Source organism: Panicum hallii, chromosome 5, assembly GCF_002211085.1.
Source record: "Panicum hallii strain FIL2 chromosome 5, PHallii_v3.1, whole genome shotgun sequence".
Taxonomy (NCBI): Eukaryota; Viridiplantae; Streptophyta; class Magnoliopsida; order Poales; family Poaceae; genus Panicum; species Panicum hallii.
In genome coordinates this window covers 20474021-20589816 of record NC_038046.1, presented here as the reverse complement: position 1 = coordinate 20589816, position 115796 = coordinate 20474021, and the positions used below count along the sequence as shown (strand labels likewise).

Genomic DNA, 115796 nt, shown 5'->3' with positions numbered 1-115796 from the left:
TAGCTTGCCTAAATTTACTCGATCTAAATTGTAGCATCAATATCTTGTTAGTGCATACATTGTTTCACACCTGGACTCTCTGGATAATATTTTCGGAAACTCCGGATACAAAACCCGGAGTATCCGGACATATATCCGGAGTATCCGGACACCTGTGTTACTGACAGTGTGTAAAGTGTTTTAAGTTTCAGATTAGCCTATTCACCCCCCCCCCCCCCCTCTAGGCATCTTGAGATCCTTTCAATTGGTATCAAAGCAAGATTCTCCATCTTTGAAGCTCAACTGCTTAGAGAATCAAGATGTCAAGTGATACTTCATTAAAGGCTCCTATCAATCCAACCGATGAAGTTGACAAGGAGAAGTCATTTGAGAAACGTGAGGACAAGAAAAAGAATAGTCAACACGAAGAAGAAGATGAGTTAGAAATAACCGATGATGAGATGTCATTCCAAGAGTGGAAGGTATGGAAAAAGAAGATGATGAGATGTCATTCCAAGAGTGGAAGGTATGGAAAAAGAAGAAGAAACTGCAAAGAAAGAAAGGGAAATTCAGCACCAAGATTATAATCGAGTCAAGTAATGACTCGGACACCGATTACAAGAAAAGATCCTCAACCTCATCAAAAGTGAAGAAAAGAGCCAACTATTGTCAAGTGGGTCATGACTACACTTTTCAAATTCCAAGTAAACACAATGCATCAATTCACATGGGATACCCACCTCATTTTGATGGCACGGGCTATAATCAATGGAAGATAAAAATGTTTGGTTACTTGAGTGCCATTCATAAGTATCTTTGGAAGATTGTGAAAGTTGGTTGTGACATTCCGGATGATGATGAAACTCCAACTCCACTTCAAGCTTATATTTTGCAACGCAACTACCAAGTCTTGAACATCCTCCACTCCTCCGTAAGTGCCGAAGAGTTTGACAAGATTGAAGATGCTCTCACCGCCAAGGATGCTTGGGATACACTCCAAGTGAATCATCAAGAATCAAGAAAAGTTCATGAGTCAAGAATCAAAACATTAGAAGATGAACTAAGTCTTTTCTCCATGAAGAAGATCACTAATCAAATTAAGTCACCTGGTGGAGATAAATGGGATGATCGTCAGATAGTGGATAAGCTCTTGACCGTCTACATGGCTAGGGATGTCACATTACCTAGCTTGATAAGAGCTGAAAGAGGTTTTAAACACTTCACCGCCGAGAATGTTCTTGGAAGAATAGAAGATCTCACCGATGATGGGGATCAAGGTCCAATCATGTGCTTGATGGCAAAGAACGCAAAGGTAACATCCCCAAGCTCATCGGATGATGAACTAGATGAGGAAAATAAAATTGCTAGTCTCATTAAATAATATGGCAAGAGTGCGGTAACTAGAATGGTGAAACTAATAATGAAACTAGATGAACTAGATGAGACTCTTGAATCACAAGAAGAATTATTTAGGCTTGAGAGAGAAAAATCCAAAGCTCTTGAAAAGAACCTTACTAATGAACGGAAGGAAAACAAGAGACTTGAGGAGTCCCTAAAAGCCAAGAATAGCATATTTCTTGAGGTAGAAGAGTCATTTACTAGTGAAAAGAGGAAAGTGAATAATTTAACTAAAGAACTCTCCTTATTTGAAGATACTCATGCTAACTTGAAGAGAGACAATGAGAAACTTCAAGAAAGCTTAACAAGCTTGCAAGCCATTCACACGGCACTTGAAGTTAAAGTTAATACTCTCTTGGAAAGCTCCTCTAACGCTTGTAAGTCATCAAAGTCATCTAGTCCTTCAACTAGTAACGGTTGTGAACGATGCTTTAATATTGATTTTTAAACTTGTGCTACTAACCATGCCGAAATGCATGCCATGAAGAAAGAGATTACTAGACTCACTCAATTAGTGCAAGAAGAAGCACCATCTCACAAGCAAGTTCTCAAGACAAATCCCTCACTAAGGGTAGGTGAGTTTGAGAAGCATACCAAGGGATTTGGATCGAAGTACTTGAGCAAATATGGATTTGAGAAAGGTAAGGGACTTGGAAAGAATGAAGATGATGCATCTCAAACCATCTCATATATCAAGAACAACAAGAAGGCCGCCTTAGGGGCAAAAGGAGGTCTAGTGAACATGACTACTCCCATCCACAAGGGCATTGGTGAAACACAAGGGACAAGTCATATCAAGTTTATCAAGAGAGGCACAACATGTGAGGAAGGTACCAAAATTATCGCATCTTCATTAAAGTAAGACAAGTTCCAAGCTCCTAATACACAAAAGTCATCCTCTCAAATATCCTTTTATGCGGATTATGTGTTAACTAGGAACCATCGTGGTAAAGTGGTTGCTATATTTGTGGGTCACCGCTCATGGAACACTAAGGTGAAAAGCCATATGTGGGTACCCAAAGTGCTTGTGACTAACACTCAAGGACCCAAATATTGTTGGGTACCTAAAAAGAAGGAATAATCTTGTTTTGTAGGAATACTTCTCCGATAGATCCACATGGGTGATTGATAGCGGATGTACAAATCATATGACTGGAGAAGGAAGTATGTTTGAAACTTTGAAAGAATTCGATGGTGATGATTACATTACCTTTTCCGGAAATCAAAAGGGAAAAGTGCTTGGCACCAGTAACATTGATCTAAACTTAAAATTCTCTCTTTCAAAGGTTCTCTTAGTTGAATCACTTGGGTATAATTTGTTGTCCATATCACAACTTTTTGCGTTGGGTTTTAATTGTTTATTTACTAACGAAGGTGTGACCGTCATTAGGAGAAGCGATGGCTCCGTTGCCTTCAAAGGTGTACTCAAGGGAAAGCTTTATCTAGTGGATTTTTCATAAGAAAAATCTCAACTTGATACATGCTTGGTGGCAAAGTCTAGCTTGGGTTGGTTATGGCATCGCCGACTAGCCCATGTTGGGATGAGAAACCTCAACAAACTCCTAAAGGGGGGTGTCACACCCGATTTATAAAGAACATAAATCAAGCAATCATATATGCGCCAGGATCAAGTCTACGGATCTCGACGACGAACATCCGCATAACTTTTCTAACGAGTCTGAGCGACCCTCAGATTCATTCGCACCTGTTGTACCAGCTGCTCTGCATCCTCGATGATCTCCGGACCAAATACCTGCCTCTCACCAATCTGATCCCAATACAGCGGAGTCCTGCACTTCCGACCGTACAAAGCCTCGAAAGGAGACTTCTTCAGACTGGCCTGATAACTGTTGTTATACGAAAACTCTACATAAGGCAAGCACTTATCCCAACTGGTGCCGTACTGAATAGCACAAGCTCGAAGCATATCCTCCAACACTTGGTTGGTCCTCTCCGTCTGCCCATTTGTCTGAGGATGATAAGCGGTACTGAAGCGTAGCTTCCTATCCAACAAATCATGCAGCTGCTCCCAGAACCGTGAAGTGAACTGAGATCCTCGGTCAGATATAATCTTCTTCGGAACTCCATGCAGACAGACAATCCTGGAAATGTACAACTCTGCAAGCCTAGCACCGGAGTAGGTAGTGTTCACCGGAATGAAGTGGGCAACCTTCGTCAACCGGTCCACTACTACCCATATGGAGTTGTACCCTTTCTGAGTACGAGGCAAGCCAACAATGAAGTCCATGGTGATCTCCTCCCATTTCCACTCCGGAATCTTCAACGGCTGCAATAACCCTGCTGGCCTCTGATGCTCTGCCTTGACACGCTGACAAGTGTCACAGATAGCCACGTACTCCGCAACTGAACGCTTCATCCCATACCACCAGAATCGTTCCTTCAGGTCGTAATACATCTTCGTGCTGCCTGGATGGATAGAATATGCTGTATCATGAGCCTCACTCAGAATCAACTTCCTGAGATCCTTCACATCCGGCACACATATACGTCCCTTGTACCACAAGGTACCCTGATCATCCTCTCTGAAATGGGGTGCCTTGCCAATTTTGAGCAACTCACGAATCTCCTGCAGCTTCTTATCATCTTTCTGATGCTGCCTGATCTCTGCCTCTAGAGTGGGTTCTGCCTCGAATGCTGCACTCGAGGTATGATGGAAGAAACCCAGACTCAGCTTCTCAAACTCCTCGCATAACTCCTGAGGCATCTGAAAAGCCATGGCCATGTTGACATAGCTTTTCCTGCTCAGAGCGTCTGCGACGACATTAGCCTTACCCAGATGATAATGAATCTCCAGGTCATAATCCTTGACCAATTCTAACCATCTTCTCTGCCGCATGTTCAGCTCACTCTGCGTGAAAATGTACTTGAGGCTCTTGTGATCAGTGTAAATGTCACACTGCTGCCCAAACAAGTAATGCCTCCATAACTTCAGAGCATGGACAACTGCGGCCAACTCGAGGTCATGGGTAGGATAATTCAGCTCGTGCCGGCGTAACTGCCGTGAAGCATAAGCTATGACCTTGCCTTCCTGCATCAAAACACAGCCAAGACCATCCCTCGAAGCATCACAATACACTGTGAACTTCTTGCTCTGGTCTGGCAGAATAAGAATCGGTGCCGTGGTCAACCTCTTCTTCAACTCATCGAAGGCCATCTGACGCTCGTCAGTTCAGGAGAAATCCACACCCTTCTCTAGCAACGAAGTCAAAGGCTTCGCAATCTTGGAGAAATTCTCGATGAACCTCCGGTAATAACCTGGTAAGCCTAGAAAGGAACGAATCTCCTTCACTGTCTGCAGTATTTTCCACTCGAGCACATCCTTCACCCTGCTCGGATCTACCACTATACCTCCCTTGGATATGATATGACCGAGGAAAGGAACCTCGTCAATCCAGAGCTCGCACTTGCTGAGCTTGGCATACAGCTTGTGCTCTCGCAACCTGTGCAACACCAACCTCAGATGCTTCTCATGCTCTGCCTCCGACTTGGAATATACCAGGATATCGTCAATGAATATCACCATGAAAGTATCCAGGTAATCCATGAAAACCTTGTTCATCAAGTGCATGAAGAAAGCCGGAGCATTGGTCAAGCCGAAGGACATGACAGTATACTCATAAAGCCCATACTTGCAGGTGAATGCCGTCTTCGGGATATCCTCGGGGCGAATCTTCAACTGATGATAACCCGAACGCAGATCAATCTTCGAGAACATACAAGCACCCTGAAGCTGATCGAAAAGATCCTCAATACGGGGCAATGGATGCTTGTTCTTGATGGTGACTGCATTCAGATCCCGATAATCGACGCACATCCTCTTCGCACCATCCTTCTTCTCCACGAGCAAAACAGGAAAAGCCCAAGGAGAGAAGTTGTGACGGATATAGCCCTTGGCTAGCAACTCATCGATGGTCTTCTTGACTTCCTCATGCTCAACCGGTGCCATACGATAGGGCCTCTTAGCAATAGGAGCTGTGCCAGGCAAGAGATCAATAGAAAACTTGATGTCGCGATCAGGCGGCATACCTGGCAAATCATCCGGAAAGATATCCGGGAATTCAGACACCACGCGAATACCATCCGTGGGTCTAGCCTCCATCTGATGAAGAAATCCAGAAGGCTCTGCGGCACCAACAGTAACCTCCTGACCATCCGGTGCTGACAGAAGAACCGTCCTCTGAGCACAATCTATCCGGACTCCCCACTTAGCAAGAGTCTCCATCCCTAGGATCACATCAATACCCTTGGTGTCTAGCACCATCAGATTCGCACTGAACTCTACCCCTCTTATGGCCACACTGACTCTGGGACAGAAGATGTGAGACCTCAACTGTCCTCCCGATGAAGATACTAACATGCACCTCTTTAATGTGATAGTAGGAATACCATGATGCTCAACAAAAGACTGGGTGATGAAATAATGCGTAGCACCAGTATCAAAAAGCACTGTAGCAAGATGGGTGTTGACCATAAACGTACCAATAACCACGTTAGGAGTCTCGGCCGCTGACTCGGCCGTCACGTGGTTCACCCTGCCCTGAGCTGGGACCTTGGGCGGTGCTGCACGCCCCTGCTGTCCTGCCTGCGCCTTCTGAGGGCAGATGTTGGCGTAGTGCCCCGGCTCGCCACAGTGGAAGCACACTCGCGAAAGTGCAGCGGCCTGCTGCCTAGGAGGAGTGGGCACTCCCTGCCTCTGAGCTGGTGGAGCCGGAGGTGCTGGAGGCCTCTGACCCTGCCCTGCCTGTTGCTGAGGACGGGGAGGATACTGCTGCCGCTGCTGGTATTGCTGGTATCGGGGCCGAGTGTTGCTGCCCGACGAGTAGGGAGCCATCTTCCTCTTCTTATCCTCAATCTCCTGGCGCTTACGCTCGGTGTTGAGGGCAGCATCAACCAGATGGTTGAAACTGTCGAAGCGGAGGTTCAGCAGCGCATACTGGATGTGATCATCCAGCCCCTCCTTGAAATACTCCTGCTTGTCGCTATCACGGGCGACGTCAGCAGGGGCATAACGGGCCAGCTGAAGGAAACGGTCACGGTACTCCGTCACCGTCATCGATCCCTGAGATAACGAACACAGATAACAAGGATAGAAATTGCTTAATATGTCAGGCTTACGAAAGAGATCAAAGAAAGATCGAAGCTCAAAAGAAGTTGCAGGGAATTCCATTCAAATTTACCTGCTTAAGGGCACGGAACTCCTTCTGCTTCGTCTTCATAATGCCCTCAGGAATGTGGTGGCTCCTGAAGCGCTCGCGGAACTGGTCCCATGTGAGAGCATCACGGTCCTGAGCCGGGTAGGACTCCCACCAGTCGAGAGCGGAGCCTCGCAGCTGCCCTGCTGCGTACAGAACCCGCTCCCGGTCGTCGCACTGAGCAACAACCAACTGGCGCTCCACTGAGCGAAGCCAGTCGTCCGCCTGGAGTGGGTCTGTGGTGTGAGAGAAGGTCGGAGGATGACCTCTCAGGAAATCCACACGCCTATCACGAGGCTGAGGCGACGGAGGAGGCGGTGGCTGGGCGTGAATCTGCTGCAGAGCCTGAATGGTGTTGTTCAGGGTAGCCATCATCTGCATCTGGAGCTGGAAGAACTGCTCCGAGGTCAGTGGTGGCGGCATCGGCAACGGCTGACCAGTACTCTGGTTGTTCTGCTCCTGCTGGTCAGAATCAGAACCGGTGCGCCTGGTGTTCACCATCTGATTGCAACAAACGAAATTTTATGAGAATGAGATATTGTGCAGCTGCGGAAATGAAACTTCGGAAGGATATGACAGAGAGAAAGGAATATAGGTTTTACCCCCAACGTTCTAACTCAATTTTATTATTTAGTTCAAGTTGTGTTAGGGTCGATTTGCATGAACAAGTGTAAATACTAGACTATGCAATCAACCAAAAACCCAAATCAAACTTTTGCACAATAACAAACATTCAATATTTACAACTTAGTCGAGTTTATCACACTACTCGACTAACACACTCATTCTAACGTATTTTCATTGGGATAGCTTAAACTTATAGCTTATAGGGTTAGACACTCAGGCCAACATCTACGGAAAACTCAAGCTGTTTCTCATAAAAGACAGGAGAGAGATAGCGAATCAAGGACTTAAGACTCAAGGAATAGAAGTAGGAAATGATCTTAGAAGATTTGCGGAAGCAAGGCAAGAGAAAAGAAGTTCTAAACTCGACCATTTCTATCTAGGCTTCATCCTACAGTCGATATGGCTCTGATAACAATTCTGTCACACCCGATTTATAAAGAACATAAATCGAGCAATCATATATGCGCTAGGATCAAGTCACGCATATATACAACAGAATCATCAAGATATCATAACACATATCACGTAAAACATTAATATAAATTGAAAATGAAGTCTTTTATTACAACCGAATCAAGAATCGGTTTCAAGAGTGCGGAAGCGTAAAAAGAGATACATGTAGAGCTGGGCGCCACATGGATGTCGACTGGGAGATAAATGCCTAGAAGTCGTCGAAGCCGCTGACGTAATCCTCCACATTGCCGGGCACTGAGCAGCAGTCGAAGATATCCAAGAGAACAGAAGAGTGGAGAGGCAAGTGTGAGTACAAACTCGTACTCAACAAATATAACACAAACTATGAGGCTCTAAGGTTAGCTGACTCAACTGCATTAGCTTTTAGACTTGGCAAAATTTTATTAAAGCTAATTACTACAAGTGGATGAATTACCATAAACCCGAATTGCATAAGAAATTAATCAATATTAATTAAGAACTAATGAGAACCATCCAAACCACCAAGATAACCCCTAATCAGACGGAGGATCTGGGCCGCACATGATTGTGAGCACAGCTGATATATCAGTTTTACACTCTCGAGAGGTTGCACAACTTTACCCACAAGTCGTGAGCTACGCTAGTTGTTCATCACACTTTCTTAGGTGAGATGGCTAGCAAGCTCACTACGAGACCGTTACAAAGGATCACGTTGGTAAGGTGTAACCGCTAAGGATTCTGGATCAGCGACGATGGGGCCCACCTCCGGGGATACAAGCACACAGCACAGGCCAAGCCGGAGGAGCAGGGACCATTGAAGCCTACCACCCCTCTTGCCCACGTAGGCAAGTTACTCCCGAACCAAAATGACCTAATTAATAAGTGAAGACCGTCCCATTCCAGTCTTGTGGTTGCGCGGTTGTCCCAGGTTGTCGCTCTATGAACCGGTCCTTATGGAGAGTGGCCAACCAATCACTAAGCACCGTGCTGGCCCCCTAAACCAAGTTTCTAACAAAACATCTTTTAAGGAGACGTGAGCCACTCAAGCACACAGCACAGAGGGCCACTCTCAGGATTAAGTTGCATAGATCCATTAATCAAATTTAATTAAAAAGGACCAACAAATGTGTGAGAGCGCAGCACCTAGCACAACTAACCACAATGCAACCCCAAGGTACATATATAAAGGATAAAGGTGGCTAGGAAGTCCTTATAGGCATATAGAATTAAAATGCGGTATGAAATTGTATTTAAAAGTGGTATGAGGTTCATGTTATACTTGCCTTCCTCGTACTCTCCCGGCTGCTGCTCGAACTGCTCGGAAGATGGCTGCTCCTGGTACTGCTCCGAAGGCTCGACGTCTACTCACGATCATCAAGCATGGTCCACACATACACACGTGCACAACAATAGCAAACTATAAGAAAACAGTACACCAATACAATAGAACAGCACACAAAACCAGCCTAGAATTATTCTATGCATTACAACAATCGCAAGAGCGTGAAAGCCAACTAAAACGGAGCTAAGACGCGAAAACTAGGCTTAAAACAAGGTCCAGGGGCTTTTCTGTAAGAAACAGGAAAACCAGGGGGTTTCTATGCAAAAACTGAGGGCCTAAACCTAATTAAACTATAGACACAGGGGCTAACTTGCAAAAACTCCAAGAAAGGACTGAAAAACCTAAATCTAGAGAGCCCAGGGGTCTAAACTATAAAAACAGGACCTATCCGCAAATACTTTTGAACTTCGGGTGGACTGCGGGTTGATTCCTCAAAAGGGCAGGGGCTCTTTAGCAAAAGAAACGGGCTGAAGGGGTATGCGCTGTTATGGGCCACTGGATCTAATCTCTACGGCCCAGATCAAAAGGGGGCTGCAACCGGCGGCGATGGTCACCGGAGAAGAAAAGTCCGCGGCGGCGCGGCTCGGGGGCTCGCCGGAGACACGCGATCATGCGTTCCCGGGGATGATTCACGACGAGATCAAGCCCGGGAGGCTCAGCACGACATGGGGAACTGTTATCGCCGTATTTTGACCGGGCCAGAAGTGGGCCATGGAGCAAGATGGGCTTAGAAGGCAGTCACGACAAGCTTGCGAATCGGGCTTTGTGCGGATGATGGAGGCCAGTAAGGCCGTGTAAGTTAGGAATAAACAGTTAAGATTCGTGTCATGTTAGGTTAGGGTTAGTTAAAAAGAACAAGTCTACGGATTATAAATATGTACCATGAATAAACAAGAAAGACAAAATCGTTCAGCATCAACTCTCGGCGTATCGCCTCCCTTGTTCTAGGGTTTCTCATCGGGTAAGTGCCATGCGACCCCGATCACGTTCTGCGTGATCGGGGTAGCATCACCCTTGCTCGTTCGCTTACACGTTGCTCATGCTGAAGCCTTGTAGATGGTGAGTAGCGTTATTTATCTTAGCCCGCATGGAGTATTTTATTCTTTTTGCACCTTAATTATGCTTCATTCGTTGCTCTCGTGGGCTTGATCGTCATGTTCGTTCATGGATACGATGGTCATGTATTGTTTCGTATTTATTAGTAGATCCGATCTGTTATGGCTAGTTTCTGTTTATTTAGAAGCTTGGTTCGATATGTGCATGATTAGGCCTTGCAAACGAGTTGAATGATCCGATGGTATGCTTTGTATCGGCTCATCGCTTGAATAGAGGTTGTTTCAGGAATCGGCTTTTCGGTTGTTTCTTTGATCTCTGTTCAGATCGATATTCCGATGCCTTCGTGTATTTGTTAGGCTCAACCACGTGTAGGATGTTTCCGATTGTGCAATGAGGGCTTAGTTGTCGTGGGTTGGATTAGAGTGATATTTATGAAGCAAATATTGTTTAAATATATATATATATATATGTTCGCGTGCTGCATGTTCCGGAGACCCGACCCGGTGTTGATGCAATCGGCTCTTTATAGCCGATACCGGGGGGGAGATGATGAGCCGATCACGGCTCGAACTAATCTTTACACATGTCTATGCACGCAGGAGTTTGACACGTCATACCTTCCTGATCGGGTGCAGGATCGGGTGGCACGCCTAGCGACTCTCAGCCAGGGCGTGCGCCGGATCACTGGGCCGTTGACCGAGGGACCGGGGCCCACCAGCCATCCCGGAAGCCTCCCGGCTCCTCGTGTTGCCTGTCGCTGCCCGCCGGCGGGTTTTGACCGACAACACATTCTGGCACGCCCGGTGGGACCCTCTTCATCGACTTCGTCATCATCATCGGCATCATCTTCATCGACTCCGTTATCTTCGTCGACTCCGTCAGTGGTGGTCAATAAGATGGCAAGGGATGATCCGGTCACTTACGAGGAGCTCTCTGCTGAACACAAGCAGAGGTACAATGAAATCAAGACTCAATTTGAAGCCGATCTCATCGGCTCTTTTGAAAGGACTCGCAGCCACGGTGTCAGGTGGAGAGGGTTTTCACCTGAAGGTGCTCTTGATGGAGTAGATCTGTCTACCCCGTCTGAGGATCGTACCAGAGCTCTGCGGCAAGAGGTGAATTATGCGGTGGCTCATTCGTTGCACCGGCATTCTGAAAGTTTGGTTAATGCTTTCGAGCGTGTAGCTTTACGGGTGGTCCAAGAAATTATGAAGCACCAACATTCTCCGACTGGGCCTGCTCTGGGAAGCCATAAGGGAGAGTTGCCATTCCAGACCAGACCCCCATTGCCTTATGCGCTTGCAGCGGCGGAATTACACGGTGCTCCAGCTTATGTGGTTTACAAAGTGGGGGGTGATCCCACGGACCACCAGTTCTTCAACGAGCCACCCAAGGAAATCCCACATGGCTACATGTGTGCATACATTCCGGATAGCAATAACCCGATGCATCTCTCACAGAAAGTAGCTGGAGGGGTTTCTGGAGCTGACGCGGATAAACAAGCATGGCTAGCAACTTATGCTACAGGGCCGAGCCACGATAGTATGCACTCGGCCCCCGGGCTTCAAACAGCGGAACAAATTGGCGCCATTCTAAGGGATCAGTTTGGCATTTTGCCAAAGAGGAGAGCGGTCGGCTATACAAAGCCGTATCCAAGCGATTATGATCTAATTCCATTGCCACCAAAGTATCGGCTCCCTGAGTTCACCAAATTCAGTGGTGCAGAAGGTTCTAGTTCTATCGAACACGTGAGCCGATATTTGGCACAGTTAGGTATGATTTCTGTATCGGATCCACTACGAGTAAGGTTCTTTTCGCAGTCGCTCACGGGATCGGCCTTCGGATGGTACACGTCATTAGGTCCTGACTCCATCCGTACATGGAAACAGTTGGAAGAACAATTTCATATTTAGTATCATTCAGAAGCTGCGTAAGCAGGGATCGCTGACCTGGCGCAGATGCGACAGAAGCATGGAGAAACTGTGGCAGAATTCATTCGACGCTTCAGGGAAATGAAGAATAGATGTTATTCGACACGGATTTCAGAAAAGGAAGCCGTAGAATTGGCGTCGCTAGGGTTATTGAAGCTGATTAGGGATCTGGCTTTTCAATTGGAATTCACTTCTTTGGCGCATCTCGTCCAGAAGTTGACGACGCACGAGCAGCGTCACCCTGAGCTGTACCAAGAAAAGTTTAAGCGCCAAGTAGCGCTAGCTGATACTGAAGAAGCCGATGACTCCGGGGAAGAAGCGGAAGTATCGGTTGCAGAATGGGCTCGTGGCGCAAATCCCGTATCGTGCAAGTGGGTAAAGCAAACAGGACCGGCAAAGGGGTTCGATTTTGATGTAAGCAAAGTGGAACAGATTTTCAATTTATTATTGAAAGAAAAGCAGTAGACGTTTCCAGAAGGATACAAACCCCCCACAGCGCAGGAGTTGAAAGGAAGATCATATTGTAAATGGCATGATTCTTTTACCCACAGCACAAGCGACTGTAAGGAGCTCCGTCGGCAGATCCAATCGGCTATTGAGCAGGGCTGATTGATCCTAGGCCAGACCGCCATGAAAGTTGACACTCAGCCGTTCCCTGGTGTCAATATGGTGGAAAGTCACGATCGGACGGCAAGGCGACAACTGGACTTCGCGCTTGGCATCAACATGGCGGGGGTGGCATCACGTCGACAGAGCAAGGACGGAGAGGCTGATCCTAGCAATCGGCCCCAAAAAGTAAAGAAGGAATATGTTACAGAAAGGCAAGTAAGGTACGTAAGGAATCAACGGCCAACTTCTTCTGATCTTCTCAGGAAATACGAATACCAGTACCAGCAGCGCCTCCATCGGGAACCTCAAGAAGAGGAGTATGAGCGCCGCACCGGGAAGCGCCTAAGGAAGCACGAAGACGCCCGCGATCATTGGCACTGCCCGTTCTTCAGGTACTGTTGGGATTCAGGTATGAGCCGACTGCCTACTATCAGGGATTGCCCAGAGTGTGGACCAAGGAGGCCAGAAACAAGGGATTCGGTTTTCCAGCGGATGGGACCTGCCCCAATCCGGCAAGTGCGGGTTCGGTCACCACGAAAGGAGGACGAAGAAGAAGATAGGTATCACCATCCACGTTGGTGCCCCGATGGACTTAATCGTTCCCAGAAGCGCAGGGTTCAGCGGCTGCGTAGTTTGGAGGAGGCCGAAGCCAAGTACGTCGAGACCTTAAGGAAGGCGCGACCGGATTTGGCAGAACAAGTTCATTATGTGCAGGAAAAGGAGTCGCGCCCGCCCAGGAAGGAATGGCGGCCCAAGTCAACAAAAGCCGATAAGAAGGTATCGGCTGATGCACATCTGGTTTTCATACTTCCTGCAGAGTTCCATGCTCGGACCCAGGAGGAGCCATCGGTAGCCCAACTTGATTTGGGACCTCCGCCGGTGATATTCGAGAAGCCGCAAGCTAAGAACTACAAGCACCTGAAGGCCCTATATCTCAAAGGGTTTATTAATGGTCAGCCCGTTAATAAGATGTTGGTGGATACGGGAGCGGCGGTCAACATCATGCCATACTCAGTCCTGCGCCGTTTGGGGCGGTCCACTGCAAATTTAATCAAGACCAATGTCACGCTAAGTGATTTCAATGGGCAGACTTCAGAAGCCCAGGGTGTCCTCAGTGTGGAACTCACCATTGGAAACAAAACCGTCTCGACTTCGTTCTTCGTCGTCAATAGCAAGAGCACCTACAATGTTTTACTTGGCAGGGATTGGATCCACACCAACTGTTGCATCCCTTCCACAATGCATCAATGTTTGATCCAATGGGATGGAGATGAGGTGGAAGTGGTCCAGGCAGACGACTCGATCGAAATTTCGCATGCTGCCATGAGTATTTGGGATGCAGAGGACCAAGAGCCGATCTCAGGGATGAGCCTAGAAGGGTGTGACCGCATTGAGGCTACAAAAAACGGTGTAAGGCTGGTCTTATCCACCGGCCTCACAGAGTAAAAGAACTGCAAGGAGCGACACGTTGTAGCAAAGCTATAGAGGCCGATTCCTGCAATCGGCCCCAAAAAATCGATTTTGTAAAGACAAGTGTTTTACATAGTTGTTATGATATGGCCAGCGTTGGCAGCCGGCCTTGTTCTTTTTATAAAAATTTGGAAAATAATGGGATGCGTAGAGCGGCTGACCTTAACAATCGGCCGAGTTTTTGTGTATTGTATTCCTTTTCCACCTGCAGCATCGATCTAATAGAGGAAGGGAAGCTAGGGTATGGTTTCACATCGGCTGACGGACTTGAGGAGATAGATATTGGTCCTGGGGATAAGCCACGACCAACGTTCATAAGTAGGAAGTTACACCCGTCACTACGAGAGCTGATGATAGCTTTGCTGAAGGGATATGCCGATTGCTTCGCCTGGGATTACACAGAGATGCCTAGGCTAGATAGGAGTATAGTCGAGCATCGGCTCCCTCTTAAGGGCGGATTTCGACCATTCCAACAGCGGACACGGCAGATGAAAGCCGAAGTCCTGGTTGAAGTAAAGAAAGAAATAGAAAAGATGTTGGAAGCTGGATTTATCAGGACTTGTAGGTACGTGAATGATCTCCAGCGTTGTGCCCGTACAAAAGAAAGACGGCCGATGGAGGGTGTGCGTGGATTTCAGGGATCTCAATAGAGCCACTCCGAAGGATGAATACCCGATGCCCATTGCAGAGACATTGATCAATGCTGCCGCCGGCCACAAGATTTTAAGTTTCATGGATGGTAATGCAGGTTATAATCAGATCTTCATGGCCCCTGAAGATATACACAAGACTGCGTTTAGAGTGCCTGGAGCGGTGGGTTTGTTCGAGTATGTGGTTATGACTTTCGGCTTGAAGAATGCTGGTGCGACGTATCAGCGGGCTATGAACCACATCTTCCATGATCTGATTGGCAACCTAGTGGAGATTTATATCGACGACGTCGTGGTAAAATCCGCATCAGTCGAGGGACATCTGGACGATCTGCGGCGGGTTCTGGAACGAACTAGAAAGTTCGGGCTCAGGATGAACCCAAAAAAATGCGCTTTTGGCGTGTCGGCTGGGCAGTTTCTGGGATTTCTGGTTCATGAAAGAGGAATAGAAATTGGCCTAAAAAGTCAGGAAGCTGTACGCACCATGGTGCCACCCACCACCAAGAAAGAGCTCCAGCAGCTCATTGGTAAGATTAACTTTGTCAGAAGGTTTATCTCTAATTTGTCCGGGCGAATTGAGCCTTTTATGGAGTTAGTCAAGACTAGAACCAGTGCTGAGTTCCACTGGGGGGCAGAACAGCAACGGGCATTCGAAGAAATCAAAGAATATTTGTCGAAACCGCCTGTGTTGGTGCCACCACAACAGATAGACCATTCTATATATATTTATCAGTTGGTGACACTTCTATTGCTTCAGTGGTGGTACAATTCTATGATGGCAAAGAGAGGGTGGTATTTTATCTCAGCAGAAGGTTGTTGGATGCAGAAACAAGGTACCCCGATATGGAAAAACTTTGTTTGTGTTTATTTTTTACATGCACCAAGCTTCTCCATATTCTGCTATCAGCTGAAGTAATCGTCATCTGCAAATCGGATGTCATAAAACACATGCTATCGGCTCCTGTATTGAAAGGCCAATTGGGGAAATGGATGTTTGCGTTATCAGAATTTGATATCCGATATCAACCTGCAAAAGCGGTTAAAGGGCAGGCGTTAGCGGATCTCATTGCTGAGAGGGTTAACACCAATATAGCAGCACTTTCTATACGAGCCTGGGCTATGTACTTCGACGGATCAGTTTGTGGAGATGGATGCGGCATTGGCGTCTTACTGGTATCGCCTCGGGGGGCAACGTATTCTTTCTCGATCAGATTACCTGTCGCCTGTACCAACAATCTTGCAGAATATGAGGCGGTACGTAAAGGCATGGAGTTACTTCTAGATGCCGGAGCCGAAGCAGTGGAGGTTTTTGGAGATTCAAAATTGGTTATTTCCCAGCTTATAGAAGAATACAGATGCGAAAGTGAGCTGCTGTTCCCAATGTGGGTTCAATGCCAGGAGCTAATAGCTCAGTTCAGGTACATTAATTTTTATTGGATACCTAGAGCTCAGGAATGCCGAAGCCAATGATCTAGCGCAGCTGGCCTCAGGGTATAAAGCCGATGGGTCAAATCATCAGGTATATTTCCTGACCAGGGAGATTGGAGAGCCGATATCTTCAACTACTTGAAGGATTCGGCTCGGGGGGCACCCAAGAGGATACGATACAAAGCTATGAAATATGTCCTCATAGGGGATGATATGTTTTACAGGACCTTAGAAGGGTTATTGCTTAAGTGTTTGGGGCCAGTTGAATCCAATCGGCTCCTGCATGAAGTTCATGAAGGAACGTGTGGGACTCATCAGTCGGCCCACAAGATGAAGTGGCTAATCAGGCGATCAGGGTACTACTGGCTACCATGCTTGAAGATTGTTTTAAGTATTATAGAGGGTGTCAAGCATGTCAGAGGTTCGGAAAGATCCAGATGGTGCGCGTCCGTAATGAACCCCATCATTAAACCATGGCCGTTCAGAGGCTGGGGTATGGACATGATCGGCAAAATTAATCCTCCATCTAGCAAGGGTCACAGTTCATTCTAGCTATCATAGATTATTTTACCAAATGGGTGGAAGCGTCCCAATGAAATCGGTGGCATCCAAGGATGTTATTCAGTTCGTCAAGAACACGTCATTCATAGATTCGGGATTCCGCAGACTATTACAACAGATGGTGGCTCGGTTTTTATTTCAGAAGAATTCAAGAAGTTTGCTGCTGATATAGGAATCAAGCTGATTAGATCGTCTCCATATTATGCTCAGGCGAATGGACAGGCCGAAGCGTCCAATCAGAGTCTTATCAAGTTGATCAAAAGGAAGATTGATGAATACCCCAGACGCTGGCACGAGGTCTTATCAGAAGCACTCTGGGCATACCGTATATCATGTCACGGGGGACAAAAACTTCTCCTTACCACTTGGTCTACGGCAGGAGGCCGTGTTACCATGGGAGGTTACGGCCGGATCAAGGCGCGTAGAATTCCAGAATGATTTATCCGCTGAAGAATATTCTACTTGATGAGTGATAATGTGGAAGATCTCACGGAACTCAGGCTATGGTCATTAGAGAAGATTAAGGAGAATAAGGCTAAAGTAGCCCGTGCATATAATAAAAAGGTTAAGCCAAAGGAATTTCAAGTAGAAGACTTGGTTTGGGAAGCAGTATTACCATTGGGAACTAAAGACGCGGCATATGGCAAGTGGTCCCCAAACTGGCACGGGCCATACAGGGTTGATCAGGTCCTACCGGGGAACGCAACATGCTTGAAGAATTGGACGGCGTTAAGTTTCCAGTAGCAGTCAACGGCCAACACCTTAAGAAATATTTCCCAAGTATGTGGGCTAACGAATAATGAAGCCGATGGCACCCATCAGGCCACAAGCCGATGCAGCCAGCAAGCTAAGTACCGCCGATTTTGGTGGCAAGACAGGAAACGGAAAGGATTAGAACAGCCGATGCAGTGCCATCGACTTTAGAAGTGCGCTTACGGCAATCAAGTATCACAGATTGTCAAACAGCCGATGTGCCACCATCGACTTTAGGTTCACTACATAAAAACACAATGGGTTCACTACATAAAAACACAAAGTTTATCTGGGCAGGACTGCTGAAGGAAAGCGTCAATAGCAGCGATAGCATCAAGGCGGATACGGTCAACCTCAGCAAGTACCGCTTCATCCTCTTCATCCGCCCCTGGCACCACCTGTTTGCTCAAGCTGTTCAGCTCGGCCAAGTCCGTCTTCAGATCGGCAGTCAAAACTTCTGCCTCCTGCTTGGAACCCGCGATGAGATCCTTCTCCTCCTGGATGCGTGCTTGGTGGCCCGGACCTTAGCTTCAAGGTCTTCCAGTTCTTTCTCCAAGAGGCGAAGCCGATGGGCGGAAGCAGATGTGTCGACCTTAGCGTCGAGTGCGGCCTTCTTCTTGTTGATCGACTGACACATCTCAGCGATGATGGTCCTTAGGAGCGATTGGGAACGCCGAGTCTCGATCCTGCGGCGAGCTTCTGCCACTTTTGCTTGGAAGGAAGAAAGATACCCGGCCGGAAGAGCTTGACCTGGAGCTCACAGGGAGCTGGGAGTTGACCTCGTCGAGAATTTGCTTGACTGCACTGGAATCCTGAATCAGGGCGGAGATTGGACCCGACAGAAGATCCTTCACGCGGAGAAGTTGATCGGCAGTGCTGGTCAGGCCCGAGGGAGAGTCATCAGCCTCCAATATGGTCGACCCGATCGAGGCAGGGTCGAACGCAAGGGCTCTGAAAGGTCCAGGTTCTGGAGGAAAAGAGGGTGAGACAGGCATTGAGGAGAAGACCAAAATAGTTACAAAGAAAAGGCATACCTGTCCTGAAAGGGAAGTGGCGATGGCCAACGAAGGGGCGATCGGCTCCCGGAGTACGTTCCCTCCAAGGAATAAACGGTGGCGGCAGGGGCCACATGAACCGCACCTCCAGAGGAAGAAGCGACAACCGACGGGGTAGCAGTCGGCTCTGCGGGAGCAACAGCCGATGAGATGGCGATCGGCTCTGCTGGGCGTACCTCTCGTGCAGGGGAATCGGCAGTAGCTGAGGCGGGAGAGGATCCTTCAAACAGGGGCCAACGAGGGATGTAGTCACGACCGGCGCCTGCAGACTTGGCGAAGCAGCTGGGACAACAGCCGATACAGAAGGGTCCTCCAAGATTGTTGCACCGGGATCACGGAGAGTGATCAAGGCCCTGATAGGCGCATCCACATCCTCTGGCACTTCCGAAGATGAGCCTTTCTGGCATGGGGGCTCCTCCCCGCTGGAGACTTCTACAACGGCAGGCTACAAGAGAAGAGAGCAACATCAAAGGAGACATGAACAAAACCCGATTGCAAAGCGGGAGGAGGGGCCAAACCTGGTTGATGACTGGAGATGATGGATTAGGGGAGGACGGCGCAGCTTCCTTCCGGACCTTTTTGACAAGAATCTTCCTCGTCTTAGTGCGGGCCCGGGGGGCAGCAGCTTCAGAAAGTCGTTTTCGCTTGGGGGTCAATTTAACGGTGCTCGGCTGAATCTGCATCACACTTTTTGAAGGAGGGGGTGCATTCCTGCCAAAGAGGACCACAGGAGCAACCGCCCGGAAACAAAAAGGCGATCCATCCTCGTTCATCGGCTCTGGGCCGTCTTCTTGCTGCAGAAACAGAAAATGGATTCAGGAAGGATCTAGCAAAGTTTAAAGAAGGAACGTTAATCCAAAAGTCGGTACCTCTCCAGCGGGAATGTCATACTCGGGGTGAATCTGCTGTAGCATCGGACCCAGAGCTCTTCGGAAAATGTGAGTTTTCCACATCGTCCACCATCCCTCAAAGTCGACAGCCGAAGAGGTAAAGGTAAAATTGGCAGGGACAGATAAGGAAAGGTCTGTAAACAGGCTATAGCATCTTTGGGCGGTCAGAGCGTCAGGGAGGTCCACCCTGTTTGATGTCAACAGGTGGAGAAGGAAGTGGGGAGGCACCTGCGCAAGACCAAACTGCCGGGCTGCTACGACCGGCTGGTAAAACTCATAACCAGAGGATCCGATTAGAAGTACTCATGCCAACTGGGAGAAGACAGGGCCGAACCATAATGGAGTAAAGGCGCCTAGTGTCAGCGTCACAGTCAATATCGGCTAATCGGAAGGCAGCCGGGTTCTCGAAGAGTTCAGAATTGGCATAAGGAAGAAAGTTTGGGTTATCAAGGCCTTTATAGAAAATCTTGAACCAGCGGGAAGCGCTTAGAGGATTCAATTTCCCACCAGGGAGATTGTATAAGGCCTGCCCGAAACTAGTACACCTAATCAGTCTCCCACTCAGATCAGGGAAGGAATTGCCGACTAAGGAAGGGAAATCAGGGTCAGAACTTTGGAAATAAAGACGAGCCCACAACTGAATGAACCACCATGAGCCACCAGTTCTGATCTTCTTCTGAGAAAGGAGGCTAGAAGTCATCAGATGGAGATATCTGTAAAGTTCCCCCAAAAAAAGTCTACCGAGGCCAATAGGTTGACCCTTGGCCAGCTCATAAGCCAAGGAAAGGTAGTTCTTGGTCGGGGCAAGGGAAGGGCCACAGAAGAGGAAGTGTTCAAGCCATAGGTTTAGAAAGGCCGTGTGCTCCTTCTCCGATACAGGGCCTTTGCTCTTCTGGTGTTGGCTCAGGTATGTGCTCCAGTTAGTACATTCAGTTTTGGAAGACAGTTTGTAAGGGACTACATGGAGGCTGTAGGCAGAAGGGCAAGCTGATGATACGTCTAGGCCGGTGATCATCACAACATCTAGCAATGTTGGTGCCAATGGGCTATGCCCGAAGAGGAAACAGTTCAAGGCGTCAGACCAGAAATAGCCGATGGTCTTCAGAAGGTTCTCATCTTTTTCAAGGGGGGAAAGGGACAGAGACAGAGCATCGGCTATCCCGATTGATTCCCATAAGGGCTGGTAGGTGTTCGCTACTCCGTTGTACCAAACTATCCAACCTTCAGGGGGATTTGGCCAGGCGCGGAGGCTATCCGACCAAGATTCTAGGTCTATATCCTGACTCACAAAGGGGATTCAGTTGGCTTCGCACGAGATCAGATCTATGGGTTTCTCGTAGGAACGAGGTCCAAGGCAGAAAGAATTGGGGGAAGAAGGGTGCGGTAAGAAGATATCGGAAGCCTGAAAAAACCCCAAGAAATCAAGATTGCCGAGGAAAGAGTCATTTAACCGCGCAGTAAAATTTGCGGATGCCGCATTAAATTAATGGGGGTCGGAGTTTACCTTCAAACCAAAGGCGGCGGCGGCGGTACGCGAAGATTCCGCCATCGGGAATCTTGAATCGAGACCCTGGAGAGTGGATCTAGGTTTGGCGGCGCAAGATCGGATGTGTGTCTCAAGGACCAGGGAGGATCTTGCGGCTAGGGTTTGTGAGCGAAAAGAAAATCGGAGTTGACTTGGATCCCAGAATCTACAGAGATGTGCGTTGAATTGAAAGGCCGACAGAGGGTAAAGTAAATTGAAGGGGCTATGTCGGATCCGGATCGGTATATCCTAAGGCCGATGCGTTGCCATCGGCTTTTGAACATATTATTGTGCGCGAGAAGAGTTGCTGATACAAAAGCGGATTACATTCATAGCGAGGCAGTAAAAACAAAAGAGGAGCTAACTACTCCTAAAGATGACCTGGTAGGGATGCTACGGTCTACCACCAGTACACACCAGAGGTCTTGCGGCGCTTGGACGGTGGAGCAATGCTAGTGCCACTGCTGCTGCTATCGCTGCGGCTATCGTTGTCGTCCCCGCCGCTGCTGCTGGTAAAGCTGTCATCGTCTTCAGCTCCTTCGCGGCCGTCGGAAGTGTCGTCCGATGACCTGTCAAAAAGGAAGGTACCTGCCATCGGATCTTCCTCGGAGGAGATGGAATCGGTTTTCTCCTCTGAGAGAGAAAGGTCCTCTCCCCAAGTTGCATCGTCTTCATCTTCCTCCAGCTCGGCCCCGAGGAGGAGTGCGAGATCCTCGCCATCAGTCAGGGATTCATCATCCTCTGATTGGTAAAGGAAGTCCCATTCCTCTGCATCCCAATGCAGGGGGGCACAGACCTCATAAGTGGCGATTGGGTCTTATTCTGGAGTCGGCTCTCGAGAGGATTCGGATTCATAAGAGATGACGGAGGAGGCAGAAGAAGAAGAGGCCATAGTAAAGGAAGAGAGGAAGAATTGGCGATGGCTATGAGGGGAAATGGTCAAGGAGGGTGCCGGAAATAAGTTTATAAAGCCAACGAGTGGGTGAAATGAATCGGCACCATAACGGTTCCCTAGGAAGCTGGCACAGAGCAGTCGCGTCCATCGGAAGTCGAAAGGGCATGGTTGTACGGATCGGAAGACGAAGGGTCAAGGCGGCGTAAAAAATAAGATGATTTCGGAATTACCATTACCGAAACCAAGGGGGCATGTGTTATCGCCGTATTTTGACCGGGCCAGAAGTGGGCCATGGAGCAAGATGGGCCTAGAAGGCAGTCACGACAAGCTTGCGAATCGGGCTTTGTGCGGATGATGGAGGCCAGTAAGGCCGTGTAAATTAGGAATAAACAGTTAAGATTCGTGTCGTGTTAGGTTAGGGTTAGTTAAAGAGAACAAGTCTACGGACTATAAATATGTACCATGAATAAACAAGAAAGACAGAATCGTTCATCATCAACTCTCGGCGTATCGCCTCCCCTGTTCTAGGGTTTCTCATCGGGTAAGTGCCATGCGACCCGATCACGTTCTGCGTGATCGGGGTAGCATCACCCTTGCTCGTTCGCTTACACGTTGCTCGTGCTGAAGCCTTGTAGATGGCGAGTAGCGTTATTTATCTTAGCCCGCATGGAGTATTTTATTCTTTTTGCACCTTAATCATGCTTCATCCGTTGCTCTCGTGGGCTTGATCGTCGTGTTCGTTCATGGATACGGCGGTCATGTTTTGTTTCATATTTATCAGTAGATCCGATCTGTTATGGCTAGTTTCTGTTTATTTAGAGGCTTAGTTCGATATGTGCATGATTAGGCCTTGCAAACGAGTTGAATGATCCGATGATATGCTTTGTATCGGCTTATCGCTTGAATAGAGGTTGTTTCAGGAATCGGCTTTTCGGTTGTTTCTTTGATCTCTGTTCAGATCAATATTCCGATGCCTTCGTGTATTTGTTAGGCTCAATCACGTGTAGGATGTTCCGATTGTGCAATGAGGGCTTAGTTGTCGCGGGTTGGATTAGATTGATATTTATGAAGCAAATCTTGTTTAAATATATATATATATATATATATATATATATATATGTGTGTGTGTGTTCGTATGCTGCACGTTCCAGAGACCCGACCCGGTGTTGATGCAATCGGCTCTTTATAGCCGATACCGGGGGGAAGGTGACGAGCCGATCACGGCTCGGACTAATCTTTACACATGTCTATGCACGCAGGAGTTTGACACGTCATACCTTCCTGATCGGGTGCAGGATCAGGTGGCACGCCTAGCGACTCTCGGCCAGGGCGCGCGCCGGATTACTGGGCCGTTGACCGAGGGACCGGGGCCCACCAGCCGTCCCGGAAGCCTCCCGGCTCCTCGTGTTGCCTGTCGCTGCTCGCCGGCGGGTTTTGACCGATAACACCAAGCGCAGCGCGCAATATACAACACCCCAAAACAGGACGTAGGGTAGTACGCTACTCTAGCGGCCCGAACCTGTCTAAATTTATGTCTTGTGTCCTTGTGTTTACCTTCAAGTTCCAAATCCGGCGATTCCTCACTAAATAATCACCTACCTTAGGGTATCCTTAGGTAGGCCGACGGTAAAAATACCGACACATTGGAAATCATCTATTGCAATATTAAAAAAATTCACCATTTGCAACATCAAAAACCAGCTGTCACGAGCCCAAACTGTAGGGCTTTTCACCAGATCAAGAAGTCTTCAAACCAACCAACAATTGAAACAAATTGAAAAATCTGTCAGAACAAAATAAATCATCCATTGCAACATATACAAAGACCTATAGCAACAAGGAGAGCTGTTGCTATGAATTTCTGCAACTGAGTCAATAGGAACACAACATACATGCCTCTCAACAAAATCCTCCACCATGACTGCTGCCGCCATAGACCACCCGACCTGAGCTTCATGTTCATCAGTTGTGACACAACGCTTTCTCGAGCTGGAAGGAGGACAAGGTGGTCGTCCACATCACGGAGCTCGGCGAGGAGCTGCAGCCTTTGGCGATGCGCTGTCGCCCTTGTTCGCCGGCCCACCACCTTCTAGCCCGCATCATGAGACGTGCAGGACGGTCGGAGCCGCTTGTCTCGTCTCGTGCCCCACGTGCCTCCGCGCAAGAGATCCATGAGGGGGAAGGGGGCTGCCCTGCTGCTGTAACCATCCTGCACGCGAGGGAAGGGTCTACGTTCCACCGATAGCTTGCAGCAGAATGCATATTGAGAGAGGGAGAGGGAGGGAGAGAGGGAGAGAGAGAAAGAGAGAGATGCAGATGGAACAAGGAGGAGGGGGAAGGCAGAGGATAAAGATGAGTTGTGTCGTGAGATGGTGGGAGCTAAATGTATGGATGAGGGTGATAAGAGGATGGGCCCTAGGTGGGGCGTGCGATGCCTCGGACGCTTGTGTCTTAGAATTACCGAGATTTTTTATATGTTACTTTATCGGTAGTTGTGTTAAATTTTAGTCCATGCATTTACAGTCATTTCCTAATGTCTAATATCTTATTCGTTGTATATAATCATTTGTTTCTCATGTTGAATATTTTCGCTATACATAATTATTTGTTCCTGATGTTTAGATCCATTCATTTGTAAAACTATATGTTTCTGAGGTTCAACATTTTGTTCATCGTATGCAATCATTTGTTTGTATAATTACTTTCTACTATTTATCCTACAGAAATACATGTTCGCGACATTAAATATTTTGTTTGTAGTATATTATAATTTTGTGTGTCATGTTTAATCTTTTGTTCGTAGGAAACAATCTTTTGTTACTAATGTTCAAATGTTTGTTTGCAGGTATAAAAAATCCAGATTAACAAAAAATGTTCTAAAAAAGTATCCAAACATAATAGTAAAATCAAAGTTCAATTTAGATGCAAGGTTTAGGAGTTGGCTTTTTAATTTTAAATTTGCAAGCATGTGGATGATGTCATCAACCTTATCTTTTCTTTCATACCCGCACCGGCTCATCACGACAACCAAGAAATAGCTGGACCACATTTGCAAAAGGTCAATCCCAAAACCATATTAATTGGGCTTATAAACAACAGTTAGAAAAAATAATGCATAACATAGTGCGCGAGAATGATTCCGTCAGGCAACGCATGATTTTCTATCACCTCAAGCGGATGCATAGCCACGCCCGACTTGTCCTCCTCATCCTCCTCAATCTTCTCTTCTTCCCGCTATTCATCAGCTAAGAGAAGTCATTTCATGCTTCATTCTTCATTGGCTAAGCAAAGCTCATTTCAAATGCATATATGCTTATTTAGCCTTCAGTCTTTCACACTTCATTATCTTTCTTTGAGGGATTCGGCAGGGGAGCCCCCTACCTATTTTTTTATATATAAAAGGCGGGTATGTACAAGTGAGAGTTTTTACAAGGCGTCACACCTAAGAAGAAAAGGAAAAACATCAACAGAGACTACTCATAAAACAATTAAGTTTTTCTCCCAACAGCGGTCCTGCCCGAAGGGTGACCCACTTTAAATCATCAAAGAAGTAAATCCTCCATCTCGCAAAGGAAGTAGCTGCCCGGTCGAAGACAATTATCATTCCTGTGTTTTGAAATGAACCAGTTTCCAAATGGACCAATATGCAATCATCACAACTTCTCTAAAGCTAATAGAAGCAAAGGCTTGTCGAGCTTGAATGATCATGTCGAGAAAGGGAATATCAAAGTCCCAAGAGATACCAAGGAAGGTCCAACATGCTTGGCTAAACGGGCAGTCAAAGAAGAGATGAGAAATAGTCTCTTCAACAAATTCAATGCAAACTGGGCAGAAATACGAGTCCAAGAATATGTGTCTCCTCCGCAGCATGTTTCTAGTATTGAGCATGTCTTCCAGAAGAAGCCAGAAGAAAAATTTATGCTTGTTCTGAACCTTAGACTTCCAAGCCCACTTGAACAATGGAGAGGCAAAAATACTTCCTGAGAGAGCTTTATAAGCCTTTTTGCTTGTAAAAAGATTCAATCCCCAGATGTAAAGCCAAGCATCAAAATCAGATTCCAGTCTATCCATTGTTACCAAAGAGTCCTTTAAATCAAATAGTTGTTGTTGAGCTTCAGAGGAAAGGGGCAGCCTAAAATTCAGGTTGTCTGGACTAGAGATAAACTAACAACAAGAGACCTTTTGATTTCTCACAAAAGAGAGTAGCTGTGGATACTTCCATTTCTAAATACCGAGGTCCCACTGATCATGCCAGAAAGAGACAATAGAGTCCTGATAAATTTTATACTTAGCAATTATGAAGAAATTATCTCAGACAGACATGACATCTCTCCACCAGAAGGATCCAACATTTTTCCGGAGATGAGCAGGGGTGCCATTTCTGTATAGGTGATTCCAAGTTAAGTGAACCTAAGGCAGATCTTCATGACTGTAAAATTTGTGCAGGAACTTAAGGAGTAGGGAAGTGTTCTTTGACTAAATATTCTTTGAAGTTAGAAAACAAGTAATCAACAACTAGTAGCAAATCGGGATAGAAGCTATTATTAAAACTAGAAAAACAACTTGTGGATAGGATAATAAACTCCATACAAAGATTTTGCTCCACATGATGCTGCAACCCTAAAAAAGATTTGGAGCTTCAAAGTGCGAAATTCATCGTCTATGTTTGACTAAGCATCTGGCGTGATTATATTCACCAATCATGTATTTATTAGTTACATCATCAATTGTTGCGGCAAATGGTTGTATTATGCCAGCTTTCTGCAAGTAATGGTTTCAACATCTAACTCAAATGCATTTTTCTCATCTGATCCAGAGAGAGTAGTTTGAACTAGTCAACAAACAATGCAAGAAAGTAAGACGCGGAATAGTTTTGCATATCTGATAGATGAAATACTCTACACTATATATTCAAAAATGTTATTGTAACGACACACACTTTTCAAAACCATTGAGACAAACAAGTCTTATTCGTTGAGTGGACATGAAGACATTATTCAAGTATGAATAAATTATTTTAAATTGTTGAATATGTATGGAATGTAAAACGAACAGTACAAACCAAGGAATTACAAGTACAAAAAGATTTCATTTTGGAAACATATCTTCTTTCGTTAATGTTAAAAATTTAGATTTGTTGTTTGAAAATTGCAAGAATATACCTTTGTCACCCAACCAACAGCCCATCTTGAATATTGGGACTTTTGTTTTGGAAAAAACATCACCAAAATGTCATGTTCCTTTGCTCTCAACATTCAAACCACCCTACAAATTTATGAAAAAATCTGAATTTTTCTCATAATTTTCAAATTCATTATTTTGTACATTGAAAATAAAAAGAGTTTTGTTTCTTTAGAATTTATCTGTTTCATTTGTAATTGTAAATTTTAATATTTACATTGATTTTTCTAAATCCCTTTGACTGGAGCGTGTTGTACAGTACAACCTTTTTTATAATTATATGATTATTTTGATGTTTCTTTTTGAAGGTATATAAACAAAGGAACGCAATATATTTTAGGGAATGACTCCACAACAATCGAGTAAAATATAATGGTGTGACTCAATTTTTAGGCCAGTAGGATGAAGCCACGTAGCATTTCCAGCTAACAAAAATTGAGTGACAAGTATCCAAAAAATCAATCGATTTGCCTATCAAACATGCAAGGGAAAAATCGACTGAAAATCCAAATTTGTATCCACTAAATAACATGTAAGCGAGACTCATGGCCCAATAGATGTGCACGTACATCAAAGTTGCATGGCGGTGTGCATGATCGGTTTAGTTTAGTGGCTCGTTTCGATTTGTTCTTTTTAATTTACTTGTGGAGATGCACGTGGTGCTACATGCACGTATTTTAAAAAAATTATTTAAAAATAAAATTAATTTTTTATTAATACTGAGCAATGATGTCTTTCATTCAATCTGCTAACTTTATAAGAAACATAAGTTATATCACACAAACAACAATTTTGTTGATCAATATATTAGATATAATATAATAAGTGGAGAAAATACTTATGGATAATAAAAATAAAACCAAACACACCTTATGGAGCACTGAGCTCGAGCAGCTCGTTTAGCACGTTTCCCTTAGGACGTGTCCAACAGATGTCAAAATCGCCAGCTTACATCAGCATTTATTTGACGTGGAAGATAGAGAACGCAAAAAATGCATCACGCTAGCGAGTGCAGACTCGCTAAGCTGTACGTTTCGCGAGGAGCATAGTGTCTCTGACCTCATGAGCCCAGTTGTATTGGTAAATGAGCCTAGTTTTTTTCTTTCTTGTTTCCTCCCGAGTCCAAATCGGCTGGCGATTTGCCGCCTCTGTTGGAGGCGCTCTTAGTCTGCTTCGACTCGATCTTGCTGTCCTTTTTGGCACGAGAGAGCAGCGACACAGGATGTCCTGCTCCTACATCAGATGTTGGTAACTGCGTGAAGCACGCACGTCAATCGAATCATTCATCACGGGATCGGATATGAGTAAAGGGGAGAATCTACCTGCACATGATGCGGCGGGAGCAGGTGATGAGCACAGCTTCTCCTTGTTCCGGAACGGCGGCGCCGCAACCACGGAGGCGGGCTCGGCGTCGGGGGCGGGTCCTTGAAGCCCAAGAGTGTGCGCGGCGGGCGCGCCTGCGCGGAGAAGGGCTAGCACTAACGAGCATGCATGTGTGGTTCGTACGTGCAGCTAATAGGAAGAAGATTTATTGCCAACGGATGTTGATTGGAGCTAGCCATCACATACATGCATGTAGAGGTGTTTAATTCCATTAACACATACATGCATGTGTGGTTCTTACGTGTAGCTGATAGAAAGAAAATAAGCTTAGCCTAATTTATTGCCCACGGATGATGTTGATTGGAGCCAATCACAAACATGCATGTAGGGATATTTCCATTAACATGTGCACATATTGCAGAGGTAGGAAAGGAATTAAAGAGAGAGGAGGAGGCTGATTTGTCAGGCAGGTGATTAGAAACACAAAGCAGGGGTTGCGGTTGTTCTAGGGTAAGTTTAGGTGAAAAAAGTTTGGCTTTTTGAGCAGATTCATTTTCTAAATTGTGGTTTCGAGGTCGTTTACCAAACTTTGGTACCCGCTTAGCCCTTACAAGTGGATCCTCCGTAAGAAGTACGATGGGCCTAATATAATCTTAGTGAGAAAGGTTTTCGGTATAGATTTAATTGCTAATGTTGGTGCGAATGTAGTATAAGGTTCACCAGCATTGTTGCATACTTTAAGTTGAGAGTCTGGACTTTGGACGTCGTATTGTGTAGGCTACTAGGTTTATTACTAAGACGTGCATTCATTATTGATCCAATATCATGGTTGGTGCGGTTTGTCCTTTAATTTGTGTCCTGATCCTATATCATATGGTTGATGCGGTTTGTCCTTTATGTCCACCACAGCTAATATTTTTGATTGAGTCCACCACCGGCAGCACCTTTCTAAAGATTTAGCAAAAACAAACATTTCACTACTACAAAAAAGTGACTTGAGGAAAATCAAGTAATAAAGAGATCATAACAAGAACACTAAAATCTTACTGCTGCATTTCACCTCATACATACCTTGTTTAAAAAAACTAGAATGGTATCAACAAAAAAAAAACTAGAAGGCCCCCTAAGGCTTTAACAGTCCTGTCAAAACATTTCAGAAAGGTCATTTGCACACATAATTCAATAGAAAAAAAAAGAAAAACAACAAACATACTTTAGAAATACAAAACATTACAGCTTCTTTACTAATTTGATCAGACCAAAAGAAATTACACCATGCAAAAAACTACTTAAAAATCTCCGCGACAAGCAGGAAACACGTATGTCGCCATGAGATTGACCGCTGGCATGCCATCTCAGTGAACAATAGTACTGCAAAAAGAAGAGATAGAAGAAAATGGAAAATGACACATACAAAACACACACATATGGTTTAGATGACAACACGTGATAAAAAACAAGTACAAGAAAAAATTGAACTTTATGGTTCATCTAAACTAACCTAGCTGATCTTGCTTCAATAACCACGCACTAATGAGCTAAACCCACAACAACAAACAAAATGCACGTTGGTGAAAACGAAACCTAGCTAGCTGCGAGCCACTTGTTCTCGGCCTTCTCGCTCACACAGGAGGCAGGAGCCCTGGAGTTCCTGTCTCTGTCCAGCAGTACTAGTGGCGGGCCTGGCTCCAGCGCGAGCTCGCTTGCTGGGCCGGCCTGGCACGATAGGCAAACAACCGGCGTACAAAAAATCGAGTGAGAATTGGAAATTACTCGAGTGTTAGTTAGGAATTCCGTATATTTTTTTGAAAGAAACTCTGGAAAAAGGAGAAAAAATTTGCAGTTGTGATGGGCTGCGCGTTCTGAGAAATGAACTAGTACATTACGCGCGCCCATATCAACTTTGTTTATGTTCGGTCATAATCTATTCATGAATTAAATATCATTTTGAATCATAGAATTTGCAAATTAGTAGATCCACATTAATGAGGAGAAGAACAAATCAGAATTCACTGCTTACATTATAAAGAAATACAAGGCTTCTTGACAAGAAGTTCTAGCACTTGCGGTTATATCACAATGAGACCTAGCATTTGCTGAGAGAGTAGCTGTCAGCTTCATAATCTAGGATAGAAATCTAAAATATACATACGGTTATTCAAGGGAAACAGAAGACTTCTGCAAGTGGCTCGTCTCATTCATAAAAGGAGTGGAGATATCCTGCTTCATAGTTTAGAATTGAAATCTAAAATATACATATGGTTATTCGAGCAAAATGAGAGCCTTCTGCAAGTGGACAGGAGAAGTTAGTATTGTAATTAAGGCAAAGAGGTGGTGAAAATAACAAAATGTGAATTTAGAAATTTACCAGAAAGTTAGAAAACCGTGTTGTCACTGGCCACGAAAGGACAATCTTTTTCTACGGTTTCACACTCTTTCGTACTTGTACAGTAGCAGTGAACAGGCGAAGGACACATTTTTTCTTTGGTCTCAGGCTGAGAACAGCAGAGGCTATTGAAGTCAATTAATCTTGACTGCGGCTGCTACTATTTTGTCGGTGGACAATGGATGAACAGGAAAGGAAGAAAGGGCAAAGTAAATAGTAAATACATTCACATGAGCACCCTTATATTGGTTTCTATTAATGCCTCTAAGTTATTAATTATAGTGCTTGCATGAATTTGGTTTCAACAATGGTTGATGAGTATTTAAAGTAGCTTCTAGTGTGATAAGTAATAGGCATTAGATATAAATATTATATATTATGGAGTATCACTATTGTTTGCTGCATCTTTGATTTTTGTCCATAGCCATTGCAGAGCACCCACTAACCCTATGTCAATGATGTTTATCCATGTGCATAGTACTTGCAGTTTCAAAGTGTCCAAAATAACATATCTGTTTTGTTTTGCTCTCATCCGCGTAGCTCATCCAAAATTTGAAGCAATACTAAGAACTCAAGTTCGGATAAATCAACATTGCTATCTATTGAATTTAGCAAAAACTTTAAGTAACTGCTACTGTCAGTGGCATCAAAGCTCTTATTTATGACACAGCAAAAAACTGGAAAACATATCGATACACTACTCAATCCCTTCATACTATATAAATGCATTGTGTGTAGCGGCTGCGATTTAGGGCATGTTTGGGAGCACTCCACTCCACAAAAACAAGCTCCACTCCACCAGCTCCACTTTTTAGCAGCTCCACTCCATCTTTTCTAGCAAAACTTGGAGCTGACGTACGTGTTTGGGAGATTGTGATGCTCCAGCTCCAGAAATATGAGAACTTGGTAGGAATAGTCTATTTTGCCCATGGTGGTTGGATGAAGGGTTGGTTTATTTTTTCCGCTGCTACAATAATGTTCCAATATCATTGTTCAACCAAATAATATTAAATATCGCAATAACTATGGTACAAAATCAATATTTTATTACAAACGAATTCCAAGCGATAGATAGTGATGTGGCCAACTCATCACGAAAGGCATCCATAGTTTGGGCATTGACCGCGGAAGTTGAACCATCGCGCGCCGCTTGTGGAACGGCATATTTGTTGTATCTTTCCGGTATTGTAGGAATAAAATTAGGATCATGATCAAATCGAGCGAAGTCTTCATCTTCACCTCCATGCTCACGAATGAAATTGTAAAGAATCATGGTAGCCACAACAATCATTTTTTGCTTGTACATGGGATATGGTGGAATCTTCCAAAGAATTGGCCACTTCATTTTCAATAATCCAAAAGATCGCTCAATCACATTGCGGATAGATGAGTGAACCCGATTGAACCTTTCCATAGGAGTCTTAGGTTCGGTACCTCTATGCCATTCCGGTATATAATATCTTTCACCCTTGTAAGGAGCAAGGTAGCCAGGATGATTCGGATATCCCGCATCCACAACATAGTATTTTCCTAAATTTATATAAAGCAATAAGAGTCATGGATTAATGGTAAATGTTAAACATATAATGTCAAATACACGTATGTTACCTTGTGGAGGATGTGGGAAAAAATCTTTATCAACTCTGAGTGCATTGTACAGCACACTTGTATCATGCATAGCTCCAGGGTTTCCCACGGAAACATAAGTGAAACGCATGTCAAAGTCACATACTGCTAGAACATTTTGAGTTGCTATACCCGTTTTTCCAATATATCTCACTTGCTCCTCAGATGAAAGTGCAACACGGATATGAGTGCCATCAAGTGCGCCAATACAATCTTTGAAGTGTGGATATGCACGTCTGTCATCTCTTATTCCTTTATGGATTGTGGAGAAGTTAGGATTTTTTGTCTAATAAAATCTCTTGCCATAGCCATCAAAGCATTTAGAACCTCATCAAATTTCCTACTAATAGTTTCTCCTGAATGCTTGAATCTATTTTGAGTTTTCCTATTAGACTCATTTCCAGCACATGTGTATAGGAAAATAGCAAGCATCTCATATGTGCTCATGTGCATAGAAGATTGCAGCCCATACCTTTCCACCAACATAGTATGGAGATCTAGAAATATTTCATTGCTCATACGAAGTTGTCTGTGGCATTCTCCAGGAGTATTCATTGTCTCTAGCAGCCATCCTGTACCACTAACACCAGATGTCCTTGGTGGGTTTTTAGCAAGGTAGAGATCAACATATATTTGAGCAATTTCTGCACCACCCAAAACAAGATTCCAAAAGACCTCACTCTCATCAGTAGAGTCATCACTATCACTCTCACTTTCCTGCAGACAACAGGCCATATGATAATAAAATAAAATAAGTAACACATATGATAACACATAAATGTAGTGATCACACAATAATAGTTGAAATGACAATAGTTTGGTACAGACCACAATGACCAAATGACAAAACATAAATAAAATGAAAATAGTTCAAATAAAGAAAAAGAAAACATGGCAAGAATTTTATTCCTCAATTGCTATACTTGGCATTGTACTTCCTGCGAAGCCAATTAAATCTAATCTCATTTGTAGGTAAGGTCATGAACATTTCCCTTTGGTCCTTCTTCACAAATAACTCTGTTGCAATATAGTGCTCATCTGTATCGTAGCCTGCTCCACATTCCAACACTAGGTCCATGACTTGTTGGATAGTGACTTCACCTAATTTTTTAGGTGTAAAAGAAGAGGCCGACTCAGCAATCTTAGTTACTTGCTCTTGAATAACTAGTGCTGTGCCTATTCTTGGTTTCTTGGCTGGTTGGTTTCTTTTGTTTGCCAACAGAATGGTAGGAGAAGGAGAAATCTCTTGGGGATAATCTGATTCATCCCCGATAGCAGAATCATGGTCACAATCATCAGGGAACTCATGCAAATTACCACTGTCACCGTCACCAGGCACCTCTTGAGATGGCGGAATGATGGGATTAGAGCTCATAGGATTCCAATGATCCGATTGATCATTAATTATATCACCAAATATCACTGACAAATCATCCTCGTTTTGCAATGGTTTTTTCCTAAACTTTCCACAACCTGGAATTTCCTGAAAGAAGGCAATTGGTGTTACTACAAAATAATTGAACGAATTCCCTAAAAAAACATAAATAACATATAGTCTCAAGAACTCACCGCTTTTGCCTTCTTCCACCACTCATCATCCATATCAATAACACCTCTTGCTCTATCCCATCCTGGCCCTGTTTGCTTCCTCATTAATTTCCTCCAAGCTAAAAAATCGGGTTTCAACTTATCCCATTTGTTCTTCGTTTGCCGCTTGGACAAACGAATTCCTGTGAGGTTGAAAAAATCCTCTATGACCTCATCATAACCTACTGAGTTCAAATGGGTGTTCGGTCTATTCCCTTTGTTAACTTGTTTGGCAAACAACGAACATATAAGCACCGTATTTGCATTAGTCCAATCAATTGAATCACCCTGATCAATATGACAGTAACCACTTTATAACATCTGCGCTAATATGTCTCTACTCATGTTGCCTGCTCACTATACAGTTAAACAACAATTTCACGAGAGGAAGGAAAATTTTTACCGTATCTTGCACGTTCCTCTTGCCTTTGCGCTGTGCCATCTCTTCGCCGGCCTGGCTGCCAAGATCGGACATGCCCTGGCCTGCGCCCAGGCCACCTTGTCCACGGCCGGCGCCTAGGGCAGCACGGCCACGACCGGCGCTCAACGCAACCCGGCCACGGCCGCCGCCCACGCCGCCCGATCCAGCCCGGCCGGCAATGGAGCCACGGCCGCCGATGGAGCTTAGCTCCTCCACTTCGTCGCCGAGGTCGCCGCTGCCAAGGCCGGCCGCAGGAGCCGGCGGAACAAATGGAGAGCGAGCACTGGCAGAGCCTTCCATTTTCGTAGGGGGCGGGCAGGGGGCCACGCGGTGGGGGGTAGCAGTGGGCCGCGCGGAGGGGGGGAGCAGGGGCGGCCGTGCGCAGGGCGAGCAGTGGGCGGCGCGGTGGGGGGAGCAGTGGGGGCGGCCGTGAGGGCGTCGCGAGGGGGAAGGAGCAGGGGGGTGCGCGCGCGGGGGGAATGAGGAGCAGGGGGCGGGCGGCGGTGGAGGAGCAGGGGGGCGGGCGCGCGCGGGGGAGGAGGAGCAGGGGGCGGGGCGCGCGCAGGGGAGGAGCAGGGGGGTGGGCGCGCGCGGGGGAGGAGGAGCAGGGGGCGGGGCGGCGGTGGAGGAGCAAGGAGGCGGAGGGCGGCGGCGTCGCGAGGGGGGAAAGAGCAGGGGGGCGTGCGCGGGGGAGGAGGAGCAGGGGGGCGGCGTCGCGGGGGAGGAGGAGCAGGGGGCGGGGCGGCGGTGGAGGAGCAGGGGCGCGCGCGGGGGAGGAGGAGCGGGGGGCGCGGGGGAGGAGGAGCAGGGGGGCGGCGGAGGAGCAGGCGCGGGGGGGGAGCGGCGGTGTGGGGAGGAGGAGCAGGGGCGGCGGCGGCAGTGGGGGGAGGAGGAGCAGGGGGCGGGGCGGCGGTGGAGGAGCAGGGGGGCGCGCGCGGGGGAGGAGGAGTAGGGGGCGGCGAAGGAGCAGGCGCGGGGGGAGCGGCGGTGCGGGGAGGAGGAGCAGGGGCGGCGGCGGCGGTGGGGGGAGGAGGAGCAGGGGCGGCGGCGGTTCGGGGGAGGAGGAAGGAGCAGGCGGGAGGGGAGGGGAGGGGCAGGAGGCGACAGGATGAGGAAAGGAGGAGTTGGATTGAACCGTTACGTTGTAACCAGTGGCAGTGGGTAATTATCTTGCAACTCCATGAGTTGGTACGAAACTAATGTTTCTGGAGCACCTCTTGAGGTACTCCACAAAAAACGTGGATCTGCCCCTCAACTCCACCTTTTTTCTGGAGCTGGAGTTGGTGGAGCTGTACATGTTTGGATGGCAATTTTATAGAGTTGGTGGAGTGGAGCAGTTTTTGGTGGAGTGGAGTGCTGCCAAACATGCCCTTAATTGGCTGATAACCCTTCACCATGTGTGTATTTCAAGTTGTAATGAAAATGTTCACTCCCAAACTATATCTTGGGACCAAAATAGCTGGACTCGAGTCCATGAAAGATATATTTGGAATATGCAGCCAGAAATTACAAAGAAACAAAAAGGATGTGCCAAACAGTAAAAAGCAATGGGTATTCAGTTGGAGTTTCAGTATGAAGCTTATCGAAAATTTGGAGTGCAAGTAAAGAATTGCTCTCTCCATCCTCAGGTGACAGACAACGAAATTAGCTTGTGAACCCTTTTCTGATTTAGAAGGCTTACCTGCTTCTGGCGTAAGACTCCTTGTATCACACTCATTCATTGAAATCTGAAATAATAGAAAGCAGGCGAAAAAAATAAAGGCATGTCTTTGTAATCACAAAACTACTGTAATTAACACTTTTGCACTTATTCAATATTCGAAACATAAAATAAATCATAGTTGCATACCTGTATCAAGCAAATATGGATGTAACAACTCAATTAATCTGTAAAAGGTCGAAAGAAAGTATGTCGTGGTACATGACAATGTCTTGACCGGCATAAGAGGAGAATAATAATATTATCAAGAACCTTTCCTCCAGAATCCCTCAATGCTGGGTCTCAATGCTGGGTCGCAAGGAAGACATTTGATTCCATTGGAAATATGAAAGAAAAACAATGTTCCTTTTTCCCTTTGTTGTTGCAAATGTATGGATATAAGGTGAGAAGCTAAAATACTAAATTCTGTTGCAGAGGCTCTATAGAATTCTGTCCCTGAAGTCACTTGAGCCGTTGTCCTCTCGACACAAATTAGTGAGACTGAACCAAAAGAGGAACAACTAACAAGACCAATGCACAGTTAGGGACAAGAGAGGAAGAACTCGAATGTATGAAATTGTAGACGAAGTAGCAGCAGTGAGCAAATATGCTAACCCAGCTTCAACTTTGCCAAAGAATGGCTCCTTTGCCAACAGAGCTCCAAACATCATGTCGCCACTGGAGCATTCTATCGAGCACCTTGCAGACAGCAATTATGGCGTGAGGTGAACTGCAGGTAGAATCAGAAAACGGATAAATCATAGTCAAGGCAAAATAAGAAGGGGATCAAGGGGGTACGGAGCAGCCCCGTCACTCCCATGGACCAGGTATGGCCGATGTTACCTGCTGCCTCGGCCATAAGCCTGGCACGGCCATGATGGAGGGAAGGAGATGGCCGAGTGGTGGAAAAGGTCTGAATAATATGCAAACCTGAATCGATGTTTGTTGAGTCGGATGCAGCAGCAGCTTGTGGATGAGCCTATGGAGGAGAACCACTTCATCCGACGCCCTTGAGGTGGTGAGGCTGCAGGCCTGGCCGCGTGACTGCGCCTCCTTCCGACTTGCAGCCTGCAGGCGCCGTGCAGGCAGCTAGCGCGCTGTACGCCTGTGCTGCCCGCTCAGCCGCCCCGCACCGCGCCTCCGCCGGAGTTCGGCGCTGTCTGCCACCGGGTACCAGCTAGGAGCTAGGGAGGGGCCGCCGTGCGCGGTCGGGGAGGAGATGGGGAGCCGCGGCCGCCTGTGGAGCTGTGCGGTGCCGCCGTCGTTGCTGCCTGTGTGCGAGGGCCGGCGCTCCGTCGCCGTACGCGGGCCTGCGCGCCGCCGCCCCCGCTGCCTGCGCTGGCTCCTGTCTTGCGGGGAGTGGAGCCGGCCGCCAGCCGCTTGAGGGAGTCGAGTTGCGAGGCGCCTTGGGCTCGATGGCGTCAAGAAATCCCATCTTGAGCTGTAGACACCGGTGTTGGGGGCCCGAACGTGACGGCGGCGGCGCCGTAGACCTCACTTGAGGCAGTCGAACCCGAGTGCCGCTGGCTGCGGCGGTGGCCGCGCAGTGAGTGGTATCGGAGACGGGCACCGTCGAGGCCTCCGCGTAGCCACCGCAGCTGGGCCGTGCCGACGGCCTCGGTCTCGTGCCAGTGCTGGATGAGTGACGGCGACCGGAGCTCGATGACGGGAGCTCGGTGGGCGCGCCAGCGGAGGCGGCTGCGCCGAAACAGCTTCCAGAACAAGATCGCGCGCGCAGCGTTGGAGTGCGTGGCGGACGCTAGCTTAGAGAGCTCTGTCTTCCTGGCGTGGTGGCGCTGGTCGGCCGTGGTAGGTGCGGCGGATGTCGTGACGACCGCGGCCGCGGCAGCCTCAGCGCTCGAGGATGCTGCAGCCCCGGGCAGCGCTCAGGAAGAGAGGAGGCGTCGCTGGAGAAGATGAGAAAGCTTTGGCCAAACGGGCCGCCCGGCGCGGCACTGGCACGGGCACCAACGGGCACCAACAGTCACGGCGCTAACCGGCACGGCTGGCGCTCATTAGCACGACACTATGCGCCAGTAGCCGTACCGAGCCATGCCACGGGGTACGGTAGTGCCAGTGCCGGCACTAGCGTACAAGTATCTCGCACAAATTAGTACTAAAATTGATCAGAATTTCATGCACAACATAACTTCACAGAACAGCTACACAAGAGATCATAAATAAAAAAATCACAAAATATCAATTCATTAGGAGCTTAGTATAATGGCTGCTCCATTAAAAATTTGTCCAGGTAAAATTCACCCTTGTGATAAACCCTAGACAGAAAAAAGTACAACCAAGCTCCATTAAAGAGTTTATTGTTTTACTTTTACATCAATAGCACAAGTCCAGATCCAGCACTAGACCGGCAATCATAAATATTACAGTCCTATTACATAAATGTTCATGAATCAAGATAAAATCCTTGAAATGCTTCTTGAAGTTCCTTGTCCTCCACATTATGTTGCAGTCTTGCTTCTGCACCTTCCCAGTCCTTGATGCAGGTCAGGATCTTCACCATTTTAGGCTTCAGCTTTCTTCACCGCTTCTCGATGATCCTACCAGTCATACTAAAAGTGGATTCTAAAGATACGGTAGACACAGGAACAATTAAGATATCTTTAGCCATCATTGAGAGTACTGTATATGTAAGTTTGTGCTGATACCACCGGTTCAAAATGTTAAAGTCATCAGTTATATGGTTGATAGTGCCACAGTCAAAGTAGGACATAAATTCAGAAGCATTAGAAGCTGATGACCTTACCGCATGCAGCAGAGAAGTTGCAGATGTATCTCTAGACATGTTAAGACTACCAGGCAAGATACCACCACCCAAACTAGCACTACCATCATCATCATCATAAATTTCATCTCAAGCAGATCTGGACTTATGGATGGGAGGGTCAATCCTCCTCAACCTAACAGCACCATATTTCTCATTATATTTATTGTACACATTAGTAAATCTAGCTCTAGTGCCAACCAAGCATAATTTGTACGGGTGAGACTACCTAACATTCTAAGCACCCTAGTAAAATCTTTCATTTTAGCTCTAGCATCCAAGATGAATGCAAAAGAATAAAACAAAGCTATGTCCCTCCAGTACTTATTATATTTATCTATCATAGATTGAACCATAGATCTGATGTGCACATCATTAGCATAATTTTTTAGTGTAGAGAAATCTTAATAAGTGGAGATGTAGGATAATACACACCAGACAATGCAACTGTTGAATCATAAAACAGCTTAAGAAATGATATCACTTTTTTACCACAGCCTAATGCTCATCAGTTAACAATAAGAGCTCACCTTCAACCCTAGGATACTGAGCATGGATGAAAGTAGTGAAAAGGGTCTTATGAGGAAATAGATGCTTAAGCATTAGAAAGGTAAAATTCCACCTAATATCCATGTTCAGCTGAAACTTTCTAGGCATAACACCAATTGCAATACAGTAACTTTTATATGCAGCAATTCTCTTATTAGAGCAATTTAAAAACGATATTGCAGTTCTAAATATTTCTATCAAAGGGCTTAAGAACAATTAGGGCCTCCTTAACAATCAGATTGATAATATGACATGGACAACGCTGATGCAAGAATATAGAACTAACTGCATTAGATGATGCATACTCTAGTTTATCAATAATCTTAAAGGTATTTAGACAGGATATGTCTCAGTTTTTGTATGGCGTGATGCATTGTCTAAAGTAACAGCACCTTTTCAGTCAAACCATAATCAGTAAGCACAGATGCAACATGGTCAGCAATATTGTGTCCATTGTGGGACACATCAATAAGAACTAGATCAAGCACCCTCTTCTCTACTTGCCGGTCAGACTTTATGTAGTGAGCAACAACACTAATGTAGTCCTCCTTGGCATTACCAGACCAAATGTCAGAGGTTAGACGCACGTAATTAACAGAAGTAATAAAAAATCTCAACAAGCTTAACCTTGCAATCAATGAAGTACTTCGGTATATCTCTAGTGGTGCTTTGCCTAGATACTCTAGCATATTTAAGGTTATGAGCAGTTTTAATATACTTTTCAAAAGCCTCAAATTCACCCATAGAGATAGGAACATCAAGTTTAGCAATCAATCGAACTAGTTGAGTATGAGCAACCAAAGGATAGTAGTCCCAACTACGCATATTACCATTAGGACTAAAAGAGATTTGAGACTGAGACATGCGAGTCTTTTCACACTTCTTAACGCAAACTGCAATATGCCGGGAAAGATGACAAGTGCCACCACTAAAAAGAGCAGAGTACTCCTTAGAGCAATGCGGACATCTAGCTCCATACCTGACTGTCTTACCATTGATGTTCTTGAATAATTTTTCGTAGTCATCCCAAACAAGAGAGGTAGAGGGACGTGAGCGCTTGGCGTTGTTCCCGTTCAAGGGAGGTGCAGATGGATCATCAGCGCCGTCGACGCTGATGGGATCATCAGCGAGACAGCCGAATAGGGCCTCATGATCCTCGTGCATGTCGTCCTCGTCGTCATCTCCGGCCAACCCGCACAACCGCCGCTGTTCGTTCATATCCACTTCAACTGTCTTGTCATCAGAGCCGGCCATCGTCACTTGCCAATGACCTGATTCCTTGACAGCTGCAAAACAAACAAGATCTGGGTTAGGAAAATATTAGAGAGAAGAGATGGTCCTAGATCTAGGGTTAGAGTTGTACTCGTACATTTGCAGCCGAAGCACCAGGATCGCGGCGATGTCGATGAAGTACGGATCCAGCCCTCTGGTTCCTCAATGGATCTAGTCTACATCTGCAGAAAGAGTGAGAGATAGTGAGATTGAGACATACACACACTGACACACACAAGGAGAGAGAGGATCCGAGGGAAGAGATCTTACGCTAGATCCGAAACACTAGAGTTGCCGAAGTCCGGCGACAGCGAGATCGACGACGATGGAGATGACGAGGTGGACAACAAGGAGAGGAGGAGGCTACATCGTCTGTGCGAGATCGAGATGAGGGATCTGGGTATGCCGTGTGCCAGTATCGGCCCTCGGCGGCTCAAGGTCACCGGAGCTCGAGAAGATGAGAGGATAGAGGAGAGAGGGGCGAGTCATAAATAGGAGAGCGAGAGAAGAGAAAACAAGCGGCGTGGCGAGTCGGGCGAGAGGAGAGAAATGAATTAGGGTTAGGGTTGGGGGAGGTTGCGGCCAACACGCTGCGTTATATAGCCCTCCCCCAACAGACCATCATCGTGCCACATCCGTGCCACCCCGAGCCGGCGCATTAAGCGTGCCGTGCCCGTGCTAGTGCCGCGTGCCGTGAATGTGGCCCAGGCACGGCACTGGACCAAGCACTAGCACGGCCCTGGCATGATGGGCCACGTGCCGGGCCATTCTAGGGCCGTACTTTAAGTGCCGTGCCAGTGCCGGCCCGTCGGGTCTAGCCCGTTTGGCCAACTATAGCTCTAGAGTCCGAGATATTTTTGAGCAGCCGTTTGACACGTGGACCACACACAAGCTGCAATGTGCGGAGGCACCAGCCAATAGCGAGCGCCGTGGATGAACCATCGAACGGAGTAAATTTTTTTTACCGACGTGGATGCCCTAACCGGCCGCCGAGCCCGGGGGCTTTCATATATAGAAAAAGAAATACTGTCAACGACGAGATAGAGAATGCAGTTGTGATGAGCAAAGGAATGCAGGTGTGGATTGTTTGAGCCTGACCCAAGTAAATTCTCCAGCTCAGCCCATTTGCAGGCGTGGATTGTTTGGGCCTGACCCAAGTAAATTCTCCACCCCAGCCCATTTGCCACGTCATGCTACCCAGTCACCCACTCCTCTCTCCATCCAGCCGCAGACGGCCCTGCTAGCTACCGAGAAGATGGTCGCGCTTCTCCGCCCATTCTCCGCCGCCGCTGCCGCCACCCTCTTCCTCGCCCCCGCCGGGCCGCTCACTGGTTCCGCAGTGGCCGCTAGTGCTGCCAGCGGCAGGCGGTGGCGAAGCGTGAGGACGAACGCCGGCGGGGGCTGGCTGTCCGGGCTGTTGGGCGGCAAGGGCGGTGGCGCGCCCACGGCGATGACGGTGACTCCGGGGACCGTGAAGGCCGGTGACCCGGTGCTGCATGAGCCGGCACAGGAGGTGGCGCTTGGTGACGTGCGGTCCGAGAAGGTCCAGGGCATCATCGACCGGATGATCGACATCATGCGCAAGGCCCCCGGCGTCGGCCTTGCCGCTCCGCAGATAGGCGTCCCGCTCAGGGTATGTCTAATTCTTTGCCTTGGAAGCATGTTTGCTTCTTTTCAATCATCAAGAGGGCCCATTAGTCACCAAATTTCTTTCCTTTTTCAAACAAGGTGAAATTTGTGATGATTAATCGTCGAATTACAGATTATTGTTCTCGAGGATACCCAAGAGTACATCAGTTATGCACCCAAGAAGGACATCGAAGCGCAAGATCGCCATCCTTTTGATCTTCTTGTCAGTACATTTTGCTACATTGTGTTGCATTCAACGCCCATTAAACATTTGGAGCTTTCTCATGCCCTGTGCTTTTCCTTGTCTTTTCATGAACACAGGTTATTATTAATCCCAAGCTTAAGAACACTAGCAAAAACAGTGCACTTTTCTTCGAGGGTTGTCTGAGGTATATATTGGAATGCTTCTTTCTGCAATATTATCAGTTGTCACTGGCAGTTCATATATGAAGATACTGTGTATATAAAAGCTGCATTGCATTTTACTGGATTGTATTGTGTATGATCTAATACTTGTTTTCTCGGGATGCCAGTGTTGATGGATATAGGGCGGTCGTTGAGCGATATCTAGATGTTGAAGTTTCAGGTTTGGACCGAAATGGCAGCCCCATTAAGGTACAGGCCTCAGGATGGCAAGCACGCATCCTGCAACACGAATGTGACCATCTTGAAGGCACTCTGTATGTTGACAAGATGGTCCCAAGGACATTCAGAATTGTTGATAACTTGGATCTGCCGCTTCCCATTGGATGCCCTCCACTAGGTGCAAGATAATGTGTATCGCTTGCAATCTTTCCTCATCAATTAGAGGTAATTGCCCTTCGTAGTTTTTTTTAAATAATTTTTCTGGTACAATATTGCATTTTTGCTTCTCATCTAATTGTTGCCTTTGTTCAACTATCCAACCAACAGTAGCATTCCTATTGAAATATGAGAATCATTACTACATACCCTCTGATCCAAACTATAAGTGGGCATCTGCATAGTCTACAAGGTGACACCTTCACGACTGACTTCTAAGAAAATATGATACTGTATATAAAAGGATTACACATTATGAAAGTATTTTCATTACGAATCTACAGCATCAGCCTTACCATTCAATCTTTTTTCGAATCTAAGTTATAAAAGTTTGACTGACTAGAATCCTAAAGGTTTTTTTGGTTCTTGCCCCTGCTTTGAAGTGCAATTATTGTTTTTCCCTCAATTTTTTTTACTTTTCACATTGACTTGTGAATAGTAAAGGGCAAAATCACAAAGTTAAAACAATGAGGGCGAAATCACAACTACACTTCAAACTAGGGGCAAGAACACAAATGCCCCAATCCTAAAACGACTTATATTTTGGTTTGGAGGGAGCAGTTTATATGGTGGCCTTCTAGAACTAAAATTAGACATTTTGTTTAGTACTTTGTTTTTCATCATCTTTGTGACATTCTTGAACTTCTAACTCCTGTCATTTGAACTTTTTGCTGCTTAGAGTAGGGGCGCTCAAAGATGATGAAGATCAATAGAATTACTGTAAACTATGGTTATTACTTGGATTGGCTTTTATATGATTGGTCCCCTTTGGTGGCTTGGAATTTTAGTATACTCTAAGAAATAAACTATCAGAAGGAACCATATGATAGATTCAGCATCATTGTGTGGTCACAGGAATTCATGTGTCTTCGAGGGATTGACCCCGAATCTGCAGCGAGCTCTTCAAGCTTTCAAGGAGGAATTCCTTCTATGGGGTTTCGCTGGGGCTAAAGGGCTTGCTGCCTTGAACCCCGGAAGGTTGGTTGAGCAAGTGTAGATTGCAGTAGGCACTGTTTGGTCAGGTCCTAGTTTCAGTTTTGTAACAGTTTTGTATCGGTTTTTACAGCCCTCCCCCTGGTCCAAGGAGAGGTGCTGGATTGTAAATTGGACTAACCTCTTTTCCTCTTAATACAAAGATACGCAGCTCTCCTGCGTGTTCGAGAAAAGCATCATTGAGTTGTGTAGTTTATGGTTTCAGAACCAAAATGAGTATGCAACCTTTTGTGATATAATACTTTATATATTAAATTCCATATATCTGTATCAAAGATAGATTGGTAGGTGGTCAAAGTTGAGTCAGTTGGACTATAGACTTTTGGAAAGGTTTGGTATGGTGAAGGCCCTCGAGGGATATTCTGTTCTCAAGAGAGAATATATAAAACGATTGATACTTAGCTTAGTAGTAGCACTAACTAAAATTACACTTACAAATGAGAAGAATTTTATAGACAAATACGATCTCATTAGACTTTGTTGCCCTCAAAATGAAATAATTTCCGATGTCTCTTGCAGGCATTTAGACGGCTCCATACAATCAGGGCAACAGAATGATTACTTTCCTTCAATCATTCTCACTAGGAAGGCTACGGAACTTGGAGAACTTTTTCAGAGGCATTAATTTGCAGGTCATGATAATGAAAAATATAGAAGAGCTTTCATTCAGATGATAAATGTAATCTTCCACTATAATCATAGCCATCAACTTAACATGCAAAACAACACTTGTTCTGATGTGTGCTCTTGCTCTTGAGATTTTATGCTTTACTGGATGCAAAGCAGACAGCATCTATTTAGTTTAAGGCTACAGGATTTAGAATCGCAGAAAGGGACAGATGATAGCCCTGTGAAAGGAAATAAGATAAATAATACAGGGAACACAACTAATGAAATTAGGCTATTTTTATCCTTGACATAATAAAGGCATGGAATGATGGAGCAGAAAGAACACTGAAGCTGGTTGCAGTGAGCAGTTGAGGTTTGTTTTATTATGATTCTTAAATGCAATGAGAGTATAAAACGTTAAAAAGATAGAAAAAATGTGAGTTTTGACTTTTAACTTGTTAAGTGTCCATCCATAGGAGCTGCTACAGTTTCATTTTGCGTATCATTTGGAACAGACTACAAGAGACAAACTTGTTCATTGTTTAGCGTTTGCTCCTTCTATTTATGTTTTCCTGTGATATAACGGCTAATTGTGCAATAATTTGTTCTGATCTGTTTCTGTTCCATAGTCCCATCATTGAAGTCTGATTGTAAAATAGGCTGGGCTGCATGAAATTGATGGGCTATATATGGCTAGTGATAGAGAAAAGGTGAGATAACCACTCATCACTTTTAAGCATTTGCAAATTGTAGACAAGTTTCAACCCATTTCCTGGGGATAAGAAGCTTGCCATGGACTGGCAGAAATCTCACAAAATTAGGTTCCAACTCTACTTGACACCTGTAAATCTGTAATATACTAATTGAGCGATGTAGTGAGGTGGTTGAAGACTTGAGGTTCCTTTTCTGTCAGAATGATTAAGGATTAGGATCCTTCAAATCTGGCCTTGATGCAGCAGCTAACCACCTATGCACTAGCTTTTCTCCATCGTACAGGGCACCATCACCGTAGCGCAGAACAAGGCAACCTGCACATGGTCTGCGGCTTTCTTTATGTTTCTTCTCCACTTCAAAGAAAAGAAATTTTGTCCCTTGCCCCCACCCACTCATTGCAGAGTATCCAAACCCATAATCCATTGATTAATTAGTGCCTGGACTATAGGATTCCGCTTGCGTGTGCCATTCTCCACGCTGCTATATAGATGGTGTTAGGAAGACACATACACAGATCCAGAGCCAATAACCAGTTGAGTAGCAGACATATTAGCAGGCTTGGCGATGGCAGCCCGTCAAGGCAGCAGGAGGACGAAGGCAGACCAGTGGCTGTTTGGTGGGAAGTGGAGGGGAACCTCAAAGGAGTCAAGGCATCCTGTTGTTTCGGAGGCTAAGCCTCCGAATCCTCCTGTCGTTCAGAAGGATGAAGGCATCTGCCTTGAGAAGTCTAGAGTGCATGTGTCCGGTCTGGAGCAGAGAAAGAGCATCGATATTGCGCCCGGGAGGAGGTCAATGCCGGAGATGGAGATAAACATGAAAGAAGTTGTTCCTGTGCTCGGGGTGAAGGTCATGGCTGCAGACATGCCACCGTTCATGCAGTTGCATGCCTTCCGGTGCGCTAAGCGATCCCATGATAGCTTGGACAAGTTCAGTTCAAGGCAGCTGGCTCATGATGTGAAGAAGGTAAGCATACTGCCGATTGTGATCTGTCTTGCTTTGTCTTCTGAAGAGCATCCATTGTTCTCTTTCTTTCCTTTGTCTTCCGGATGAGTTCTTTGTGAAATCAAACTTCGCAAATTGCCCTGTTAAGCTGTCTGTAACAAGTTGCTAGTATTGAAATCAAAACAGTCGGAATGTTTTCTGGCCTTGGGCAAGATGAACCTAATCTGCTTATAGCTTTCAATCTTAAATTGTTGCTTTTCCATTTACTTTGTGTTTCAGAGGACCGCTTATTGTGAATTAGCATCTTTTCTTGAATAAAATTATAAATTAGCATCTGATGCAGTTTTTGTTGATATCCAACAGGAGTTTGATAAAGTGTATGGGCCCACGTGGCACTGCATCGTCGGCACGAGCTATGGCTCCTTCGTGACGCATTCCCGAGGCTGTTTCCTCTACTTCTCCATGGACAAAATCATCGTGATGCTGTTCAAGACCAAGATAAGGAAAGTGTTGGCATCCTGAGCCCCTGTAATGAGAAGATGACATACTTTTGCGCCCATCATGAAGGGTTCGGTCGGTCCAGCTCTATGATATCGACGCTTGTAAAATATTGGTGCCTGGAGCTGAAGAGCTAACTTGAATTATTGTTGTTTGTGAGTGGCAACTTGCTACTGAAGGGTGAACGTGGGGCCGTACTGCAGCGCCCTTGTTGTAGACTAAATTAACAGTTGGAAACGATGATAAGAGTGCTTGCTTCGGTGGTGTGTGCTTCGCTGAGGGACAGTTTCTGGCCTGCCAAGCTGCAGCGATCCCGGTCAAGGTCACGTTGTAAGATTCCTGATTGGCAGATCTGTTGTCTGCAGTAGCCCATAGGAAGGGCCACCGTAAGGCATGACTTGGTCACGCTGAAGCACTGTAGTCTAGCATGCTATTCTACCTTTTTCCATACGAAATTCCAGACGGATTTTTCTTTTTGTTTTTTGCACTAAGGGTGGCCATGATGTTTGTCACTTATAATCATGAAAATTTATAGTAGCCTTTCATTCCATCATTCGGTCAAAGCTGTTGAGGCGCAATGTGATCCCAGATGGATGATTGACCGCAATGGGAGGGGTGTGATGGTCATGAAGTCGATGCTGTCACGCTGGCCAACATGGGATGGGAAAGAGAAAGACGCCGCTAATGGGATCCTATGACCATATCCCTGAGAAGTTTAGGGAAATAGAGGCATATAATTTGATGCCCATGATAGTAAACTATTTAATTTCATGTATGTTTGGATGTGTTAAAGTTGAGTGCTAAATTTTAGCACATATTACCATGTTAAAGTTTTTGAGTCTTACCTAAAATTTAGCCCATTCTATTAGCACTTCTGTTTAGATGAATTACTAAGTAAAATTTAATATTTTTGGATATTAGCATTTGGGTTCAAACATGTCTTCATTCCGTCGATCATTTGATGCATTGGTTAAGGTCCTCCTAAAATTCATTCATTTTCGCGACGCCATGGCGGTCTGTCTTTGCTATCTTTGCAAGGTAGATAATTTTCTCTTCAAGATTGCCGCATCTCCTTTTAGGAGATGGTGGAATTTTCCCCTTTTTTCCGCTCTTAGGTCTCTAAATTGAGAAAGTCTAGTTTCTTCTTCGAGTCAGAATTTCTCTGCGAGCTAGTTAGTGTGATCGGTCGGCGAGACAACAAACCTACGCTGCAGGGAGATGCGAAACCATGCAGCATCAACTTTAGGCGGAAGCGAAACGGGCAACGTGTAAGCACGCGAATAGCTAAGGCGCCATGATTGGGTCCGTGTGGAAGTTTAGCTATAGCTAGGAAAGAGACATGTGGTCCTCCGCCACTATATTTTCAGCCACGTGTTCCAAATCTCCGGATCGAAACAATCTCAAATATTTTAAATTCTGCCGATTTAATTTTTGAGAGTTCTTATAGAATTATGGTCGAGTGCATGTATTTATAATGGTGTGCGCGTGGAATATGAGCGTTTGCGTTTGTACTGTATTTGCAAAATGTATTATAAATCATACAAATACTATTTATTGCCTGGCAGAAAATGACATCTGTTTTTGACTTTTTTTTTCCGCCGGCCTTTCTTTGTCCGGGCCAAAACATGGGGCCTAACCCAAACCCCCTCCCTTTGGGTTTCCTTGGGCCTAGAGATCAAACATTCAAGCCCAATCAATCAGCCATCAAAACCTGCTGATGCGACAGCTTTGATGATCCATTAATCAATCCATCCGATCCGTTGGACCCGTTGTTTTAAGCTTCGCTTGGCCTCGTCACGACCATGATCTGATAACGAGAGCAGCAGAGCAGGAAGCCGGCGGTGCAGGCCTACCATGGCGCCACCGACGAGGAGAGAGAGGGCGGCGGCGGCGGCGGCCATGTCGAGCTCGTCGGTGCCGGCGCCGGCGGGGCCGGCCCCGATCGAGGTGCAGCGCCGGCGGGTGGGCGGCGGGTGGACGAGTCGCCGGATCTCCTTCTACGCCTCCCGCGCCTACTTCCTACTCATCATCCTCCAGATCCCGCTCTTCCGGTCGGTAACAGATCGCTGCCACGCTCCCTTCCATCTACTCCCCACGAGCAATAATCAACAAGTGCTTTGCTTTCTCCTTGACTTTCCAGTTCTCGTAGATTTCGGCGACTCTGATCACCGGGCGTGCTTATGTTTGGGGCTAGATCCATTATTTACTAACTCATGATTAGTTCTCGCGCTTTTGCTGTATGTGGGCGTCGAGAGGGTTGAACGCAAGTTTTGTGATTCCGTGCCTTGATGTCGTAGTGTTGAACGCTTTTACACACTCATTGCGGTAGTGTTTTGTTTCCATGTCTTGTTGTGGTAAACCTTACTGGTTACTTCTGTCAGTGCTAGTGCTTGCGTGATTGCCATCTCAAAAACGGCAAGCACCCCTACTTGTGCGAAAAGGCCTGCACATAAGCACATTGATTATATCTAAGAAAGTACACTTCTGGAACTGGAAACCTCAGGATGCAGTAGTTCCTGGATTTTACAGCGTTTCTCAAAGTTTCTGTGTGCCGTTAGTATAAGAGGCCGGGAGCTGATTTTGAAAATTATTAGGAAAAAAAGGCAACCTGAGGTTATCAACTCTTCGTAATGACATTCTGTTAGATTGTGTTTACATTCTGACAGAATCAGGAAGAACTTATTGCGACTTGATGCGAACCAATCTGGTCACCTTCTACCTAGACTTCAAACCAGTGGTCACCTTCTTCCTAGACTTCAAACCAGCTGTGGTCTTGTACCTGTTACTTTTTAATGATGGATTAGATATCATTTTCATTTAATAACCATATGGATCAAATTCATAAATCATGAACTGTGAGTACCTCCTCAGTGTTTGACCTCGCATTTATCCCTTTTTCCTAAACCAGTGGATCTGAATTTTCCTGGCCCCTTTCCATGAGTAGCACTACTACCACTCCCATCACCCCGACGGTTGCGGTTGCAATTGTCGTGACCCCAACTCCTACTTATCAGGGTTGAATAAGCGTGTTATAGCGTGTCACCGTTCCAGCCACAGAACCATAGAAATGCTGGACACATTATATATCTGAGTACAAAGCTATGAGCCTAGGAAAGTTTATGCCGTATATTCAACTTTTAAAAAAACGAGATTTGAAGACGTTGACTCAAAATGTGTAAAATGCATGTCAGCTCAAAAAAAAAATGCAAAATACTTCTCGGCTCACAACAGAAAGGGTGCAAAATTATTGTCAACTCATGATCTGATGCCTCCATAGCTATTGTTTGACACCCTTAAATCTGTCGAAGTATATAAGTTTGATGCCTGCCAAAGTGCTTGACAAAGTGAATCTGAGTTCGCACGTCGTCATCTGGGTTTCGACACTTGTGCTTGTTTCCACAAAGCTGCAACTTCTATGGTGCACTGTCCCCAAATGGAGGACATTTTCAATCCAACAAATTTGCTACGCATTTATCTCCATATAAATTGATTGTCAAGCATCAAATGTACATAACAGAGTAGCTTTGTACCCTTCCACAGCGAACTGTGATTTATACATATCAACCATGAGCTATGCAGGCATTAGATCATCAGTTGACAATAAGTTTGCACCTTTTTTCTTTTGCGAGTCGTGTAGTATTTTGCATCCCCCCTCCTCCCCCTCTGAACTGACGAACATTTTGCATGGGAGATTACAAGGACAACCAAAATCTCCATTATGACAGATCTCGCTTCCTAAAAATCAAGTGGTTGGCATATGCTACTTTCCGGGGCTTGTAGCAGTGGCGTCCCAGGGCCGGGCGACCCTGGGCACTTGCCTGGGCTCCTCTCAGCCCCAAATGAGAGGATGTCCACTGCATGCAGTTGAGCTGGGCAAAAAAAAAAAACTTCACCAATGCACAGAACAAGGGCAGCTCTGCCACCTGCAACATATGCCCTGGCTCTAGGTAATGTTTGGGTCCGCCACTGGCTTGTAGCATTGTAATATGATATGTTATGCGGCTGCCATTTCAATGGTTCTATGACTGGAATGGTGGCATGTTTATGCGACCCTGACATGCAGGAGCTAGGGCCGTGGTGATTGCAACCCCTCTCCTTTTTTGTACTGAACACTAGTGTTATCTATTTGCATTCTATATTGATGTTTGTTGGTTGGCGGACTAGAAGACTTAATTAAGTTTTGAGCAGGAACATAATAAGTAGATTTTGCTTGCTTTGGGCATTTCAGGGTCCCCTGTAGAGCAGGCACTTGCACAACACCAATTCAAGTCACCTCATCTCAGTTAGTCTCAAACGACATATTCCCACCAGCTGTTGTGAAGGCCATGCTCTACCCTGGAGCTATCATGAGCAGCCTCACTAAAAGCATTGCATTTCCAAGGTGGAGTGACCTATTTGACATTTACAACCTGACAGAAGCCAAAAATGCCTCTGCCGTAGTTGATCTCCAGCGTCTAGAGGTGCTTTTTTAATAACCAATCTACACCTCTTTCTAGAACAATGCCTGTATGAACTCTTTACATAACTGTCTCTCTTCTCAATCAGATACTTGCTGGGAGCTACTTCTGTGTTGCTGGAGCACTTGTCGGCATCATAAATCCTGGGAGGATGACTTTGTTTGGTACCCTTTTGGTTATCTGGGGTCTAGTGAAAGAAGCACTGTTTGGGAAACCAATGAACAGCGATCCAACACAATCAACTTATGTCTACCCGACCATTTTGATCGCACTGATCTGTGCATTTATGTCAATAACATACAATGTAAAGAAGACGGCAAAAAGTAGTCCTCCTGTTTCTATCGCGAAGCCACTGAAAAGTTCTGCCAAGTCAAAACTGAAGTAGACATTGTTGCAATTTTAATCCCTGTAACTCATTTCCCCTAGTTATGTGCTAAAGACACGTCTGAGGGTAATCTGAGGATGTTTTTGGTGTATCTCAATTTCAATACTGTAACATTCACTTTTCTCCCTTGCAAGTGACGATTCATGTTGTCACTCATCTGTAATGTTGACCAAAAAACATATCTGTAATGTTGATAAAAAACAGCTAAATCTTTTCCCCCTCAAAAGTTATGCTGTAGGCAGGAGTGTCTTGTACAATGTTGAGATATCTGACATCAAGGCACCCATTTATTTCTCTTGTTGCAAGTTCCAGCAAGGCATTTTCCCATTTATTTTAATTTGATTTTGAAATTACTACAACTTATGGCATGCCATTTGTCCGGTAGCTAGCCATGTTCGTTTAATCACCCATTTAGCCTCTTTAATAGCCGTATAACTCGTTTAAATGGCTGTTTAGCCTGAACAAAGAGTTAAATGATAGTTAACCGACTATTTACCGTTTAGCGTTTAGGATAACACGGGTTATAAAAGAGATAATTTTGAACTGCTAGCTGATAAAACCATCAATCATACAGACTGAAGTGAGGAAACAACGACACATGCAGCGGTTACACTTTGCCCAACTTACAAGGTGGTCCATCATCCGCAGCAATACTGCTGTCCTAGCCTTTGTGTTGTTGTATTGCACAACAATGGCAAGGCTGCATATGCAACTGCAAGTGGCTCTTGCTTGCCCTGTCTATAGCTCTCTGTTGATGTCTGGCAGATGATGATAGCACATGTGAGGAGCTGAGCTGAGCCCCACTGTCATGTGAGTATTGTCCATATCTTGTACGCTTGCTTTCTTGTTTTTTCGCTAGTAAAAGCTGGAACTGTAATTTCCCCCTTTTGACAGCTGAAGACTGATGATGAATATTCAGAAGCCAGCAATGCCAGGGAGATGAGAGTCGGTGTCTGCTATGAGCTGAAGAGATATCTTTTATGTTTGAGATGTGAGGCAGTTCCCAAGTCACTAGTCACAATCTTCCGCAGTGCTTCCTCTTGGCTAGAGCCCTCCTCACAAAAGATAAAACAAACATCATCTTCATTCCAGTTCAATAATTGAGATTCCTCTCTGTCTGTTCCCTCCTCCCTGCTGTTACAATGATTGTTATTGTTAGGCAGTATGAGTAATACATGTGCATTTGATGTTGTCCTTGTTTACTTGTAGTTAATAGCTGTTAAGATGTAAGCCAGTAGCCCACGCACCCTTCCACCGACAAAATACCTGCAGCTGCCACTATCCTCATCTGCCTGCTGGGAAGAAGAGGGATAGTCTCTCAATTCCAGCTCTGCCTCTCCAGTTACTCTGTTGCCAGTCTCCCTACACAGTCACTAGACCTGTTGGTGTTCAGAATTCCCAGGCCTCGACTGCCACGGTCCAGATGTCTCTGCAGAGGTAAAAATTGTACTTGATACCTTTTCAAATTCAGCCTTGTGTTTACTCGTGCTTAGTATCTTTGTGTTTATCTAGAATGCCTTATCTGTTACACAATGATTCAAAACCTGTTCTTGCAGGAGCATAGCCATATCTCCTCGTTGCTCCTTATCTGAATCGCTGCATCGTGTGGGTGGTGCAAGAAGAAGATGTGCATCTTGTAGATCCCAGTCTTCAAGCTTTGCTTATAGTGCGAGACTGTCTCCGATCGTTCTCAAGACCTACAGTGCAATTGATCCCTCCGAACCAAAGAATTTGGATCCGAGCTCCTCAGCTTCAAGAAGTGGACCTCACAGTGCAACTTGTCATCCATCAGGCACTGCTGGAGTAATGGGAGCATCTTCCACTTCCTCTCTCAGATTTTTAGAAAAATTTGTGTGTTGGAGTACCAGAGATGGAGAAGAGTCACCTCCATTCGTCATCTGCAATGATCCACTTGTCAAGAAAGAGCTTTTGTCATCTGGAAACCAGCTCACTTCTGACTCTAGTATTGCTCTTGGGAAGTTAAGGCAGAAGAGGCTCTTCTTGGAGCAATCTGGAGCATGTTGCATTGTTATGCCATGCCAGTTCTTACATGCCTGGCACGATGAGATTTCACAGGGTTGCTCAGTTCCTTTCCTCCATGTTGGTGATTGTGTTGCAAATGAACTCAAAGCTGCAAACTTGAAACCTGTTGAGTATGGAAGTAATGTCTGTGTAGGAGTTCTGGCTACTGATGATACACTGGCTAGAAAGTGCTACTTAGACAAGCTTGAGAGACAGGTAAACCAATTCTCTGTTTTTTTTCAATCAATTCTTTTATGCTTAAGGATTACCTGTTTTACCCTTTTCTTCCTCTTTAATATAATGATACACAGCTACCTGTTTTACCCTTTTCTTCCTCTTTAATATAATGATACACAGCTCTCCTGTGTTCGAGAAAAAAAAATTGAGAGTGGTATCAATGTTGGCTTTCAATATAAGATGGGTTTAATCCTCTTATGGAAGTGTTGATATATCTTGAAGAATGTAATAGCAGGACATAGAGTGTTTTTTGGACCACTTTGTTAAGGCATTTTTAGTAGAAGCGAGGCCTTTCTTTGAAAGTTGGTATATGACAACACCATCATGCATGTGTATTTTCCACAAATAAGACAATTCCGCTCCTACGTCACTGATGGATAGTCAGATTTTTTTCGCAGTCACTTTGCATGATACCTACCTTTGTCTGAAAGCTAAGGTCACAAAAAGATTGACAACAGCAGGTCTTATGGCCAGGCTGTCCATTCTTCATTTGCTAGTCCCATGTTAACTTGTACAAGTCCCAATTTGTCATCCTAGTGAGATGCCTTGAAGTATTCTGTTTGATATTTTCTTTGACAGTACTCTATATTTATCCAACTGGGAGTGCATGGTTAAATTGTTTCTTGTTTAAATATCATCATCAGGGTTTTGAGGTGCTATGTCCAGATGAAGCTTCCATGCAGCGCACAGTGTTACCATCAGTCGATGCATTTAGGAAGGGGGACATGGAAGGTGCAAGAAATCTACTGCGAGTGTCGCTCCAAGTTCTTCTTGTGAGAGCTGTCAATACGGTAATCCTTGCATCTGATGACCTTGTAGGCATCTTGCCTGACGACGACCCTCTGCTCAAGAAATGTATTGACCCCTTGGATGCCTTGGTCCGAGAGGCCATTGTATGCACAAGAATACCTCGACCATGATATGCCTCAGGTTACTCTGGTTCTTGTGTAGGTCCCCAACAGTAGCTGTTTGCACATTGACTTCCTGTGAGCACATTTGTAGATTTTAAGATAGAAAGGAGGACTCATCTTTCGTCAACATCATTGATGGTTGAACACTTTGTGCATTTTGATCTGTTGTACCCTTCTGTTTTGCAAGTTGCAACCAAGTCAACAGAGATGGTGATGAGCCCACCCGCGAGCCCAGATATGTGAAACATTTTTGTGGCCTGGCTGCTCCATACAGAAGAATTCCAAACAAGAATATAGGAATCAAATAGCTGATGTGATGTTTCTCGAGATCAGGTTGTTGATAGAAGTAGAGAACAAATGAAGACACCGTCGAATCTAAACTTCGCACATCCTCCTTTCAGATAAGTTGCAGGTGTAACTGTCGCTAAATTTCGCTTTGACGCCTGAAAGAGAAGGGAGCAGCATCTTGAGATGTTAAATTTCCATCATAATTAGAAAGAATCTGTCCTCAAAATTTGGTGAATGCTAGCTTGCTGCAAGTGCTTGTGCTGCAGCAGCCATCACAAACAAATTGCGCAAGGCATTAATCCAGACAGACAGAGCATCCTATCACAACAGAATTACATGCCAGGACAGGACCTGGAAGACACGGAGACGAGTGTGTCCAAATTAGCAAGAATCCCCAAATTTTGCTTCGCAAATGCTGCAGCCATTACAAATTCTTCAACGCATCAGTTCAGACAGAGCATCCGCGCCCGATCTTCCTCTATCACAGCAGGATTACATGCCCGGGCCTGCAGAAGTCTGTGATCGGTGGTGTGTTCATCAGGAGTTGCAACAGTGCATTTGACCTAGGAAAGCAGGCTGTGGGGCCCTGGTCACCTGGTATTCCATGGAATCCACTGATTGGTGGGGGATGCAGAAGAGGGCATAGCTGAATGTTCTGAGAAGGGGTGGAATGGGGACTGCCAAAGCGGTGCATGATTAGCGAGCAGCGATGCAGGCTGTCTGCAGGCCCTGCGCCAAACAAGTGGCTCCTGCACTTTCTCCCAATGCAGGGAACCATAAGGGTCAGAGACAGAAAGGGGAAGGAAACCGCTGAAAGACCCCGCGCTAGCTGCAGCACCAATTGGCTCCCTTAGCTTTGTTGAGGGTGAGGCAGGCACTGAGGCTAAGACTGAGCCAGTCGCTACCCTTTTTTTTTATGGCATTTGTGCAGCATGCTGAACAATACGCATGGTCACGCATTATGTGCTAAATCTATATATTCTGATGCTTCCTGTTGCTGAAATCTGATCACCATCTCACACTTTTCCTCTTTTTTTGTATATATTTTCTCTTTTCATCTTCGCAAGATTAAAGGCGGCGTTTCCGGTCGATGATTCGAGGCAGAATCCGAGATTATAATGAGTCGCAAATGTTAGTGTGTGTGGCCATCCGCACGTCTCAACCATCTGCGCTACGCTCAGCTCCACATGGCGTTCCAGCCTTAGCCTCTCACCAGCTAGTAGTAGGGGGTTGTGATCGAAGCCCAAAGTGGCAACCATTCGCTGCATCTCTCTGCTCGCTTTGGGGGTTAAAGCAGGGCCATGATTGTCCCCCGGCCGGAATCTTATCCGGCTATGGCTCTAGTACAACTACATGCAATGCAAGAAGAGACCGATGGCCCCGCGGGGGAAGGGAAGACGTCGTGGTCACGTCCTGCGCCGGATTATATTAGACGATGGAAACACATTCGCTGTCGCCTCCGTGCCTGCCGCCCCGGCCGTTAATAGAATGCAGCATTCGGCTTTTGCATATGCTATACACCGATTAGCGGCGAAGCAACGCATCCGGGTGTTTATGGATATTAGGATATATATCTTCTTGTTTACATCGGCTGCCATCGGAATTGCGGTAAACAGTCAGGAGATTGGGAATCATCCATGTCATGCTCCATTCGTCGATCAATCAGGCTTCCTTTTTGTTAAGTGCACGCAGCATGCAAAGTGGAGTCAAAAGTTGCGTAGGAACTTGTTATCAACTGTAAAAAGGGATGAGTGAAAAAGTTGGGGGACAGATCAAGGGAACTCGCATTTTTCCTTTCTTTAACCTCGGCTTTTATTGGAAAAAAGGACGGGACAAAGAAGACACTGACTGTTGGCATCAGTCACACTAGCTCCTTTTTCTAATTACTTTCACAGATCCTCCTCTCCTTTTTAGCTTCAGTTGCTGCTCTTCCAAATGACTAACCCTCCTGGAGTTGTCGAGGGTCGCTTACACTCATTCAAAAGAAAAAAAAAAAGAAAGGAAAAATGTCCTCGTGATGCGGCGATCGATCGTTGACGATCATCAATTGCTCTTCAATCTCGTACAATTATTTTTTTTCGTTTTTCTGCTTTTGATTTCTCTGCTGTGTAGTTGCCCGATCAACCTGAAAAAGGATAAGGAAAAGAGAAGATTGCATCAGTTGGGAGCACTAGGGCAGTCTGTCACTGTCATGTGTGTAATGGCATCAGTTGTATTGACAGGAGCATCTGAAGGGAGTGCTTACCGTAGTATGATCTGGGCATATTGCACCTGAAGCACTCCGTTCGGTTGGCGTAGTTCTGCACGTTGCAGCCCAGTCTGCAGAGACGAAATTAAACACGAAGCAGCATTAGCATTTAGCAAGTAAAAGGATAGTAGACACAGACACTTGAGCAACTGCTAGTCCCTCCAGAAGGAATGCAGAGCCGACACGACAAGAAATTCCGTTTGGCAGCTCAGCATTCTTCTGGGCAGAATATTCCAGGGGACTTGAGTTGCAATTTTTTTTAACAGAAAAGGGCTCAATAATGAATGTAATCTTTTTTTTTCCCTCTCTTCATGATCGATACGATCTTCATTTAATATTTGTGCAAAGTAGGGGGGGTTTCATGCATGCATGTTGTTCACTATTTGTTCCTTGCCAAATTAAAGGTACTTGCTAGAATAATTAAGTAGCTAACTAAGTGACCCCACTAGTTAAACTGCAAGCTAGTGCTGCTGCATGCATCATGCATGCAGATATGCTGCATTCTGGCTGAGCATCAAGGGATGAGCAAGAATCATGGACGATTGTCGTCTAAAGTATATATATTTTTGTTTTAGTATAAGACCAAGCTAAGATCGATCGAGGCGTCACCTTGGGCAGATCCAGTCGCCGGGCTTCATCCCGGCCTGGCCGGCGACGGTGAACCCCCACCCCTGGGCGACGGCGGCGGCCGCCTCGTTCTTGGCGGCGGAGCACTTGAAGCAGCTGCCACGGGAGGCGTAGTTGTGGACGCCGCAGCGGCAGCAGTACCAGTCGCCGGGCTTGACGTCCCAGTCGCCGCCCAGCGCGGCGTAGTCCGTCCGCTCGCCGCCCAGCTTGGCCTCGCCGCAGCGCTGGCACGCGTCGCGCTTGCAGAAGTTGACGTACTGGCACGACCGGCAGCTCCAGTCGCCGGGCTTCCTGCTCGCCACCATGTTCATCTTCTCCATTTGCCTTGCCTTGCTTTTCTCTTCTCTGTTCCTACCAAAGAAAGTTTGTATCTTCCTAGCTAGCTATTCTTCTCTTCTCTTTGTTGAATTGTCTGGCGACAATCTAATTGTATCTAGCTACCTATGCGTCGATCGATCGATGCCGATCGGGAGAGAGCGAGCGAGCTCTGCTGCTGAGCTAACTGAGCTCGCTTCTTGCTCTTGACGAGTGGATGGAAGGCTCGTTGTTGCTTGGTTTGAAGAGGGAGGAGGCGCGCCCTGGCTTTTATATAGGGTTTGGTGCAGTTGGGAGGCGAGGCAAAGTTGGTAGGGGGACCCAAAGAAGCTAGCTAGAGCTGCTGCTGCATGATGTGCTGTGTGAGCGCTAGCTCTGTCTGCTGTCTGGCTCATCATGCATCGCTTTTCAGTTATACTGTTACACTGTGTCATGTAACTGGGGAATCTCCACGATTGATGGGGACCTATATGCGTTAGTTCTCGGCATGCAGGAGATCGAGATGGAGCTGGGGCGTGATGAGCTAGGGACCAAATGCCACCTGCCTCCTCCAGTTCCCAACTTCATCAGGCAATGCTGCCCCTCTGCTAGTGTCTGAGATCGATGTATCTCAAAGCATCCTGGGACCAGTGTGCATCCATCCATGTCGCCATGGGTACTGATCACATTTTTGACTTTTGAGTGGTGCGTATTTGCTCGGCGTTCATGTTTAGTTTCACAAGAGTACACTACCAACCTTTTTCTTTGTTTTGTCTCTGAAGTTATTTGCATGAAAAAATTGGACGAAACTAAAAGGTACATTTTTTGTTAGGAAAAAAATATTATGGTCATCTACTCATCTAGCTAGTGGTTTCACCAAATTTTCATTCTTTTTAGTTATTTCTTCTTTATTTGTAACTTAAGCGTAAGGCTACGAGTCCACCACCCATTAGGATTAAAAATTCTGATTCCCACGATTTATTTATCTAAAGAAAATTTGTGAGGTCATGACATATTTAAACCAAAGAAGGCAAAATAAATGCTGCTAAAATGAGACTCCAACCATTTAACATATCTTTAGGGTATTATAGTGTATGAGAATGGCCGATGTTGATGCTGTTAGTTTCTTCAATTAATTTATATTATGAAGCACTAATTTCGAAGAAAGCAACTCCTTTTAGGTGTTCCTTTACATTTCAGAAATTTGCCTACTATCAATTTCATTTTTCTATGTGTTCTCTAATTTGTTTCTGCCTCTAGTACGAAACATGTATACATGGCTGAGGTCAAACTAAATTAGTATAATATTTTTGCTGGAAACTATATATTTTTCCATATGTGAGTGTAACATAATAATAGAAAATGAGATGCGCGGGAATTAACCACTGTGAGAAGCAAGCACATGTGGAACTTCATCTTGGACTGTTTTAATCCTTGTTCCGCGATTTACACACACGCTAGTATTTTCAGCGGAATGTTGTCGAGGTATGATAGGGGCATACTCAAGGGGTGCATGAGTGTGATGTGTGCGTCACCTTGTGACCTGAAAAAAAAAAGAAGCAGCAAGATCGTACGTACTTTTGAACTAGATTAGTTGAAGGAAAGAGAGGAAGAGAAGCATGTATATACATGGCTGAGGTTTATATATTTTTTCCATCTGTGAATGTAACATAATAGCAGAAAATGATATGCATGTGGAATTAACCACTGTGAGAAGCACGTGCATGGGAACTTTCATCTTGTACTATTTTAAACCCTAGTTCCCAGGGCCAGGGTTTACACTTTACACACACATACACACGCTAGTATTTCAGCGGAGTATTGTCGAGGTATGATAGGGGCATACTCAAGGGGTGCATGAGTGTGATGTGCGTGCGTCACCTTGTGACCTGAAAAAAAGAAGAAGCAAAAGATCGTAAATACTTTTGAACTAGATTAGTTGAAGGGGAGAGGAAGAAAAGCTAGTTAGGCTGTGAACGTGTTCCACACTGCACGGCCAGCGTCAGTACAATACGCGACTGGAATAGCAAATCGGGAAGGCGGAACGACAACGAGGTCCAGTGATGAGGAGGTGGCGCGGCCGGGTATAGTAGTAGTAGGTCAAATACCCTAGCCATTAGGACACATTATTTCTCAAATCCTTCCCATTTCCTAGCTAGTTAGTTGTCCCCTAGTACGTCAGCCCATACGCAAGCAGTTATATTTTATATCACGCTATTATTAAGTAAAATATTCATCATCGTTCAAAAGTGAGATACGCTCCACAGACCTTATTGTTCCTGTTTATCCGTGGGACCGGGGTTAACCACATAATAAGTATATCAATGACCAAAAAAGCTAAGGTTTTTCCCCATGTGTGCAATTAACCTATCCCGATAACTTTGTTATTGCCAGTGTCATGCGGCATTAATGTATACACAGATACTGATGCACGCGTGCGCGCGCAATGTGTGGAGCATGCGGTCAACTAGCTAATTGCTGAGTGACACATGTAAAACATGCACTGGGAGCTAAAATATCCAAAGATGTATCTTTTCTGTATGAACTAGCATATGGTCCAAAGATAGATAATAAGGTAAAAGACTACCCTAGACCACCAAAATAACCTGAGATAAATGAACTGCACAGGAGTAGCTTATTTCAGATTATTTTGATGGTCCAGGCTGGGTTATGTACTTAGGGTCCGTTCGTTTCCGGGGTCTAAAGCCCGAAACATCTAAAGTTTAGAGGCTTGGCACCGAACCGGCCTCTAATCGCGCGAGTGTCCTTCCTTTAGAGGCCGCGATTCTTTAGAGGGAGCGAGCACTCTAAAGTTTTTTAGAGCCCTCTAAGGGGAAACGAATACACACTTAGACCATAAACTGGATTGTATAATCTAGGAGGCAAACAAATAGATCCTATATTATCATCTCTTGCTGATGGATTATGTGTAGCACATGAACGTCTTTTCTATATCGCGTCGCAGCAAAATACAGTGTATATTTGTTTTTAAAGTAAATGTGTTGCTCACCTTTTCTCTACAGCTAAATTAATTTCCTCTAGACTAGCAGTGGATTTCAAACAAATTCTTGTCAAGTAATCGACTCAACTATATATCTTTACCTATTACTAAAGCACGCAACTTTTCCATTAGAAATTTTAGTTTGATCGAACACGTATCACTGACGGGTGGATCTGAAGCGTATATACGAGAATTGAACAACTATATTATATATTGTAATCTAAATGGAATCGAATACAATAAGAACATGAAAACACGATAAAATCTGTGTCGATGAAAACCCATCGCAAAAAAAAAATCTGATCCGTATGGGTCTTCTACCGTGGCAATACACGGATATATTGGCTAGTATACAATAATGTACCCAATGCCAGCATTATTTCTGAGGGCATGCAGCTAGCTATGGCAAGTACAATTATGAGTAGGCCAGCAGGGCCGACAGAGATGTCGTATAACACATGTGGTATGCAGTATACATCTGATGCTCTGATCCTGAGACGAGATGAGCCCCCCAAATTATACCCTGGCGGGGGCTTTACGTGATTCCGATCGTGAAAGGCCCGGGCCTGCTGCTATCCGAGCTAGCTAGCTGATCGTGCAGAAAAGCTAGGCGAAGAGGATCCGATCGCTATTGGCTATTGCGCAGTGTCACAATGTATGTTGTAATGAGGGAAAAGGCTGGCTGGCTAGGAAGCTAAGACTAGACTATGCAAGGCAGGTCTTATGTGGGGGTTGCATATTCTCTCTGTATAGCTACCCACAATCATGCAGAGGCCCATCCCCAAGGTAGATGCCCCCTCCATCATGTAATGTCCACACAAATCCCTCGTGCATCTACGCGATCTGTATCTTTATATATATATATATACCACTGTGTGTATGTCCGTATACTTATTTATTCAAAAGCACCCATATTTTTTAAATATATTATAATTATACCTTAATACTAGTATATAAAAATTAGTATATTCACATGGTCACATCCCCAATGTATATGCTATTATAAATGTTCTAGTATGATCATATACTTCACGTACACGCTAATCATTGGGTCAGATACGTCCTACGTCATGAGATATATATACGTGAGTAGCTACGAGTGCGTGTTGAACATATATATGAGTATTGCCACCTTGTAAGTGTAGTACGTATCATTCGTGTCACTTTACATGTCTTTAATTATTAATCCCTTTCTGTTTTTTACGACAACCATATGTTTCTCTCTATTGGACCGGCTGGCATACCTTGAGACTATCGGAGATCGATGAAGTCATCACGGGCGTTGTGTACCCATGGAGTCAGATATTCAAACCTGGGTGAGCAATAATGTTATGAACAATGAATCAAAGCGGCCTACTCTAACCAAATCTATCTCAGCCTGCATAACACACATCACGCACATCTTCAGGTAATAATGCATCAGTTCTGATCATTGAGCTGTCGACCGATCAGAGACGGTCAAGATAGCGGGAATGCATTAGCAACAGCTAGCACAGAGAAATAAAGCCCGCCGACATAATTCCACGACGACGACGATGGCGCGCATGGAGAGAGGGGATCCTTTCCATGTGAGCCCTATAGCTAGTTGTGTGCAGACGGACGGCCTGCCTCCTGCCTGCCTGTGCAGTTCTGGTACGTCTAGATAGCATTGGATCATGTCACTAGCTCGCCCGTTCGCCGGCCGGTGCAGGCCAATTGGCATCTCGGCATGTCACCATGCTGCGCGTACGTGTCATGGAGAATCAAATCTTTCCGCTGCGCCTGTCGGAAGGACGGCGATGGATCGGCCCGGCCCCCATTATTGATCGTTTCTGATCTCGAGCTAGCTATAGCCGATCGATCCCTCCGCGCTCACTCCTAATAATTTTAAAGCTCAAGCCCCGGCCCAGCGCTGCCACCACTACTTCTTCGAGCTTGATTTCGACTTCGAATTATTCACCGCCCATGTGTGCAATGCTATCCCTGTCTGGATTCCTGCCACATGTATGAGGGTTGAATGAAAAAAAATCTGGGTGAGGTGACGGGAACACAAACCATGCATTGAAACTATACCGGGGGGCAGAGGTGTTGATGTAGGATTGGAGAGTGGAGACCCATCTCGCTCGCTCACGGTGGTGATTCCTTCTGAGATTGGACATGCATATTGGAAACAAGAACATTAAGGAGATGGAATACTTAAAACACTTATATAAGTACATACATCACTGTGCTCACTTTAAATCTGACTCTCTCCGGCCAGTCAACCTCACTTTACGTGAGAAACTGGAAAAATAGTCGTGAGTAGTATAAACTCACCTAATAGAGTCGGTGCCTCCAAGAAAATTAAGAGGAAAATCTCCCTTTTTATATTTCTCTTTTTTCCACCTGGCCACGAGCTCCTCTCAGGCAAGAATGGAAGGCAGGCTGGAGAAGGAAGAAGACGCGAAATGGTTATATACTGTGTCATTTCTGCTGGCGGGTGCTTAGGTGGCCCCCAGAGGAAATGGTGCCCAGTACTGCTTAAGTGGCCCGCCAGCAAAGATGGATCAGTGCTCGCGGTCCGTAAGCGGCCGGCCATCTGCTCATCTATGTTGGCGGTGGCCAAAACCAACCACTAGCATCCAAATGGGAGGCGCTAGCAGAAACCGTATTTGTACTTGTGCGTATCACGCATGGAATTTTGAAGTACCATATGTATTTTGTTACCAAAGTTACCACGCATTATAGAGTTATAATTCCAAAATGAGAACCCAAATTTCATACTCCCTAAATTTCAATTTGAATTCAAATTTTAAATTTCAAAATTCCAAATTTTGAAAGAGAATTTAATGTATGTCTTCTATTATTTGACAAGTGCATTTGATGTCTCCTGTACCAAATATATGCCTCCCTTCAATAACTAGCTACTCCCACCGTTTCAAATTGTAAGTTATTCTAGTTTTACCATAGGCCAAACTTCTCTAATTTTGATCAAGTTTTAATTATAGAGAAATAGATAAATATCTACAAGGACATAAAACTGCTTTCATTAGATACAATATGTAATATATATTTTTGGCTGTGAATTTTTTTGATATTTTAGATGTTAATGGATTTTTTAAATAAATTTTATCAATATTTGATAAGTTTGACTACTAGAACAAATCTAAAACGACTTATAATAATCTGGAACGAAGGGAGTGACACTACTAAAAAAGAGTTTTTAGGGGTGAGTAAAAATGTATTTTTATGGGTGGGTGCGGTACCCGCCCCTAGTTCTCGCAGCTAAAAATACGATTTTTAGAGGTGGGTAACGCACCCGCTCCTGAAAATGATTTGTTGGGGCGGGTCACGACGTGACCCGCCCCTGGAAATCGATTTTTAGGGGCAGATCATGCCATAATCGCCCCTAAAAATCGATTTTCAGAAAATAAAAAATAAAAAATAAAAAATAGTAAAATAAAAATTAAAAAAATACTGTAGCCAACCACCCACCACCACAAGCTCCTGTACTATTGAGTTATAATTTTTTTGATGAAATATGCATACTTGCATCACCTAGGGTTCAAACCGCATACCTCAAGCCTCGCGTGTAACTTCCTCTCCACCACAATACACAGTCACTTGTGACTCTATGGAGCATACTATTCTTTTATATTAACTCTAAAATTGATACGTAGGGTCGGGTGACTGTTATCGCCATAATTTAGACAGGCTGGAAGTGGGCCGTGGAGCAAGATGGATTTGAAGGATAATTATAATGGGCTTACGAATCGGATCCTGTGTAGATGTTTTGGGCCCAAGGAGGCCGTGTACATAGATAGGTATGTTTAAACAGTTTAGATAGAGATAGTTAAGATTTGTGACGTGTTTGGTTAGGGTTGGTTAGGAAAGGAAAGTCTACCGACTATAAATATGTATCATTGGTAAACGATAAGAAGAAGCAATCATTCATCAACAACTCTCGGCGCATCGCCTCCCCTGTTCTAGGGTTCTTCGGGTAAGTGCCGTGCAGCCCCGATCATGCTCTACGTGATCGGGGCAGCGTCATCCTTGCTTATTTATTTTGTGTGTTTCTCGTTCTGAAGCATTGTTGATGGTGAGTAGCACTAATTATCTTGACGCGCATAGAGTAACGATAGCTTTTCATGTTTAATCGTGTTTTGCTTGTTACCTATGAACGTTCAGCGATCATCGTGCCCGAGCTCGGGTGCAAGGGCTGTGTGGCAGAACCAACCTGAATTATACCGACTCAAGTACGCGAGTCCTCACTGGAGGGCTACCTCATACTTCAAACGGTATAATACTATTGGTTTGTCGGGTAACGTCCCGATAAACCACCGAACTCAGGATCCAACAAGGTACCTCACACGAAGGTGAGTCCAGAGATATAATGCCAATACATTTTACACCACAGGCAGTTATATTACAAAAATTTACAAAGCATCATTAGCTCTCATTAAAGAGAGATTATTACAAAACAGGTTTAAGTTTGAATTTAAAGCAGCGGAGTTTGAAAAGCGTAAACATTATACACGTCTTTATTACAGATGTCATGCTAGCCCTGGCATGACATCACTCGGCGGATTCTGTGTTGGCCGGGGACGGATCCCATTCCACGGACCAACCATCAGGCAAAGGGTAAGGCCACGGTGTAATGAATGCTGGCTCATCAGTGGGATTACCTGAGGTAAATCAACAAAAGCAAGGCTGAGTATACTAATACTCAGCAAGGCTTACCCGGAATTGGGTATACCTTAGCCCATAACTAGACTTATGCAGGCTTTTCAGGTTTTGGGTAAGGTTTTCAGCTGAAAAGCAACAAAGAGTAGATCCTTAATTTCAACTTTTAGCTTTCAGGTTCTAGTTGATTAACCATTCTAGGTAAGCACCTATAACTATTCAAACATGGTAGAATCTTTATTCAAACATCATTTTTGATAATCACATAATTACTCTTGTTACTCTATGTGATAAAAGGGATAAGCAGTCTCATACATCGTGAGAGGCGGACGATTCTGAATCGAGATTCAACCCTTGCAAGGTAAACCTAACACACACGCTTGGAACACCACAGGGTCGTTCCGAAGCAACCGTTTACCTTTCATTCCGACTCGTGGATCAGATCCACCACAAGCGACTGCAGGTCATACGCACTTCCAAAGTGCAGGACGTACGTCTGTAGCGCGACTACAAAACCCGTACTCCTGGTTGCCCAGCAACACATATGCCTACACGTCGAACAAAGTAACCAAAAGAAGCAAATACATGTGGTGGGGGGTATGTCCACTCCTCGGGCCGATCGGTTACTAGGCTTACCGCTTACCATATTTCACGGTATGTGGCTAGTACTTTCAAACGCTTAACCACCGCTACCACACACTGCGACCTTATTAAATTCATCAAAACAGACGGGGTATCATCTTGACCATGATACCTCATAAAACTCCCGTCCGTCATCCTTATAATGATAACAGGAATGTAAACATCACAATTCCTATATCGCGCGAGTGACAGGAAATCACTCGACTTCTACCGGTCCTATAAGCAGAGCAGCTATTCGGACTCAAGTTCTAGTGTTCAATACATAGGTTCCTAGAATTATGCAACTAAGGTTTACAAACAACTCCTAAGAACTTAATGCATAAAGATATACATAAATAGTATAGGTTGCAGTGTAATAAAGTAGGGGTTATGTCCGGGGCTTGCCTTCGTTGGTAGGGTTGGGGTTAGTCAAACTATTTTCTTCCGAACCTTGGTTCGGGGCTTCAGAGAAATCCGCGACGAGATTCCCGGGGTCTTCAGAATAAACTTCTTCTTGTTCCGGGATCAGCTGATAATCCCCGTCGGCGAGAGTGGTCGATTCTACATGATATGCAAAATGAAGTTTAATGGATGCATACATTTGTATTTCACTTCACGATAAAGTTGCAATTCCATGTAAAGGATGTTATATTTTGATAGATAACTTAGTTACCCTGTACTGGGCAATCATTTATCGAGTATTATATGTTTCATCTAAATCCATTTAAACAACAGGGTGAATTACATTAATTAACTAACTAGTAGCATGAAACAACAAATGGGGTGGTTCTTAATATTTATATTAAAGAGCTTTATAAATTAACTTCACTAATTATTTATATGAACTTTAAGTTACTATTACATTATAAATCAATTATATTATATCCAATTTATTTAACATCTAATTCTTAGTTGAAAACTTAATAATATGTTGCAATAATACAAAACAGAACCATAACATATTTTCATGCATAACAATTTTATTTATGAATTACCTTTAAATTTAAGTTTGAAATTTATAACTCAAGTTATATTAGGTTTCTGTTTCTCAAATTTTTATCTAAAATTACACCTGTTGTAACAAAGCTAAGATAAATTTTTCAGCCCTAAATATGAAGGGACACATTTGGAATTAAATTAAGTAACTTTTATCAACATATAACAAAAAGTACTCGAACCCTAAGCAAATGAACAGTAAAGTACTCGAACTTTTTACACAGAGCTATACATAGCACCTACAATCTGTGATCCAAATTTCAGCTTTAACACATGTCTACAACATGAGATACAATTAAAACACTTATTTTCTAATATTTAATCTACATCAGAAAATATACACCTACTGCTCAAACTTCCTAAACAAAAGTAGTCGAATTTGACTTAAGGATTCCAACAAAATTTAGTTTGCATTTTTATGATTTTTCCTCGAATAGATACAGAATTTCTAAGTTGACAGCCAAATTTACACAAAGGGATCCTTGGTTACTATTTCTCTGAGTCTATTCCTTTGCACAAAACCCCCTGAAGTTCTATTTCTTCTAACCCGAAGCCCTTGGTCTGGGAACCGAGACAGAGCAAGGTGAGGCGGCCATGTTCCAGCGACGGCGGTCACCGGCGGCGAGGTCCAAGTGCAGGAATCGGGTCCGGAGCTTACTGTGGTCTCGATGCGCTACGTGTCGTGGACGGGGATGGCCGGAACAGTGGTGTTCGACTTGAGCCCGAAGTGACGGCGGAGGGGTCACCGTCGACTGCGGAGCTCCGGTGGCGAATGTCGGCAAGTAACCTGCGCACGAGCACCAGTGAGTCGTGGGGAACGTGTACGTGCCATCAATTGGATGAAATCATGCTGGATCGAGGGAATTCGACGGAGACCGATGCGGCGGCGGCGAGGAAGAACGCCGGCGAGCGTCGAGAAGGCACTGTGATGCACCAGAGGGTCAATGAATGGGTCGTACAGCTTCAGGGTGATGATGTGGTGCTGTTTATGGTGATGTGGTGGTTCGGGACTGCTTGAGTGGTGCTGCCCACGGTGAGGCCGAGGGCGGCGGCGGATGGTGATCGTCGGCGACGAGTTTTCAATGGAAATTGGAGGGCCACGAGTGGTCGAGGAGCACCAGGGGACTACGGGAAAGCTTGTGCCGGTGTTGGTTGAGGCGGAGGAGGTCCGGTGTGGGCTGCCCACGGGCGTGCCGTGCGCGGCCGGAGTGGAAGGGGACGGTGGCGGCGGAATGCAGCTCGGGTACTGGAAATTAGGCTCTGGAAGTAACAGAATAGGCCGTGTGTGTTGAAGTGGTGCTGTTGCGCGCGAAAGGGAGAAGGTTAAGGCTCTGAGGTGAGCGTTCCACGGCAGCGAGGAGGTGGCGACCGGAGGAAGCTCGGGGATGTCGTGGCGCGCGCGCGTGCGGCCAGGAAAGGAGAGGGAAACGGCCGGAATGGAGGGGAGATGACGCGTGGATGTGTGCTGCAGCTGGTGGTGGCGCTCGGGAAGCTGTGCCGGCGGTGAACGGCGGCGACAGGAGCAGAGCAGAAGGGGGAAGCGGCGCGGTCAGAGGAGGAAGAAGCAGACTGGAGTCAGAAGGACTAGTCTGTGATTTCCAAAAACTCCAGGGACTCCTCTGTAAACTAAAATTTTCCCATTGATACAAAATCCTAATGAGAAAAATGTCTAAAGCAAAGTTGTAGAGAATTTCAAATCCTACAAGAATGCTTTAGAGCTCGAGTTCAAAATCTCAAAGGGTACTATTTTATTTTGAACTTTTGAACACAACTTAAATTATAAACTTTATGTGTTAATTTAAACAAAATACTCTAATGTTTGGGGTCTCTTGGTAAGTTTTTTCTGCAGTAATCATGACTAGCTCTTTTTACACTTTAGTCCTTAGGTAAAACTAAGTTTTACTTTTATCTTTTTACCATTTCACATGTAAGTCCTTATATCTTTGTATTAATTACATAAAGGTCCTTAATTTCATATAAAGTCTATTCCCCTTAGGTTTATTTAACTTTTGCTCTTTTCTTTTCTATGGCCCTCTGAAATTTGACACTTAAGAACATTTTTACACACTTGCACATAAGAATTTATAAAACTCATAATTTACAAATATACCCTTATTGCATTGTACAACTTGTATACACTATAACCTGCTTACATATAATACACCCAAACTTAGTATCTAGTTGTCTAACTACCTGGATATTACAGGCTGCATCTTGCTTAGTTCTTGTTTAGTAGATCCAATCTGTTGTAGGTAGTCTCTGGTTGTTAAAGATTTAGTTTAATATCTGCATAATTAGGCCCTACAAACGAGTTGAAAGTTTCGGCAGTACGATTGATATCTGGTAATAGCTTAAAAGGAGATTGTTCCGGAAATTGGCTTTTTTGTTGGTTTTTAGGCCTCTGTTTAGGTTGTTTCCGTCGTTACCTTTGGTATTTGTTAGGCTCAATCACGTGTAGGATTATCCGATTATGCAGTGAAAGCTTTAACCATCGTAGATTGGATTAGCTTAAGATTTACAAAGCAATATTGACATTATCATTGGATGAATTCGCTTTATTTATAGATCCGATCCGGTACTGAACACAATCGGCTCTTTATAGCCGATACCGGGAATCCTCTAATGAGCCGATTACGGCTTGGACTAATGTTTACACATGTCTGTGCATGCAGGAGACTAATACATAACACTTTCCTGATCAGGTACAAGGTCAGGTGGCACGCCTAGCGCCTCCGAAGCCAGGGCGTGTGCCGGATCCTGGGCCGTTGACCGAGGGACTGGGGCTCACCAGCAGTCCCGGAAGCCTCCCAGTTCCTCGTGTTGCCTGTCGCTGCTCGCCGGCAGGTTTTGACCGACAACAGTGACGCCATCACCCGCCTCTAGAAATCCGTTTCTAGGGGCGGGTGACGCTACCACCCGTCCCTAAAAATATTTTTCAATTTTAGTCCAAAAATTTATTTAAATCTTTCCATATAGCAAAATAAATAAAAAAGTGAAACTTCTACCCTATGGTTATTGTGAACTATAGATAAAAAAATATGCCAAATATATTTTAGTGTATTAAAAGGTTAAAATTGTTGAAACCTCAAAGTATGACTTGAGTCGTACGAGATACTTATGTAGTCGTAGCCATATGCAGATTCATAATATTTTTTTGGACCACTAAATGATCTTAATGAAAAATTTATCAACTATAAAGTTTTAGATCTCATCATTCTCTATAATTTTGATATAAAGTTTGACTTCATCTGAAATTATATGAAAAATTTATAAATTTTTTATGTGAAACCATTTTTAGGGACGGGTCATGGCATCATCCGCCCTTAAAAATGCATTTTTAGGGATGGGTGACGCCATCATCTGCCCCTAGAAATGCTATTTTTCGATGCGGGTGATGGCGTCACCCGCCCCTAAAAATGCTTTTCTAGGAGCGGGTCGGATTCTACAGTAACCGCGCTCCATTTGTAGGAGCGGGTTAGCTTTTGACCCGTTCTTAGAAAAAAATAGGGCATCCTGCAAATCATTTTTGTAGTAGTATGATGATACTAGTATCTGTAAGGAAAAAATTCGGTTTACACTCTTAAACTGTAAGAATCCGATTTTCAACCTTAAGCTACAAAACCGGCTAAGAGAGGCCATCCAACTATTAAAACCGGACAAATTTGGTCCTTAGGTGGTTTCGAATATGGTTTTCCATTTTGTAAAAATTAAATATATTCAAATTTGAACTAATAATTCATTTCAAATCCAAAAAATACAAAATGAGTATCAAATTTTTTCTAAAAATATAACCTATCTATATACTTATCAGTTATTCGGATTATTTTTATGTTCATAGTATTTGGTTGCTTGTAGTTATGCCTATTTTTAAATAAATAAGATTCAAATAAAGTAATAATAGATAGGTTACATTTTTAGAAAAATTTTGGGTACTAGTTTTATATTTTTTTGATTTAAAATGAATTAGTTTTGATTTTTAAGATCTAATTAGTATTTTTTATTTTTTTAAAAAATTACAAAACAACCTTCGAAACCACCCCATGGACCAAGTTTGCTCAGTTTCAACAGTTGAATGGCCTCTCTTATCCGGTTTTGTAGTTTAAGGTTGAAAATCGGACTTTTAATATTTTTTAAATGATGTAAACCGGACTTTTCCCTATCTGTAATATGCTCTGTAATAAAAACTTGACAGATTAATACTTTCTCTTATTCAAATATATGGCATAGATACGGTTCACAAGGTGAAAGTTTGACTATCATTTTTATGTATGTCATTCCAAATAAATATAATTATATTGTGAAAGTAGTTTTACTAATCACCTACAAACATGTATATTACATTTTAATCTACGTTATTCTTTAGATATATATTGATGGTCGAAAGTTACTTTTTTTTACGCGAATACTCTTGAAACCATGTGGTTTGAATAGCATTGTAATACGGCTACCACAATAGCCCCATTCATCAATTAGTTATTGTTACTTGGTAAACTTATTATTTGATACATTTTATCATAAATTCCTTGTTCCGACATTGACCGACAAAGTTAGTATTAGAGACATAATTTGATTTCTATATGTTTTGGGTGATCACGTTTGAATGCATGTTGTAGTCATAGGCGTCTAGTTGCAGGCACGCCGCTGTCTTTGACGTCCCTGACTTCATTTCTCAGGTGTCTTTTAGAGATGCATCGATGAGGACATCTTATATTCTCTTGAACGGGGGATAACGAATGAAGACAAGCAGCGCTGGCTAGTAGAACAGGTCAACCAAGGATAGGTACCAGTACTAGCATTGAATTCCTCGTGTTACCGACAGTGTTATTCTATAGTTGACGGTATATAGCTAGAAAGCAACAAAGTGTTTGACACACACAGTAATGCAGACATCACGCATGATGTAACTAGAGGCTATACCTCACCTCGAGAACATCACGCGGCGTGCTCCCGTCCTTCCGAACACATCCCAAAAAGCCATGAGAACTTCTTTAGAAAATCAGTTTGGATTGAAATTTTGTGGACATCTGTGCTCGCGCTGCCTCCATTGAAGATCAACACGCCCAACTTGCTTCCATCAGCCGTCACTGCGCTCGCGATCACAGCTGCGTGACTGCTCAGAGTCAGAGAGCTCTCGTGCTGCCTCCGATCCACCACCACCTGTGTCTTTACACCTTACTTTCTTTGCCCTTTTCTCTTCTTCTTATGACTCATCTACATTAGGCATGGTAGATGTGGAATTGATTGAGCTAATGGAAGTAGTGAAAAGTTTTGCGAACTAGATTACCCTTGGTTTCATGTCATTGTTCCCCCACTGGTGGCACAATCAGGAAGTTTGCGTCAAGGCAAAGCAAAGTTATAAATAGGCCTGCTATGGAGTGGGTTGAAATGGTTTTGTAGGGTGTATTATATTGTGGAGTATGTTTAGATGGATAAAAATAGGTTATAATATTTAGTGGATCGGGGTGGGTCAGTGGGTTCAAAATGGGTAATAATATTTAGTTGCCTTGTATAATGGTGCAAATACAAGGTCTAACTTTTATGGCAAGATTCTATATGATATTTATTAAATCCATGTGTTTTTTTAGCAACCCAGGGGTTCTACCAATTGGTGGGTTGGATAAAGTTGGGTCTAGATTATATAATTATGGGGTGGGTGGGTTTACAAAATAAATTAAATTTTTGTGGGTTGGATTGGGTTAGGAACGGGTTTTAACCCATTATTACGCCTAGTTATAAAGGTTCCGGGTCCATCCAATGCAAGAGTAAAAAGATAATTGGTTTTCCCCCTTAGGGGTATGTACCTAGTACGAAGTAGTAGGGCAGCTTGAGAAATGTCCAATCCACATATTTATACGAGAGATGGCTAGATTTAGCCAACATCTTGGGATCCTAGTTTTATTATTTCCTTGCATCTTGGCTTGTGAGTGCTTCATGTGAGAGAAGGAAAGCGAAATCAATATGTAAGCTCTACTTTCTTAATTTCCTCAAGAAAGGGAGGATGAGTGCGGTATTATATCGATACTCTTGAACATATGCATCTTGATGACATTCAGTCAAATTCCTCTGGAATTTGTAAGTCATGCTAATTTCACTCCTCTTCCAGTTTCTTTCTAGTAGAGGCCGGAGGGTAAGCCTCCTGCCACGCCGAGAGACGTGGCGCGAGAACCAAGTTCGAACCTTGGCCGGTCCACCCTGCACTCTACCATGTGTGTGACCAACTGGTCTAGTTTCTTTCTATCTTTTTTTATGATTTTTGGATTGGAAGTTTTCCCTTGGATTTTTATTCTTCCAATCAGGAGCTATTTATGATGGATTTCTTATATGGATCCAATGTGCTAGGGCGTGTGGGAACAGTCTTTCAATAATCTTAGACCAAATCCCTTCGCGAGCACTTCAAATTTATGGATTTTATCCAAGTTTCTTTTCCTAGAGTTTTCATGAAATTTTGTTCTTATGAATATTGATGCCTAAAACTTCATTGTATTTGAAGGTCATTTGATCGGTTTGGGAGTTTGGGATCTTGGATTCGAGATGAGTGTATATGCTATTTTTTTGAATTTGTTTTCAGCTAGGGCTCAGATCGCATGCATCTTCCTGCTGGTCAGTCCCAACTGTTGGGAAGTGGTGTTTGCATGTTTGTGAAAAAGTGCTCCAGCGGTCAGACCGAGCGCATGTCCGGGATGTAGGGGTTTTGAGAAGTTTGTTTATTGATGGGTTTGCTTCAGCTTTGCTCGTTTTGCCTTTTGTGTGTGTGTGTGTGTGTTGGCTTACACTATTTAGGCCTTCTTAATTAGTGCTAATCCTAGGTTCAATAGCTCTATTGTGAGAACTTGGCTTCGCTTGGAGAGAGATGTCTTTGTTAGTTTGAGATTCATACCATGATTCTTACAATGGATTTTTATTTAAAGGTTCCTATTTACCCTCTTTTGGCCGCATCGCCGCCTTTCACTCTTCACTAGTGTACGCTCACACCTCGTCGTCACTCTGCCACACCACCTGCTGCATGTGCTTTGCCCAATGAGCTGCCACCTGCATTTGCTCAATGAGGACAATTTGTTTACATGTCATTATTGGAGAATATTTATTCTCTAATCAGATATGAAATTATGCTAGCAGCTCTGGCATCCACTTAAATATGAGGTGTGTATTTAAGCTCGATGACATCCACTATCAACTGGGCAAGCTGCAAAATCGGGATATGACTTTCCTAAGAGCTAGGATTACTGCTTAGCCTTTGATCAGTCCCAACTTCGACATCAGTGCAAAGATAGCCTTTTGGTTTTTGGTTGGGTGAACACATGACATGCAGGACGGGTGAGAGATATGAAGATCTAGGGAGTAGCAGATGGCACAAGCACATAGGTGGTGAGGCGGACCACCCGTCAAATTCCTATTAGCACTACCTCATATTCCCGCGCGCGCCTGCTGGGCTATACATTGGATGCATGAAGAAAGGTAGATTGTTCTCCAATAATTTAATTTATTTAAGGTTCAAAGGTGCATGGGCCATCCGTGGCTTTCAAGAGCATGTGATGCGGCTGTTCGATGATGCATGCTTGGAGAGCACAAAAGGTGAAAAGAAACATTTCATTATCGCGGGTGATATCTAAAAAGGGCATTGGCATGTTTATCCTCACTCATAAGAGAGAAAAAATGGAGAAAGCATGTAACATCTGAAAAAGAGAGGAAAAGCTACCTCATACATATATTATGGCAATGATATTTGACTGTACGAGTAAAGTCGCAAAGGGCCTGAAGACTCATGATCCTTTCAAATTGATTGTTACCGAGTTTTATTCGCTGAATTGTTGTACTCTGCGGCAACTGTCTGGCCAAGTTATTAGGGTCAGATGAGAGGGGGTTGGGACAGAGAGGTAATAAGATGGGGAGGCAAGCATTCATAGGGCTGTGGGAGGCAGTGGTGGAGCGTGGGCAGGGTGTTGCCGCTACAGCAGTACTCACAGGCCATGGATGGTACTCCTTCCGTTTCAAATTATACATCGTTCTAGCAAATTTAGATACATAGTTTTTGCTATACATGCATAATAAAAACTATGTATTTAGAATTGCCAAAACGACCTACAATTTGGAACAGAGGGAGCAGATGAGAATTAGGTAAACCTGTTTGGATCAGTTGGAGATAAAATTAACAGGATCAGAACAGATAGCTAGACAGCTCAAATTTAAGTACTTTAGCACCAATGCAAACCATAATACAAGCAACCAACAATACCCCACCCTTGCATTTCTAGCTCCATCCCTGGTGGAAGGTACTAAATTGAAGAGAAATGTGAACACAGTGTTTGGGGTGGATGACACTTATCTACTTGGAGAGAAACAGTTATAAACGTCGAATGGAGATCTGATGGCTATCTAGGGGGTGAAAAAAAGGGTATGAAAATCATAGTCCTTTGGTAAATAAACGAATCAATACTGTGAATGCAGATGGCACGTAGCATTGCAATACTAGCGCTGATGAGGACCATTGGTTTGACGGAGAACGGGAGTTAGTAAGAGGGAAAGTAAAGTGATGAGATGCCTCGAGCCCTCGCCGGCGGCTTTATGGATTGCATTGCTCGGGAATGGGATACCCACTTGCAAAATCAGTCGAATCCACATATCGATCAGGCTCCAGCAGCTGGAGCTGATGAATAGAATGGACGAACGAGATGGGTAGATGGGAGGTTAGTCATCACTTGCATTGGCTTAGCGTTGCTTAGCTTGTGTGTGCGTGGGCATAGAATTTTGTGGTAGGCCCTGTTGACCTCTCCTTTTCTTGGGTTTTCCTCATCCTCCCCTGATCCCCTCCGGGGCCGGGCTCCATTATTGCTGCACATTTGTTCCTTGATCCCTGGGTAGATGGAGATATCTGGTGAGAGTGATGCGAGGGCTTGCTCGGAATATGGGACTTCTGAATTGGGAGGAAAAACGATTCAGTTCCCACATGGGCAGAGAAATATTCCTATATTCCTGACGAGATCATGAGGAGACCAAGTGCGTATATACGCGTACATAATATATGTGCACCTTTAAACACATGCCATACAAGCAATAATTAGTTTACATATATAGACCTGCTACAGTCTCCAACATATAATTAAGCGAATGTTTATTATGAATATGTTTATGTTTCCCCTTTTTTCAGACAAATTGATGGGGGAATCTATCTTTTGTCGGAAGAAATCAATATCGAGCCCAACTTATAGGAGTTACCATCTTTGATAACCTAGCTTACGTGCTCGATCGTCGCACAAGTTGGTACACACAACTGCCCATTTTCCAGCCTCGAACAATATTCTCAGTATGCGCAATTGTTCCCCACACCCCACATGTAACTGCGTGATTTAGTAACCGTCTAGTCTGACGGAACTGTTAGCTGCATGCACAGAGGAACATCTCTAAAGAAAATGCAAGCGCTTGATAGATTCTTCTCTTGACAGCGCATCCATTTCTTTCCAAGTCTCCATCTCTCCCATTTTCCTTTTCCCCTTTTCCAGGTTAACCTTAGAAGCAGTGAACGTTAGTTGATGACGAACAGTATGAAAGTTCTGTTCGGGAATCCTTCTGTTCTTGTTTAGATGTTTCCCATTATTATCAACTAGCAAGTGATGCCTTATCATGCCTCACATAAATAGGGGTCTTAAATAGTATTATCCTTGCTCCATGCATGCTTTACCTTTCCTGACCAATCTTCTTCTCAATGATAACATAATTCATATTAAGTTTGATTCCTAGCTTGCAGAATTTATTGAACCTTTTCCTCAATCATCAATATTTTTTATCTCGTAAACATCTCTTGGGAGATTTATATTTGTTGGAGGAGCCGTTTGGGGGCCTTTAGGCTTTCCAGATCGTCATCCTTGAGATAATCTTATTTACTTGGGAGTTGTCTTGTTTGCTTGGATAAATAACTCATAAGCCCCAATTTGGGACCATATACACTAGAAAACTTACAAGCCTAACTAGGGACCCCAATTTTGTGGCCTATATTTGATCCTGAAAAATGAACAAAATTAAAGTGGTGAGGCTAGATGATTCTATTAGCATCACAAAGTGACAGTGCGTGGCATCGAACCAAATGGTGGGCAAATTTTCCGTATTTCGAATGCAAGAGCTTAAATTTGGCTAAAACAAGTATGGCGATATAGATGTACATTTGGGCCGGGCTATACGGGCTGGCACGAAGCACGACGATTTTGGCCCGGTCCAGGCACGGCACGGCCCGACTGTAAACGGGCCCGGGCTGGCACGGGCCCGGTCATTGGGCCGTTCTTGGGCCGGCAGCTGAGCACGATGGGCGGCACGGCACGGCCCGTGTAACTAGCGGCCCGCTGAAGTCCGTGGGCAGCACGGTCCGAATAATGGCACGGCCCGAAAAAAAACGGCCCGTATAGAGCCCGTATATATATACCCGAGTCCCCGTCTCCCGACCTAACCCTAACCCTAACCCGTCCTCCCTCCCTCAGACCCTCAGTCCCTCTCCCTCTCGTGGCGGCTGGGCTGGCTCTCCTCTCCGCGCTCGCGCTTCCTCTCCGCCTCCGGCCTCCCTGCGCTTCCTCCCCGGCGCCGGCTCCCCCCCCCCCCCCGGCGGCCCCCTCCCCGCGCGGCCGCGCCCTGCGGCCTGCTCCGCCCGGCGGACCCCTCCCCCGCGCGGCCGCGCCCTGCGGCCTTCTCCGCCCGGCGGGCGGCGGCCCCCTCCCCCGCGCCGCCGCGCCCTGCGGCCTGCTCCCCCCGGCGGGCGGCGGCCCCATCCCCCGCGCCCGGCGGCCTGCTGCCCCCGGCGGGCGGCGAGCCCTCCCCCGCGCCCGGCGGCCTGCGGCCCCCGGCGGGCGGCGGCCCCCTCCCCCGCGCCCGGCGGCCTGCGGCCCCCGGCGGCGGCGGCCCCCTCCCCCGCGCCCGGCGGCCTGCTGCCCCCGGCGGGCGGCGCCCCCTCCCCCGCGCCCAGCGGCCTGCTGCCCCCGGCGGGCGGCGCCCCCTCCCCCGTGCCCAGCGGCCTGCGGCCCCCGGCCTCCCTCCCTCTCTGTCTCTGGCCTGCGCTCCCGGCTCCCGCTCCCCCTGCCTCCCTCCCTCTCTGTCTCTGGTCGTGCTCCCGGCTCCCGCTCCCCCTGCCTCCCTCCCTCTCTGTCTCTGGTCGCGCTGGTCGCGGCCTCGCAGGCTTAGCCCATGGAGACACCCCGGCCTCCCAATGGAAATGGGTTCCGGCCACCGCCGCGGTCGTCCCGTCGGTCTGCTGGAGAGGGTTCGATGACGGGTGAGAATGCAGAGTCTCTTGACCCGATCTCTATAGATCTCGACGACGCTTGTGGTGGAGATGCCGATGGACGTGATGCCTTGTTCGGCTCTGATGTGGGTGGCTCTGCGACTCAAGCTCAAGGGGATGATGCAAATGCAACAGGGGATGCTGCAGCAGGAACACCAAGCACAGCAGCGAGCGCACCTGCTCAGAGTCAGAGCCAAAGGACTAGGGCTTGCACCTCTGTTTGTTGGAACGACTTCGAGCAGCTGTACAAGATGGTGGATGGTAAGCGACTCAGGTATGCTGCTAAGTGTAATTTCTGTAAGAAAGTCTTGACTGCTACATCTGGTGGTGGCACTGGTCACTTGTTACGGCATCAAAAGGCTTGTATTTCTAAGGCTGCTCGTACTGCTAAGACTCAATCTCAATCAGTACTTCAATTCAATTCTGATGGCTCTGTTCGTAATTGGGAATATAATGCTGATGTTGCTCGTATGGAACTATGTCGTTTAATTGCTAGATTAGATCTTCCACTTGGTATTGGTGCATATGATGCTTTTGTTCACTTTATTCAAACTGCTCATAATCCTAGATATGTATCTGTTTCTAGGCAAACCAGTACTAGAGACTTTGTTAAGCTTTTCAATCAGAGTCGTACTGTGCTTATGGAATGCTTTAAGTCCTGTTCTTCTATTGCTATAACTTCTGATATATGGAATGGTAATGCTAAGGAGGATTACCTTAGTGTAGTTGCTCATTATATCAATTCTGATTGGGAGCCAGAAAAAAGGTTGATAGGTTTGAAATTGATTGATGTTTCGCATTCTGGTGTCAATATTGCTGAGCGTATTAGTGTAGTGATTGATGAGTGGGGTTTAAATGATAAAATCTTTTCTTTTACACTTGATAATGCTTCTGCCAATACTTCTGCTATGGATTCTTTGACTCCAAAATTTTCTGGATATATTGGTTCTTTATTCTTAGATGTGCATGCCATATCATAAATCTGATAGTTAAGTCTGCTTTAAAGCGTTTTAAGCCTTATATTGATGCATTTAGAACTGCAATTTCATTTGTCAACTCATCTAACCAACGCATTGCTGCATACAAATCCTATTGTATTGCCATGGGGGTACGCCCTAGAAAGTTTGGTTTAGATATGGACATTAGATGGAATTCTACCTTTCTCATGCTTAAGCATCTTATCCCATACAGAAGTACTTTTTCTGTGTTTATTGATACTCACTACAAGCAGGTTACAGGTCAGACCTTACTAACAGACGATCACTGGTATGTTGCTGAAAAAATTTTACTATTCCTTGAGTTGTTCTATGATTCTACTGTTGAATTATCTGGAGTTTATTATCCCACTGCACCTCTTATGCTACATCATATTGGTAGTATTGCTAAGCATTTGAAAACTTATGAGAATGATGATTTGATTGGTCATGCAGTGATTCCTATGAAACAAAAGTTTTTTAAGTACTGGAAAAAAATACCCTTGCTGTACTCAATTGCCTTTATATTGGATCCTAGATGCAAGATGAGAGGTTTTAATAAAGTTTTAAACCTTCTTAGTCAATTTACTGATGTTGATTATTCCAATTACTATGATAATGTGCGTGCTGAGTTAACTAGAATTTTTTGCAAGTATGAAACAAAGTTTGGTGCAGTTCGTTTACAGCGACAAAGCCAACAAGCATCAAGTGTTACTGGAAAGAAGAGACTATTGTTTGAAATGATGTATGGTGATGGTTCTGAAGTCATTGAGCCATCAACCTCCACAGCGTTTGAATCTCAAGGTTCTGAGTTGGTAACGTACCTTGAAAGTGAGACGGTTCACCAATATGATGATGAATTCAACATTCTTAATTGGTGGCAAATTCACAAGCGTATATACCCGGTACTTTCTATCCTTGTTAAAGATGTTATGACTGTTCCTGTTTCTACCATTAGTTCCGAATCTACATTTAGTCTTGCTGGCAGGGTCATTGAGGAGCGGCGGCGACGTTTGACAAGTGATATGGTCGAGATTTTGTCTTGCTTGAAGGATTGGGAGCTTGGAGCAGCTAGGGCGCAACACAATTTGGTGGACTATGAAGTGGAGAATGCCTTCGAAAATCTGTACCTAGATGAGGATTGAAGAATGCCTAAGTGGGAATGAGTTGTTGCTGTACTCTTTTCCTTTCTAGGGTTTTCTCATGTAGTTGATATGAGTTTTTACTTAGAAAGGTTTTTAACGAGGCAGCAAAACGCTTGTACAACTCATAACCTCACAAAGGCATTGAACTTTCAGTATTTTGAGACTTTATTCTGTTCTTTCTATTGAGAATGTGTGAAGTTTGATTATACTGTTTGAAATTTGATTATATTTTGAATCATTGAATGTTCTGAAAATGAAACTTAACTGTAATATTGATGTGAAATTACTGAAGTTCTAATTTACGGGCTGAAATAAGGGCTCACGGGCTATTGGGCTGACGGGCTAGACGGGCCAAACGGGCTGGCCCGGCACGGTTATACCGGTGGCGTGCCGTGCCTTGGGCCGAGACCCTCGCCCATGGGCCGGCACGGCACGGCCCGAGGTCCTAATCGGGCCGTGCCGGGCTGAGAAAAAAAGGCCCGAACCCGGCCGGGCCTGGGCCGTGCCGTGCCGGGCCGGCCCGTTGGCCATCTATATATGGCGAAGGTCAACAAGGAACCAACCACATCTAATTCACTGGTAGAAATGCAAAGTTATTTTCCTTTTTCGGTTACATGAATATCAGTATCAGTCTTGATTATTCTTAGTTTGGTATGGGAAAACTGGTAGTGTAGATGTTAGTCTTATAGATAGTCGTTCTCGTATGATCTTGAAGTGTTATCTACGGTGCCACGGCCGATATCCTCCTCGCACATCACAAATAGAAATAGGCATATTTTACTAAAATCAAGTACAAGCATATAGTTCGACTGGTTTCTCCATCTGCAGTGGAATACCACGGCATACATCCATATGATGCCACCAAGAAATCATTTTGTGGCAACAATCCTGGTAAAGGGAAAATTGATTATGGCATCTAAAATTAGTAAATTTTTTAGAAAGAACTAGTTTAAGAACCAGCTGTATACTTAGGAAAATGTAAACTAGAATTTTAACCATGTAAGTTTATGAAACTGGGCACTTCTAAAAACTTATCCTTGCTTATATATGCTAATTAATCTACAGTTGTTTGTGAACGCCGACTGCCATATATGTAATGCAAAAAATTAAAAATTTGAATAGAATCTTCAATATTGGTTTTTTCTGGAATCCCCATCGGTATAAGGGAGCATTTATACAGTGTCACAATAGTCCTCATACAGAATCCTCGTATTATACTCTGGACACACTATGCATATACTCCCTCCATCCCAAAATACATGAAATTCTAGAAATTCTATGGTAGACTATCGAGGCAAATGACCATGTTGGCCCCTATTCACTATCCATATATTTGGCACTAATTGATTCTTGCATGCACATGCATTTTCCAAATAGGGTAAAATGACTTATTTTCTGCGAGAAATTTTGAATACTAGAATGCCTTGATTTTAGGATGGAGGGAGTACATATATGAACTACTATGCGTCAAGCCCAGCAGACTCTGTATAAGTATGGTAGCATATGAGATGCATCCCCTTCTCAAGCCTTTTTGCACTTCACATGTTTCCTTAATTGTTGGCCAACATCAGTATATGTGTTGCGTCAGTTTTACCAAAAATCTGTTCAATAATTAATAGCTATTAAGTTGTTACTTGTTGCATTGCCTCTTGTTAATTAAGAATCAATAGATCTTTTTCAAAATAAGCAGGTACTTAAAGGTCTATAATTTGTGATCCTAGAGATCGTGCTCAAGAATCAATGATCATAGCTAGTATCAATTTAGTGTGATTTTAGTGTTTGAATGGAGTACCATGGTCAATGGCACTAACAATGTTTGTTAGTGTACATCAAGGACATAGTCTCATGGATCCAAGATAACAAACTTGGCTGATCAAACAACTCTGTTGGTTGTAATCTATGTGTCCTTAGCTTATCTAACTAGTACTAGTCTAATCTGGTTAGTATAGGTCAATGCTACATTCCTTAGGCAGTAAGTTTCCATACCTAGTAGCCTTTCCCTAGATATAATGGATAGTAAGTTTCTTGGTCAGCAAGTCCCTTGGGCAGTAAGTCTAGCTGCTGTTTCTAACAGCAAGTAGTCATAAATTTGGACTTTGCTTGAGATCTACAACAGCCGTAGTAGTAGAGGTCATGTCCTATATATATATATGTACCTATATGCAGTCAATAGAAGCAAGATTGTGCTTCCAAAAAATAGAACTGTACGCTACCTAGACCATCCATTTTTTCCTGCCTGCTCATCCTATAGTTGATGCTACTCCAACACTTGGTATTAGAGCCCAAGCCACAGCCCCTTCCATGGCATCATCTTAGGTTGGGAATGGCCCAAGCCACAGCCCCTTCCACGACATGGCGCGGGCAGTGCTGGGACAGACCAGACGTGGTCGTCCAGCGCGTGGTGAAGGAGGTGGCCAGCATGCCTTTTCCGCAATTGACGCATGACAACTATGAGGATAGGAGCATCCTCATAAAGGTGAAGCTGGAGGCCCAAAGCCTCTTGGACGTGCTCGCGCACGGTGATGCTAATCGTCAGGAGGATAACATGGCGCTTGATGCCAGATCCACACCTTGGCGGTGAAGAAGACGTCCAAGGAGGTCTGGGAAGCGACCAAGTCGATGTGAACACATCGACTCTGATCGCGCTAGCAAGACAACCTATCAGCAGCTGAGAAGGGAGTGGGAGCTGCTCTCATTTCATGACCATGAGCATGTTGACAACTTTGCGCTTCGCCTCTCTAGCCTGGTGAGTTCGCCATCTATGGTGATACCATAGATGAGCAACGAGTCATTGAGAAGCTACTCCATGTTGTCCCCAGTAGAGCTCATGATCAAGGAGGTGTCTGGATGGCCAAAGGCTTTGGATGACCATGGGGACATGCCGCCGCAATCAGCCCCAAATCAGCCGTTGTTGTCCGGTGGCATGCTCTACTTCACCGAGAATTAGTGACTTGATCGGATGAAGCAGGGTTGACGGGTCTAGGGACCCGGGGTCCCCAGCGGGCTCACTTCTAGTTGACCGGCCCAAGGCCGCGCCTAGAAGAAGCACCCGTCTGCATGGGGGCGATAGCTTCATTTGGTCTGCCTCGGCCCACAACCCCGACTAACAACTCGGTCAGGATGACCAAGGCCCATATCCCCGACTGTGGGAACGATCAAAGGCCGGGTCCATACCAAGGCTCCAACTGAGGACTTCGACTGGGCTCCACCTTGCACGTGCCCACCTCCCCGACCAGCAGGCTGGTCGGGAGGCTAGGCCCAGCGTACCTGTGGGCCCTAGGAGTAGGTGCGGAGGATAAGGATGGGTCTCAAGATCAACTTGTCGTACACGACCAACCACTCCCTCCACAGGGTCACAATCCCCTCTGCTGTGGTAGCAGACTACCACTATTCTACCTACCCGTTCTTACGAAGGGACGGGGCGTAACGTCATCATGATACGGTCGACATGCCCCGACACGACGGAGTGACCAGGCGTGACAGCCATACCGTACCTAACAACGTCCCCACGACCTCCGACTGATGGAGCATGACGTGCAGGGACAAGACAAGATGCTCGCCCCACGATGCAGGACTTGGACGGTGGTCACTGGAAGACTCCGATTGACAGGATGGGCAGACCCGACTGACGAAGCTGATGACCCTGATCGACATGGTCGGGAATTCTCTCTTTCTATACTTACACCCTTAGCTCCCCTGTAAAGGAGACCCCCCTTGGACTATGAAAGGGAGAGTCATCCATCTCATTATATAGCAGATAACGCACCACATCTTCCACTCGAAAGCTTGTAACTCCCCAAACTCTCACGAGCACCTAGGCTCAAGCAATACATCCGACTGACCCCCGACTGGATGTAGAACACAATTGCCTGAACCAATATAAATCTTGAGTCATTGTGTGCTAGGCCACATCCAATCACGACGCGTGATACACACTTCCAGTAGGTTTAGCTGCCGGCCATTTCTGGAATCGACAGTTTGGCGCCGACCGTGGGGAAAGGCATCGTGCGTCCACCGTCTTGGCGATCGGATGGCCTCCATCTCCGACACCTCCAGCCTCACGAGCCTAGGCGATACGATTCGCTTCGGCTCGCTGGTGTTTCCCACGACCCCGCGCATTGGGCTGTGGGAACCCCCCATCTTCGTGCCCTTCCAGGCTTTCTGCTTCGGAAGCCTAGACTTCATCGCCGATCATCTCGGCACACTTCGCCTCCACGAGGACCCCACTCCTCTTACATTGCTCGAGGGAGACACTCCCTCGAATTGGCCGCTGGCCGACCTTGACACTAAGGCGCTAGCGCGGCGCATCGAGCTCATGCTCGGTGCCGACCCCTCAGCGAACGCTGTGGACCTGGTCCTGTTCTTGCTACACAACTTCTTCCGTCAGCTTTTCGAGGGGACCCTGCTGTCCCCACCGCGCTCACTGGACGGCCAGTTCCTATTCAGCATCACGAACACTGCAGGTGTATACGTCAGGGAGCTCCCGAGAGCCATGCCACTACCCTCGCTCGCAAACAAGCTTGTGGGCATGATGGGGTACGGCCCCCGCTTCGTTCCACTATCTCCTCTCCGATGATGACCTCCTTAGTGAGGGTTCCAGCATCGGGAACGTGTCATCCCCTGGTTGCCCCATTCTGCGGGAATGCGCCATGGCGGACATGCAGGGGCGACAGCCAGTCCCGGTGGAAACTGAGGACATGCACACCCCACCGAACCCGCGTGCGCAGGCCTTGGCTAATGCCCAGACACATGGCGGGGACCTATGCTAGCAGCGGCAGCACCAGCTGCTACCCACGTCGGTGCGCCCCCGATGCAACTCTGAGCCAAATGCTTGTGGCATTGCGGCCAGCGCACGGTGCACGCCTGTCAAGTCCAGCAGGTCATTGACGCGGACGCCAACAGCCCTCCGCAGTTTGCGTGGGCCGGGCAGAACATTTCTGCTATAGCGATGCTCCTATGCAACCTGCCCGAGCCTGTAGACCCTCAACAGCAGGACCTCCACCGCAACATGCAGACGTTGGTGAAGCGTGCCGCCATACAGCATGCGGAAAGCTCCATGTCACGCCACTAGCATGCGGCCTCCTACCCAGGAGGGCCAAGCTCACAGCAGCCAAACCCCTCAGTCCACTAGAGCCAAGGGCTTCCACCAAAAGTGGGTCGTGACACCGCAGCTGCACCATGCCCCGACCCGGTGCGTGCCGCGCAGTGCCCCCCGGTGCGTGGCCGGCTTGGGCCCAACTACGACGTGCGTAGCGTCATCCACTCGCGGCAACTGGCCTGCCGCGGCGGCGATGTTGACCGAGCCGCTGCGGATGCGGCTGAGGCCCACCAGCTCGAGAAGGAGCACGAGGAGGCACCCCTAGGTGTAGTGGACGACCGTGCGACTGGGACGGCAATCGGAGCCCTAGTCTGGATGCCCCGGGACTATGGGCCTTTGGACACCGCATCTAGAAAGTGCCATTCCTGCCGTGTTTCCGGCCGCCCACCAACATCACCAAGTACAACGGGGAGACGAACCGCGCTGTATGGCTAGAAGATTTCCAGCTCACATGTCGAGCCGGAGGGACGGATGATGACTACTTCATCATCCAGTACCTCCCCATCTGTGTCGGGGAGCACGTTCGAGCATGGCTCGAATTCCTGCCATCCAACAACATTTGTAGTTTGGCCGAGCTCAAGCAGGTCTTCATCCAGAACTTCCAGGGGACGAACGTGCCTGCCGGAAACTTTTGGGGCCTCAAGAGCTTCAAGAAGGAGCCTAGCGAGTCCCTGCAGGACTACATCCACAGGTTCTCCAGGCAGTGCAATTCTCTACCTAATGTCGTCGAGGCAGACGTCGTCAATGCATTCCTCACTGGAACCACCTGCAAGTCCCTCGTTCACAAGCTCAGCTGTCGAAAGCCATGCACCACCCGCGAGCTTTTGTACATCGCCACGAACCACACCTTCGGCGAGGAGGTAGTTGAGGTGGTCTTCACCAATGGCCGGACCATGGGAAAGGCCAAGCGGGCGGAGTAGGATGAGGGCTCCTTCTTAAGGCAGGAGAAGAAGAAGATGAGGGATCAACATCGCCCCAACCCCAACACGGTCGCAGCGACCGACCGAGCGGGCAAGTGACAAGGCAACAACGACCATTTCAAGCAGCTCCTGGAGAAGCTGTGGACCAACCACAGCTACCCCGTTAAGCACAAGCTTAAGGATTGCGAGCTCCTCAAGCGGATACTGGGTCAGCCTAGCAAGCACAAGGGCGGGGATCGTGATAAGGAGGTGCTAAAGTAGCAGGGAGTGCTGGCCAAGGATGGGAACACCTTCCCCAACCCGGACGACTGCCTCATGATCTTTGGAGGTCCTGAGGATGACTGCACCAAGCGCCAACACAAGATCCGCCTCCGGGGTATGCGCCACCAAAAGCTTTGTTCCCCCAAATTTCTCCATTGGTCGAGCATTCTGATCACCTTTGATCGGGGTGGCCACTCACCCAATGTTCCCCGACCGGGGAGCTACCCTCTCCTTTTCGACCCTATTGTCGGCAACAAGTGCCTGACCAAGGTGCTGATGGATGGGGGTAGAAGCCTCAACATCCTATATGTTGAGACCCTCGATGCTATGGGCATCTAGCGGTCCAAGCTCTGCACTTCTATCTTCACCTTTCTTGGGATCGTCCTAGGCTTGAGGGCGTACCACCTGGGGAATATAGAGCTGCCGATCATGTTCGGCGACCGCAGCAACTTCCGCACTGAGACCCTGATCTTCGAGGTAGTGGATTTTGAGGGATCATACCACGCCATCCTCGGCGGTCCGTGCTACACCAAATTCATGGCGGTCCCCAACTACGCCTACCTCAAGCTGAAGATGCCGGGGCTGAACGACATCATCACAGTCAGCGGCTCCTTCGAGCAGGCATACGCCTGCGGTCGCAAGTACTTCGAGCTCGCCACCGCCATTGCCAACTCTGTCGAGCTCTAGAAGCTTCACCGCATGGTGATGAAGGGTGCCCCCGACACCAACGAGCCGACTTTGTCCAGCGCCTTCCGCCCAACTGAGGACACCAAGAAGATCGGTCCGAACGACCCGATCGAGACCATGTGGATTGGGGCACAGCTTCCGGCCAAATAGGAAAGTACGCTCGTCGACTTCCTTTGTGCCAATCGTGATGCCTTCGCATGGAAGCCCTTTGTCATGACAGGCATTCTGAGGGAGGTCACTGAGCATGAGCTTTGCATCAAGCCGGGTTCCAAACCCATGCACCAACGCCTGCACCGTTTCGATGACGAGAGGCACAGGGCCATAGGTGAGGAGACTGCAAAGCTTTTGGCAGCCGGCTTCATCAGGAAAGTGTACCACTCCGACTGGCTTGCTAATTTTATCCTTGTAAAAAAGAAGAATGGGAAATGGAGAATGTGTGTTGACTATACTGGCCTTAACAAGGCATGTCTCAAGGATCTTTTTCCTTTGCCGCGTATAGACCAAATAGTTGATTCCACGTCAGGATGCAAAATCCTCTCTTTTCTGGATGCCTACTTAGGCTATCACCAGATTGCGATGAAAGAGTCCGACCAGCTCGTGACCTCTTTCATCACCCCGTTCGGCACGTATTGCTACCTCACCATGCCGTTCAGCTTGAAAAATGTTGGCGCCACCTATCAGCGTTGCATGCAGACGTGTTTTGCTGATCAGCTTGATCTGCCCCGGCAACCCGACTAGCTCGAGCCACCCAAACTCACGGTCGCCGTCTACGTGGACGACATAGTGGTGAACGCGCCTCGCACGGGAGATCTGATAGCCACACTAGACACCATGTTCGCTAACTGAAGCGTCCCCCCATCCGGGAAGACTTAAAAGTGATGCTTTATCAGTCACAGGAGGCTGATAATACTTTTATTACATCAGATGGTACATCACCGTACAACTCTACGCGGTAATGGGCAGTGAAGCGCCACTATCGCGAGGATTACAACTAAAACCCACACTACTACACTAGCTACGAAGAGGGGGTCATTAGAGTCTTGTGCCATGCGGAACTCCAGCAGTGGCCCTAACCACAGGCAAGACTGGGTGCAGGACGAAACCCTACTCAATGTCTTCGGGGAGGTAGTCTGGATCTTCTGCTGTAAGAAGTAAGAATGGGGTGAGTACAAACGTACTCAGCAAGTCCAATCACACCCACGGAGGGGATATAACAGAAATCAATGCACAGGACAATCCAAGGATAAGGTTAGGGTTCATTTGCGGAAAACTCGGTTGTATGCAAAGGTTCGTATAAAGAAAAAATATTTTCAAAATAAGTTTTCTAGTACCAAGGAGCACATGATGTTGATCCACACAGGATCCAAGTTTTAAGCTGCTACCGGACTCCCCGTCCGCCGTAGCACACGGCACAACTGCCGAACACTTTCCAAACAACCCACACTAGTCCAACCATTCCCAGAGAGATACACTAGTTATGTGACCACACCATAACTTGCCCAATACCGTGGGCACGACTATTCAAATAGATTTTAACTCTGCAGAGGTGTGCAACTTTACCCATAGGTGGGGTACCACAGCACGATCACCTTAGTGTCGGTGCAGATCCCAATAAAGCCATTACCCACCTTAGCTAGACCTGACTAGCCACCACGGGATCCATCAAGGGGTCATTCGACCTATCTCCGAGGTTTAACCGGGGCATAAGTCACACAGAGCTTTATCCCTTCTCCTTGATCACCCGTTGCTCTCAGCTCTCCTGATGGCTATCAGACTAACTAGTGGGATTTATGCTAAGCCGTTGCCCATACAACGGTCAAGTGGTTTGCACGACAGGAAGCTAGGTGAGATGACACATCAACTCGGTCCTTAGGGGTGACAAGATGGATATCTCCCTTCCTCGCTCAACCACACAGGTATGAGCACACCAACGGCAATTCACACAGAAATGCCATCCATCCCGTCTGACTCGTCTTTCAAAACCACATTTTATCCCTTCCCACACACACACACACTTTCTTTATAAAACTAGGTGGTCAAGGTATGGTTATCACAAACAAGGGTGGCTATCCTACCATGTTTTCAGCAAGCAAAACCATGCAATTTTATAAAACAGGCCACTGGGTTGTGTTTAAAAAAACTAGGACAGAAACATGCATCAAAGGGTGGGATTGAACTTGCCATCATCAAATCCTTACGGGAGGTCCTGATCGAAGCACTGTCCCTCGGGTTCGGGGTCGCAGAACTGGTCCTCGTTCACTTGATCACACTCGGGACCTTCCTCGTTCACTCCGTGTCCTATGACGCAAAAAAACAGGCACACAATCAAGCGAAAGAACTAAAAGCTTTTATCGTTGGGCTTGAATCGGAAATAATTTAGTTATGGAGATAGGGGTAATATTTTTTGGTGGTTTCTTAATGGCATGGTTAGAACTATACTAGAAAGGGTGTGGTAAAGTTTCGGGTCGATCGGAGATCGTTTGGCGCATAAAATGACGAGTTAAAGAGGGTTCGGGGGTTAAACAGGGGTCCAGGGGCTCATTCGTAAACAATTATGAAATAGAAAGGACTTGGTTATAATTTCTAGAAATATTTGGGGCATATTATAAAGAGGTAGTGGTTTATTTGATATTAAGTTTACATGGTGGAGGCTAGTTACTTGAATAAATAAAGGTGGAAGGGCTTTTATACAAGGTGACGCATGAGGGGGAGAAATAGATGGAAAGGGGGGGGGTCTTTGGGAAAAATGCCCTTCTCCTTCCTCTTCCCCGCACAGAACAGAGGAGGGGGGGTGGGTCCTGCGCCGGCCGATTCCGGCGGTCCAGGGCTCGATGGCGGCCCGGGATGGGGGGAAAAGGGAGGGGAGAAGGAGGGGGCCTGATTCCCGGCCTCACCTCGGGCCGGGGCGGCGTGAGGAAGCCGGACGACGGGAGCGGGCGGCGGCGGTGCTGGTGGCTCGGCGAGGCGGCGCTGGGAGCTTGGGGAGGGGGCGCGCGGTGGCGAGGGCGGTGGTGGTGGCCGGGAGCTGCGCGAAGGGCCGATTTATAGGGGAGTAAGGCGGTGGAGGGGGTGGCCGCGACGGTGGCCGGTGCGGAGCGCCATTAATGGCGCTTTGGCTGTTTGTTTGCGTCGTGACGCGGCGTGCGGCGAGGGCGTGGGCGTCGAGGCGTCGTCGGGCACGTGGGGGAGAGGCTGTGCGAGCACAGGGCGTTGGTGCGAGCGGTGAGGGCGGAATGCAGCAGCGGCGGGCGGCACGGCGTGCAGCGCGGCCACGCGGTGCGCGTGCGCGCGCGTCGCAGCACGGCCGTGCGCGAGCTAGAGCGCGCGTGCGCGGGGAAGGCGGGGAGTAGGGACGCGCGTGGGCGTGTGCGCGAGAAGAGGGGCGGCGTGGTTCTGGAGCCAGAGGCCGGGCAGCGCGGCCGGGTGGTGCTCGGAAACAGAGGAAAGAGGGAGAAGAAGGGAGGAGAAGGGAAAAGAAAAGGGAGGGAAAGAAAAGGAAAAAGAAAAGGGAAGGAAAGGAAAGGAGAAGGAGAAAGAAAGGAAAATGGGGAGAAGGAAAAAAAATGGTGGAAGGAAAAAAAAGAAAAGAGAAAGGGAGAAAAAGGGGTGACGCGCGCTGGCGATATTCGCGGCGGCGACCGCGGCTGGTCGGCCACGCGCGCGCGACGTTCGCACGCTGTGCGAGGAACAAGGGGGAAATCGCGTCGGCGCTGATGGCGGAAAGGCGGTCGCGCGTGGTCGACAGACCGCCGAGCGGTGCGGGATGGGACGGCGACGAGGGAAAAGAGGGCACAGATATTGCAAAGGGGGGCTGGTCAGACAGCTAGAGTCGGGCGTCAGAACGGCGGCGAATCCGGGAGAGGATTAGGGTTTAGGGTTGAACGAGCTTCGACGACGAAAAGGTTTTGAACAAAAATATCTTAGCGCGTAATTTAATTTGGTAAATTTCCAGGGCGTCAGACTAACCTCCGAAGGTTTTGCGTCAAATTGAATCCCCAAAAATGCACTTTCAGGGTTCCAAAAGGGGAAGCTACTTAGATACAGTGTCTGAGCGCGGCATCGAAGCCAACCCCAAAAAGATCATGGCCATCACCCGGATGGGCCCCATCCGCAACGTGAAAGGCGTGCAGCGGTTCACCGGCTGTTTGGCCACCCTCAGTCGGTTCGTCTCCCGACTAGGTGAGCGGGGGATGCCCCAGTACAAACTCCTCAAGAAGTCGAACACGTTCATCTTGATGGAAGAGGCCCAACAGGCTTTGGACAACCTCAAGACGTTGCTAACCTCGGCTCCAGTCGTTGTCGCTCCCGAGCGACGAGAACCCCTCCTACTCTAGCTTGCAGCGACCACCCACGTGGTCAGCGCCGCTCTTGTGGTCGAACGGGAAGAGCCGGGCCATGTGCTGAAAGTCCAACAACCGGTGTACTTCATCAGCGAAGTACTCACTGAGACCAAATCCCACAACATGCAGGTGCAAAAGCTCTTATACGCCATGCTCATGGCAACTAAGGTGCTGCAGCATTACTTCACCGACGATGAGGTCACTGTTGTCACCTTGTTCCCACTCGGGGATGTCATCCACAGCCATGATATGACGGGGCGGATCTCTAAATAGGCGCTCGAGCTCATAGGTATGATATCAAGTATGCACCCCGCACTGCCATCAAGTCGCAGGCCCTAGCCGACTTCATCACCTAGTGGAGCGAGGTCTAACCCCCGACTCCAGACATCACCCATGAATACTGGACCGTGTACTTCGACGAGTCGGTCATGGGACCCAGCGCGGGGGCCGGTGTAGTGCTGATCTCCCCCCGAGGGTAACAAGCTCCGCTACGTGATCCGCATGAACTTCCCAGCTTCGAACACCGCTGCTGAATATGAGGGCCTCATCAACAACCTCCACATTGCTATCGAGCTCGGGACCAGTCGGCTCTATGTCTACGGTGACTCTAAGCTGTTAGTGGATCAAGTCATGAAGAAGTCCAACTGCGAAAGCTCCCTCATGAATGCATACTGCCTGGAGGTGCGCAAACTGGAGGACAAGTTCCAAGGAATCAAGTTGCATCACGTCCCGCAGAAGGACAACAATGATGTTGATGCACTCGCCAAGATGGCAGCCCAGCGGGATCCGGCCCCCAGTAGGGTCTTTGTCAATGACCTCCACGCACCTTTGATCCGCGTTAAGCCAGACCCGCCTCTAGGGCCGTCTGAACCAGTACCTAGGGGGCCAAGCCAGGTCTCCCCCGAACAAACGACCCCCAACCAAGGGCTCGGGGGCCCCGACTGCCTGGCGATGGAGGTCGCGACTTCCGCGGCTGACGCAGTAGTAACCGACCCCAACTGGAGCGCACCTCTTTTGGCCTACCTCCTTGACAACGTCCTGCCACCCTACAAGACCGAGGCGCGAAGGATCACCCGGCGCGCCAAGACGTTTGTCACCATCGACGGTAAGCTATACAAGCGAAGCCCGTCGCCTGTAGGGATGGTCATGAAATGCATCCCGACCCAACAAGGCAACAAACTCCTCTTGGATATCCACGCTGGCATCTGTGGGCACCATGCAGCCCTGATGTTGCTGGTCGGCAAGGCCTTTTGCTAGGGTTTTGACTAGCCGAGTGCACTGCACGATGTGGAAGAAGTCATCCACACGTGCAAGGGGTGCCAATTCTAGGCCTGGCAGACTCACCTACCAGCGCAGGCGCTTGAGACCATCCCCCTCACATGGCCGTTCGCAGGTTGGGGCCTCGACAGGGTTGGGCCTCTAAAGAAGGCTCCTGGTGGCTTCACCCACCTGCTCGTTGCGGTGGACAAGTTCACCAAATGGATTGAGGCAAAACCGATCATCAAGCCCAGCTCCCAAGAAGCTGTCAAGTTTTTTCTTGACATCATCTACCGGTTTGGTGTGCCCAACACCATCATCACGGATAGTGGGACCAACTTCACGAGCAAGAAGTTCTTCGATTTCATTGATGGGTACGGGATCAAGATCAAATAGGCATCGGCAGGATACCCTCGCACCAATGGGCAGGTAGAAAGGGCGAATGGCATGGTCCTCCAAGGACTCAAGCCTTGCATCTTCAACCAGCTCAACAAGTTTGTTGGGCGGTGGGTCTAGGAGCTCCTAGCCGTCCTTTGGAGGCTGAGGATAACTCCCAATCGGTCCATGGGATTCACCCCATTCTTCCTAACATACGGGACAGAACCTGTGCTACCCTCTGACTTAGAGCATGGCGCCCCAAGGGTCAAGGCCTTTGACCCCAGCTGAGCCGCGGAGGCTCAGCAGGACACAGTCGACTTGTTGGAGGAGGCCCGGGCGACGGCCTTGGTCCGCTCGCCGGTACCACGGGAGGAACATTTGGGGGAGAACCCTCGAAGTTGGTGACTTGGTGCTGCGGAGGGCGCAGTCGACCAAGGACAAGCACATGCTCACTTCGCGCTGGGAAGGACCATACACGATCGTGGAGGTGGTCCAGCTAGCAACCTACCGGCTGAAGGATAGCGACGGCAACATCCTCACGAACACTTGGAACATCAAGCAGTTATGCTACTTCTTCCCCTAAATTCAGTCCTTTCATACACTTTTGTTCAAATGACGACTCCTACAGCGCCCCAGCCCGAGTACTCTCAGCCCGGATCGCTCTGGGGCCCCATGGGGGTACACCGCCACGCGCACCGTTACCCCCCTTTTCTTTTTGAAACTCACACACAAAAAGACAACCTCTTTTTGCCTGAATGAAAGGGTGACCCGTTCCCCCAGTGCTACCTAAGTGATTTCTATTGGGCCACCTAACCTACCGAGCTCTCGTCACAATCTATAGAGAACTAGCAACTGACGTCACTTGGGCCAGCCCTAGGATACACGCTGCAGCCTATGGTTAGGGAGCAGGTTCGAAAAGAAAAGTGTGAAGGCAAAAGTTGTTCTAGGAAACAAAGGGATACGGGCAGGCATGCCTCCCAAACATCGTTAAAATGAACATTAGTTAAAGTAACTGCAAACACTTAAGAATATTCACTTGGGGGCTCCTTTAAGCCTACCGCACCAAGTTTTTTTTTAAAAAAGCTAATCATTAAAATTTCTACTGCGGCACCTCGTCTGCGTTGGCCAATGATATGGACGAGAGGAGTCATGTTGCAGGATCGACCGGAGGATTGCTCTAGTCAAGAGCCAGCTCGGTTGGGGCAGCGCTCGACCCGGCTTCTGTAGATTGGATGCCGCCTCCGTGCGGAGTCGCTTCCCTCTCCACGCGTCAAGCCTCCTTCACCCACTCCACGGTGGTCGTCTCTGCAATCGCCATCACGACTGGCTCCAAGCTCTGTCCAAGTTCACAAAGCTGGTCGGCGGACCACCCGGTAGCGTAGCCCCGTCTGACTGCCCCAAAGTCCAGGGTCGGGTAGTGCGACGCCACCAATGTCAATACCCACGAGGTGCCATGGAAGTCTCTGTCGGTGCTGAGCCACGCCACCTCGCCCGGGACCTCCGAGAGGTTGCGACGAGCGCGCTCGACCCTGGATGAGGCCCGAGCACTTCCATGACCACCGACCACGCTGCGCCTCAAAGCTGGCTGAGCTCTTCTTCGAGGACCTTGTTCCTCTCCAAAGAATCTGCCAGCGCCTACACGTTCCGTGCCATTGATTCTTTGGCACTGGCTAGCTCGGATTCGGCAGCACGGCTAGCATCTTCCGATATCTGCAGTGCGCTCTGCAGGAGACTGTTCCTCATTCCCAGCTTTGAACATAAACAAAGCAAAGGTCAGAGGCCACAGAACGCGAAATGGAACCGAAAGGGGGGGGTAAAGAACCACTAACCGGCCGCGGCCGCCTGCGTAATCTTGAGCCCCTCTTCCCTCTAGGACAGCGGCACCTCCAATTCAGCGATACGCTGTCTCCTGGACTAAGCATGCCCTTCAGCAAGAGCTCGAGCCATCCGCTCCGCTCCCAGCACCGCCTACTCCTCGCTCAAAGCTGACCGGGCCGTGACAAGTTCCTACTCGGCAGCAGTCGCGCGGCCACGCTCGTGAAGCATAGACACCGGAGCAGCCTCCAATTCGCGGGTCAGCTCCACGATCTGTCGCTGCACTACTGCCTCTTGGCCCAGCCGAGCGTGCTCCTTCCGGAGGAACCGGGATTCATTCAATGAAATCCTCTCCAAGTTCTTCAAAATAAAAAGTAAAAAATGCCAAGTCAGGCTACCCACCAAAAAAAAATGGAAACTAGGAAGGGGCCGTTAAGACTCACTCGAGTAAAACTCAGCAGCTCGCCGCACGCGGTCTCCCGAGCGACCTTGACCTTATGAAGGGTTTCCTCGAGCCCTGACTCCGCGGCAGCGAGCTCACCATAGGCCGACTGCCCGCTTTGCTCGAGAAGATCCTAGAGCTTCTCCTCCCGCTGATCCAGCAGAAGAAACCGAGCCTCACCCGGTTTGCTGGATTGGGCCAAACCCACTCTCCAACCAACCCACTCATTTTGCCGGACGGACTGGAGACAGGGACCATTGCCCGCTCCTGACATCTCCCCAGCGCTGCCTACTTTGCCGGGGGACCGCTCGCTTGGGTGAGACTCTTGTCCGCCTGAGCCTGAGCCTCCTCGCCCCCAGGCTCGGTGCCCTCGATCGCGGACACCAGCATGGCCCCTTCGTCTTCCTCCAACTCGGACCACGCGGGCGAACCGTGTGCTCCTCCGCCCGGGTACTTGGTGGCCACGATCTCATCCTTCATTCTCGCACATGATGGTGGAGGCGCAGCCACGGTCACATCCGCACCGGAATGTGAGGGGATCGTCTTCATCGCCGGCGGCCTACTCGTGGAGACTAGTCCCTGACCCCCTTCTCGTGGAAACTACGCCAGGTTGGGTCTCCACGGCACATGCTCAACATCGGCCCCAAGGGCGATCCTAGTTGAGTCGCTACAAAGAAAAGCGGAATAAACAAAAAACATCCTGAAACAAGAGCTGAAACCACAAAAGCGGTCCTCTTACCTCGACTCCCGTCCAATCATAGGAGGTCCAAGCTTCCCAAACCTTTGGACGCCTCGTGGGGATTGCAAACCATGCCCCATCGCGTGGCTCAAGCCTAGGGCTGGCCCTGCTGACTCCCCAAGCGTGGCGTCTTGCAGGTCGCTGGGTGGGTCGGTCACATTCATCATCATCGAGCGCGCCTTCGGAGAGGTGCGCTGCCTCGACTCATCCTCGCGCCGCTCCAAGGGAGACGACATCTGCGGCACCCCTGAGTGTTTTTTCACTCGGGCCCTCTTCGCCTCCTCCCTCAGGGCCATGTCATCCTCCGCGACGCGCTTCCTTGCCTCCAGAGGCGTTGGAGGACGTCCCGGACCCCTCTAGGATCTCCGACCCCGTGATGCCGCGAGGCTTTGCCACGAACGAGTCGGCATCCCCAGACTCCGACTCTTCCTCCTCAGAACAGTCACCATCATCGGAGTCAGTCGAGAGCTCCGACTCGTACTGTTCTTGGACGACGTCGCGATCCTCTCCCATCCGGACCCGACGCACAATCTCCATCTCCTTCTCCTGCCTCCTCTTGACCTTCTCGACCTTCTTCTTTTTCCTAGCCAGGGAAGCCTCCACCTGAGCGGCCTACTTAGCCATGCCCGCTGCCCCCTTAGGCAAATGAGGGTGGGATTGAGGAGCCAATCAGGCGCAAGAGAACCAACAGGAAGGAGAGGGGACAAAACTCACCAAATTCGATGGGTGCCCCTTGTCGAAGGCGTCCGGACCGCCAATGGTCTACTAGTTCCCCACCTTGAGGACAACCTTCAGCCAGGACCATACCTCATCGTCGGGCATCTGCTCCAGCAACACTCAGTTGGGATCCGTGAGGCCGATGTACTCCCACATCCTGGTCATCCTAACGGCCAGAGGAACAACACAGTGCTCACGGATGGTGCTGAAGAGCCGTACCCTGTCGAGCCCCTCCTCCATAACGCGCTTCCGCAGTGCCCTTTCGAGAAACGCCATGCGCCCCTTCTCCGAGGTCAGGGCCGCTATGTCCAGCTGTTCAGCTTCATTGGGCGCGCCCCCATGAATGCCGGGAATGGTGCCTCTACCAGGTTCCTGATGTAGAACCATTCTTCATGCCACATCCGGTTCAAATCTGGGGGGTGTACGGTGGGTAATACCCCGCTGAGCGAGACCTCTTTTGCAGACTGAAGCCCCCGACTAGCACGAGCTTCGAATCCCCCTTCACCGTCAACCATCGACCATGGAAGAAGGCTCGGAATAGACTCATATGTGGATCAATCCCAAGGAAGCCCTCGTAGAGTGTGACGAAGCCTGTGATGTGCAGCACCCCATTCGGATTGAGGTGCTGCAGCTCCAGTTCCCACTTGTGTAGTAGACCGAGTAGGAACGGATGCACTGGACACCCGAGGCCACACTCGTGGAATGTGAGGAAGCTCATGATCTTGCCATCCTCGGGCATCGGCTCCTCGTGCTCCACCGGGGGAGCCCTCCAGTGCGCCACCGCCTTCGGCGGCCGCAATCCTTTCGCCGCAAAATCTTGCAGTTGCGACTCCTCCACAATCGACGGCCTCCTGTACGACATCACGACGGGGGTGAAGAAGGGGAGGGGCGACGACGATTGGAAAATGGGGGAGAAGAGGGCTAGCGGCGGCGATTGGAACGAGACTACGGGAAAGATAAGGAAGACGACGACCCCCGATCCTCCCCCTTTAAAGGGAGGCACCTTCCGGAAGCCCAACCAACGGGCCACGGCGCGCGGCGCGGGGGCCCACCATGACCATGGCATCAGCGCGAAAAGCTGGGCTACGCTTCGTCTTTCCTAGTAAGTCTCCTTGTACCACACACCCGATCAGCGAACAACATTTAACAGCAGGCGGGACGAGCCCCTCAAACATCATTAAACTAAAAAATGATTAATTTCAGTTGTTCACTCGAGGGTACTTCAAGTCCCCCGCACACATTGTTCCAAACATACACACAAAAAAGACCGAAGGTCAACATGACCGCCTCTACCTCAACCGCAAGGGCCACCTAGGCACCATTCTGGCTTGGGTTGGCACCCCTCGCGAGAACATCATCAATGTCGACCTCCGCGGAAATGACGGAAGCAGCTGTTGGTGTTTTTACCGTCATCCTACCTAGGGATACCCTAAGGTAGGTGATTATTTGGTGAGGGATCGCTGGATCTGAAACTTGAAGGTGAACGCAAGGACACAAGACACAAATTTAGACAGATTCAGACCGCTAGAGTAGCGTAATACCCTACATCCTGTTTTGGGGTGTTGTATGTTACGCCCTGCGCTTGGGTGTTGAGTTGCCTGTTGGCTGCTGTCTGTTGGTTCTCTGCCTATCTAGGTATCCATGCCCTCCTTTATATATCCCAGGGGACGGGGTTCGTAGTAGGATTACAAGGTAGGAGTCCTAGTAGGATTACAAGGTATGAGTCCTAATACCATTACAGTGGAATCCTAGTAGGAATCAGACTTTTTTTTCCTCACGGGTAGCTTTCTTGCGATACCTAGGGGATCTATCCCTGATAGCAGCTCCGACAAAACTGATGATGAGCTCCCTCTGCTCCTGGGAGCCGACCTCCACAGGGAACCCAAGCTCCAGCTGGCCCAAGTCCCAACCGAACTGAGCCTGCACTGAGGCCAGCGCATTGGCGGTCCCCCGTGAACGCCCAACGCCACCGTGTCCCTCACTTGGAGCGGTAGGGACCAAAGACGGTTGGGTAGCAGATGCCCCTTCAGCCTTATCACCCTTACCGCGACAAGCGCAGCGTGGGCAAGAGCCTCGTGGCGATCTTCTAGGTCATTCAGGCGGCGACGTAGCTCATCCTCCTGAACACGAGAAGCGGCCACCTCCTCCTCCAAACCTAAAACATGAAGGGATGAGCACGATACAACCTCATCGAAAATGAAAACAAATGGAAGCCCTCAGCGTAAGGGACGCACCTGCTGCCTGGGCATGGACATCCGCGGCCTCGGTCCGGGCCAAGGCCGTCTCCTCCTCTGATGCATGAAGGGCAGCCTGGACGGTGGCAAGATCGGACTCCATCCTGCCCACCTCTCGCGTTGTGTTCGAACACCGGCCCGTGCGGACAAGGTCCCGCGTCTCCCTGCGCCGGTGTCATTGGTCAAAACCCACTGGCGAGCAATGACAGGCAACACGAGGGGCTAGGAGGCTCCCGGGACTGGTGGTGAGCCCCGGTCCCTCGGTCAACAGCCCAGGATCCGGCACACGACCTGGCGTTCGGGTTGCTAGACGTGCCACCTGACCTTGTACCTGATCAGGAAGGTGTAGAAGTGATTTCAGTTAGTTTCCTGCATGCACAGAGACGTTCAAACATTAGTCCGAGCCGTGATTAGGTCATCGGGTGATCCCTGATATCGGCTGTAAAGAGCCGATTGTCTTCCAGTATCAGATCGGATCTAAGTATTTAAACAAAGCGCATATATCCGATAGTAATATAAACTTGCTCTGTAATCAATAAGCTAATTCAATCTACGAAGGTTAAAGCTTTCACTACATAACCGGAACATCCTACGCATAGCTAAGCCTAACAAATACGAAAGATAATGGAATAGCAACCTAAACAAAGGCCTAAAAACCAACAGAAAGCCGATTCCCGGAACAATCCCTCTTTATGTTAATACAAAGCATCAAACGTACTGCCGGATCATTTAACTCGTTTGAAGGGCCTAATCATGCAGATATTAAGCTAAATCTTTGATGAACAAAGACTAATCAGAATAGATTGGATCTACTAACCGAAGCAGAGCAAGGTGCTACCCTTACACCCGAGATCGGGCAGGAGGACAGCTAAACGCTTACCGGTGACAAGCAACGCATGAATATAGTATGAAAAGTCGATGCATCCTTATAAGGGTTAAGATAACTAGTGTTACTCGCCATCAATAATGCTTCAGTACGAGAAACACAAAGATAAACAGGCAGGAATGATGCTGCTCCGATCACGCGAAGCGTGATTGGGGCTGCATAGCACTTACCCGAGAGAAACCCTAGAACAGGGGTGGCGATGCGCCGAGAGTTGTTTTGCGAATGGTTGTTGTTTTTGTTTTGTAGTCCAGGGTACATATTTATCGTTCGGAGACTTGCCTATCTTAACTAACCCTGATCAACTATGATACAAATCTTGACTATCTCTATCTAAACTAATTTAAACGCACACACCTATCTAGATACATGGCCAATCCTGGCCATAAAATGCCCGTTACAATTATCCTTTGAGCACATCTTGCTCGCGGCCCACCTTCTGGCCCAGCTAAATTATGGCGATAACACATGCCCCCTGGTTTCGGCAATAATTATTCCAAAACCATTTTTTTCTCTTTCCATCGCCTCACCTCTTCAACTTCCAAAATCCGTACACGCGTGCCGCTTCCACTTCCACGGGATGTGACTACCCTGCATCTAACTCCTTGGAAACCGTCATGGTACCGATTCATATTCCACTCCTGCCTTTATAAGCCTGCCCCTGGTAGATTTCTTCTTCACTCATCTCATTCCTTCAGCCATTAGCAACCGCACCAGTACGCCCCTCTCTCTTCCGTAATGGCTTCCTCATCTTCTGCTTCCTCCGTCATTTCCATCGAATCTGAGTCCACTCGAGAGGTGACTCTAGAGTATGATCCCATCGCCGCCTACGAGGCCTGCGCTCCTCTGCATTAGGATGCAGAGGAGTGGGATTTCCAAGCTTGGTCAGAGGATGATAAATCCCTGACCGACGGTGAAGATCTCCAGCTCCTCCTCGGCGGGGAGCTGGATGAAGACGACGAGGACGACATGTCCTGGGAGGGGGACTTCTCCTCCTCGGAGGAAGAAGTTGATACCCCATCAACCGAGGAGGACTCGATGGCAAGAGGCTTCCTGCTTGGTGGGTCATCGGAGGACAACGACGATGATGATGATGAAGAGGCCGAAGATAGCAGCGGCTACAGCGGCGATAGCGGCGGAGACAACGACAACAGCGATGATGACAGCGATGCCAGCGTGGCCCCTCCGATCAAGTGCCGCAAAGTCTTAGGCACCTACTGGTGGTAGATCGTAGGATCAAGCCGATAGATATGCTTTAGGAGCAATCGGCTCCCCTTTTGTAATGATTTTCCCTTATAAATCAAATCCTTTCGTTTTAGTCAGCAACTGTCAAAAGCCGATTTACCGGGAGCCGATGGCAACGCATCGGTCCTTTCCCTCAAAGTGCCGATGTGGATCTTTGTCGATCCCTGATGTAATACCATCTTCTTAAATCTGGAACCTTCCCAAAATGGATCTCCACAGATTCCCCGAATCCAAGTTGCGCTCCAAAACCCTTGCTGATAAATCCAATCGCAAAACCCAGACCAAAACCTCAGAGCGCGAACCCGAAACTCACGAAGCAAACCCTAGATCCAGTTTCCAAGTCTTCGATCACCATTGGAGTTTTAGATGGTAGAACCCTCGAATGCCAATGCGGGCGTCCTTGGTCTAAAGGCAAAACTCCGACCTTTCACTAATTTAATGAAGTAATTATTCGAACCCTTGAAGGATTAAATGATCCCTTCCTATTATTTGGCTCTTATCGATCTTTCAGGTTTCAGAAATTATTTTGCAGCATCCTTCTTCCCCCAATTCCATTTGCCTTGGGCCTCGTTCTTATGAGAGTCCAATAGATTTGATTTCTTGTGAGGCTAACAGGATCCCATTTGTAAGCCAAGATATAGATTTAGATTCCTGGGCCGATAGCCTGCGTGCCTGGCTGAATCCTCCCGAGGACTAGGTGTCCTAGTACAACAGAGTAGCAAAAACCTACCTATCCACATGGGAAACCATAGGAATAGCCTATGCTTTGTCTCTATCATTGTCCCCTCTTGAGAAGAATGAAAACATTCTAAAGACCATCGGCTATTTTTGGTCTGATGCCTTGAATTGCTTTTTATTTGGCCATGGGCCGATGACTCCCACCCTCATGGATGTCATGATGCTTACTGGCTTGGATATTGTATTGCCCAGCCCCTCTGCCTTCAAACTGCCTGAGGTTCCCTTTAAATTGTCCTCCAAAACAAAATGCACAAACTGGGGTGCCAACCTGAACCAGCACATCAAAACCAAAGGCCCTGTAACTGAGAAAGAACAGACGGCCTTTTTGAATCTCTAGTTGGAACACTTCCTATTTTGCGGTCCTTCCCTTGACCCAACCAAAAACTACCTCTCACTAGCACATGAACTGGCCAAAGGTAATACTGTTGGCCTTCGTAAATTGTTCCTTGGGGAAGTCTACAGATATCTTCACCTGATGTCTTCGAGCTTGCTTACCCAAAAGAAACTCAGAATCGGTGGTCCCTGGTGGTTCATCCAGTTATGGGCTCACCTATATTTTCAGAACCACATACCAAACTTCCCTGTTCTGGCCAATAACTCTTTTCCAGAGTAGAGTGGGAGATGAATCAGGTGTACCAGCTTCGGCCAAGCTTTGTACAGTCTTTCTGGTAGCAGGTTGAGCCCCATAGATGCCTCAAGTTGGTTTAGGATATTCTATCGAGGCCTGGATAACCCAATCTTCCTCGCTTATACAGATTCTGAAATCTTTGAGAACCCAATCGCCTTCAGATTGGCTGACTTTGCCGATGATGATAACACTCGGCATTTATACTCTATCATGATTCGCCCTTGCTTCCTTCCAGTTGGCATGAGCACCTCCAGCAGAATCATCAAGCCAGGTTGTGAGTTTTACCAGCCGGTCCTAACAGCCTGGCAATTTGGTTATGGGCAAGTTCCTCCCCACTTCTTTCTTCACTATCTAACAATAAGTAGAGCTGATCTGCCCGATATTCTCACCAGCCAGAGATGCTACAGCCTGTTTGCTGATCTTTACATCCCAATCCCTGTCGACTTATCATTCACTTCTTCGACCATCGGCTTCGAGAACTGGTGGTCAATGTGGAAGACTCATGTCTTTCGGAAAGCCTTGGGACTAATGCTGCAGTAGATTAACACTGAGTATGAAGCCCCTGAGGGAGAGATATTACCATCAGTTTAGTACTTCTTCATGACTCCACCAAACCCCTTCTCTAATTCCATTTATTTTCTCTGCAGCAGGAGGATGGTCTGTTGCCCAAGAACGATGATGGCTCCACCTTCAAGTTCTTACCGGTTGCTCCCGTGGCCCTCTTTGGCAAGAACGCACCTCTCCTGTCAAAGGTCATAATACGGATCCAGCCTGATTCTGCAAAATCAGCCTCCAAGCAAAAGCGAGCCTCCGACATTGCTGCCCCTTGAGCCCAAACTAAGGCGAGAAAGATGATTGTCAGGAAGATTCGGAAGGAAGCTGGACCATCTTCTACCAATCAAGAAGCTCCCAGCGTCAACCAGGTTCAGATTGTCCCTTTAGAATTGGTCCTCTGAACAGGTATACTTTGACTTAATTGCTCTTTCCTTGCTTGTAGGCTAATATCGTGGATATTTCCAGCGGGGAAGAGCAAGCGCTCCAAGAAGACCCATCCCATCCCTAGAGGCTCCAAAGAATCCTGTGATAGCTGTCAACCTCCACGATTCAATCCTGGAAACTCCAGAGAATCTTGCAACAACAGTCGATACTTTGGTCAGCCTTCAGGAGCTGCAAGAGCCGATTGTCACCTCATCGGCTATCAATCCTTCTCCAGAACAGGTGCGTCTGCAGGAGCCAATCGTCACCTAAGTAGGATGGTGTAGGTACTCTTGCTGTTGACGACGAAGAAAGAGGTGGGGATAGTCTTGCTTCCCACGGTCAAATCCACACTAAGGACGGCTTATGGCTCTGACGTTTGGCCGTTGAAATCGCTCAGCGTGACGTTGGCCTTGATTAGATCTCCAGTGGACCGCCCCAACCGACGCAACACTGAGTATGGCATTATGTTGACCGATGCACAGTGTTGACCAACATCTTGTTGACAGGCTGGCCGTTTATGTAACCCTTGAGGTATAAAGCCTTCAAATGCTTGTAATTCTTCGCTCAGGGCTTCTCGAATATGATTGGCTGCGGCCCCAAGTCAAGCTGGGCTACTGGTAACTCCTCACGGCCTTGGGCGTTGAACTCCGTAGGGAGTACAAACACCATATGTGCGTCAGCCGATGTCTTCGCATCGGCTCTTGTTGGGTTTGGACGCCACTCTTTCTTAGGAGGGCGCGATTCCCTTTTCTGGGTGTACTGAACTTTGTCCGCCAAATCTGGGCGCGCCTTTCTTAGTATCTCAAGATATCTGGCCTCCGCTTCCTCCAAACTACGCAGCCGTTGTACCCTACGTTTCTGGGAACGGTTAAGTCCATCAGGGCACTAGCATGGCCGGTGATATTTATCCTCCTCCTCTTCAAAGTCCTCCCTTCTGCGTGGTGGCTGAATTTGCTCATGCTGGGGCGGCACATGTCCCAAATGTCAAAACATCGAGACCCCTTCTGCATCACACTTCCGAGATCTGCACTCCGGGCAATCCTCGACAGTAGGCAATCGGCTCATACTGGAGTCCTAGCGATATTTGAAGAACGGGCAATGCCAATGATCACGCGTATCTCCCCGCTTCTTCAAACTTTTCCCAGTACGGCGCTCATACTCTTCATCCTGCGATTCACGCTGGAGATGTTGCTGGTACTGGTATTCATACTTTTTGAGGAGATCATAAGAAGCTGGCCGTTGATTCCTGACGTGCCTTACTTGCTCTTCCGTGATGTATCCCTTTTCCCCCTTTTGGGGACGATCGCAGGGATCGGCCTCTTCATTCCTAGCGTAGCGACGTGGCGCAGGCCCTGCCATATTGATGCCAAATGTGAAATCCAATTATCGTCTCGTAGATCGGTCACAACCCTCTACCATGTTCATGCTTGGGAAAGGATGGGTGTCGACCTTCATGGCATATTGGCCTAAGATAAATCGGCCTTGTTCAATAGCCGATTGGATCTGTTGATGGAGTTCTTTGCAGTCGCTGGTGTTGTGGGTGAAAGAATGATGCCATTTGTAGTATGACCTCCCTTGCAGCTCTTGTGCTGTAGAAAATTTATAGCCTTCAGGTAACTTCAACTGCTTTTCCTTCAGTAACAGATCAAATATCTGCTCAACCTTGCTCACATCAAAGTCAAACCGCTTTGCAGGTCTTTGCTGCTTCACCCACTTACAGGACACGGGATTTGCCCCCGAGTCCACTCTGCAACTGCTACTTCTTGGTCATCCCCAGAATCTTCAGCGTATTCTGCGTCGATCAATATTACCTGACGCTTGAACCTGTCCTGGTATAATTCTGGGTGGCGCTACTCATATGATGTCAATTTCTGCACCAAGTGCGCCAAAGAATTGGACTCCAATTGGAAGACCAGATCCTTGATTGGCTTTACTAGTCCCAAGGATGCCAACTCGACCTCCTCCTTTTCTGAAATTCAGGTCAAATAGCATCGATTCTTGACTTCCCTGAAGCGCTGGATATTGCCACAGATCCCCCTCGCTTCTGCCGGACTTGTGCCAGATCAGCAGTCCCAGCCTCCGCAGCTTCCTAGTGGTATTGGATGTGAAACTGCTCCTCCAGCTGCTTCCAGGTGCGGATCGAGCCAGGGCCTAATGATGTGTACCATCCAAAGGCTGGCCCTGTAAGAGACTGCGAGAAGAACCTTACTCGCAAGGGATCCGACACTAAGATCATCCCTAACTGTGCCAAGTATCGGCTCACATGCTCGATGGAGCTAGATCCTTCCGCTCCACTGAACTTAGTGAACTCAGGGAGCTGATACTTAGGCGGCAGAGGAATTAAATCATATTCACTGGGATACGGCTTAGTATAGCCGATGGCCCGCCTCTTTGGTAAAATACCAAATTGATCCCTTAAGATGGCGCTGATTTGGTCTACCGTCTGCGCTCTTGGGGCCGAGTGCATGCTATCATGACTTGGCCCGGTGGCGTAAGTAGCTAGCCACGCTTGTTTATCGGCATCTACTCCGAAAACTCCTCCAGCCGCCCTCTGCACCGAATGTACCGGATTGTTGCTGTCCGGTATATAAGCACACATGTACCCATGAGAGATCTCCTTGCGCGGCTCGCTGAAGAACTGGTGATCCACAGGGTCACCTCCCACCTTGTAGACGATGTAAGCCGGTGAACCGTGTGATTCTGGAGCCGTGAATGCATAAGGCAGTGGTGGCTTGGCCTGGAACGGCAATTCTCCTTTGTGACTCCCCAGGGCAGGTCCCGTTGGAGAGTATTGATGCTTCATGATTTCCTGGACCACGTGCAGCGTGAAAAGCTCAAAAGCGTTCACCAGGCTCCCGGAGTGCCGATGCAGTGAGTGAGCCACCATGTAGTTCACCTCCAGGCACAGAGCTCTGGTGCGATCCTCTGAAGAGGTGGATAGGTCCACGTCATCAAGAGCACCTACAGGTGAGAACCCCTTCCACCTAACGCCGTGGTGGCGGGTTTTCTCAAAAGAGCCAATGAGATCAGCTTCAAAGAGAGTCTTGATCTCATCGTACTTCTGCTTGTGCTCAGCAGGCAGCTCCTCCTACATGATTGGATCCTCCCTCGACATCCCAACGGCGGAAGTTGATGTACTCGATGAACATTGTCCCACTGGGCGTGTCAGAATGTGTCGTCGGTCAAAACCCACCAGCGAGCAATGACAGGCAACACGAGGAGCCAGGAGGCTCCTGGGAGTGCTGGTGGGCCCTGGTCCCTCGGTCAACAGCCCAAGATTCGGCACACGACCTGGCGTCCGGATTGTTAGGCATGCCACCTGACCTTGCACCTGATCAGGAAGGTGTAGAAGTGATTTCAGTTAGTTTCCTGCATGCACAGACACGTTCAAACATTAGTCCGAGCCGTGATCAGCTCATCGGGTGATCCCCGATATCGGTTGTAAAGAGCTGATTGTCTTCCAGTATCAGATTGGATCTAAGTATTTAAACAAAGCGCATATATCTGATAGTAATATAAATTTGCTCTGTAATCAATAAGCTAATTCAATCTACGACGGTTAAAGCTTTCACTACATAACTGGAACATCCTACGCGTAGCTAAGCCTAACAAATATGAAAGATAACGGAATAGCAACCTAAACGGAGGCCTAAAAACCAACAGAAAGCCGATTCCCGGAACATTCCCTCTTTAGGTTAATACAAAGCATCAAACATACTGCCGGATCATTTAACTCGTTTGAAGGGCCTAATCATGCAGATATTAAGCTAAATCTTTGATGAATAAAGACTAACCATAACAGATTGGATCTACTAACTGAAGCAGAGCAAGGTGCTGCCCTTACACCAGAGATCGGGCACGAGGACAGCTAAACGCTTACGGTTGACAAGCAACGCATGAATATAGTATGAAAAGCCGATGCATCCTTATAAGCGTTAAGATAACTAGTGTTACTCACCATCAACAACGCTTCAGTACGAGAAACACAAAGATAAACAGGCAGAAATGATGCTGCCCCGATCACACGAAGCGTGATCGGGGCTGCATAGCACTTACCCGAGAGAAACCCTAGAACAGGGGTGGCGATGCACTGAGAGTTGTTTTGCGAATGATTGTTGTTTTTGTTTCGTAGTTCAGGGTACATATTTATAGTCCGGAGACTTGCCTCTCTTAACTAACCCTGACCAACTACAATACGAATCTTGACTATCTCTATCTAAACTAATTTAAACGCACACACCTATCTAGATACATGGCCAATCCTCATCTTAAAACACTCGCGCAGGAGTTGATTCACAAGCCCGTTACAATTATCCTTTGAGCCCATCTTGCTCGTGGCCCACCTTCTGGCCCAGCTAAATTATGGTGATAACAGCCGGCTCGTGTCACACTCGGATGAGGAGGATGACCCCGACAACGCTGACACCGCAACCGTAGAGGGTCACCCAATCACTTCGCGCCAGCGATGAAGTCCCGAGGACCTGTGGAAATAGCTCTACATGAATGCGGAGCCCAACATCACCAACCACGGCAAAACGCACAGTGATAATGTGAACAACGCTTACCCCTAGTGGTGTAGGATCTCGCGGAGGCGCGGTAGCTGCCGAGGCGGAGCGCCGGAGCCCTCGTCCGTCGAGCGCTTCTCTCCTACCATCTCACGAAAGGGCAAGGAAGAAAGGAGAACCTCCCGCTATCTTCTGAACGGAAAAGCAAACACTCACTGGTTAGAATGTTTGGCCGATATAGTGGGGCTTTATAGTAAATCCTTGGCACCACATGGCGCACGACCCCTCGGTCTCCGCGGGGAGACGAAAACGTACGAACCGTCCCTCCTCCTATTCGAATTAAATCGTGACAGGGAAAGGCAGCAGGCGCGGTTGCCCTCCACCGATCTCAGAAGTCATGGCGGACTAGGCATCCCATCATCTTCCATGGCGTGGCAGGGCTGCCCCCAGCTCGCACCCCCGAAAGAATTGCACCGGTACTCCAACTCCTCGGGTAAGCCTTAGTACGCCACATCCTCATTTGGTACATGCATTTAATCGCTCAATTTTTGAAATATTCAAAAACCCCAAAAGCACGCCATCGGATCCCGACTCGGGAATCCGACTGACCGAGGTTCGAAGGCCGGTCCGCAGAGAACTCAAGGCCACCTCACATCAAACAAAGCCATGGGAGAAAACGCATATGAGCCCCAGCATTCTCGCCGGGCCTGCTCAGGAAGCGATCCAGGTCATCTAAACCTTCTCGTCCGATCCAGACCTCGAGCCATGCCCACTAATTCTCCATCGAGGAGAGGCCAGCGGGCCACCTGAGTCGGTCGGACGACTCAGGCATCTATCGAGAGGTAGGTCATGGAGCAGTGGAATGCCACCTGCGGGCTATGCCGACCCAGTCACGGACGACGGACCCGGATTCCACTCGAACGCCCGGAATTTTTGCCCGAGCACACTCGCTAGGAGCTCACCGAGCACGTCACTCGAGCCATCAAGGCAAGTGATGCCGACTCAACCCCTCCGGTCTCGGAGACCGTGGACGGGGCCACCCCTATGCGTGCACGCTCATGACGTCACCAACCCAACCGCCCTCCTTTACGACAAGGACCGATGTGGGTTGGCGTACCACATTTCCACTTGGGAAGAATGGCAAAACACCAGCCCCCGACCGGACTCCCGTCGGGCGTAGCAGATACAAAACACTTCAGGATAAACGCATTTTATTCCTGCATAAGTGTTGCAAAGTACAGTCAGCCCACGGCCGTTACAAAGTACAAAAATCCATTTCCACCGCAAGGATGGTAACGCTGGAGCCTCGAGGAGTGCTGCTACAAGTGCGGGAAGCTTGGCAGGAACATCTTCCTTGCAAGCCTTCTTCTCGCACCCCCTTCCTCGAGGACAACCTGGCAGGGGATAACAGCGAGCAGTCCATCTGCCGCCACTGTTGACCGAACTCCCTTGCCATCTCAGACAGCAGCGAGGAGCTCTTTCCCAGCTTTAGACACCTAGGAAGGATGATCCTTCTAATGATGCAAGCTGACGCTAAGGTACACAGGGAAGCCGAACCCCCTCCGGGCCCAGGCAGTTCCCGCGGGCACGCGCTGTGCCATGAAGGGTTGAGGAGTTCCTCCCCATACCCGGCCGGTGGAAGCACTGACACATCCCCTACCGGGAAGTGGAGAATGTGTGTTGACTATACTGGCCTTAACAGAGAATGGCCCTCGCATCAAAGCAGGTTCCAAACCCGTGCTTCAACGACGAGAGGCGCAGGGCCATAGGCGAGGAGATCGCCAAGCTTCTAGCAGCCGGTTTCATCAAGGAAGTGTACCATTCCGACTTGCTTGCCAATCCCGTCCTTGTAAAAAAGAAGAATGGGAAGTGGAGAATGTGTGTTGACTATACTAGCCTTAACAAGGCATGTCCCAAGGGTCCTTTTTGCTTTGCCACGTATAGACCAAATAGTCGATTCCACATCATGATGCGAAATTCTATCTTTTCTAGCTGCCTACTCGGGCTATCACCAGTTTGCGGTGAAAGAGTCCAACCAGCTCGCGATCTCTTTCATCACCCCGTTCGGCACCTACTGCTACCTCACCATGCCGTTCGGCCTAAAAAAATTCGGCGCCACCTACCAACATTGCATGCAGAAATGTTTTGCTGATCAGATCGACCCGCCCTACGTGTATGACATAGTGGTGAAAGCACACCACGTGGGAGATCTGATTGCCATGCTAGATGCCACATTCGCTAACCTCCAAACATTTAGCGTCAAATTGAATCCCAAAAAATGCACATTCGGGGTTCCAAAGGGGAAGCTACTCGGATACATAGTGTCCAAGTGTGGCATCAAAGCCAACCCCAAAAAGATCATGACCATCGCCCGCATGGCCCCATCCGCAACATGAAAGGCGTGCAAAGTCTCACCGGTTGTTTGGCTGCCCTTAGTTGGTTCATCTCCCTACTAGGCGAGTGGGGAATGCCCCTATACAAACTCCTCAAGAAGTCAAACACGTTCGTCTGGACGGAAGAGGCCCAGCAGGCTTTGGACAACCTCAAGACATTACTAACTTCGGCCCCAGTCCTCATCACTCCCGAGCGATGAGAGCCCTTCCTACTCTACCTTGTGGCGACCACCCACGTGGTCAGCACCGCTCTTGTGGTCAAAAGGAAGGAGCCGAGCCATGTGCTAAAGGTCCAACGGCCAGTGTACTTCATCAGCGAAGTACTCACTGAGACCAAATGTAACACCCTAATGTAATTTTCCCAAATTTTAAGGAATTTATTTGGGCTTAAATAAAATTTCCAGGGTTTTCTCTAATTTACCTTGCATCTAAAGTAATTTTATAACACAAGGAAATAAAATTAAATATAGGATAAACTTGCTTGTGCATTCATGCTGGAGCATTGTTTTATTTGTGTCGAGTTTATAGGGTTTGAATTCAAATTTATTTGAATTCAAATAGTGTTGTTTGAATAGTTTGAGTGTGGAAAGAAAAAGGAAAGAAGAAGAAAAGGAAAAGAGATCAGCAGCCCGGCCCAAAACCCTCCCCCTCTTCCCCCTCGGGCCCCCTCTCTCCTTTCCCCTCCCCACGTGGGCCGGCTCGGCCCAGCAGCCAGCCCAGCTTCCCAGCCCGAGCGCCCTCTCTCCTTTTCTCCTTCTGCCAGACCGGTCCCACGCGTCAGCGCCTTTCTTCTCCCTCTCCTTCTTCCTCCCCGGCGCGCAACGCCCTCCCAAAACCTCCGACGATCTCCCCTTCCCGGGCCCGCACGCCAAGGTGGCCCCGCCGCCCTACAAAGAGCAGCCCCAACCCCCCTAAACCCTAACCCTAATCCCCGCCGTCACCACCGTCGCCCAGCACCGCAGCCGCTTGGCCCGCCGCATCACCTCCTCTGCGCCACCGTGGGCACGCCGCTCCACCGCGCCACGGCCCGCAGGAGCTTGCGCATCAGCATCGCCCCACCACCCAGAAGCTCCAGCGCCCTTCACCCGCGACCTCGGCCCGTTCCTCGGTCCGAATTTTCTCCCGAAGGCCGCTACCGGTGAGCACGGCCGCCGCCGCAATTCCTTGCCGCCGGTGAACTGCGGACTCCCTTAACCCCCTGATTACCTCCATAGGAGTCCCCGGAGCCGATCTACGCAAGCCAAGGACCCCGGCCACCTCGGCATCACCTTCCTCCACGAGAACCCGACCTCCTTCCGCCGCAGCTCCGGCCTCCACAACCCCTCGGTGAGCACCACACGTCACCCCTAGTCAAGTTGCGACGGATGCTGTGGACCATTGACCACACCCGAGGCCGGAACGCACGCGCCGTCGTTACGCCGCCGCGCCAACCCGCCGTCGTGCTCATCGTTAGACCCCTCCCCGTGCCTCGTTTTGGCCCTAGGTAGGTCGCGTGTGTCACGTAGGTCACGCCCAACCCAAGCCTAGGTCGATTTGGCCCCCGGAGCGGCGGAAACGCCGAGCTCCGGCGAGCCCGAGCCACGCCGCCGCGGCAGCTGCCGCCGGCGTCGCCACACCGCCGCCCGGACCCCCCCCCCCTATTCCCCTGAGCCGTCCGATGCAAATCCAGTGGCCCAAATCAGTCCCGCGCGCGAGTCAAAGGAACGGCGTGCCGGTCAGCGCCGGTAACTTTGCTAAAGAGTCCCTGCGTTTTTCTGAAATCAACCCGCGCTCCTGGGTAGTTCAAAAGAAATTGTTGTGAGGTCCTGTTTTATTCGTTTAAGCCCCTGAGCTTCTAGGTTTTAGTGCCCGCCGTCCATGCTGTGATTTTTTAGCAAGTTAGACCCCAGGTCTAGCCTTTAATTAGGTTTTAGCCCTCAGTTTTTGCACAGAACCCCCCTGGTTTTCCTATTTTCTTACAAATAGGTCCCTGGACCTTGTTTTAGCCCTAGATTTCGCGTCTTAGCTCCGTTTTAGGCGGTTCTCGCGCTCACGTGATCGTTGTAACGCGTAGAGTAGCTTTAGACTAGTTTTGTGTGCTGTTCTATTGTATTGGTGTACTGTTTCCTTATAGTTTTACTATTGTTTGTGCATGTGTGTATGTGTGGACCATGCTTGATGATCGTGAGTAGACGTCGAGCCCTCGGAGTAGTACCAGGAGCAGCCATCTTCCAAGCAGTTCGAGCAGCAGCCAGAAGAGTACGAGGAAGGCAAGTATAACATGAACTTCCTATCACTTTTTAATACAATTTCATAATGCATTTTAATACTGTATGCCTATAAGGACTTTCCTAACCACTTTATATCCTATATATATATCCTTTGGGTTGCATTATGGCTAGTTGTGCTAGGTTGCTGCGCTATAACACACTTGGTCCTTTTTAATTAAATTGATTAATGGTTATATGCAACTTAACTTTGAGAGTGGCTCTCTGTGCTGTGTGCTTGAGCGGCTCACGTCTCCTTAAAAGATGTTTTGATAGAAACATGGTTTAGGGGGCCAGCACGGTGCTTAGTGCTTGGTTGGCCACTCTCCATAAGGATCGGTTCATAGAGCGACAACCTGGGACAACCGCGCAACCACAAGACTGGAATGGGACGGTCTTGACTTACTAATTAGGTCGTGTTGGTTCGGGAGTAACTTACCTGCGTGGGCAAGAGGGGTGGTAAGCTTCAATGGTCCCTGCTCCTCCGGCTTGGTCTGTGCTGTGTGTCTTGTACCCCCGGAGGTGGGCCCCATCGTCGCTGATCCAGAAACCTTAGCGGTTACACCTTACCAACGTATCCTTTGTAACGGTCTCGTAGTGCGCTTGCTAGCCATCTCACCTAAGGAAGTGTGATGAACAACTAGCGTAGCTCACGACTTGTGGGTAAAGTTGTGCAACCTCTCGAGAGTGTAAAACTGATATATCAGCTGTGCTCACAGTCATGAGCGGCCTAGATCCTCCTTTTGATTAGTGGGGCTATCAACCTTTGGTTAGGGAGATTCCCCGGGTGGTTTGGTTTGAATGGTTTTCAGTAGTTCTTAATTAATACTGATTAATTTATTATGGAATGTGAGTTTATGGTAATTCATCCACTTGTAGTAAATAGTTCTAATAAATTTTGCCAAGACTAAAAGCTAGTGCAGTCGACTCAGCCAACCTAGAGCCTCATAGTTTGTGTTATACTTGTTGAGTACGAGTTTGTACTCACACTTGCCTCTCTACTCTTCTGTTCTATTTCGGATATCTTCGTCTGCTGCTCAGTGCCCGGCAACGTGGAGGACTACGTCAGCGGCTTCGACGACTTCTAGGCGTTTGTCTCCCAGACGACGTCCCTGTGGCGCCCAGCTCTACATGTATCTGTTTTACGCTTCCGCACTCTTGAACCGATTCTTGATTCGGTTGTAATAAAATAACTCATTTACGATTTATATTAATGTTATTCGTGATATGTGTTGTGATATCTTGATGATTCTGTTGTATATATGCGTGACTTGATCCTGGCGCATATATGACTGCTCGATTTATGTTCTTTATAAATCGGGTGTGACACCAAAGCCCACTACACGCAGGTGCAGAAGCTTTTATACGCCGTGCTCATGGCAACTAAGAAGCTTCAGCACTATTTCACCGATCATGAGGTTACCATTGTCACCTCATTCCCACTCGGTAAGGTTGTCCATAGCCGTGACTCTACGGGACGCATCTCCAAATGAGCGCTCGAGCTCATGAGCTATGACATCAAGTACGCCCCCCGCACCGCCATCAAGTCGCAGGCCCTGGCCAACTTCATCACCAACTGGACCGAGGTCCAAACCCTGACTCCGGACATCACCCACGAGTACTAGACCCAATACTTCAACAGGTTGGTCATGGGACCAGGTGTGGGGGCCGGCGTAGTACTAATCTTGCCCGAGAGAAACAGGCTCCCCTACGCCATCCGTCCCCACTTCCTAGCTTTGAACAATGTCACCGAATACGAGGGCCTCATCAATGACCTCTGCATTGCTATCGAGCTTGGGGCCACTCGGCTCTTACGTCTACGGTGACTCTAAGCTGATGGTAGACCAAGTCATGAACGAATCCAACCGCGAAAGCCCCCTCATGAACGCAAACTACCTAGAAGTGCGCAAACTGGAGGACAAATTTTGAGGAATCGAGTTGCATCATGTCCCGCTGAAGGACAATAATGATGCTGATGCACTCGCTAACATGGCAACCCAGCGGGACCCCACCCCCAGTGGGGTCATCGTCAACGACCTCCACGCGCCTTCAATCCGCGTTAAGCTAGACCCACCTCCAGGGCCATTCGACCCGGTACCCGGGGGCCCCGGCCGGGTCTCCCCCGAACTGACAGCCCCTGACTGAGCGCTCGGGGGACTCCAACTGCCTTGCTATGGAGGTTGTGGCTTCTGTGGCCGACGCAACAGTAACCGACCCCGACTGGAGGGTGCCTCTTTTAGCCTACCTTCTCGACGAGGTCCTCCCACCAAACAGAACCACGATGCAGAGGGTCGCTCGGTGCACCAAAACATTTGTCGCCATCGACGCAGAGCTATACAAGCAAAGCCCGTCGCCT

The 115796-nt window shown here is 47.3% G+C and overlaps 8 protein-coding genes and 2 long non-coding RNA genes across 16 annotated transcripts; 5 read left to right on the top strand and 5 right to left on the bottom strand.

The window, feature by feature from the left end:
* Positions 1 to 15017: 15017 nt before the first annotated feature.
* Positions 15018 to 19426, bottom strand: LOC112892550. The gene is made up of 4 exons (XM_025959690.1): positions 19377 to 19426; positions 19026 to 19301; positions 18684 to 18952; positions 15018 to 15063 (listed from the first exon to the last, which is right to left on the bottom strand). The coding sequence occupies exons 1-4, from the start codon at positions 19419 to 19421 to the stop codon at positions 15018 to 15020; spliced, it is 636 nt and encodes a 211-aa protein (XP_025815475.1). The 5' UTR covers positions 19422 to 19426.
* A 12317-nt stretch (positions 19427 to 31743) lies between these two features.
* LOC112891940 lies at positions 31744 to 33043 on the bottom strand. The gene is made up of 3 exons (XR_003228625.1): positions 32806 to 33043; positions 32316 to 32703; positions 31744 to 32237 (listed from the first exon to the last, which is right to left on the bottom strand). It is a non-coding gene; the product is annotated as an uncharacterized LOC112891940 (long non-coding RNA).
* A 71-nt stretch (positions 33044 to 33114) lies between these two features.
* LOC112891937 (L10-interacting MYB domain-containing protein-like) lies at positions 33115 to 34592 on the bottom strand. The gene is made up of 3 exons (XM_025958950.1): positions 34324 to 34592; positions 33903 to 34208; positions 33115 to 33816 (listed from the first exon to the last, which is right to left on the bottom strand). Exons 1-3 carry the CDS (start codon positions 34393 to 34395, stop codon positions 33244 to 33246), a joined length of 951 nt encoding a protein of 316 aa, XP_025814735.1. The 5' UTR covers positions 34396 to 34592; the 3' UTR covers positions 33115 to 33243.
* An 857-nt stretch (positions 34593 to 35449) lies between these two features.
* On the bottom strand, positions 35450 to 38042 carry LOC112891938. 2 transcript variants are annotated; one of them, XR_003228623.1, is made up of 3 exons: positions 36971 to 38042; positions 36191 to 36770; positions 35450 to 36068 (listed from the first exon to the last, which is right to left on the bottom strand). It is a non-coding gene; the product is annotated as an uncharacterized LOC112891938 (long non-coding RNA). The 2 variants fall into 2 exon arrangements; XR_003228624.1 differs by having other exon boundaries at positions 36191 to 36739; positions 36971 to 38040.
* A 3836-nt stretch (positions 38043 to 41878) lies between these two features.
* LOC112893976 (peptide deformylase 1A, chloroplastic) lies at positions 41879 to 44761 on the top strand. 5 transcript variants are annotated; one of them, XR_003228924.1, is made up of 6 exons: positions 41879 to 42276; positions 42406 to 42495; positions 42594 to 42661; positions 42806 to 43082; positions 43185 to 43266; positions 43758 to 44231. XR_003228924.1 is itself a non-coding variant. In XM_025961526.1 (5 exons), the coding sequence occupies exons 1-4, from the start codon at positions 41899 to 41901 to the stop codon at positions 43044 to 43046; spliced, it is 777 nt and encodes a 258-aa protein (XP_025817311.1). In that variant the 5' UTR covers positions 41879 to 41898; the 3' UTR covers positions 43047 to 43082; positions 44586 to 44761. The 5 variants fall into 5 exon arrangements, 4 of the variants coding, with proteins under 4 accessions (XP_025817311.1, XP_025817309.1, XP_025817310.1 ...); XM_025961526.1 differs by lacking the exons at positions 43185 to 43266; positions 43758 to 44231 and adding an exon at positions 44586 to 44761; XM_025961524.1 differs by lacking the exon at positions 43185 to 43266 and having other exon boundaries at positions 43929 to 44231.
* Positions 44762 to 45953: 1192 nt separating this feature from the next.
* LOC112894579 lies at positions 45954 to 47377 on the top strand. Its single transcript, XM_025962333.1, has 2 exons — positions 45954 to 46352; positions 46695 to 47377. The coding sequence occupies exons 1-2, from the start codon at positions 45954 to 45956 to the stop codon at positions 46851 to 46853; spliced, it is 558 nt and encodes a 185-aa protein (XP_025818118.1). The 3' UTR covers positions 46854 to 47377.
* Positions 47378 to 48553: 1176 nt separating this feature from the next.
* LOC112893086 lies at positions 48554 to 51910 on the top strand. Of its 2 annotated transcripts, none has more exons than XM_025960247.1 (3): positions 48554 to 48880; positions 51058 to 51289; positions 51375 to 51910. In XM_025960247.1, the coding sequence occupies exons 1-3, from the start codon at positions 48684 to 48686 to the stop codon at positions 51669 to 51671; spliced, it is 726 nt and encodes a 241-aa protein (XP_025816032.1). In that variant the 5' UTR covers positions 48554 to 48683; the 3' UTR covers positions 51672 to 51910. The 2 variants fall into 2 exon arrangements, with proteins under 2 accessions (XP_025816032.1, XP_025816033.1); XM_025960248.1 differs by lacking the exon at positions 48554 to 48880 and adding an exon at positions 48912 to 50776.
* On the top strand, positions 48743 to 55086 carry LOC112893085. The gene is made up of 5 exons (XM_025960245.1): positions 48743 to 48880; positions 52246 to 52481; positions 52566 to 53108; positions 53228 to 53909; positions 54575 to 55086. The coding sequence occupies exons 3-5, from the start codon at positions 53095 to 53097 to the stop codon at positions 54848 to 54850; spliced, it is 972 nt and encodes a 323-aa protein (XP_025816030.1). The 5' UTR covers positions 48743 to 48880; positions 52246 to 52481; positions 52566 to 53094; the 3' UTR covers positions 54851 to 55086.
* A 1830-nt stretch (positions 55087 to 56916) lies between these two features.
* Positions 56917 to 58574, bottom strand: LOC112894332 (zinc finger Ran-binding domain-containing protein 2-like). Its single transcript, XM_025962000.1, has 3 exons — positions 57987 to 58574; positions 57375 to 57448; positions 56917 to 57254 (listed from the first exon to the last, which is right to left on the bottom strand). Exons 1-3 carry the CDS (start codon positions 58322 to 58324, stop codon positions 57250 to 57252), a joined length of 417 nt encoding a protein of 138 aa, XP_025817785.1. The 5' UTR covers positions 58325 to 58574; the 3' UTR covers positions 56917 to 57249.
* Positions 58575 to 79928: 21354 nt separating this feature from the next.
* On the top strand, positions 79929 to 80943 carry LOC112891501 (zinc finger BED domain-containing protein RICESLEEPER 1-like). The gene is made up of 2 exons (XM_025958382.1): positions 79929 to 80696; positions 80780 to 80943. The coding sequence occupies exons 1-2, from the start codon at positions 79953 to 79955 to the stop codon at positions 80786 to 80788; spliced, it is 753 nt and encodes a 250-aa protein (XP_025814167.1). The 5' UTR covers positions 79929 to 79952; the 3' UTR covers positions 80789 to 80943.
* The last annotated feature ends 34853 nt before the right edge of the window (positions 80944 to 115796 follow it).

What these genes read in the sequence shown, in the direction of transcription:
- LOC112891501 (XM_025958382.1), top strand. Translation starts at nt 79,953, where the DNA reads ATGGACATTAGATGGAATTCTACCTTTCTCATGCTTAAGCATCTTATC.
- LOC112891937 (XM_025958950.1), bottom strand. Translation starts at nt 34,395, where the DNA reads ATGTCCGATCTTGGCAGCCAGGCCGGCGAAGAGATGGCACAGCGCAAA. An exon ending in AGAGGAACGTGCAAGATACG is followed by an intron (nt 34,209 to 34,323) that starts GTAAAAATTTTC and finishes CATATTGATCAG; the next exon opens with GGTGATTCAATTGATTGGAC. An exon ending in GGTGGAAGAAGGCAAAAGCG is followed by an intron (nt 33,817 to 33,902) that starts GTGAGTTCTTGA and finishes GCCTTCTTTCAG; the next exon opens with GAAATTCCAGGTTGTGGAAA.
- LOC112894579 (XM_025962333.1), top strand. Translation starts at nt 45,954, where the DNA reads ATGGCAGCCCGTCAAGGCAGCAGGAGGACGAAGGCAGACCAGTGGCTG. An exon ending in TGGCTCATGATGTGAAGAAG is followed by an intron (nt 46,353 to 46,694) that starts GTAAGCATACTG and finishes GATATCCAACAG; the next exon opens with GAGTTTGATAAAGTGTATGG.
- LOC112893976 (XM_025961526.1), top strand. Translation starts at nt 41,899, where the DNA reads ATGGTCGCGCTTCTCCGCCCATTCTCCGCCGCCGCTGCCGCCACCCTC. An exon ending in GCCATCCTTTTGATCTTCTT is followed by an intron (nt 42,496 to 42,593) that starts GTCAGTACATTT and finishes TCATGAACACAG; the next exon opens with GTTATTATTAATCCCAAGCT. An exon ending in TTCTTCGAGGGTTGTCTGAG is followed by an intron (nt 42,662 to 42,805) that starts GTATATATTGGA and finishes TCGGGATGCCAG; the next exon opens with TGTTGATGGATATAGGGCGG.
- LOC112894332 (XM_025962000.1), bottom strand. Translation starts at nt 58,324, where the DNA reads ATGGAGAAGATGAACATGGTGGCGAGCAGGAAGCCCGGCGACTGGAGC. An exon ending in GGCGACTGGATCTGCCCAAG is followed by an intron (nt 57,449 to 57,986) that starts GTGACGCCTCGA and finishes TCGTCTCTGCAG; the next exon opens with ACTGGGCTGCAACGTGCAGA.
- LOC112892550 (XM_025959690.1), bottom strand. Translation starts at nt 19,421, where the DNA reads ATGCTACAGCAGATTCACCCCGAGTATGACATTCCCGCTGGAGAG. An exon ending in ATGACATTCCCGCTGGAGAG is followed by an intron (nt 19,302 to 19,376) that starts GTACCGACTTTT and finishes CTGTTTCTGCAG; the next exon opens with CAAGAAGACGGCCCAGAGCC. An exon ending in CATCTCCAGTCATCAACCAG is followed by an intron (nt 18,953 to 19,025) that starts GTTTGGCCCCTC and finishes CTTCTCTTGTAG; the next exon opens with CCTGCCGTTGTAGAAGTCTC.
- LOC112893086 (XM_025960247.1), top strand. Translation starts at nt 48,684, where the DNA reads ATGGCGCCACCGACGAGGAGAGAGAGGGCGGCGGCGGCGGCGGCCATG. An exon ending in CTCCAGATCCCGCTCTTCCG is followed by an intron (nt 48,881 to 51,057) that starts GTCGGTAACAGA and finishes TGGGCATTTCAG; the next exon opens with GGTCCCCTGTAGAGCAGGCA. An exon ending in TTGATCTCCAGCGTCTAGAG is followed by an intron (nt 51,290 to 51,374) that starts GTGCTTTTTTAA and finishes CTTCTCAATCAG; the next exon opens with ATACTTGCTGGGAGCTACTT.
- LOC112893085 (XM_025960245.1), top strand. An exon ending in TAGACAAGCTTGAGAGACAG is followed by an intron (nt 53,910 to 54,574) that starts GTAAACCAATTC and finishes TATCATCATCAG; the next exon opens with GGTTTTGAGGTGCTATGTCC.